We start from the raw sequence: 140,797 nt of genomic DNA on the forward strand, positions 1-140,797 counted from the left end.
CATAAAGCTAATGCAAAATTCACCACAGGCTTGGACGCATATGCGTCCTAAACTACAATACCTTACATAACCAGCAGGAAAATCACTTATGTCAAGTCTAGACTTTGCATAGAGATAAGATCATTTCCACATCAAAGTAAAGTTTTATCAATAACTACTTATACGTGTTTTTCTGCGCAAGTCATACTTAAGATCAAAATTGATCGTAAGTCCATTCTATGGACATTCTGTGAGGCCCCTGGTTTGATTTACATGGCAATTAGAGTGACCATTGACCCCATCTCTCAATAAACCCTTCACATTATCAATAAGAACCAGGATTAAAGTCATTCTGTAGGGATTTATGTGTCTGTGATAACATAAATAGCCTTTGCTTCTTTCTCCTTTCCTTCTTTTTTTCATTAAAGGCTATTGTTTCACTACATCTTCAGCCAATTAATTGATTTTATGCTTACATCCCTGACCTCAAGACAAATGTCCAGTGCAATTGGGACATAGTGGTTAGGGAACATGACTTTCTGTAACCTCAATCACAAGTGCAGTATTCCTGTCATACTCTTGTGGATGGTACTAAACTCAATTTACTTCAATGAAATATACAGTGATATATGAGTAATATGAATGTCACCATGAATAAGGCCCCCGGTGAAGTGTTAAATATTAATGTGGGTGTTTTCTACTCCAGTGTTATGCAAGACCTGTGAAATCTACACGACAGTCGGCCTGGATACATGTCACATCCTCCACTATTTAAATGCAATCCCTCATAGACATGTGAGGCAAAGCTTGGTATGTTCATGAATACTAAAAACAATGATCTCACTCCCTTGTGCCCCAATAATAATGTGATTATTCCCTCATGTGTAGGCTCTGGGTCTCTGGTGGAGTGAGCTAATTGCATCTTGCATTAGGGAATAGTTGCTATGATATTTAGGAGGGGGTAGATTCACTTAAACCAAACTGGTTTTTGGGTCACAATACTGCTAAGTGAAAGTGGTGTAGAATGGAGGTTTACAACTGTATTCCTTTTAGCCCGGGGACTTAACGCAACACCACTCTTTGATGTTTCCCTTTTCAGAGATATTAGAATCTATATTAAGGATAGTCCATACAACCATTTGCCATACTCCCAGGGGAAATTACACCTCTGGTATAGCAGCTATGAAAGGATACACCTGTGTCTGCTGCCTGGGATGTACTGCATCATTGTTGGTGATATGGATTGATCTGCACTTTGTGCACAAACAGCTTTCCTGAATCTAGGAGAAATAACGACCTCACCACCTCAACTTTGTGCAGAGGAAATCTGTCACAGGTTCTATAAGGGGATGTCTGCTCATTTGAAGCAAGGTGTGAAATGGTGAATGATTTTAGATTTTGCTGTGGCCCACCTCCACCCACCTCGCAAAATAGAGAAATCTTACAATGCAAGTCTATCAGAGAGAAGGCCGGGATACCACTGACCTGCTCTTTGGAGGGCCATCGACTCATCAGAGTGAAGATGGGTCTGGGGCAAGACCCCATCACTCTCTTAAAGACTTCTGAGACCCTTATTGATTCATGCTACTTCAAGCTGAAGTTGAAGTTCAAAGCAATCTCTCTTCTTTTCACCTTGACCCTGTACTGTCTATTAGTTTGCCTTTGCGGCTATAGAAAAATCACACGTGCGACTCACAAGCTGAGTTTTTTTTTTTGGTCATGTGTAGTGGAGAAGGACAAAGAAGTTACCTTGATAATGTTCCTTTTAACACCTTATTTATTTCAAGTACTTGGACGTCATTTCAAGGATCCCTCATGTCTTCTGTTCAAGTCTAGAGCAGCGGTCCTCTCAGCATGTTTGTCTTTTTTGTGGGCTCTCTGTCTTGTTATGAGAAGTACTCATTCCTCAAGATATCACAACAAAAATAGAACGAGAGCAACAGTAAAATGGGATCTTACAGTGGATTACAAGGCACACTGGAGGACAATACAGGTCTGTCAGTGATTATTAAAGTGATTGTAAAGGTGAATCCGCGAATAGCTTCAGTTCAGCTTAACTGTTTTTAATGTATAATTCAGTCACTGTGTTTAAGCTAAATGTTTTGCATTAATTAGACCCAACATGGAAAACATGAATGATGCCCTTAGCCTTTTTTTCTCTTGCAAATGAGTGATCATTTCACCTTCCTTGAGTCGGAATGATTGGCTATCAATCATCCAACCAACTAATGATTCTGCTGCAATGTTTATCATCACACAAACTGGTGAAAAACATGGTGTTATTGGTGTCATCATCTATATGCTGAGCAAAAACCCTTTTCCAGGGAGACAGGCTGAGCTTTCTGTTCACACATTATCTATTTATGTAACTGGACATTTACTGAATAAATTATGGCTAAGTACATTGCTCAAGAGTATAATGCCCCATCAGGGAATCAAACCATAACCTTAAAGTTAAAAGCTCAGTTCTTTAGAAATTACAGTGCAGTTACAGCTTTGATTGTTTGTTTTTTCCAGTGTACATGTCATGTTTCTGATTCTGTTATTGTATGATATATTTTATACCGTAAGCCAAAATAAATTTGAAATTATAGGTTTAATACGAAAAGGAGTTTTATTATATCCACACAGCCAGGCAATCACTGCATTCTAAATCCTAATTCCTTATAATATTCTAGTGTTGAATCTGGAACATTCCGCTGGTGTGTGCAAGGTCGGAATGTTTAACAGGGTACCATCTCTGGGCTTCATTTTGAAATGCTAACTGACTTTTCCAAGAAAATGTTGAATTGATTTCAATCTCCATTAGAAATAACAAAGAAAATAGCTTGCAAGTTCGGTTTTGCAAGAGAGTGGCAACGATAATGCTTAGAGTGGGAGAAAAATTCGCCATTTCCATTGCCCTATGACTGCTTTGCTTACTAATGCATTATAATGCTAGGTGCTTTTAATGCCATTATCAAAGATAACTGCTAATTGAGATGTGCATTTGTAATGGTCTTGTGGCGGTATTTTTGTAGGATGATGAGTAAGCCTGGCTTTAATAATGTATAAATCCCACACCACATGAAGGCTATTTCTTCAACTACAGCATGCTCAGTGCATTTGTACTGGACAAGTTCCTAATTAAGATGAGGTGTTTTTGACAGAGATATGTTTTTGAAAATGTGTTATAAAACACATTATGCTGTAAACTATAGGTTAGGGGGAGATCAAACTGGGGACAAGATTGCAATTGCTGATGCCCTGTTGAAACCCAGGGCCTAGACCATTTCGGTATGCGATGAAGGATATTTGAGATATTTATGCAAGCGCCTGAAGACCTGTTGGCTTTAAAATGACTGACATAAGGGCATCATTTGGAGGTCTGTGGTATAGTAAAGCAAGAAATTACACTTTAAGTAACTCCAAAACTCCCTGCCAATATGTACTGTTTTAATATGTGCCTTAGTCATGGAACAACTTACTATATGGATCCTATTGTTGCTTCAAACTGTTTTTATATGCCATGTAAATTGTACAGCTGGTTATCTTGCCTGGTCTGTCTTGCAAAAAAAGAAGATATTGATCCGAAATGTCCGAAATGCCCTTGCATCACATGAAGGGAGACGTGGCTCCAGGTGCTACACTTTCAGAGGAGCAGTGCTAAGCAAACCAAAAAGAAAGAAATGTTACACTGACATATCTCAGCATGAAGCTCTGTTTAGCCCTGGTGATGTCAATCATGTTTCCAACGGGGCAGTGTTAAAGAACAGGAGGGAAACATGGGATATCGGCAGAAAAGGAGTTACTGTGAGTACCAAGGCCACAAGCATCAGGTTCATGCTGTGTACTTTATTTTGCTCCAAATGCAATATATATCCAACTCAACATGTAAACCTATAAGCCTTGCACCTGATGCATAACTATCGAAATCACTTCCGTCAAATAAAGGTGCACTCTTTTACTGCCATACCAGCATCGAATTAAGTTGACTCTGCTTGTTAAAAATGAGAGCTTTACAAATCCAGGTTTTAAATGGCTGTTACAGAGACCAGGAGAATGCAACAGGAACAAGGGGATCTCTAATTCAAGCCAACCCAGTGCTTATATTTTCTTTTCAGTTCTCGACCTACACAATGTTTTACATTCATTTACATGATTGAATTGAACTCCTGGTGGTTTGTAAGTATGGTGAAAAACAATGCTTTCACATACATTTTATACCCAATGCTAAGGGCAAAGCACAATAGTTGTTAGATTAAATTGACTGTCCACTCTCAGAGTCCCTTTTCCAGCATCATACCAATTTGCTCTTGTTCTGGTGCATGACATCAAAGGCCATGGACATCAAATTGTCATAGAAGCCTTTGTAGCCACTAGCATTGCTGGAGACATGGAATAAATCAATTAAAATGCCTTCAGCACAATGATGGCGGGGGGTTTTACCCCACTCAAAAGCTTGAGAAGAAATACAGTTGCTACCTGCTGCCAGATGAGTCTCTGGGGGGCCAATTAAGTTATTGCGAGGCACTGAAGTGATGATTCACGTCAGGAAGCAGTCTTGTTCTGTGGATTGTAACCTTTTCAGAAGGTTTCAGTATATTAGCATTGAAACCTGCAGCAGCTGTTAACTCCACTCCATTCTCTATTCTGAAGAGAAGCTTACGACTGTGTCTGTTGAAATGTGGTATGAATGCAAACAGCATTCAGCAACTGATATATAAAAGGGTCCCCAACTATGTAGAAAACAGGTCCTCTACTCTCAGCACAATTGAAGTTTTAGACACATTTCACAGAAAGCCCAATATTCCAGATTCCATATTGGTTTGATGAACAGGTTTTTCTTACCATGGCTCTAAATGGTAAATGGACTGCATTTATATAGCGCTTTTATCCAAAGCGCTTTACAATGAGCTTCATTCGCCAGAGCATTAGTGTTAGGGTTAGGTGTCTTGCTCAAGGACACTTCGACACGCCCAGGGCGGGCTTTGAACCGGCAACCCTCCGACTGCCAGACAATCGGTCTTACCTCCTGACCTATGTCGCCCCTACACTGCCACTACCACTCAGTGTCTCAAGGACTTGGCTTAAATACAGAGCCCCAGATTATTTCTACTTGCTATTTCTGTGCACAGAGAACATTCCAAGTTGTACTTAAAAAACGTAATTATTTAAACAATGAAGACAAATTCAAAAATGTTAAATAAGTGCCACTAATTCTAAAGATATTTTAATTGTTTGGTTATATTTATGAATGTGTGTTCATTTCAATTTCTTTTTGAGGGTGCCTTTCTCTAAACAATCTAACGTCTGTGCATTGTGAAGTGAGTGAACAGCAGCAGAAAAGAATGAGAACATTGACAGCCAAGCACCATGGTACTGTTCATGAAGATTTATCGATCCTTCCAGCAGTAGTGAAATATTGCATCATGTTCCTATGAAATATTGTTTCCACCATTCTCTGCTTAAATGCTGAAATGAGCAGACCGTTTAATAGCTGTGGGAGAGGTGTAAGTGGATTTTATTTTTAGACAGTATACCACTTAAACATGTAGATAAAATGTCAGGTCATTAGAAGAAACACTGCATGTGTATATTGTTTATCGCGTCACAATAACCAAACCAAATAAGTGCTCCAATACATAAATACATTTATAATATATATGAGCATCACTGGACTGTTGTGATAAAGTAGGAATGTTCAACAGCTCCATGCACACTTATCTAAATATTTTGGATAGCTTTTGTTTTATCAGCCAGACCCAGGATTAACTTCCCACTCTCAAGTATTTATTGGCTAATCGTTTTTGCAGGCCTTTGAGGAGGTGCATTTAAATGCTACTCTAGTGCTCCCCCTGATGGAATCTTAACACAAGCATATTCAACTGAAAACGTTCAATGCCTTTTACTACATAGAAAATACTGTGCAATTTCTGAGCTTCAAACAAATTCACAGTCCTTATTTAAATAAATTTAAATATGCATCTCATATTTTTATTTTACCTTTATTTAACCAGTACATCCCATGAGTTGAAATCTCTTTTTGAGCGCTGCCTAGCCAAGATATTAACAACAAAATGGGACATACAAATCAACTCAAATACAGACTGAGGCTTTCCATTTACGCATAATATGTTGTGATGGTGAGGGAAGAATGTCCAGTTTTATATTTATTATTTCAAGCATGAACCGCTCACTTCAGGTTCTGCCATAGCATCTCTACCGGGTTCAAGTCAACACCTTGACTACACCACTCTAAAACTTTAATTTTGTTTGTTATCAGCCATTTACATGTGGACTTTTTCATTTTTTGGATTATTGTCTTTCTGCATAACCCTATTATGCTTCGGGTTCAGCTCATGGACGGATGACCCGACATTCTTCTTAAGAATTTTCTGGTACAGAGCAGAATTCATGGTTCCTTCAATAATGTTCACCACTGTTCCAAGATAATGACTCTCAGAGAGGTTGGTCGGGTCCCAAAGCCTTATAAATGGTTTTGTAACCCTTTCCAGACTGATATATTTCAACAACTTTTTTCTCTTTTGGAATTTCCTTTGATCTTGGCATAGTGTTTAGAACGTTTCAGGTGACTACTTTGCTCTGATGGTAAGGTTCAATATGAGTGAGGCCAGAGTGGTCAATAGTAATAATAGTGATAGAAATGATTTCTTCTTTGGAAAAATCCGTTATTCAAATTCAGCCTGCTGATCCTCCGTGTTCAGTGGCTCCTGTTGGTGTTACTATATTGTCACTTTTAGTAATGCAGGAGTTTAAATGTGCTTTCTCAGTGGCAGTGCACAGTAACAGAAATCCTCACAAGCGTGAACAATGTGCTGGTCAAAATGCAAAGCAAGACCTTGTTACTATTTTATAAGTATAAACTTCATAATGAAGCCATATGTTTGGCAAGCATGAAGGTTGTGAGTGTGTTCCTTATGTGAGCTGAGAATGAATGATTTAAAACATTGGCAAGACCCAATTATAAAATGGCAGCATGCCCAGCAAAATACCCCCCCTCCCCAACACCTTCCCACACACCTCAAAAATGGAAAGCGAAAATTATGCTGCCATTCCTGTTTATAAAATGTAATTCACAATCTTTTAATTGAGAGCATAATTACCCAATTTAAAGAGAATTACAAAGGTAATTAGCCCATCTCTGTGACATGAGATTCCCAGTTCTGGAAAATACGGTCTACAATTTATTAATTGCCCGTACAGTAGGCTTTAAGTCGCAAATCAGTAATCAGTGAATACAAGGCAGTTTCAAAAGCTTGGTTCACAACTTTTTGGGAGCTACACTCTTGGAGTACACCTGCTGCACACCCTTGCATACAATTAGACAGCAGAAAATGTCATGTCGGACGTGTGGAGCTCCAACATTGCAGTATATAAATTATTTACCTGGATGTGACTGGCAAGCAAAGAAGCCCTACCACCACTGAAAGCAGATAAAGATTTGTCTTTGGGACCACATTCTGTGCTATACTTTGGAAACAGGAGCAATGTTTTGGGGGTGGTTAAAGTGAAGGAAAATCAGTGTTTTGGCAGTACCTATGAGGAGGTATAGGCTTATATAGGCCCATTCACCTGAAACTTCTGTCAATGTGACCCATCCTAGCAGCGTCTGAAACCTGGCTCTTCGGTTCAATCTGTTCTGCTTCTTACGAGTCTCCATGGCAGAGTTTGCCATAATAACTTATGCTTTACTCAAGGCTTTCCATAGTTCTCTATTTACCAAACAGTAAAACAAAATGAGACACACAAGACATCCACATGATGTCAAACCTGACCTGATTTACAGGAAAGAATCCTCCGCACTTCCACGGGCACTAGGATCTGGATGAATTTTATTTTTTGTCATATTACGACAGGAAAGATGATTTTAAAAAATATAATTCATTTTTGAACTGAACCAGGCCATTGATACTAATTTTCATAAAACAGGACTATCACAACCCATCATTCACAAAATGACAAATGTTATAAAAAGCATAAAAACTACAGAAAATTAGTCATTTCATTTTTTAAGGTACTAAATTCACTGATAATATTGAAAAAATGGCAGAGGAGAATGTGAATGGTATGTGAGTAGGTAGATGGATAGACAGAATCAGACACAGAGAGAGAAATGGAGAGAGAGAGGCTATACAGAAATGAAAGCAGAGACCCATCTGCCATTCTGTAATGACTGTGCTATTTGGAGACAGAAAGGTTCATCTACAGCAGCTGGTAACTCTCCCAGTGACCTTTTAGTATTTCTCCTCTCACATATCTGACAGATGCGCCACCTAAATAATTTCCGAAAGGTGCGGAATAAATAACCAATCATGGACCAGAATACAAAGCCATGTCAAAATCTCTCATTCTCTTCCCTCCCCCCTCTCTCATTCTTTCTCTCCCACTCACGCACATACTTCACAAACTAAAACCTGCAGTGAAGAGGAAAAAGAGAACACAGAGGAAAGATTTAGTTTTCTTTTTGTGTCCTCCTCCTATATTTTTACTGTCTTGAATTCACGCCGCAGATGTGTTATTGCGCAGAGATGGAGTGGAGGGAATGTCATTGTGATGTGTCCGCCCCCGTGGCTCTGCTATTAGCCAGCTGGGGGTCTCAGGTGTTGTGCCATGATGCCGAATCAATTCCCTCTCACTCCCGGCACACAGGTGGGGAGGCAGGAGTCTGAGTGGGGGCTAATTGGCTCACTGAGCTACAGGGGCAGTGGGAAGGTGACTGCATTTCAGACCTGAGCTGATACAGTTTAATGCCTTTCTAAATAGTTTTCAGATAGGGAAGCAGGTGCTGCTTTCAGGGTAGTAAATCGAGGTCGCTGTGTGTGTTTCACTCTGAGACAAACGCAAGGGAAGGGGGGGTGGGGGCAGACGTACCCGTTCAGCCGGGGTGCAAGTCAAGGTTGTACTACTCTGGAGATCACTGAGAGTCTTGTGTTATAGTAATAGTGCATTTTCATTTATTTCCTACCGACCCCATAATGAAATGCTCCTGAACAGGGCCAGCTTTCAAGATAGACATGACAGTATAGTTGTTTCAGGAGACTGACCGATGTCTTTAGGAGAATCACAAGCACAACTAGAGGTAATTTCTCAGTCACAGTCTGGTTTGGCCACAGAAATGCACAATACATAGCAGACAGGCTGAGTCCCGTTCTAATTCTTTCATTTTGAGTGAGCAAAAATACAATTCTTTTTTTTCCTTCACGGGCAGATGATTTGAGTTAAAATTAAGAGGAAAAAAGTTACTAAAATGGCAATTCTCCAGTTTTCCCTTATTCAGCCTTCCTACTGAAAACTGTACTTTAAGGAAGATTCTCATGAGACCACCTAATTTGGAACAGTACAATTCAGTTTAATACTGCATGATTTAACATTCAAGCAATCATTGGCTTCTACCAATATGCTTACAGCCTGTACCTGTACATTTTCTTTATTATTTACATATCGCTTTTATATTCATTACAAAGAATTTAAGCCACTCAATCCAGCCATGAAATTGTTCGAAACAGTATTCTGTTAGAAGATGGTTAGGCAAGGTAGGGATGTAATTGTGACCTATTTGTAGGTATTTAGTCAAAGCATAATAAATGTGCAATTCACAAAATGCAGCAAAACTACATGCATATCTCAAACATGGCTTCACATGATGACGAACCTCGGAAGATGCATACAGCATTTCAGCATTCGAGCCAGTGTGACCACTATTGAAATGCAATGCAGATCACATCATTTACATCATCTACTGTAGTGCATTACTGCCTCTGCAGTTAAAACGAATTATGGACACAGAGGGTATAAGAGAGAAGCAACTGGGCAGGATTGATGGGACAGGAGAGTAAAAGACGGGCAGTCAGTCATGCTACAAATTGGTATGACCCTTAGCATTTCGAGGCCTAAAGCAATGCACACCAGATAGCCTTGTACCACTTCAGGGATTCGTGTGTCTGGGAGGCTTTTTGTCTCCTGGAAGCTCTCCCTCTGTGTCCTACAGGATTCTCTCCTCTTAGGAAGCCCTGTGTTGCCCGACCTCACTAATGCTCTTCCGGCTTAATGGAAGCAAATCTCTACAGCAATCCTCCAACATCATTTTGCTGGTTTTATAGAATGTAGCAATGAACTGTGTGGTCGTTTGGTTTGATGTTTTTGTTGTCTTTGATATTTAGTCTGATAATGCCCCATGTACCTAATGGGGTGTTTTGTGTGGACCCCAGGAACCTGCTGCTTCTGCTGGAGCTAATAGGGATCCTAATACATGAAATTAAATCTAGTATTAAGCCTTCCCAGAAAAGTGGAGGTTGTTACAGCAGTGAAGGTTGGACCAGCTCCATATTAATGCCCATAATTTTGGATGAGATATTGGATGTCAGGTGTCCAAGCCATCTAGGTTCTCAATGATTTAAGAGAACAGATTTCCTTTGTGGCAGTATTAAAACACAGATTCTCTGATTTCCTGATCAAACACACACATTACTGTTTTTAGTCAAAGTATTGTCATGCAAAGTGCTATACAGAGCATGGCTAGCACAGCAGTTCTGTGTGAGAAAACAAGGTGGATGCAGGTGAATATGTTGGTGGGCAAACAGAAGGAACTCTTACCACCGGATCAAATCAAAGGTAATCATGTACGCTGTGCTTCACCCAGGTGGGTGTTAATCACTGATGATAAATGAGACTTGGATTATGGAGAGCACATAAATTCATATCATTGCAAACCCTTCAGCCCTTGTCTTTAAAAAATGTGCCCATCAAATAATTGTAAAAGAGTTTTTTGTTCTATAAAAATATCTTTAATTTTTCAAAAATTAGGTTAATGTATAAATCAGCATTAGCAATCTCGCTGCTGTACAAACTAAAACATAATGTATGCTTAACTTTAATACTTTGGCCATGTTTTTTCTGCAGCAAACATGGCTGCAAAGATCACATTCACGTAAACATATAAAGAAAACAAAAATATCAACAAAAAAAAAATGTATTATATGCAATTTGTAAAACAAAATAAGCCCAAACACTGGCCTACTGAATGCAAAGTGTTGGTGTAAGACAAATGTGTTTCCTGCAAGACACCAAATGCTGAAATAGCTCAACGGGGTTCACTCCATAGGAAAAGGAAAGGAAAACATCTCAATGTTCATAATGTTGGCATAATGCAAGACTGACAGTTCTTCACAGCTCACAGGTCTTGAAATGGTGACCGGGTGTATGTTGCGGTTTAATTTTTTCAGTAAAAAATAGAACAGCACCACCTGCTGGTAGACCATGTAAGTTTCCAGTCCCTCTCTTAGCAAGTGTTGCCAGATTTGACAGACAGCTTACCCTTATGAGTTTGAAGAAAAAACTTAGAGCTGTAGTACAGACTTACAAAACTTTCAGTTGAACAGAACAGTGGTGTATATGAAGGAAGCATAACATACCCAGGGTTTCTTTGTTTGCTGGCTTGACAAAACCTAACAACCACAATCAGGCTTAGGCTAAACGATATCATGATGACAGTTATAAACTTGCTATGTGAACACAGGCTTTGTCACTCAAGCTCTGGGCGTGTTCTCATAAAAGGGGAGGGGTCTGCAGCAGCATAAACCATATTTAAGCAGCATATTTCTCTACTGAGGAAAGAAAAGACTGATGGTGACGGGTATAATAGACTGATACAAAGTACATAAAACAATCATAATGGGAAAAGGCAACACCATTCCAACAAAGCCCGGAAGGAACGTAGGCAAAAAATAGCTAATTCCTTATTTGTTAGTCAGTACCTTATGTCAAAACAAATAGCTTAATATACATGCTCTCAAATTGTCCTACAGTTAATGTGACAACTGCACATTATACAGCTCCTAAACTTTAAACTTAACACAAAATCTTGCCGGAAGATAAGAATAAGAATAAACTCAAGAATTATGGGACTTGGGCCTATCGCCGTCTGAGTTTGTGGGACACATGGCTATGGACTCACAAATAATATGGACGTCAGACATGACATCCTTTCCCTTACATTCAGAGATCATCTTTGGGTATTATCCAAATGCATTCAATTCAATAATATGTCTATTTCCAATAGCCAAAACATGGTAAAAATAGTTTTTTATAATGCAAGGCAGTGACACAATGGTTTCAGAAAGTCTAAATTGTTATATCACCCTTTCCAGAGAAGATGGCGGCCATGAGGCATCCTGCTCCCTCCTCCCTGCAGCAACCTGGTCATCGTGCCTCCGGGCCTCGACTCTTCTCCCTACTGGCTCCGCAATGACAGAACAACCTGCCCACCTCAATCAGGACAGCTGAGTCCCTCCCTACCTTCCAGCTTAACCTGACGACCCGTCTGTTCAGGAAATACCTGCCCAATAAAATGACACATTAACTGCATTTTACTAAATTAACATGTTCAAACATTTCTAAACACCTGATCAAAAATTAGGAAATAGCCGAAAGTACCAACACCAACCCAGTGCCGCAAGTCCAATTTTGTCAATCTTAAAGCAAATTTCCAAGGCACAAATCTACACACTAGATCACTGTCCTGCTTCAGGAAACTTTAAAAAGTAGATTTCAGAAGATTAAGCTTCTGAAATTTCTAAAAAAACCAGGTCATTTCCAAAAAGTGTAAGACCAACATTATTAAAAGCATGCCTGGACATGCCAACCCAGGGAACACTAGCACAAACACTCAAAAAACCCAGCGTGCTCTTGTCTGGGACCAAGAAAGACCATTTCAGAGTTGAGTGGGTAAGCTCATGATTTAAAGCAGTGCACAGCTTTCTTCTGCAGTCCTGAACCAGTATAGGACTTTACAGAACTTTTAAAAAGGAATTTTGTAATACAAGATGAATGGCCCTGCAGCAAAATACCTAACACATAAGTGTGTACTGACCTTCTGGTTCAAATGACAACTGTTGCCATTCTCATTATCCTATACATAGAAAGACACTGTGGTATACTGGACGCTCCATTTCTCTTCTGAAAGTATGCAGTGGAAGCTTTAGGACTGTGTTCAATTATTAGTAGGGTAATGCAGTTTAATTAGTATTGATTTGCTGGGAAGAGAACACTTATTCCTTACTCAAACATATTACCGAGCTTTGTAAGTTGTTCTTTGCAGTAGCCCTCCAAGCTCTTCAAAGCTACACATTTCAGTTAGAAAGGTCATCTTCAGACGAACCCTGGCTCTTCTAGCATCTGTAATATTCACAAAGGCTGACTGCACGTATGGGGTGTCTGAGTGATGATCTGGGGGGAAAAGGCCAAGAAGACAATATTTAAAAAAAAGAAAAAAACATACCAAATGCAAGACAGAGAAAAAAGGGCTCCAGTTTACATCATCTTTCCATAAACATGGGATCCCAGACCTTGGAAAGCTGAAGGTTGCATTCTTAGAATAATCATACTTCAAAAATACCACCAATTGCCACTGCTTGGCACTCTGTATTTAAAAGGGATGGATCACAGGTAATGGCCACAAGGACTGTCCAACCCCATGTGCTGTCCAGCAGGTGCTCTTGTACATCAGATGTCAACCAACCAAGGTGACTGCATGGCACAGTCCCTTTTGATACGTGAAGCAATCAAATACAAATATGTAAGCTTGCAAATTTAAAGAACTGCTATTAAATCCAGAGACTCTAAAGAATGCCTTTGTTTATAAAATCTGGGGAAAAAAATCAAATACTGAACGCATCAAGGTAACCCAGAGGAAGAATTTTGTTCCACAAACCATTAAATTTGTATATACAATTATATAAAATGGACACAGAAATTAAAATCAAACGAGTTAAAGGTATAAAACTTATTTTTTACTTCATATTAAATCCTCCAAAAGCTAATTACTGATGTTTAAGGCATTTTCTTACAACAAACCAATGGATTCAACAACATTATCAGGTAATGATTATATTCCTGTACATGATATAGCATGAACAAAACAGTTCTAACCATTTTTGCGTTTAGCTAATCGGTATGTGCCATAAGTTTTTATAACTTACGCACAAAATGGGTTCTGCTCCTTCCTCCTATTGGTACATATTCAGTAACACAAAAAAGGAGAAAATAAACATGTTACAAAACATTTCTCTAAAGCCTTGGTTAAGAGTAAAGAAAGTCATGAAACAACATACCAAATGAAACAGCATACCAAGCCAAATGCACTTGTATTCAAAGAAAAAGCAATTTAATTTTTTTGGTCCCAATTGGTCTTCCACTTAGCTCCTGAATAGCCGTCTGTGCTTCTTGGCGTGATTCAAAGACTACAGTTGCACATCCTTTAGGAGTCCCATTCTTGTGGTACTGCAATGAGACAGAGCCTGGAATCACTCTGTATCCATAGCAGAAGTCATAGATCTCATCAATGGTGATATTCAATGGGAGATTAATCAGCTTCAGACAAGCAGGACCGTCAAATTGGTTACCAAGCCCTCTTTGCGCAGACCCACCCTCTCGATCAACAAACGTGTCACGGCCATCCTTGCGTGAATTGAACCTACTGCTACTCCCATGAGAGCGAACAGGCAAGTTTCTTAGAGGCATGTGGACATCACTGGGGATTCCAATGTCTGGATATTCTTCACCAAGTGGAAAGTTAGACGCTTCCCTGTGTCTGGTAGAATAACCTTCTGGGCTCCTCATCCTCAGTGGATGCTCTGCACTCTTCCTTGGATGTTCTGTGACACCAAACTCCTGCATTTGCATCCTGGAGATGCATTTCAACATCACCTCAGACCCAAGGAACATCTGCCCATGCAGAGACTCAGCCCTCTGTGCCTCCTCCTCCGAATGAAATGTCACCAAAGCCTCACCAAGCCCAGCCCCCTTTTCGTCACGCAGCAGGTGAACCATGTCCTCCGATAACCGATAACCTTGGAAGAAATCCATGATCTCAACCTTGCGTACATCAAAAGGTAGGTTACGGACATAGATGCAGACCCTTTCCGATTCATACTTTGGCCTTTGTGAGCGTTGGGGCCTGTCCAGTGATGTGCTGGGCTTTTCACGAGACTTCTCCATCTTCTGTTCTGGGGAGTCCAGCATCGCCACCATTTTTTCTTTGGAAATTGGAGACACATAGATTGTTCGGGAGGCAAGGGCTTCTTTGTGGCGGGTCAAACCAACACAGTAGTCTTTCAGACTCCTGAACAGCACGAAAGCTGCCCTTGTCCTTTTCCCGTATTTGTCATGCAGATGAAGAATCTGGTCTTCCTTCAGTTCCACTGGATGGAAGAAACTTTTTATGCCTCGCTTGTCTACCGAGTACGAGAGGTTTTCCATCAGAACACAGTATTCATTTTCTGATGGAGAAGAAGACCGTGACCTGTACCTAACTGGTGAGACTGACCTTGTGCGTTGTTGAGGGTACCTCTTTTCCACATATGACGGAGGGGACTCCCTGTGAAACTCAGCAGCGTTGCCCGTGTGAGGTCCTACGCTGCCCCCAGCTTCAACCCACTGCTTCTCTGAGCAGGAGTTTATTTCTATAAACCGAGTTCCAATGTACTCGCGGTCCCGCTTCAGGCCCTCGTAAGCATCATGTAGAGTTCCAAATCTGACTATACCCATCCCGTTATTCTGGCCACGCCGATTTTTCATGAGAATGATGTCATCAACAAGCAACCCTTTGAAAAAAACTCTCACGTCTTCCCTGGATATGGAAAATGGCAAACCTTGCAAGTGCAGGTAGAAACCATCGTTTCCACTCGCCAAAGTCTTTCTTGTTTGGTGAACACGCATATCCTCTGGGCCAGTGATGCCATCCATTTCCAAGTGGTCCGTTCTTCGTACTTCAACCACCAGGTTCTCAGCAAAAATAGGTGGGCCCATGTTTGTTTCGGCCCTTCGGAACCCCTCGTTGTACACCCTATTTCTGCTCATCTCAGTTCTCTTTGCGCTTGCCTCAAGGACATGCTGCATCTCAGCTTTGCTGCTCAGCAAGAGGTGGACCGGGGAGCCTCTGATGCACCCTCCAGAGCGTGTCATCGCCCGCCTCGCATGGTCATCTGATGCGAAGATGATGAAAGCCTCCTCAAGCGGCCCACCGATAATGTGCACCCCACCATCTGGGATTTTTAGGCCAGTGAAGAAATTGCGAATGTCCTCAGAACCTGCGGTCGTTCTGAGTCCCTGTAAACGGATCACCACCGCCATGCTGATGCACAAATAACAGCACCTGCAGATGAGAGGGCACACAGAAGGGTGTTATTACAGAAGCAACCTGGGCCCATCAATCCAGATATTCTTCTCACTGACAGCTGCTGAACCAGACTATACAGCCGACTGGTAACAAAAGGGCTCAAAAGGCATCAAGCCATTGAAGTCCACTGAAGTCCACCAACAGTCCTGAGTGCACCACAGAAGGAGAGCAGAGATAAGCTCATAAGAACATGGAAGGTTTGGATGGTCAAATGAAGTCTGATGTTCAGAGCAGTGAACATTATAAAGTTCTTCAAAAATAAATTAATCGCAGCTCTCTCTCAATCAGAGCAGATTTCCAAACAGACAGGACCGCCCTGGCTTAAAGTAAACTTCCACATATGCCACCACAGTTGGAATAACAATCCAAATAATCTAAAATAAAAGGTAGTCACATGCTTCACACTCAACTTGACATACAAGCATAAATGATGCTGAGCTCACGTACATTGTCCTAACTTTTTCCTCCAAAAAATGCAGTTGGTACTGTAACTCTATGCTAGATGTTAATAATTCCACAACATGTATGCTTTTATGCTTCAATGTCCTTTCACAAGTACGCATTTTTGTCAAGGCAGTACTCTATTCACAAGGACATTGTCCAGAGACATGTGTAAAGATATACCCCAAGGTATGTCCACATACAATGCCTACTGAAAGGAGTATTGTTAAATATAAAAACACAAACAAGAAAAAGAACAGGCAAATCCACACCCAAAGTGCTTATCAAGTTCACACATTTAAAACCACAACAGAAATTCTCCATGTTCAATCCATAGAAGAGGAGAGACATTTCCAGTTTTTGCCAAATACAAGACATGACCAACCATTACCAAATAACCCGAATGACATGTAGAAACGAAGGTATATTCTTGCGTGGTCCATGACGAGTTTAAAGACCTCCGTGATTATACATTCACTGAAGCGCAGAGGGGAATATGTTAAATACATTAGTCACAAATGTCAAATTGTGAGAAAACATGCAGCTCACATAACGCGAGTCAATGCAAGTCCATTCCAGTAAGACCCAAAAAAATAAAATTAACCTACAGGGTCCAAGTTAAACTACGCGGTCGCTCCCTGCACTTGGAACTGTACTTCCCTCTAGGGTTTTCAACACGCTTGTCCCTGGTTACGGTTATGCACTTCCATGTACGTCAATCTGGATAAGAGCGTCTGCCAAATGCCTGTAATGTAATGTAATTTTTTTTTTAAAACATCAGGTCCACACTTCCAACACACAAAAAAATTAGCTGAATTAGCTGGCCGTTTAAATGATCACTTTTCAATCCGGAGTGGTTGGTTAGACTTTCAGATGATTAACGGTTTATCCAGCTCCAGTTTTACCACACTTCCAGTTTTAGATCGCACAGTGTCCTTTGACGTTAATACCGAATAACCCAGAACGAACAACATATATGATGAACCACCATAACGTTGCACAGAGAATTTCACTTTCACTTGCTGTCCATTCTGTATCGTGCAGCAACATTCTAATGAAGTACAGTCCAAAACATTTAGACTGTTTGATCCCGACTGCAGCTTGCTCTTTTCCAAGGAAGAGGTCAGAAGAAAGCCATAAGCACACATCTTCCATGCAATCCATTAAATTACACACAGCTAGCGATCCATCCTGTTAGAACAGCTGTAACATTGCGTAATTGCTACAATATTCTAATAAACGGGTCGCTACTGAACAAAGCAAACCTTTTCATCACAAACGTTGCTTAACTGCTGGTTTGTGTAATAGCCTGTTATAAGTCAGACAACTAGCAAGGTAGCGTTGGCTATTATTGCTTGTGCATATGCAGTCATAATGGCAGATCTAATGTTTACGCTAATTTACCAAGCTACCCAAAGGCTGCAGTAAATTAAGTAAAGACAGCTAGGTAGGTATGCTAGCGAACCACTGACACTTCGATGAACCGTACACGTTTGATTTATTCAGTCTTTCAAAACAGTTCTTCCACAGCCAACTAACGCCATCAAGCGAAGCTGGTTTAAATGGTCCATTCGGCATTTAAAGCGCAATGAAGAACTGCTCTGTCCAGTTTAGGCCGGCTATCTCTCCTAGTCCAGTCTATAGTTAGCCAACTTAGATAATGGCGTTTATTGCCACTTAGCTAACGTTACCATCCCGTCAGACATTCGTGATTCAGTAGCCTACCGCAGAACTTACGTAGCACGCAGCGTTCTGTGTAAATCAAACTGAACAAAAATGTGTATTTTGTCCTGAAACCTAATGAAATAGGTAAGGAGAAATCTGACGACGTTCTTTACCATGCACTTTCTACTCGACTAATTATTCGCTTCTGCGCATTACTCCATGGCGACGTTGACGCATGCGTTTTACAGTACGGAATCCGAAATGGTTATATCTATTTTTTGAAACGCAGTTTTAAAATCTGCATAGTGCGGTACGAATCGCCCACAGAATCAGGATTTAAGAACATGTGTGGGGAAAGTACATACAATTCAACCTTTACTCAGGCATGGAAACGTACACGGACAAAACATGCCCAACGGACACAATCGGCTACATTCCCAAAACTTTTCTTAAATTATTTACTTTTGTTTTTAAAAATGTTCCTATGAAAAACCAATATGGGATTAACGAGACGTACATACCTTTGTTTTGTGCATATCCCAGACCTGAGATGATGAATGCTGAATTTTATGCACAATTCGGTTAAGCATAAGGAACCAGCAACGAACAAATACAGACAACAAAAAAAGATGAATGCCAAAATGTTCTTAGAAATGTTCTTACACACGGTTGACAATCGAATAGTGATAGCACGCATGTTTCGTGAATGAGGCTCAAAATGCTAAAATGCAACGGTACTGATTCAGGCGAATCAGTGTGATCTTGTAATGGTCTAAATGTAGAGGGTGGAAATAGTTAAGCACAATGGTTTAACGGTCACCGGACCAGTTCCTGGAGATTTTTGATGGTTTAGTTTTTTTTGGACTGTTGGGGGTAGGAGCGCACAAGTCTCCCAGAATTACATTTTGCAAATTGCAATGCTGGGAATTGCAACCCTAGTGAGAGACCCTAGTGACAGACATTTTTCCTCCTGACATCTGTATTTTTTGGACTCATGCACCCATGGAAATGGTCCAATGTGCCTTGAAGGAGCAGCTGCAACAATTTGCTCCATGAAATGGTTTAGTTTCAGTTTCATATCATTGCAAGCCCTTCAGCCCTGGTCTTCAAAAAATGTGCCCATCAAATAATCGTAAGAGCATGCATACAATTTGAGAGTGCATCACATTTAACCATCTCTGTAATATCAGATTGCTATAACCTGGTACACATTTAACATATAATGTAGATTTACCAACATTTGTATGTGTTTGCAGCTACTGGCAGATATGTGGCTCAGTATATTAAGAGGAAGTCAGGGATTTAAAAAAAAGTGTTTTAAATAAATGGTTTTCAACCTTTTAGGATCCAGGCACCTCGATCCAGGCTCAAAGGCATCCGGTTGGACCCTCATCATAGGGAGAGGGGGTATGGTTCAGACTGCCATCATAAGGTGTGGGTGGGGGGAAGTCTTATTTTTCACATTTTCAGGTAGAGGGTCCCTACCAGCTGGCCAGAGACCATGTGCCTAAAAAAACCTGAAAACCTAGGTTTTACATGATTGAATGCTACAAAGCAGTAAATTTAATAACTATATGCTACTAAAGCACATGTCATCAGAGGCTTACGTTAACTGGTCCTTTTTAAAGTATAGCACATAAAAGATGCTTCTTACATTTACATTTAGCAGACACACAGCTTATGTACAATCCATTTTATACAGCTGGTTATTGACTGAAGCAAATTTTGCTCAAGGGAACAATGGCTGTGCCTAACCTGAAATTAAACTGCTAACCTCTGAGGTACAAGCCCACTTCCCAAATCAGTACATAACAATTATATTTCTACCTGTTAATATGGATCTCTTCAGGTCTTGTGAAAGCATCAGAGAAAAAAAAAAGTTATTTTATGTCACCAGTCTCTCTCACATTTCAAGCTTAATGTTGTGAACTTTCAACACCCTTCAGACCTCTTCTTTCTTAGGTTGCCAGTCAGGACAGGTAATATCCTGTAATCACAAAGCACTTTCACAATCCATTAGTCCCTCCATTTTGGACACAGTGCAATAAGAAAATTTTTGCAGTTCCAGTTTTTCGCCGTTATTTTATTTCATTTGTGATTGTATTAGGATTTTATTGTTTTTGTTGCAATTTTGACATTTTTTGGACAGTTAAAAAAAACTGTTTTATAAAAGCATCTTTAATTTTTCAAAAAATGAGGTTAATGTATAAATCAGCATAAGCAATCTCGCTACAGTACAAATTAGAACATAATGTATGCTTAACTTGAATATTTTGACCTTTCTGCAGCAAACATGGCTGCAAAGATCATATTATCATGTAAACATATAAAGCAAATACAAATATCAGAAAATGTATTATATGCAATTTGTAAAACAAAACAAGCCCAAACACTGGCCTACTGAATGCAGTGTTGGTGTAAGACAAATGTATTTCCTGCAAGAGACCAAATGCTACAATAGCTCAACGGGGTTCACTCCATAGGAAAAGGAAAAGAAAACATCTCAATGTTCATAATGTTGGCATAATGCAAGACTGACTGACAGTTCTTCATAGCTCACAGGTCTTGTAATGGTGACCGGGTGTATGTTGCTGTTGAAATTTTTCAGTAATAAATAGAACAGCACCATCTGCTGGCAGACCATGTAAGTTTCCAGTTTCTCTCTTGGCCAGCATTGCCAGCTTTGACAGACACCTTACACTATAAGAGCCAAATTTGTAGAAAGAGTTTGTAGAAAAAACTGAAACCTGAAGTAAAGACTTACAAAACATCTTTCACCTGAACAGAACAGTGCTATATATGATGAAGGAAGCATAACATACCCAGGGTTTATCCGTTTGCTGGCTTGACAAAACCCAACAACCGCAATCGGGCTTACAGTAAATGTTATTGCAATGGCGGTTATAAACTTGCTATGTGAACACAGGCTTCGTCACTCAAGCTCTGGGCGTGTTCTCATAAAAGGGGAGGGGTCTGCAGCAGCATAAACCATATTTAAGCAGCATATTTCTCTACTGAGGAAAGAAAAGACTGATGGTGACAGGTATAATGGACCGATACAAAGAACATAAAACAATCATAATGGGAAAAGGCAACACCATTCCAACAAAGCTCGGAAGGAACGTAGGCAAAAAAATTGCTAATCGCTCATATTCGTCATTTAATACCTTATTTCAAAACAAATAGCCTAATATACACTCTCATAAATTGTCCTATAGTTAATGTGACAACTGCACATTATACAGCTCCTAAACTTTAAACTTAATACAGAATCTTGCCTGAAGCAATTACACTGAAGTTTATCCATAAACTCAAGAATTATGGGACTTGGGCCCATCACTGTCCAATAATTAAGGGACACGCGGCTATGGACTCACAAACAATATCGATGACAGACATGACATCCATTATATTCTGAGATCATCTTTGGCCATCATCTAAATGTATTTCCAAAAGTAAAAACATGGTAGAATAGTTTGTTATAATGCAAAGCAGTGAAACGGTGCTTTCAAAGAAGTCCAAATTTTGCACCCAGCTCACCCCTCCCTGCAGCAACCTGGTCATCGCTCCTCCCGGCCTCAACTCTTCTCCCTACTGGCTCCGCAATGACAGAACAACCTGCCCACCTCAATCAGGACAGCTGAGTCCCTCCCTACCTTCCAGCTTAAGACCCATCTGTTCAGGAATACCTGTGCCCCCTCCCCCCTAAAGAGCAGCGTTATGTGTGGAGTCTAATTCAAATACTTGTTTCCTCACCACATTTGTTTATACTAACTGAAAGTTGATCACAAAAGGCTAATGCCCAAAAAAATGACACCACAACTGCATTTTTCTAAATTAACATGATCAAACATTTATAAACACTTGATCAAAAATCAGGAAATAGCGGAAAGTACCAATACCAACCCAGTGCCGCAAGCCCAATTTTTCCAACTTCGAGCAAATTTCTAAGGCACAAATCTACACACTATTAATGTCCTGCTTCAGAAAACTTTTTATATATATTTTAGTTTTCACAAGACGAATCTTACCTTGGGCCCAAAAAAATATATATATTAAAAAAAAACAGGCTATTTCCAAAAAGTGTAAAACCAACTTTATTAAAAGCATGCCTGGACATGCTAACCCAGGGAACACTAGCACAAACACTCAAAAAACCCAGCGTGCTCTTGTCTGGGACCAAGAAAGACCATTTCAGAGTTGAGTGGGTAAGCAGTGCACAGCTTTCTTCTGCAGTCCTGAACCAGTATAGGACTTTACAGAACTTTTAAAAAGGAATTTTGTAATACAAGATGAATGGCCCTGCAGCAAAAATTCCTACCACATAAGTGTGCATTGACCTTGTGGTTCAAATGACAACTGTTACCATTCCCATTATTCTATACATAGAAAGACACTGTGGTACACTGGACACAACATTTCTCATTTGAGAGTATGCAGTGGAAGCTCAAGGACTGCGTTCAATTATTAGTAGGGTAATGCAGTTTAATTAGTATTGATTTGCTGGGAAGAGAACACTTATTCCTTACTCAAACATATTACCGAGCTTTGTAACTTGTTCTTTGCAGTAGCCTTCCAAGCTCTTGAAAGCTACACATTTCAGTTAGAAAGGTCATCTTCAGACGAACCCTGGCACTTTTAGCATCTGTAATATTCACAAAGGCTGACTGCACGTATGGGGTGTCTGAGTGATGATCTGGGGGGAAAAGGCCAAGAAGACAATATTTAAAAAAAAAAGAAAAAAACATACCAAATGCAGGGCAGAGAAAAAAGGGCTCCTGTTTACATCATCTTTCCATAAACATGGGATCCCAGACCTTGGAAAGCTGAAGGTTGCATTCTTAGAATAATCATACTTCAAAAATACCACCAATTGCCACTGCTTGGCCCTCTGTATTTAAAAGGGATGGATCACAGGTAATGGCCACAAGGACTGTCCAACCCCATGTGCTGTCCAGCAGGTGCTCTTGTACATCAGATGTCAACCAACCAAGGTGACTGCATGGCACGGTCCCTTTTGATACGTGAAGCAATCAAATACAAATGTGTGAGCTTGCAAATTTAAAGAACTGCTATTAAATCCAGAGACTCTAAAGAATGCCTTTGTTTATAAAATCTGGGGAAAATAATCAAATACTGAACGCATCAAGGTAACCCAGAGGAAGAATTTTGTTCCACAAACCATTAAATTGGTATATACAATTATAAAAAAGGGACACAGAAATTAAAATCAAACCAGTTAAAGGTATAAAACTTATTTTATACTTCATATTAAATCCTCCAAAAGCTAATTACTGATGTTTAAGGCATTTTCTTACACCAAACCAATGGATTCAACAACATTATCAGGTAATGATTATATTCCTGTACATGATATAGCATGAACAAAACAGTTCTAACCATTTTTGTGTTTAGCTAATCGGTATGTGCCAGAAGTTTTTATAACTTACGCACAACAGGGGTTCTGCTCCTTCCTCCTACTGGTACATATTCAGTAACACAAAAAAGGAGAAAATAAACATGTTACAAAACATTTCTCTAAAGCCTTGGTAAAGAGTAAAGAAAGTCATGAAACAACATACTTAGCAAGCCAATGCATTTGTATTTAAAGAAAAACCAATTTAATTTTTTTGGTCCCAATTGGTCTTCCACTCAGCTCCTGAATAGCCGTCTGTGCTTCTTGGCGTGATTCAAAGACTACAGTTGCGCATCCTTTAGGAGTCCCATTCTTGTGGTACTGCAATGAGACAGAGCCTGGAATCACTCTGTATCCATAGCAGAAGTCATAGATCTCATCAATGGTGATATTCAATGGGAGATTAATCAGCTTCAGACAAGCAGGACCGTCAAATTGGTTACCAAGCCCTCTTTGCGCAGACCCACCCTCTCGATCAACAAACGTGTCACGGCCATCCTTGCGTGAATTGAACCTACTGCTACTCCCATGAGAGCGAACAGGCAAGTTTCTTAGAGGCATGTGGACATCACTGGGGATTCCAATGTCTGGATATTCTTCACCAAGTGGAAAGTTAGATGCTTCCCTGTGTCTGGTAGAATAACCTTCTGGGCTCCTCATCCTCAGTGGATGCTCTGCACTCTTCCTTGGATGTTCTGTGACACCAAACTCCTGCATTTGCATCCTGGAGATGCATTTCAACATCACCTCAGACCCAAGGAACATCTGCCCATGCAGAGACTCAGCCCTCTGTGCCTCCTCCTCCGAATGAAATGTCACCAAAGCCTCACCAAGCCCAGCCCCCTTTTCGTCACGCAGCAGGTGAACCATGTCCTCCGATAACCGATAACCTTGGAAGAAATCCATGATCTCAACCTTGCGTACATCAAAAGGTAGGTTACGGACATAGATGCAGACCCTTTCCGATTCATACTTTGGCCTTTGTGAGCGTTGGGGCCTGTCCAGTGATGTGCTGGGCTTTTCACGAGACTTCTCCATCTTCTGTTCTGGGGAGTCCAGCATCGCCACCATTTTTTCTTTGGAAATTGGAGACACATAGATTGTTCGGGAGGCAAGGGCTTCTTTGTGGCGGGTCAAACCAACACAGTAGTCTTTCAGACTCCTGAACAGCACGAAAGCTGCCCTTGTCCTTTTCCCGTATTTGTCATGCAGATGAAGAATCTGGTCTTCCTTCAGTTCCACTGGATGGAAGAAACTTTTTATGCCTCGCTTGTCTACCGAGTACGAGAGGTTTTCCATCAGAACACAGTATTCATTTTCTGATGGAGAAGAAGACCGTGACCTGTACCTAACTGGTGAGACTGACCTTGTGCGTTGTTGAGGGTACCTCTTTTCCACATATGACGGAGGGGACTCCCTGTGAAACTCAGCAGCGTTGCCCGTGTGAGGTCCGACGCTGCCCCCAGCTTCAACCCACTGCTTCTCTGAGCAGGAGTTTATTTCTATAAACCGAGTTCCAATGTACTCGCGGTCCCGCTTCAGGCCCTCGTAAGCATCATGTAGAGTTCCAAATCTGACTATACCCATCCCGTTATTCTGGCCACGCCGATTTTTCATGAGAATGATGTCATCAACAAGCAACCCTTTGAAAAAAACTCTCACGTCTTCCCTGGATATGGAAAATGGCAAACCTTGCAAGTGCAGGTAGAAACCATCGTTTCCACTTGCCAAAGTCTTTCTTGTTTGGTGAACACGCATATCCTCTGGGCCAGTGATGCCATCCATTTCCAAGTGGTCCGTTCTTCGTACTTCAACCACCAGGTTCTCAGCAAAAATAGGTGGGCCCATGTTTGTTTCGGCCCTTCGGAACCCCTCGTTGTACACCCTATTTCTGCTCATCTCAGTTCTCTTTGCGCTTGCCTCAAGGACATGCTGCATCTCAGCTTTGCTGCTCAGCAAGAGGTGGACCGGGGAGCCTCTGATGCACCCTCCAGAGCGTGTCATCGCCCGCCTCGCATGGTCATCTGATGCGAAGATGATGAAAGCCTCCTCAAGCGGCCCACCGATAATGTGCACCCCACCATCTGGGATTTTTAGGCCAGTGAAGAAATTGCGAATGTCCTCAGAACCTGCGGTCGTTCTGAGTCCCTGTAAACGGATCACCACCGCCATGCTGATGCACAAATAACAGCACCTGCAGATGAGAGGGCACACAGAAGGGTGTTATTACAGAAGAAACCTGGGCCCATCAATCCAGATATTCTTCTCACTGACAGCTGCTGAACCAGACTATGCAGCCGACTGGTAACAAAAGGGCTCAAAAGGCATCAAGCCATTGAAGTCCACTGAAGTCCACCAACAGTCCTGAGTGCACCACAGAAGGAGAGCAGAGATAAGCTCATAAGAACATGGAAGGTTTGGATGGTCAAATGAAGTCTGATGTTCAGAGCAGTGAACATTATAAAGTTCTTCAAAAATAAATTAATCGCAGCTCTCTCTCTCAATCAGAGCAGATTTCCAAACAGACAGGACCGCCCTGGCTTAAAGTAAACTTCCACATATGCCACCACAGTTGGAATAACAATCCAAATAATCTAAAATAAAAGGTAGTCACATGCTTCACACTCAACTTGACATACAAGCATAAATGATGCTGAGCTCACATACATTGTCCTAACTTTTTCCTCCAAAAAATGCAGTTGGTACTGTAACTCTATGCTAGATGTTAATAATTCCACAACATGTATGCTTTTATGCTTCAATGTCCTTTCACAAGTACGCATTTTTGTCAAGGCAGTACTCTATTCACAAGGACATTGTCCAGAGACATGTCTAAAGATATACCCCAAGGTATGTCCACATACAATGCCTACTGAAAGGAGTATTGTTAAATATAAAAACACAAACAAGAAAAAGAACAGGCAAATCCACACCCAAAGTGCTTATCAAGTTCACACATTTAAAACCACAACAGAACTTCTCCATGTTCAATCCATAGAAGAGGAGAGACATTTCCAGTTTTTGCCAAATACAAGACATGACCAACCATTACCAAATAACCCGAATGACATGTAGAAACGAAGGTATATTCTTGCGTGGTCCATGACGAGTTTAAAGACCTCCGTGATTATACATTCACTGAAGCGCAGAGGGGAATATGTTAAATACATTAGTCACAAATGTCAAATTGTGAGAAAACATGCACCTCACATAACGCGAGTCAATGCAAGTCCATTCCAGTAAGACCCCAAAAAATAAAATTAACCTACAGGGTCCAAGTTAAACTACGCGGTCGCTCCCTGCACTTGGAACTGTACTTCCCTCTAGGGTTTTCAACACACTTGTCCCTGGTTACGGTTATGCACTTTCATGTACGTCGCTCTGGATAAGAGCGTCTGCCAAATGCCTGTAATGTAATGTAATAAAAAAAACATCAGGTCCACACTTCCAACACAGAAAAAATAAGCTGATTTAGCTGGCCGTTTAAATGATCACTTTTCAATCCGGAGTGGTTGGTTAGACTTTCAGATGATTAACGGTTTACCCAGCTCCAGTTTTACCACACTTCCAGTTTTAGATCGCACAGTGTCCTTTGACGTTAATACCGAATAACCCAGAACGAACATATATGACGAACCACCATAACGTTACACAGAGAATTTCACTTTCGCATGCTGTCCATTCTGTATCGTGCAGCAACATTATAACGAAGTACAGTCCAAAACATTTAGACTGTTTGATCCCGACTGCAGCTTGCTCTTTTCCTAGGAAGAGGTCAGAAGAAACACGCAATTCACCACAAGCACACATCTTCCATGCAATCCATTAAATTACAAACAGCTAGCCATCCTTCCTGTTACAACAGATGTAACATTTCGTAATTGCAATATTCGAATAAACTAGTCGCTAATGAACAAAGCAAAACCAACCAAATATCAAACGTTACCGTCTAAGGTTGCTATATATCACAAACGTTGCTTAACTGTTGGTTTGTGTAATAGCCTGTTATAAGTCAGATTACTATCAAGGTAGCGGTGGCTAATTATTGCTTGTGCATATGCAACCAATGGTACATCTAACCTTTACGCTAATTTAGCAAGCTACCCAAAGGCTGCAGTAAATCAAGGTAAGATGGCTAGGTAGGTACGCTAGCGAACACTGACACGTCGATGAACCGTACACGTTTTTTATTTATTCAGTCTTTCAAAACCGTTCTTCCACAGCCAACTAACGCCATCAAGCGAAGCTGGTTAAAATGGCCCATTCGGCATTTAAAGCGCAATGAAGAACTGCTCTGTCCAGTTTAGGCCGGCTATCTCTGCTACTGCTAGTCTATAGTTAGCCAACTTAGCTAATGGCGTTTATTGCCACTTAGCTAACCTTACCATCCCGTCAGACATTCACGATTCAGTACCGCAGAACTTACGCAGGTCACGTAGTGTTCTGTGTAAATCAAACTGAACAAAATGTGTATTTTTGTCCTGAAACCTAATGAAATCGGTAAGGAGAAATCTGACGATGTTTTTTACCATGCATTTTTTACTCGACTAATTATTCGCTTCTGCGCATTACTCCATGGCGACGTTGACGCATGACGTTTTACAGTACGGAATCCGAAATGGTTACATCTATTTTTTGAAACGCAGTTTTAAAATCTGTATAGTGCGGTACGAATCGCCTACAGAATCAGGATTTAATTACGTGTGGGGAAAGTACATACAATTCAACTTTTATTCAGGCATGGAAACGTACACGGACAAAACATGCTCAACAGACACAATCGGCCTCATTCCCAAAGCTTTTATTATACTATTCTTACTTTTGTTCTTAAAAATGTTCCTATGAAAAACCAATATGGGATTAATGAGACATGTACAGACCTTTGTTTTTGGTGTATGAGATGATGAATTCTGAATTTTATGCACAATTGATAATGTGATTAGCATAAGGAAACAGCAATGAACAAATACAGATAACAAAAAAAAAATGAATGGCAAAATGTTCTTACACCGTTGACAACCGAATGTGATAGCACGCATGCTTCGTGAATGAGGCTCAAACTGCTAACATGCAACGGTACTGGTTCAGGCGAATCTGTGTGATCTTGTAATGGTCTAAATGTAGAGGATGGAAATAGTTAAGCACAATGGTTTAACACCAACTCTCAACGGACCAATTCCTGGAGATTTTGTTTTTTTTCCCCGTTTTTTTTTTTTCTGGACTATTGGGGGTAGCAGCACACAAATCTCCCAGAATTACATTTTGCAAATTGCAATGCTGGGAATTGCAACCCTAGTGAGAGACATTTTTCCTCCTGACATTGAATTCTGTATTTTTTGGACTTATGCACCCATGGAATTGGTCCAATGTGCCTTGAAGGAGCAGCTGCAACAATTTGCTCCATGAAATGGTTTAGTTTCAGTTTCAGTTGTATACCATTTTCACTATTTCAATCGGAATATTAACAGGCCGGAATATTAAACTAGAGTGTACATTACATTCTGGGATTGTTTTAAATAATTTATAAAGCCCTTATTTGTCATTTTGAAAAATGCAGTTACATTATCACAATAAACAACTGTAATATTACCTTTTTCCCCACAGGTGTAGTCACAACCACATCTCCATTGCACAGCACTGACCTGTGAGCCAGCTGGACTAGCTGATTTACACAAACCAATTCTGCCTCAGTCCATCTGCGTGTTGTACTCCTGCATGACTGTACTGAGATCATCCAGAGCATGTTGGAAGTCCTGGGTCTCCAGACCATGGCGCTGGTACCAGTGCAGATAGGCCCGGGCTTGGATCATCTCCCCTGCGCGCCTCCAGACCTGAGCCAGTAGGTCAGATGCACTGCTGTGATTGGAGCACACTGTGAGGCACTGAGAGGACGAGGAGCAGCCTAGCTGGTCACGGGGATCTGAAATGAAAAGGACACAAACGCACATTAGATCTGTGAGAACCATGCTGTGCATGAAATGTGAAAGCGGTTTTATTTTTGTTTTTAACCAAATTTTTATTTTTACATTTTCTTATTTTTCAGGATTAGACACAGATTGTGAGGCTGGTTACACTCTGAAACTCAATGTACTAGCAAGATGAGCCACAAAATAGTTTTTTGCATCTCAGGTTTATTTATCTAATCAACCTCAAACTGAAAAAAAGTGATATTTCTGTGAGCAAATATTTTTACAGCTGCTATTTCTGTGTTTTGCCAAAAGATTGATAGTCGTGGTACCAAGATTTGGTTCAAACACTGAAGGAAATATATGTGCTTGTTTTTAATATCAAAATGCCATGTTCCTCAGTATAGTTATATTCCTTAGTATTTCATCTGTCATCACGTGTGTTTGTAATTGTATTATATTTTGCTTCTTGGCCAGTCCACCTTTGCAAAAGAGATATTAACCTCGATGGCACTTTCCTCATAAAATACAGGAAAAATAAACACAAATAAAAATGTGGAGACTATGTTGACCTGTCCAGTGGTCAATGGGGAAAGGGTTCCAGGAGACACAGCGGTGGCCCCGTCTCAGCTGCTGCAGAGCAGTGGATGTGAGGAAGGAGTCCTGGTTGCCACGGGCAACTGCCAGCACTGCCCGGCTACTGTGCTGAATGAGATGAAGTCAAAGATCAAAATGCCAATGGATGTCAAAGGGGAGAGGAAGGGAGAGAGAGTGAGGGCATCAATAATGCTGATTTTAAAATTAATTAGAGAGTAAGCAGGGTGAAATTAGGAAAAACTTGCTATATCTTAAAAAAACTTCATAAGTTTTACTCGCATTTTTGTTTTGTCCAATGCAAGTGTTCTATGGCAACCCTGTTGTGAATGTTTCTGTTCACATTTTATCACTGATTGATAGTGCAGTTGATGATGCACGAAATGGAACATGGTGGTTATGTATAAAAGAACTATATTTTGTGTCGAGGACGAGTGGAAGGATACAGGTTTCCCTTCCGGAGAGAGATGAGGCAGGTTCTGGAGGCTGGAGCTGGCCAGGATCTCCCAGCGCATCCTCTCCCTAGAAAAAGGGAAGCAGTTCAGACAGGCCCATCTGGTCAGAATCAGAGATTATTTTGTATCTTTCAACATGATACGTTCCTCCATTTTACTCAAGCTGTTTAAAAGCAGCCAAATATTGTTTTATGAGATAAAATTAAAAGATTGCAAAACTGCATGAAGCTACCTGTTAGGTAATTCAGTGTCATACCTTGAACATGCCTGGGTGGTGTGCAGTAGTTTGGCTACAGGCTGGGGGCAGACAGACCTCACCAGCTCCCAAGGTTCCATTCCCAGGCTTAGACCACTGCAGTGACACATGGCATTAGTGCATTTCCACTGTTCAGCCATTCCAGGGAAATCCTAACCTCAATCATGCTAACTGCCCCATACCTAAATTTTGCCCTTGGTTTTTCCACAATTAGTACACATCATTTTTATAGCTCCCAAAGTCAAGCCCAGAGGAAGATGCATATTTAAGAGAAGGTAGCAAGCTAGTTTGAAACACAAATTTAGTATTGTACCTATATTGCTAGGTAATTATCAGAATACTTTATGTTAATGTCAGACAGCAATGCCACCTGCATGATAGTGTTATACTGTAGCTAATTTCTTATTTGCAGAAGAGTAAGAGGATATAAAGTTTTATTTCATTATTTTTTGTTCAGACATGATTTCATGATCAATTTTGTAATCTCATAAAGATCCACGCTGTTTGATTCCACTGCCACCTTAAGCATAATTCTATTTGAGAAGGTTTTATTGCTCCTATTTTCTCCTCACTCAGGAATGGAGGAAGACAATACATACATGTGCTTCAGCTTTAGCAAACAGACCACAGGCACCCAATCAATCAGCAGGGGCCGCTAGAGAGCAATGGCCCATGGATTCTGTCTGACTAATCCCTCAGTAATCCTGGGTGGCACTACCACCAATTATGTGCAACCCTGCAGTACTACTGGTCACAGTCAGCAATAGCATGGGCGCAATTCTGGGCCATGGTACCCATCCATGCACTAGGATGGTGCCTTAACAGGATAACCCACCCAGCAGACCATTGTTGTAGTACCCTTTCAGGCGCAATTAAAACAGTGGAAAAGCAAAATGCACAGTCAAGCCTTTGCAGGTCCTGAAAAACAGTACCTGAAATATAAATCACACTACTGCGGCATCTAATTAGCCACAGCAATTTTTACCAATACATGTAGTCAACAAATATAACAAATTCAAGCCATACTACATAAATGTTAATTTTAGAACAGTTCTTCACTCTGCAGCAGTACCTGGAAGTGGTGAGGCTATGGACAGGAAGCAGAAGGCCAGCAACACAGCTGGCTATGTGAGCATTTATAGCTGAGAAGGAGTTCCCAGGACCAGAGGGGCCAGATGGGCCCTTGGGTGCCCCTCGCTGGGCCTCAGCCACAGCAAGAGTTTGGTCGTTGTAAAACAGGAGCACACCATCAACAGACCTGTAGGGGTGTGCAGGGAGCAAAGAGTTGGACTTACTCATAATACTCAGTCGCATGTAGACAACTGAAGGACAAACCACATTAAAGTCCTGGATGAAAAAAGCACACAAAATCTGCCTTTTAAATATGCATGTTCAAAACTGGTACTGGCACAGTATGCATTGTGCACTGGCAAGTATGTACCACAAGTGTGGAAGGGCACAGTACAAACAAAATTGATTTGATTTGGAAGACACATTCTCCATCATTACCTTGGCATGAACCTTGACCTAGAACATGCACATTGAGCACATAAACCTTGATTCCTAAGGAATTTAAAAGGTTATCAAAATCAAGTAATATTTAATGTCAATTATGCTGATAAATCTAAATACTTGCTGACTAAAAAACAAAAATTCTTTGAATGTGGCAGTGTTCTTTGTCAAAACTTTGCACAAGTAGAATCATATAGCACAGAATTCTGGGAATGAAAAGTACAATTAAAGCATGCTTCAATTCATGCCATGATTTTCTGTCTTCCAAAGCATAAAGCCGCACTTTATGCTTGCATGATGTTTCATGCAAGAAGCTCTGTACTTAGTATGCAAGTTAGGTGGTACTATGCAAATAGAATCTTTGAATAAAGCAAATGCTTCTACTGTAAATGCCAAGTACATTCAACTTAATACTTTCCCTGAGTATTATTTCCTTATAAATCACCAGGCACCTCTTAAACAAATACATCAAGAAACATGGGCCATTATGTCTAAATGGAGAGACAAATGTGAAGAGAAAACCTTTGTAGGGAGGTCAGACTCAGTAAGGTGTTGTAGTGCTGTAGAGGACTCTCTCCACTCTGGTATGGTGCCACAGACACAGACAGGATGTGACCCGCAGGAAACTCCTCCCGGATCTCCTCACATAGCCTAGCACCCAGCCCTGCCATAATGATAAAAAATACTATCAAGACTCAGTGGCCTCCAAAATGTCGCTCATAAATCTCATGACAGCATCTCTCCTCCAACCCTAACACTACTGAATCTGGAATACATCTGCATACTATTAATAATAAAACAAGCAGTTCCACAGTTCTATTCATCCACATGACAAAGGATCGTTTGCCACTCTATGTGATCCTTCTCACCTGACCCAGTACCCCCACTCAGGCTATGGAGCATCACTGTCCCACAGTAACAGTCTCTTCTCTCAGCCTCCCTGCGCACCGCCTCCATTGACTGTTGGAGGATCCCATGCTCCGCCTCACCCTGTCGTCCATGGTACCCTGCCAGAAGGACCTTTCCAGCTCAGACATCACAGTATCCCACAGTCTTCATAAGTAGTAGTCACAATATCAGTTAGGCATGCAAGTGACATGGCTTTCAGTTTTCTAGCCACCTTACTCATAGATTAAACTGAAATGAAGGATATCAATTAACAAACAAAAAAATCAGTAGGGCAGAGAAGTAGAGCACCACCCGAGAAATGTCTTCTCAGCATCCTCAATGTCAAGGAAGGATATAGAGTATTGATTATAGGTGTGAATAAAACAATTATTGTGCACTATCAAAAATATGTCATTAGCCGTATAATAATAATAATAATAATCCCTTGCTACTGTTATATAAAAGGTAATCCCAGTTCTCACCATATGCCCAGTTGCTTCCCCTTCCTCCTTTGCCTGCAATGATATTGGACTCACGCAGTATCCTAAAATCACAGAGGAACTCTATGCAGAAGCAATAACTTTAAACGTGTTAGTTGAATTAATCATATTACAACCTTATAAACATATGAGTGTTCTCACTTGCATCTGACCAGAGACCGAGCCCCTCCCAAAACCTTAGGCTCGCTATCCACAAACACTGCTCCCAGCTTCCCGTCTCTGGCGCAGAACGGGTTCCTTGAAAACAAATTTCAAACAAAGACAATGCATGACTTAATTTAATGGTGCGTGGGTTTGTATACATGTCAAGCGCGCATACACTTCTCTCACCCATCATTTTCTCTGTCCTGGCCTGAAACATGCATAAGCAACCTCCACCACTCCAAACCCAGCTGATTCCCACACTGCCCAACCTGCAGCAACACGGTGGACATGGTGTATGGCTACAGCAACCACAAAGACCTGTTGAGCAGATGAATATAATGATCAACCGCTGAAAGGATTAAACTGAACTATGATGTCAGCAATCCTTAGTGAATCTTCAGAAAACGCAGTGCTCCCTGTAAAAAGAGTTCTGAGTATCAGGCTACATCGATCGTTAATTGACTTTTTAGAAGTATTGATGTTTTGTAGACTAACGTTAGCCAATTAGCTATATGCCGTTTCTCGTCCGTCGCTGAAATTTTGCGATTATTTTGTTCAAACTACTTTAAATATTTTGGCTAATCACCACTTCAACGAGTGATATGAAATGCACGGGGGCAACAAGTGCCCATTTGTTTTTCCTGGTAACCAACAACGCTTTGATAACAGCAGCCCCAAATGCTGGAGTTCAAGTTCCTTTTCAGTTGGAAGCCACAGCCTGTTCCTGCTCTGATAACAAATTACGAGTAGCATCAGCTCACGGAGCAGAATCGAGAAAGTTTGTAGGCTAACTAGACAGCTAGCTGTAACTGAACAAACGAACTAGAGGTAGTCAGCTTGCTCATATGTAAGTTACTGCTTGCGTTGCTAATATAGGATAATAACAAATGAATCGTCGTGTTTTTTTCGATTGTGTTTGATTTCTACTGGCAAATATAAAAATAATAATAATTGCAACAAATAATACATTAGTAAAACCACCAGTTTCTCTATACGATGAAGCCCGGTCGAATCATCATGATGATGCAATAACTCGACCAGGAAAGACTACCTGGCTGGCTAGCTAGCTAACGTTAGCTAGCTCCCGATCTCGTCATGGCATGAGGTCGAGACGAGAGGAGGAGTCGCCGCGGGTAAATTGTATTCGACTGGATCGTTTGTAGCTAACGTAGCTACCTATCTGATGTTGAAGAAAAAAAGGAGGTCAGTAAAATCACGAGTATAAATATTATATTTTTGTTTAAATTCAGTTACTTATATTTCATTTTGCATTACTGCCTATGTGCAACTGATCTACACGGCTTGTTAAAAAACCTACATGTCCGGCTAGCTAGCTAGCCGACTAGCTACATTTTCGAGAACACCCGGTTTGGATTTGGACGTCGGCATTGGCCATTGCTGGATGTTTTTGAGACAAGCGAAGGGGCTGTTTGTAGTCGGCGGAGAAGATGGGGGACTCTTATGACCCAGAACATCCGACAGAGTGAGTATTTGACCCGATATTCATTTTAAAGTATACCTACATATCAGCATAAAGTAGAACAATCGTCATCCTTAGTGTTATGATTTCTATTTCTACGCAAAATCACACACTCTTGATATCAGTGTACTGCAACTGTGCATGAGTTTACCGCATGTCTTCGTGTGATGGAACCCGTAACGTTTGTTATTTATCTGCATTCGTTGGTTAGATCATTTTGACAAAAGTGACAGTAGTACCTAGGGGTCATGGTGAGTATTTAAAGCGCTTTGAAATGTGTTCTCACAACAAGGTGTCATCACTCTTCCAAGAAGCTCGGATAGGAAACTCAAATTAAATATGGAAAACCGTAGTATTTCGCTCCACACTTTTTGTTGCCCTGCAGATGGGTTCAAAATCAAAATGAGTTGACGCAGAAGTAGTTTTGGCGGGCTGTAAGAATTAGAAAGTAGATCAGAGAAGGTAGGAGTTACGCACCAACAACAGGCCTCTTTTATAGGCCTAGGATCCACGATGTAAATTAGCTTCAATAACCCAGTACCCTCAAATGACGTGTTGTTAGGGGAGTAGAGACAAGCTCGTGTTCCAGCGAGCCGCAGCCTCTCCTTATTGCTTTTTGTAGTTAGACCGTCATCAAGTTTTTATTAGTGTAACAAGAAAAAGTATAGCACGACTTTTTGTTACATAGCTTGCTTGCTGTAATAATGAATAACGCTGTGCTGCTTAGCTCACTAGAATCAGGCAGGTAACGTTCGCTTACTGCTTACAAAATGCAATATGAACGTCCAATAAACTACAGAAATACATAGTTGGCTAACTTGTTTGTTAGTTTGTGATACTGCTGGTGTTTTTCACCACAGTAAAGTTAAGGGTTAACGCTGAAATGTGTTGATAGCTAGTAGGTACTTGGATATTGTAGCTAGCCAGGTAGCTGGCTATCTCTTGGCTAGTAGCTAGCTGGCTATGCATGTCCAGAGCAATGGCTGGCTTCTTGCAGCCACATTGAAACAATAGAGGTAACTGAAGACAAGTCATTTTTTATGTGACTGCCGTAAGATGGGGCAACCAGTTTTCATGTATGTTGTATCAGAACCTCAGTAATTGTCATGAAGTCAGATGGTCGAGTAACATCATTTTCAAAAACATGGTTTTGTTGAATATCCAGTTAGGCAGCTATGTTTTAGACATTACTGGTGTGGAACACAAACAGCCATTAAACAGCCTGTGTTGCAGCATGTCACTGCTCACCATAGCAGGAAAGAACAACACAGGACACGATATTTGCAATAGGGAGCCACGCAACTTAAACATTGTGCTTTAAAGCTCTTTAATCTTAAAGTATATTCACTTTATAACCAATTGTAAAACATTACATTCTTAAAAGTCATTTGACCTATTAAACTCCTTTGTATCCGTCATTGGGATGCCATTTAATGAAAGCAATTTAATTCATGAATAACAAAAAAGTTGTGTTAGTGGTTCCCACTTTCCGACCACATTCAAGACTTTGTCCCACTTCCCGGCACATGCAAGTTTTTTGTTTGTGTAGTCCGTGGAGCGGGGGTTTTGTTACACCTTGTTTAGTTTGTATTCGTTTTATTTTGCTATTAAGCGGCGCGGATTAAATTAAACCAAATTGTTGAATATATTTTTGGAGACTTCAAAATATTGAAATAAAAGAAACTAACACTGATAAATTGGTCTACTAGCCAAGTAGTATTATCAAGCTGTCGCTTTATATTAGCACACACCGCTCACTACTAACCACAAGTAGTTACTCGTATTGTAGTTTGTGCGGACAGAATAAACGTTTCCGTATGTTTTACCTTCTCTCGTGAACTGCATAAGATTTTGAGAAGCAATATAAATAGGTAACTTGTTGGAGTTCTTAGACGTACGTGAGCCATAACAGAAATCCTTACATTTTATCTGACATTCTACTACATTCAGCGAATGCTTTCTGCATGTACCTGTTGAAATGGCTAATTGGCTGCAGGCACTTTTCAGATCTCACTGATCAGAGTAATCATTTTCAAGTTGCATATGGTCTGTTACTGGTTAAATTATTATATTGGTAGTATGGGGCAACAGTGGGGCCTGAATGGTAAACAAGACATTTTCAGGTGTGGCTTTCTGTTACACCCTTAAGAAAGGTATTTAACCTAAATTTCTTTAAAAATCACGCAGTATTGAGTGTGGAAATGTAAGCTGTGTTGTTCCAAATGCACAAGTGTGTATGCCATGCAGCTAGGGTATGAATAATGATTTGTTTTTGTGGCCAAGCATCTGAATGACAGACATGCTCTTTAAAGTTGTTTATTAATTCCAAGCCCTTTGGAATAAATTGTTGACATAAATGCATATCTCATGCTCTGGAATTAGGTGCTTCTTAGAAAGGTTACACACTCTGTAGTGCAAATTTAGGTGGTGAACCTTCGGCAAATTGTCTTCCCCAGTGCTGTTGGAAAGGATAGATAAATTGGCTTTTTGTTTTGTGTGATTTGAGATGTATGGAGGGTGGCATATAAACTAAATAATTATTGTAGTGTTTTCATGAAAACTTTTAATACATTTTGCCTTTAACTCCAACAGAAAGAGTAGCCTAGTTTTTTGTTGAGATTAGGTATTGTTGGTAAACATCACACTTTGAGTTTGCTGTTTTGTGAGTGAGTCTTTATTAAAAGTACCAACCTATCGATCAGTTTCTTGTGTTGACAAGTAGGTTCCTACTGCTGCAGGTGCCATAGCAAACGTCACCTTAGCTCACCATTACCCTCCTTTGATCAAAGTACCAGACTGGTTGGACATATGATCTGTGCATCATGAGTTGTATTTCAGGGTAGCTGGAATAGGGTTTATTTTACCATGTTGTGTTTCTCAGTAGGTGGTAAAATGTCTGTTAGGTTTTACGCAATGCAAACACTGTCAGCTTAAGGAATTATTTAAAATAAACTGTTGTCTTGCAAAACTTCAAATGGCAGAGTGTTTTCAGTAAAGCTCCTGAGTTGCTGTATTGTTAAAATTTTGATTTCATAAAGGTCCGACATTTTTTTAGGACCATCTTTGATTTAAAAAAAATTATAGTAACCACATACAGTCTCCACATGAATTGTTGTTATTTTTTAAATTCCACTTTAAGCTTCTCCAAGCAAATTTTGTTCTGTCAGAACTGCAAGTTTCTCCGTCCCGCAAAAGCTTCAAGGGACTCTGATAAGTCACCTCAGAGGCTAAGCAGAGCTAATGACAATAAGTATCAATACCAATCGGTGCTGTAAACTTACGTTTATATCACCCAGCAGTGCGTATGGTTGCTCCCTGCCAGTGTTAAAAGCATTTCTTGTACCCCAATAAATAAAGTTGTGATTTCTGGGTGCAGGGGGAGGGGGCAGAGTGCCTTGCTGTTAACCACAGCAGTTTTTCTTTAATCCTGTCAGGTGTGTCATCACCTTGGAGAGCACACTGCTCTGAGCTGGTTTGTTCCGGGCCAGCAGCACCACCAGGCTGCACTCGACAGCCCTGCCCCTAAATGGATGCGCTTGTGGAGACAGAGATCAGGTACTATGCTTCTCACATACCCGCTTGGTCTCACGCAAGCACCCATACTCAGATTTGCTCTCCCATACACTGACAAAGAGACGTAAACACAGTGGAAAGTACAAACCTGCACACACACACATACTGTGACAATGATATCCTAGCTAACTGTTAAAGATTCTCATGGTGTGTGTGCGCATTTCCAAGCTATCTTCGGAGACTGGCTCATTGGTACATTTCAGTAAAGCCGACAAGACTGGTGGTGACAGGATGGAAGATGTCCTTCCACCCACCCAAACTGAGTGTTATACCCTGCCCAACAAACGGTGTGCCCTTGGGTTACCAGAACCCTGTGTACTGCATGCATGGCCTGCTGGAGAAAGCGAGCACAGGGTATTGTTTTCCCACTCCCAGAGGGCAATATGGAGTGTGGTGTAATGCCACTCTGTGTGGGACACTGGAATGTTGAGCCAGTCCGCAGTGGAATTCTAATCCCGGTGCTCCAGTTCCGGTACGGAAGTAGAAATGCTGCTTAGATGGGCTCCAGTTTTGCTCTATTCTCCAATGCTATCAATAGTTTAGGTCTTGCAGTTGTGCTGTTTTGCAGTGAGGGGGGCTATTCAGACCCCATTTTGTCAGTGGGTTGCAATCCATCCCAATCCTCCAACCCTCTTAACTGCGTTGGTAGTAATCGACTCAACAGAGCTGTAGCAGCAGCAAGTTAAAACAGACTGTTGAGGTTTTTAAATTTGATCTTCAAATGTATTAATACTTCATATTAATTGATTAGCAAATGCCTGTATACTAGGGATGTTAATGATTAATTGATGATTGACTATTTTTCATTACAAATGTGCATCGACAAATACACATTCACAAATAAACCAAATAGTGCTGTCCATATGCGGTTACAGAGTGGACAAATGATCCAACTTAGTGGCATGAGGTATCATTCCCTGACATGTTCTGTCTTACTGAATCCCTTGGAAGGAGCCACATCAACTACAGTGTGATCCATGACCATGAAAAGTTAACTAATGTTAGCTAGCTGACCATAATCTAGTGTTTTTACTTTTAACATTGCCGAAGCAACGTTATCATGTCATTTTGTGTGCTAGTGCTGTTAGCTGTTGCTAGCCACGGGTTTCCCGACAATAAATGAAAGTGCAAATCCGGGTTAAAACTGGTTGCGGTGCAGTAAGCCTCACAGCTGCTTTTTAACATTTTGAAATTACAATGGTTTAATATATTACTAGATTGAAAGATCTATAACTGACCGCTTCATTGATTTTTTTCCTTTGGAAACTCAGGAGTTGGATCAATTTCAAGTGCCTAAGCAAGCTGTTTAGTGCTGTTCCATTTGCCTTGCATATGCCTTGTTGCTCAGTTGAAATCATGACCTTTCAGTGGGATTGTTAAAATAAGGTTTTGTAATTGCGACAAAGCGTCTATGATTTACTATCACACACATGAAGACTGTGTCCTCAGGCTGCATTTGACTGTTTTAATAGAAAGTTTAAGTGTAGCAGGCGGAAGGAAGGGACTTCTCTGCGCCACGTTGATTACGTTGTCTTCTCGAGCAAAATTTAACAGCCATCTTAACAAGTGTTCTAATCGCTCACATTGTTGTAGATATAATGATCTAATACATTTTGAAAGTGAATGGGTTATTGTTATTAGGACTTGAGCTGGCAGATTGCTGGAGCTACCTTTCCGTCCGCCTTGCATGTTGTTAGGTGGGGAAGTTAAACAGTTCATCATATGAGCCATTAGCCAAAGTAGCAAGGCAAATATAGGCTGTTTTGTAATTGGCTACATTTGCTAAATTGTAACAGTACTGTTACCATACATTGTCCATCTTCACCCATATTTAATAATTGTCCAGTACGTACATTTGCATTGCCAAAAGAATTGGGCCTATCCTGAGGAATCTCTCAGCATAATTTGAGCTCCAGTCCATAACCTACATGTGCTCTGTTTCTGAATAATTTAAACTGAAATCTATCATGCAGAAAAATGCTTACTAGTTACCAATCATCTTTGTACCTGTGTTTAATAATATCCACACCCTGAAATAATCTATATCATAGACAGTTTTTTAAGCTTCTAAAACTATATGCTAGTAATATTAAAGTTGGTTCTTTACAAATGGTGTCTTTAAAAAAAATTTGATCTGTCTGGTGCTTATATGGCAGGATACATTTTTGTGGAGTTTGTCTGGCTGTTTTATGGTCTTAAACTTCTAACTAAACAGACATAGAAATGGAATTGTTCCTGCTAAAATGTAAGTTGCTTATAAATTAGCCACTGCTTTGAATGCTCTCTTATCTGGGCCTCTGAGATGGAAATGTACACTGGTGTAGGAACGTTCTTGAAGCAACTGCTACTCCCCTGAAACGGTCAGTGTTTTTATACATCCCGACAGCAACTGTGAGAATTTATTGCATATTTAAAGGATTTGCCCCAGAACTTTTAAACCGCAACGTGTTGGTACTTTATTTGGAGTTTCATTTTGTATTTTTGGCTGGACCGCAACAGCGGGGCCAGCCCTACAAACGTGAATGTCTGTGACTGACTGAGTGATGAAGTTACACCATTGGTCGGCCGAGTTATGAACTTACACCATTGGTGATGGGCCGCATTTTGGTTTGACTTTAGTGTTAAGATTTGAAGATGTGGCTCTGTTTATACATATACAAGAGGAGGGGGATTTGTTTCCATAAATGGAATGTTTTAAGTAGGTGGGATGTATAACACTTCACATGCTATAATATTTGTGTCTATGTGATAACAGATTCTGCACCACGGTTTTGAGACAGGTGAATTGGTGATGAAGTCCCGCAAACTCTCCTAAAATATCTGCAATCTATAGGAAAGACAACGCACTATAAGTTCCAACCTTCAGCATCCTAATTCAGTTACCACCTGTTAATTTCCACCCATTTTTTTGTGCTGTCGCTCTGTTCATGTGGGCTGTGAGGTACTCTAGAGGAGACTGCTGCTTCTGTGTTGTGTCTGCATGGGTTTCTTGGGCTTTCTTTTGAATTTCAAAGTCTGATTTTGGTGGAAGGGGATGAGAAATGCATGTTCCGACATCAACATCATTAGCAGAAATACCGTCATAAATGCGGACGACGTATGAGAAATGTTGGCCGTCGTGACTGCCTCCTGGTGAGCCCTGTGGATACTGCAGTTAAGGCTGAGGGACGGAGGCTGAGTGACTTTCATCTGAACCCTGCGAGAAGCTTGGTTTACTCTGTCTCAGTCCTTCTCCTGCATCACTGCTTTTCGCATGGAGGGAAGGAGTTTAACTCCTCCCTCTTCCCCTTTGCTGTCATTGTGGAAGAGTACAGAAATGAAGGTCATAGAAGGGAGAGAAGAAAAAAAAAAAGTCAATCCCCAGGGTGCAAGCATTGTTGCCTAGCAGCCTCACTGAGCTACCACAGCCTCAATATTGTTTCTTCTGTGAGACCAGTCACTATAAGCCAGCTGGTGCCATTAGCCATTGCCCATAAAGCTATTGGGGGAAAAAATATTCTTAACAAAACACTGGGAAAGGTGTGTATTCACTCATACTATTAAATATTTACTCGTTCACTTGAACCGTTAAATATCAAGACATCCGTAGTAAGGAATGCATGTACTGTTGGGTCAATTTGGTATTTATGGAATTAATTTGACTTCTGTGTGTCATCTTTTAAATGTGGTATGTGAGCAGTCTTTGACAGTTCGTTTGAATTACTGAAAGTAAAAGTTTTGGGGGGAAAATCATTTGCATTCTTCTCCTTTACGCAATTCATAACATCAGTTGTCCCCACATACTATACTACTGTCAATCAGTTATGGGCCTGAGTTGTGATAACTACTCATTTTGCTTCCCATCACCAGTTTGTATGATGTTTACTACTGATTTGTCTTGAAGTTTGTGCTGTCCATGTGTTGTTGTTGCTCTCTTGTCTGAACTGGTCCACACCGGTCTGTAGCAAAATGCTGTCTGTCTTTTTTTTTTTTTAAACAGTCCGCAAACACTAAGACACTAAGTCTTTTTAAAGTATGCCCTTTGGTTTATATTATAAATTTAGCATCTGGAGGCTGGATACTTAAAAGTAATCATATTGGGATATCCTTATTCTGTGATTGTTCCAAGCAGTGCTGCTTCAATAAATCACTCGGTTTTGTGGTCACTTATGCTTGCACCTTAATGCTCTGCATTTTCAGAGACATCGATTCAGGTGCAACTGGGTGCTGCACAGACCCACTAACCTTCATGGATGCATTAAAGTAATTTTCTTTGTGTAGTATGAGCTCAGGTGTTATAAAGATATAAAGCCTGCTCTAGGGTTGGGTCGGTTTCCGGTTTTGCCGGTCCAGTCTGGTGTATGAGCTTAAACCGGTTAGATTTCATGCGAACCGATTGAACTGGCATATGCCATTATGAGACATTCTGGCAAATTAAAAAGTAGCCTACATCAACAACCTGTGCCGACGGGGCTCAATCCAACTTGTATTGCATTAGTAATAAGCAATATGACAACGTGATTAACATAATATTATGTTTGTTTATAAACGGAGCCACTAGTGTCTGAGTGCAAAAAAAAAAAAAAAAAGATTGACAGGCACAATTTAGTGCCTGGTCGCGATCGCTGTCATAGACGTCAGAAGGAAATGTCACTGACCAAAATTTAAAACGTTCGCTCTCTTTGCAGTGGTTTGGGCTGGAAACGGGCTGTAAGCGCGGAATAAGCACCCGAAGTGAAGCACGACACTGCCTACTGATCGTAGATGAGATCGCTGCGAGGTTGCTTTCCGTAGAGGATTTCAGCTGCATGCTCATATTCCTGAAAAGCGGTAGCTAGCTAGCTATAAGTGCATACCGCCGTATGAGTGCTGTGTGCGACGGCGATTGCGACCATGACATTTATTTTGCCGCCTTGTATAGCCGTGGATAAAATCGCATTTATTATTATTATTATTATTATTATTTTCTGTTAAAATCTAGGGAGATAGCCAACTACTTGCAAGTTAGATGACATGTGTAGCCATTTACTAATACGATCGCATTTCAGGCTGGAAGATAACCGGTTAAACCAGAGAAATTGCTGAGTTGTCTTGTAATCTTTATGCAACAGAATGTATCAAGGCTGGCAGCGTCTGCATAGCAACAGACGCTGTAACAAAACGTTAACTACGTCACAATGGGTATAACAGCTGTTTTAGAATGTCATTGCCTCACCCAGATCATATTTTCAGCCCTGAACAAAATTGGCGTGACAGTTCCACTCGGGAGCGGCTGAGTCACGTGCGACACTTAGTGGTAAAATTGGGTATTACCGGTCAGGTTCGGTATTTGGCTTAATATCAAACCGGTTTGAAAATGTTTACATAGGCCCAACCCTAGCCTGCTCTGAATTGATACAGGAAATGTATTGTCAGTGCAGCATACTAATGGAAGTTTCATGCAGAAAATGGCTAGATGGTTTTGGATTCAAATCAATCAGTGTTAATAACAATATTATTTAATCTATTTTGGGGTTCATAAAGCTTTATGTTTCCCTTCACTAATTTGTTACTCTCCCTTGTTCTTGAAGAGTGCTTAAGAACTCATAACTATGTTACACTGTAGTTCCAGTATCTCATTTGTATGTTTCTTCTTTTTTTTTCTCCATGGATATGCTTGGGCCACCACAGAGAAGAGGGAGGTGATGCTGTGGTAAGTTGTGCTTATTCTCACTTTAGTTTCATGCAGACCTCTGAATGTAATCTCTCAGTGTGAGGCAAATGTGACTTGAATGTAGAATTACTGCATTTATGTATAGGTTAGGGGCTTTATTACATTTATTTATTTATTTTGGATCCTTCGTACTCAGCACATTTGCATAAGTTGACAAAAGATTGATTAGCAGCAGTACATTATAGTAGAACATGTGGCATATAGTTCTGAAATGCCTCAGCCTTTATTGTTGATTTTCCCTGCGTTGAACATAGTACTTGCCTAGTAAATGCTGACTAGTGTGTTGCTGTTTGGTGTGTTCAACACAGAAGATTTATTTATTTTTGTTACCCTCTGCAGGATAAGAATGAGAGCCTTTCTAAGGCCACCCTACTCAAAGGCCTCTCACCAAAAAATGTTGGGTCGAGCCGCCTCCTGCCTAAAGGCACCAAGTCAAAGGTGAATCTGGAGGAACAAGGCAGGCAGAGGGTCTCTTTCAGCTTTCAGATAAAGAAACCGTTACCATTGTTTATGGCCCCCCTCAGCCCTGAAAAATCATTCGGTGATCTGCAGCTCCCTGCCACACAGTTTGCCACCTCACCCCCCCAAGATAGAGTAGAGCTGCAAGCTATTAGTAGGAATGAACAAACTGAGTTACTGCCTCCTCCCCATGTCATAGAACCCCTGGCCCCACCACCAACAGTCCCCTCTCCCCCCAAAGCCAAGCTTGATGCTGGGAAGATGCACTTCAAGAAGCAGATCCTCAGCGTCTCTGCTAGTCTGGAGCAGATGACCGAGAAGGAGCCCCTGGCTTGCGACTTAAATAAGGAGCCTCCTTCCTCAGAGGAGGAGGCTGTGCTTAAGCCAACATACAGACCGGAAGCAGAGAGCCCACCAGCCCAGGTCCACGACAGTGTTATCATTGAACGTACCCCTGAGGAGCCATTCATGGGGGGAATGGCTGAGGAGAAACCAGACCCCTATATCAAAGGCCCTGTTGATACTTCCCATATTGGGAAAGAGGACAGGGACCGAAGTGGAGCAACAGAGTATGCAGAAAATGTAGAGCACAGGAAAAGCCTGTCCCAGTCAGACAGCACGCTTCCTGGCTCAGAGTCCGATGCTGACTCTGTGCGGACGTCTTCCAGCCAGAAGTCAGGTGACCTCAAGAGCACAGCTAAGGTGGATGGTTGGAGCAAGGATGTTCAGAGCAACTCCTCTGGTTGTAGAGTGGAGGATTTTGGAAAGTCTCATGCAAGGACAGAGAAGGACGAAAGGTTAGCTGGCCATTCAAAGTCTGAGCATGAGTCAAGACGCACATCCTCGCGGTCCTCCCGTTCAGATAAAGATAGAAGGAAAACAAAGAGCCGATCACGTTCCCGTTCTCGTTCCCGATCTAGAGGCTCTAGAACAAGTTCCTCATACTCTAGAACTGAGAGGTCCTCAAGGAGTGAGAAACTAGCAAGATCAGACAGGTCCCACTACCGTGACTCTGAGCGTAGATCACATAGGAGTTCTCCATATCACGAAACGAGATCATCTCGCTCTCGAACTGAACATAGATCTCGTGATAGCTCAGACTCTGAGGATGACCACCGTAGGACTCGTACTCACGGCAGTGACTCCAACCGTTCATCTACCCATTCTAGCTCTTACAGAGACTCTAAATCATCATCATCTTACTCAAAATCTGACAAGGACTCCAAATCAATAGAATCCTCTCGCTCTTCTGAGTCTGAGAAAAGAACACAGTCAAGGTCTGAGAGATATTCTAGGAGGACCAAGGACTCTGAGCAAATTAAAAAGAGCTCTCCAGAAGCAGAACCAGATTACAGGAAGTCCAGCACCTCGTCCAAAAATGAGAGTTGCCATAAATCTTCTCCCAAACCTAGTAGCAGTTCCCAGAATTCAGAGAAGATGGCTCTGAAAAGTACCTCCAGCTCTGACTCTGAGGAGGAATGGAAGGGGAAGTGTCACTTAAAGGTCTCATCTAAGTGTTCCCCGTCCTCTTTGTCAGAAGCGCCAGGAGCCACCACATGTGAAAAAACCGACATCTCCAGTTCACAGCAAATGTCACCTAAGCCCTTGTGTAATTTCAAAGGAGCTGACCGACAATCACAGGACATGTTCACCAGTCCAGAAAAAATACACACAAAGTCCAATTCTGACGACCATCACAAAAATAATGAGGAAAATGTGGCTTCACAGCTTGCTGATTGTTGCTCGTTTGAAGAAAGAGACAGTAAAGAAGGTGTCCAAGCTGATGCTATGTGTAGTACTCAACACCTAACTGTGCCTGAGCCTTGCTCTTCCGATGGCTTGGTGCCTCAGGACACTGAACAAACAAACTCTTATAACTCAGTTGCCTGCATAAGGGCCAAGCAGGTATCCACCTATAGTCTGCGCTCCAAGTCTAAATCTCAAAAGCTTGAGTCTTTGCCACCTCTAGAACAGACCTTGCCCGATTCAAGTCCAACACCTGTGTGCCAGCATAGTCCAAGCCAAGGTAGTAATCTCCTTGATACATGCATCAATTTTCCTGACAACTGCTCCTCCTCTGAGACATTTAGGGACCAGCAAAAGACAGGAGAGGTTTACACCTTGAACAAAACTCTCTTAGATGATGGAGGAACACATGTGCTTGTCACCCATTGTGAGCCTAATATTAGGTCAAGTTCATTAGGGCTTAACCATCAAATTTGTCCTAATGACCACAGTTTGTGTGGGACTTTGAAGGACACGGTTACATGTGTGACTACATCAGACGGATCAGATAGACCGGAACTTCAGTTAGTCCACAGTAGAGCAGAATCAAAAACAATCAGCAGTGAGCTGAGTGATGGTCTTGAAGTTGCAAATTGTTTTCCTGCAAACAAGCAGATGGTCACCAGAGTGAGCGACATCTTGAATGAAAATACCATCATGAGAAACTTTGTTCCAGAGATTACAGAAGGTCCTTATCACGCACAGCCTGAAATCAGAACAGCTAAAGACTCTGCAGAGAACAAAACAGATATAGCAAAAACCACTTCTAATTGCTCTGGTGGAGATGCTCTGTTCTGCACTGACAAAATTGTCATATTAGAACGGAATACCCCTCAAGTAGGCCAGGGTCTAAAAGAATCAAAACCAGCAGCAGTTGTTTCAGTTGAACTCCTAGGTGAAGATCACTTGCAGAAGAACACTAAAACTGTAGAGAATTTGCTTTCCAGTCAATGTGAGACTAGCCTAAAGGTCACAGAGTGTGTGATTGGAGGTCTGACAGAGCAGCTGAACAAGACTGAACAACAGAAGTCTGAGCAATTAAAAAACAAAAAAATGAATGTGAAAAAATCACGCTGGGACATTGTGGGAGAGAACACCTCTGACCATGAGAACTCTCCCAAAATTATTTGCAATGAGTCTAAGCCCTCTGTTAAAAAGATCATTTCTGTTAAGAGTATAGAGTTCTCTAAAGAATCTGGTTTGGAGGACACAAGCTTAAAGAAAGAATCTGATTTTAGTCATGAGCAGAGTCCTATGATGGCACAGCTTCATTTAAACATGGGAGCGCAGAAGTTTTCTAAAAGGCTTGTTGTCGTTGTAAAGAAGGAAGACATGGGAATTCAATTGGATGGCTCTCTAAGATTTCAGGAGAAAGTAAAACTACAAGAGCAGGTGGATCCATCAAAAACTTTACCAAATCCTCAGTTATGTGACACTAGCCTTGAGGCAGAGGATGTCAAACCCTGCATTGATCAGAACTTTAAAGGCCCTCCAAAATCTAGCCATTCATCTGTTGGAGACAATAATAAGGACCAAGAGTGGACAGGGGATGCCAGTGGTCATCAACAGCAGGGTGACCTTTTGAGGAACAAGTTTGGTAGCAGTAGCAATGTGTCCTTGGAGCGGGCTGTGGAAGGCAACAGTGAAGAGAGTGACACAGAGGACTCTGAGTCTGACTCTGATGACAGCAGCATTCCCAAGAACCGTTTGCACTCTGTGGTTGTTGTGCCAAAGAATTCCTCCCTTACTCTGGATACCAGAGCTGGGCCTACTTCATCATCTGTCCACAGTGACAGCCCTCTGCAACCACCTGTAGAGTGGCTGGAGCGCAGCTGGTTGATGCCCAGCAGCCAAGGCTCTGACCGGGGCGAAGGTGTCCGTAGAGGGGTCTCTGGTAAAGGATGTTCCACTCTGCTGTCTGAGGGCAATCAACATGGCCTTGAGCCTTGTGCGAATGTAAAACCTCCCATTGCCTCCCAAAGTATGGCTTATTTGTCCCAAAGCAATATGGTTGACAGCACCAGCCAAGTGGAGGCTGCTCGCAGTGCCCAGCAGCACATGGAACAAGTCCCCACCACTAATGTGAAACCAAAGACCCTTGGAACGATGAGCCATGCTGGTAACTTCCACCACCTTGAAGACTCGTGGAGGGAGCCTGACACAGGATACTCGCAGCACTATGATGGTCCTGACAGCTGGCATGGGCGTAAGCGAATGTACCGTTATCAACAAGCAGACTTCTCTGGCTCTGATGACTTTGACTGCAAAGATGGATATAGTCTGGGATGGGACTTCACACAACCAGAACAGCCGAGCAGCACCTACCAGCAGCCAGACAGCAGCTTTGGCATCCAGCCCCAGAAACCTTCCCAGTCTGCCAGCTCTGCCACTGGGCTGGTTTGTGGTCAGGGTAGCAGTTTTTGGAACACGCCCAGTGTGTCTGAAAGCTGCAGGCCGCTGTACCTCCCTGTGCCTTCACACTATTGTGAGCCAGTTAGCCAGGTCCAACCTGACTCTCTGACTAACGATTATGATGATGAGAGCCGGAGGAAGATGGTGCCTCACAACACATCAACCACGTTGTCCTGTGACCTTCCTCCTCCAGCTTCGTCATCTTACTCTTTTGTCCAAGCCCACGAGATCAGCAGCAATTGCAGGGGTCTTGTGAGTGCCACCCCAGAGAGCACGGCCATCCCTGACACCCCTAAACGTGAGGATGGCCAAAGACCTCACCGGGGTAGGGGCCCACCAAAAAAGAGACGACCAGAGCTGGAGTCTGACTCGGAGAATGAGGCCGAAGCAGGGCTTTCTGCCAAGAGAGAGCGCGTTTCATACGATGGTGCGGAGACCCCATCCCAAGCTGTTGTAGCTGAGCGGCCCTCGCTTAGTCTGCAGAATTTCCAGGACCCTGTTGCCTGGAAGGAGCTGGCTAGGACGAAAAAGATGCCTCCATACTTTGACCTGATAGAAGAGAACTTGTACCTGACAGAGCGGTAAGTTGAACAGGATATACATTATTAGAATATTTCCAGTATTGCCAGTTTTGACCATTTCTTTGTAACATTTGTGTTGAGAGTTCAGATAATATACAAGCTAAGCCAACTGAAATGCACTTATGAAATAGCAGAACTGGGCAAAAACTGCTATTCAGTTCATAATGTGTTCTATGAAATGACTGCAAAAAATGTATTTCCCTGGGCTGCATGATTAGGCCTAAGACTTGCAGTGAAACTCGTGCTGTAACTTTGCCAAGGGAATTGTGTGCAAATGTAAATTTTCCAGTTATTTATTTACGTTTTGTTTCCTCGTGTCCGAGCAGGAAGAAGAACAAGTCTCACCGAGACATCAAACGAATGCAGTGCGAGTGCTCAGTGTTGTCACGGGAGGAGCGGTCCCGTGGAGCCGCAGCTTGTGGGGAGGACTGCCTCAACCGTCTGCTGATGATCGAGTGGTGAGTCTCATACCTCTCAGTGCTCGCTGCTGATGATCGAGTGGTGAGTCTCATACCTCTCAGTGCTCACTGCTGATGATCGAGTGGTGAGTCTCATACCTCTCAGTGCTCGCTGCTGATGATCGAGTGGTGAGTCATACCTCTCAGTGCTCGCTGCTGATGATCGAGTGGTGAGTCTCATACCTCTCAGTGCTCGCTGCTGATGATCGAGTGGTGAGTCTCATACCTCTCAGTGCTCACTGCTGATGATCGAGTGGTGAGTCTCATACCTCTCAGTGCTCGCTGCTGATGATCGAGTGGTGAGTCTCATACCTCTCAGTGCTCGCTGCTGATGATCGAGTGGTGAGTCTCATACCTCTCAGTGCTCGCTGCTGATGATCGAGTGGTGAGTCTCATACCTCTCAGTGCTCGCTGCTGATGATCGAGTGGTGAGTCTCATACCTCTCAGTGCTCGCTGCTGATGATCGAGTGGTGAGTCTCATACCTCTCAGTGCTCACTGCTGATGATCGAGTGGTGAGTCTCATACCTCTCAGTGCTCTCTGCTGATGATCGAGTGGTGAGTCTCATACCTCTCAGTGCTCACTGCTGATGATCGAGTGGTGAGTCTCATACCTCTCAGTGCTCTCTGCTGATGATCGAGTGGTGAGTCTCATACCTCTCAGTGCTCGCTGCTGATGATCGAGTGGTGAGTCTCATACCTCTCAGTGCTCGCTGCTGATGATCGAGTGGTGAGTCTCATACCTCTCAGTGCTCGCTGCTGATGATCGAGTGGTGAGTCTCATACCTCTCAGTGCTCGCTGCTGATGATCGAGTGGTGAGTCTCATACCTCTCAGTGCTCGCTGCTGATGATCGAGTGGTGAGTCTCATACCTCTCAGTGCTCGCTGCTGATGATCGAGTGGTGAGTCTCATACCTCTCAGTGCTCGCTGCTGATGCCATTAAGAAGGAACAAATGACACAACCGGCATACTGACCTGCTCACATGAAGCAGCATGTATCTGAGGAGGTATTATTCCAGTGTAATTGAATATGAGGATTGGACATTCTGAAAAGGACATTCTAAAATGTGTTATAGAAATGTGACTGTGCTGCTGATGCTTGCAAGATATTTTCAAATATATCATGTTGTCAGTTTTGTTGGAAGAAAAAAAGCATTGGTTATAATGTGACTGTTCAATGACTTCATTTCATCCAATCCTTTTAATCTTGTTTTGTCAGACTAGCCTCTTTTCATCCATGACTTTCTGTCTGAACTGTTGTGCATGTAAATAGACTGGTTGCATGTAATTCAGCTCTCATTGTTTAGATGTGTACAGGTTGCTGAATGAAGTTAATCTTTTTTTTTTCCTCCCTCCGTCGTTCTTTGTTGGCAGCTCATCGCGATGCCTGAATGGCGTTTACTGTTCCAACCGGCGCTTTCAGATGAAGCAGCATGCGGACTTTGAGGTCATCTTGACAGAAAGCAAGGGCTGGGGCCTGAGGGCGGCTAAGGACCTGACGCCGTGAGTATCTCCTCTGATACACCGAGAGGAACATGGGGAGCGGGGTTTGGGGCTGCGTGGAACAGACACAGGGTCAGAATGGGAGTGCCATGTACTCGTGAGCATGACCACCCCGTAGCTGATCTGCATTGTTTGCAGTGTCCTTTCATGCAGCTGGATAATCAGGTGCAGCACGCTTCTCAAACAAACAAGCAGACTGATCCAGGTACAGGATTTGTGAAGCATTCAGTCAGACATTTATTTTCTGGGTGTTAACATTTGACAATTCAAATATATGAAGTCTTTTGTCAGTCTTTATCAAGGGGTCTAAATAATGTTGGAGAGCCCTGAAAATTTGAAAGCACTCGCACGTTAGCTTATGTACAATGTTCAAAAATGAGTGTGCGTGTGTTTGTGAGTGAGTGAGAGAGACGATATACTACATGAATATTATGTTCATGGTGTAATGTATAATCATCACAGAGCAATGAGACTTATTGCTCTAGTTAAGTGCTGCTCCACAGTTCAGTCTGACTAACCTTCCTGTCTTCACCTGTTCTTTAGGAACACCTTTGTGTTGGAGTATTGTGGGGAGGTTTTGGACCACAAAGAGTTCAAGGCCCGTGTCAAAGAGTATGCCCGCAACAAGAACATCCACTACTACTTCATGGCCCTAAAGAACAATGAGGTGGGCAGAGAAACGGATCTATATCATAGTTAAACCAAATGCCATCAATCAAATGTAGTAGTGGCAGGTATATAGTTATTGGTCTTTTGCTATATCCCTTGGTGGCCGGCAGCTGTTCTTAGTATAACACCTTTGACTATAAATCATCAACACCTTTATCCCTATGAAATTCTCTTGTGTGTACATATAAGGGTAATGGGGGGAAAAGCAATGCATGCCTGTTTGTGTCTCTCCTTAGATCATTGATGCCACACTGAAGGGGAACTGTTCTCGTTTCATGAACCACAGCTGTGAACCCAACTGTGAGACCCAGAAGGTGTGTATAGGGCGAGAAGCCCCCCCCCCTCATCGAACAGACACAACACAACAGAAATAATGACGAGGCATAGAAACGGAAAGATTTACATGACTAGCATAACCAATGGCAGATGTGTTGGGTTCCATTTTGCTTTATATTGAACACATGGTCTTGCTTTCCCCCTCTAGTGGACCGTAAATGGTCAGCTTCGAGTCGGTTTCTTCACCACCAAGGCTGTGACAGCTGGCACTGAACTCACATTCGACTACCAGTTCCAGAGATATGGGTAAGTTGTGCGTGTGCCCACTTCTGAGTCTGTAGCCCAAGGTTAAGTTTCATACCTGTCTTTTACATTAATTACTGTAAACTAGCCCAGTATTTTTCCAGTCATTTCTGCAGCATTTCCTCAGCTGTTTTTTTGATGGTGTCGTTGTTGTTTGAACAACACAAACATCATTATCCCAACTTCACCCCTTCAGGAAGGAGGCTCAGAAGTGCCTGTGTGGAGCTCCGAGCTGCCGGGGTTTCCTGGGTGGGGAGAACCGGGTCAGTATCCGGGCCGCAGGGGGAAAGATGAAGAAAGAACGCACGCGGAAGAAGGACACCGTGAGCGCGCTCACTACGGTGAGCATGGGCTCCTTTGAAGGGTTCTGTGCCTTTTGTGTTCTTGTGTTTCTGTTTGCATGTGGCTGTGGTTGTCTGTGTGTCTGTATGCAGACTATCAGAATCTGCTAGATATTTATTGGTATTGTTTTCCTTTGCTCAAAGCACTGACTTATCAGTTTCAGACTTGTACTTGGCATACAATGACTGGTCTCCTCCTTCTATTGAACCAAAATGGTCACCCTTCTGATGGTCTCTACCCATAGAACAGCATTAAGATGGCATTCCTCTCAAGCAGATAGTCCATGCTTTCTCTGGGCTTTGTGTGGAAAAAGAAATGCACACAAACCACATTAGTATGCTACTCACTCATCCCTTGCTGTGTTTGCCTCCACTTGCCAGTCATCTTTGCATAGGTGCTCCCACAGCCAACATCCTGTAACGTCATTGGCTGCACACCCGTATCACTTGCATATTACCTTTAGAAAATGTGTAATTGGATCATTTTTATATTCAGAATTTTAAAAAGTGTTTTCTTTTTTGTCAGTTTTGTGTGTTGCTTTGACATGTGTAGGGACCCACTAACAGGTCATGCCAAATTTAGGTAATGCGGACAGCATTATATGTCATGGTTTCTTAGTTATGCACAGCTAACAGATCTGGTGTTCTGGTGATGCTGAAGCATATGATTTGCAGGTCCATGGGAGTGATCTAATTTCTGATATATTATCTTATTTTCAGAGACATTTTCATTGTTTGTCATACTCTGCAGAATGGTCTTTCAGCTTATGCAGTCTATTGAATATACCGATTGATTGATCCATTTTACATGTGCGGAAATGTTAGGCATCTTTAATATATATGATTCACAGTGATAAGGAAGTGTCTTCTGTTTGAATTGGGTCAGCTCTTGGTAAGCTTCAGGCTAATTGCACTGAGACTTCCAGCAGCCCCAGTGTAATTCCACAAATAACACTGAAAATTCACACACAAACTGTTCTGAGAAAATGTATCCGCTTTTTTAAACAGTGTGTTGAATTACACCTCGATTAGCTGTAGAGATCCCACAGTCCCTGGTTGGTCAGTGATTCAGGGCAGTTTCTTTTGTTCAGAGGTCTCATTTTCCATTATTGTTTGTTCGATGAATGTTGAGGGGGTTAATAAAAATGAGTTGTGTCCAGTTGTGTGCACCATGCCTAGACACTTTTTGTCGCACACCAACCCAGCAGGACGACTCACTGTCTCCCCCTGTAGGTGGATGAGGAGCTGGAGGCACTGCTGGAGAATGGTGAGGGTCTGTCCGATGAGAAGCAAGTGGTCTCGCTCTGTCGGCTTATGGTTCGAGTGGAGACCATGGAGCAGAAGCTGACCTGCCTCAAACTCATCCAGGTGAGTTTCCCTGTGCTCAGGGAGAAGGCTGTGTATACGTACTAGAAAGATGTGTAATGCGTTCGAAGGGTTAAATGCCAAGTGCATGACCCCTAAATGTTCATCTTAATACTGTTTTTTTGCTTTTTAATTTGGTAACCTCAGTCGTGCCTGTCGAGTTGCTCTGTCACCTGTCCATACACTAGAGTTACAGCTACATGCAGTGTGCTGTGGGGGGTCACCTGTAACTATTTACCCTGCAGCCCAAACACTAGCAGAAAAATGGTGAGTCAGAGGAGATGCATGTCTGTCTGATATCTGATAACTTGTGGGTGCTTGGTGTGTTGTCTCACTGCAGCAGTGTTAAGTAGGAAGGGTGAGGCAGATTGTAGCAGCTTCGGCTACTTCAGACCCGCCCAATTATAAGAAACCCGTGACATGGCAGGGACCTCAATCTGGGACTATAGCACCCAGCCAGCCGCAGCTTCACCATCTGAGCCCCACATCACTGGAGTTCTTACATTTATCTCAATGTAGCACCATTTAATCATGGAAAACAACAAAACCATACACGTGTAAGAGGTGTGGAATTGTATTGAGAGACATTACTGGTGCACCTAAAATGATGAAGCTAATTAGAGCAGATCACTCATTCCTAGCAGATCATAGTAACAAAGGGATGAGATACAGCAAGATACATACTTGCCATAATTACCATAACATGAAAGACTGGACCCTTTTGTGGTAGTGCTGTGATCAGTAAACTGTGATGCAACTCGTCCTTACCCGGACATCAAACGTTAGATATTAATACTGGAAACGCACGCCTTGGAAAGCAGCTGTCTCTCGGACTGTCGTGATGGCAACAGCTGCGCCTGCAGCTGCGACTCCATTATGAGCACTACACACAGCTGACGGTAGAGGACAGGCAACTCTGTGTTAAGTTCTTTCCGGTCCTTTGACCATGAAGCGCAGCACACACATTCCTGTGTGCCTGACTTTGCGATGTCCCTGAACAGAATACCCAGAATCCCGCTTGCCTGAAGCAGTTCCTGGATCACCACGGCCTCTCGCTGCTTTGGATCTTCATGGTGGAACTCTCGGAGGCCAAAGGCAACAACATCAAGTTGCAGCTGGAGGTGAGTAGGCGGGACGAGAAAACAAGGGGGTGTATTGCACCCCCTTTCCCCTCAGTCACAAACCAGCCCTTATCATGTAGCTTACAGTGAAGCGATTATGTTCCCACACTGCCCTGCCACTAGTACAATGCGTGCTACTGTATGACCACACTGCCGTATGTATACTATAGATTGCAAGCAAATAAATGTGCTCAAAGAAGGTAACCTATTTTTCTCCAGTAGCCTTGCTATTCTGTTTTCATTTCCCCAAAGTGATCCTCAGTGCTTTTTCATTGGGGGCCGCTTTAGGGAAATGATTCGTTTCTTAAATTATTATAGCCAGTAATCGTCCTATCAATTTTTATTTTATTTATTTGTTTTTTTCTATTAAATTGGAGTTTCACCCATTTTTACTTGACACAAGCTAGTTTTCTTTACATCCATGCAAAGTGTTATTTCTGTGCAGTTTTGCCCAGTCACACGCTGGCCTGTTTGTGTGCACACAGATCATGAAGAGCCTGGCGGTTCTTCCTATCTCCACCAAGAACATGCTGGAGGAGAGCAGGGTGCTGCACTTCATCCAGCGCTGGGCCCAGAACCAGGCCCTGCCCCCGCCCGCCGAGCAGGACGGGTACTCCAGCGAGAACACGTCCCGCGCCCAGACCCCGCTCAACACCCCCGACGGGCCCCCCGTCAAGCCGGGCCAGGAGCTGGACAGCGACACGCCCAAACGCGCCGTGTACCGGCGCCTGAAGATCATCAGCGAGAACAGCCTGGACAGCGCCCTCTCGGACGCCAGCAAGGCCTCCGACGGCAAGGAGGACGAGGAGGAGGACGAGGAGGAGGAGGAAGAGGACGACTCTTCGCAGGCCGAGCCCGCGGAGAGCAGCCAGGTGGGCCAGGAGACCGTGGCGGAGGAGGCTTCCGCAGTACTGGAGGAGAAGCAGGAACCAGCAGAGCCAACAGAGGGCGCCACTGGGGCCGAGCCCAAGAGCGAGGAGCCCGGGGAGGGGGAGGGGGAGGTGGAGATGGAGGTGCAGGCGGAGCAGGAGAGGACTGAGGGCCAGGAGGTAGAGGTGGAGGTGCAGCTCAGCCAGCCAGGGAAGGAGGTGGAGCAGGAGGCCGAGACGGAGGGGGTGCAGGAGGAGAGCCAGGAGGAGAGCCAGGCGGAGGCGATGGGGCCGCTGGCTGTGACCACAGAGACGGAAGGGCATTCAGAAGAGCAGCCGTCTCAGGCAGAACAGCCGAGCCAGACCACCCCTGCTGAGGAGCTTCCCCAAGAGGAGGAGACCAAGGTGGAGGAGGTCGCCGGGGTAGAGGAGGCTGTGGAGGATCCTGCGGCCGTGAAGCAGGGCGTGGAGGAGGTAGCGGTGACAGCTGAGGAGGGCGTGGCCACAGGAGAGGCCGCGCCTGTCCAAGATCCGCCCGCTCCAGTGGAGACGGCGGTGGCGGTGTCTGAGTCCGCCGTAGAGGCCACCGATCCGGGGACTGCCCTCGCCACGGCCGATCCTGTCGCCGTGGCTGATGCCATCGCCGTGGAGACACCATCCCAGGACGAGGAGGAGGGCGTGTCGGACGTGGAGAGCGAGAGGAGCCAGGAGCCCCCGCTCAGGGTGGTGGACATCGCTGACATGGCCGCCCGACTGCTGGACACCTGGAAGGACCTGAAGGTAGGGTCAGGGTCAGGGTCAGTCATACTCACACTCACCTTCCACTGCCATACACATTCACATACACATGCTCACCAAGCTGAGAGAAACACACACGCTCATGTGCACACAGTGGCAGTGTAATGCTTGTGGGAGTATTGCGTGTGGAGATGAACACTTGTTTCACGCTTCAGGAGGTGTACAGGATCCCCAAGAAGAGCCAGGTGGAGAAGGAGCACAGCGGTAGGAGTTTGTGCTTTTCCCCGAGTCACCCCACACAGCGCACACCCCTGGACCACGTCCAGCACAGCTACTGTAATAGACGTGTGTCTGCTGAGCAGGGCTCTTCAGCCTGTGTCATTTCCCTCCGTGTTGTCTGTATGCAGTGTGAATGCAGAGGTGCTGTAGAGCACTCCTCTGAAGCCCCGTCTCTGTTCCCCCGCAGACCGCAGCCGCGACCGCGACGCGCCCTTCACCCCGCGCACGCCCTCGGGCAGCCGCGAGCGCGAGAGGGACAGGGAGCGCGACCGGGACCGGGACCGCGACCGTGACCGTGACCGCGATCGGGACCGGGACCGGGACCGCGATAAAGACCGGGACCGCGAGCGCGACAGGGACCGCGAGAGGGACAGAGACCGGGACCGCGACGGCGAGAGGACGATGCGCAGCGCGGAGCGCCGCCGCCGCCGGGCGTCCCTCTCGCCCCCGCTCTCCGCCTACGACAGGAGCAGCCGGCGCAGCGATGACCGGTGAGAGAGAGAGAGAGAGAGAGAGGCTGTGCGGCTTCACTGCTGCTCACGGCTAGAACAGGAACAAACCTGTTATTCACTTCCTTTTCTATTAGCTTCAATATATCCTCAATAAAGCGTCTGTGTATGGATTATACAGAACTAGTGAGCAGAGGTGGGAAATTCAGAAAGTAAAAGTCCTCCCCAGTATAGAGTTCCAATCAGCTGAACTGGCTGATTGGCACAGTTCTTCAGCCAGGAGGTGAAGAATCAGAGTTCATGGGGGAGGAAACACATGGCAGGACTTTTACTTTCTGACCGCTGGACTTTCCCCCTCTGCTAAGAGTGGAGAGCTGGTATGACCTCCCCAGGCTGACCCCCCCCTCCCCACAGGTACGACCACCCCAACAGCAGCAAGAAGAAGGGGCGGACGAAGGAGCGCCAGAAGCTGACGACGGAGGAGCGGAGGAAGCTGTTTGAGCAGGAGGTGGCCCAGCGCGAGGCGCAGAAGCAGCAGCAGCTGCAGACCCTGGCCTACGACAGCCTGGGCTACTCGTCCAGCCCCCACGGCTTCCTGGCCTACCCCCCGGGCTACCCCATGCAGACCTACGTGGACCCCAGCAACCCCAACGCCGGCAAGGTGCTGCTGCCCACCCCCGCGGTGGAGCCGCTGCCCCCCGCCCTGCCCTACGAGCAGACCCCGCCCCCGCAGCCGCTGCTGCCCGAGCTGGGCCTGGCCTCGCCCTCGCCCACCGCCCACCTGGCCGCCGCGCCCTTGGAGCTGGCGCAGGGCAGCGCGCCGCAGTACGCGCAGCCCGGCGTGGCGGCGCAGGACCCCTCCGTGGCCGTCCTCTCCATGCCCGCGCCGGCGGCCGGCACGCAGGTGCAGGGCCAGCAGAGCTACGCCCCCCTGTGGGACCCCGCGGTACAGCAGGCGCTCACCGTGCAGGCCACACCCGCCCAGCAGTACCCGCCCGCCGCCACCGCCCAGCCGCAGGCCGCCATCTACTACCAGAGCCAGCCGTGCCAGGCGGTGTACAGCATCCCCACCGCCGCCTACCCGCAGACCAGCGCGCCCGTCATACAGGTGAGCCCACACTGCCCTACAGGCTAATGCTCAGTCTTATCAGTGTTTTACCAGTGTTTGTGAATGTCTTCATTTGTGTCTTCTTGCGGAAGTAGTGCTGTATCTAATGCTTGAATTATTTGAAAGCTGGCTGCAATTATTTAAATATTTTATCTTGTTAGCCACATAATATTTGAATGGCAAATGACTTGAGTGGTATATTCTTAGCTGCGGGCTGTTCCTGGTGGCATCAGGGCAGTTTGGTCGACTGAAGTCGTGTGTAAATAATATTGGCAAGAATATTGTCATTCCACAATGCCAGTGCACATTAAGTGCCAGTACGCGTGTGATTTCTGTGTTGTTTATGCACAGGTACTGTGTATTGTTGTTTTTGATTGACAACATCAGTTAAAGGCCCGCCTCTCAGATCAGACCAGTAGCTGCTATTTCCAGTCAAATTTTTTTAGCTGAATGTTAATGTTAAAAATTAATTTGCATTTAAATGCACAAATTTTTTTTGTCTGTCATTATTTTACTTGCGTAGTCAGCCTTGATAATGATAATGCGTTGATGTTTGTTTTTGAATGAAGATTAGTCATCACAATGAATTGACATTACAGGGTGAAATGAAGCATGTAATCAAGGTTATGTTTAAAAGGCTGTCTCACTGGCTCCCTCTGCTGTTCCTCTGCAGACCTACACCGAGCCTGCCGCGGGCTACCTGCAGGGGCAGCAGGTGTACTCTGGCCACCAGCAGGGGGTGGTGCTGCAGCAGGCAGGCAGCGTCACCACCATCGTCGCGGCGCAGACCGTTCCGCAGGTACGGTGCTTTTACGCTCCCGCCGTCCGCCACACGGGGGCGCCAGAGCGCTCCGACCCCCTGGAGCTCGTCCCCTCTCCGGCGCTGTGGGGATTTCGGCAGCGTTGAGCTCTTCTCATCTGCGTCTGAATCAGAGCTGCTTGGCTGTGCGACGCCTCTGCTGGGTCATTGCTTTGATCAGGGCCCTTCAGTGCCTGTCCTCAGCTGCTGCAGATCCCTTCCAGGGCTTTGTTCTGGCCCACGGGTCCGTTAATCATCGCTCCGTGTTTTTATAAGGCTCGTCGTTTCTTCCTTCTCTCACTCATGGTCATTATCAGCTGGCAGGTTCTCCCTTCTCTCTCTGCGGTGTCATGTGACTGCTCCTTCCCTGAGGGTACACTGGTCTCCCAACAATGCCTCTAAGGACACTGCCCTTTAAAGCTCCGCCTTTCCCCACTTTTATTCACGGCTCAACTGAACTTTAATTGGCCGTTCGTTTCCCCTGCCGTTTACTGTCCCTCAGGTTTCCACGTCAGCCCTTTCGAATATGACTGTATTAAAATATGACTGTATTTACCAACGGACTCCTCTCTGTGTTTACCTACAGGAGATGATGGTCCCCAACAACTTAATGGACCTGCCCCCACCCTCGCCCCCCAAACCCAAATCCATCGTCCTGCCCCCCAGCTGGAAAGTAGCACGTGACCCAGAGGGCAAGATCTACTACTACCATGTGATCACCAGGTAGGCCTGGCGCCCGGTGCTCGCCGTGGGAGTGTCCTGTGTGTGGCGCCCTTCAGCTCCCTCAATGGCTGCAGAGCCGTTTAGAGCGCGGTAGTGACTGGTGCCGTTTCCTCCTCTCTCCACCCTGCCAGGCAAACGCAGTGGGACCCCCCGTGCTGGGAGGGGGGCAGCGACAATGCCAGCGTAGACCATGAGGCTGAGATGGACCTCGGGACGCCCACTTACGACGAAAACCCCTCCAAGGTAAGGGGCGACCCCGTGAGCGGCCTCTCTGGGTCTGGTCCTCGGGCTCATCCTGATCACCGTTCACAGAACACACTCTGCTTCTCCACAACATGCCTTCTCTTAACGCCTCCAAGTTTGCGTGTTGTCCCCGGGTACTCCGGTTTCCTCCCACAGTCCAAAGGCATGCAGGTGGGCTAATTGGAGTCTCTAAATTGCCCGTAGGTATGAGTGAATGGTGGGTGTACCCTGCGATAGATTGGGTGTGTGTCCAGGGTGTATTCCTGCCTCTCACCCAATCCTTGCTGGGTTAGGCTCCGGCACCCCCCGCAACCCTGCCCAGGATAAGTTGGTATAGATAATGAATGGATGAATAAAGGTTGAGACGTCTGAATATATGTAACATGGAAAGGGTTTGAATTGTCAAAATAATGGAAAAGTTGTTGAATTCAGTATCTTGTGCTTAAAGACCTATATGTTTTGGCTGAACCTCAACAGCGGGGCCAGCCCTATAAATGCGAATGTCTGACTGAGTGAGTGATGAAGTTACACCGCACATGTCTGTGACTGACTGATGAAGTTACACTATTGGTCAGCTGGTTCGGTCCAGCCATATACTAGGTTTTGACCTGGTCTTGTTTTTCCTGATATGGACAAAGTGGAGATGAACATTTCCGTCGCTACCTAATAAGGCAAGCAGTCCCTTTTACACCATCTTTGATCTGATGTGATATCTGGATGTGTTGAATGAAGACGTTAAACATTTGACGTTGGCGAATAGTTGGCCTGCTGAACTGTCAGCAGCTGTGAAATCCAACCTGCCCCGCCCTGTTGGGCTTGGCTGGGTGCTGGGGTCAGAGGTCAAAGGCTGTACATGCTCAGTGGGATACTGTGTCAGAGGTCATTCTGTCAACATGCCTGTTTATAAATGGCTCTTGTGTGACAAACACATCCAGCGAACTTAATTTTCCCTGTTTTGACAGCTTGCAGAAGTTAGCATGATAGGAAATTCATGTTAGTTAGCAGCAAAGTTTTTGTTTAAACAAATGATTTCGTATTTTGTAAAAAGATTAATTCTGTCTGGATTTCAAGAAACCGTTATCCCTGAAAACATTACCCAACCGCTCACTAGCTGAATCAGTAACTGCGTTGCATTTCCCAGCATGCTCCAGCTGTGAACGGCCTCCTACCACAGCTCTGCTGTGATGCCATGAAAGCAAAAAGAATAGTTCATTTCAGCTGTGCCAAAATCTGGAAGATTACTTGCGAAGAAACCCTCTTTGGCATTCTCTCTAGCAGCGTGCAGACTCCTCTGTGCAGTGCTGGCTGCGCACATGTCCCTTCTGGCTGCTATTCCTGCCTGTGCTGCTTTGCACATGTCCCTTTCCCTGGGCTGCATTATTACCCTGCCCTCTGTGCAGTGCTGGCTGCGCACATGTCCCTTTCCCTGGGCTGCATTATTACCCTGCCCTCTGTGCAGTGCTGGCTGCGCACATGTCCCTTCCCTGGGCTGCATTATTACCCTGCCCTCTGTGCAGTGCTGGCTGCGCACATGTCCCTTTCCCTGGGCTGCATTATTACCCTGCCCTCTGTGCAGTGCTGGCTGCGCACATGTCCCTTTCCCTGGGCTGCATTATTACCCTGCCCTCTGTGCAGTGCTGGCTGCGCACATGTCCCTTTCCCTGGGCTGCATTATTACCCTGCCCCGAGCGCATTTGTCAGCATGTAACAGGCAGGAACGAGGAACATGTGGCCGGCCCGGGATGGCTCCAGCAGCTGTGCTCCACAGCCCAGAGCTCAGGAATGGGATCCCTGGCATTTCTTCATCCAGCGCGAGCCTATTCTCAGGCCCCTTCAGCTGCAGCATGTAAAGGTTCTGCACATACTGTATATATGAGGAGTATGGGAAATCTTCCTTTGGATGCTTGGCGTCTGTGCTGCTGTTAGCCATAGTCGGTCTCTGTCATGTTTAATGGCTGATTTAGTGGCACTGTCATCTGTCACTTGTCCTGCGTTGGCTTATATTTGTCCCGTTTCTGTCGGGTGGTTTATGGTGCCGTCCTTCAGAATTACACCAGTTGCTCAAAAAGAGTGAGAAGCTTAGAGAGGAATGCAGGAAGAGGGAAAATAACAGCGTGGTCTCAGTAAAGGGCTGTCTGTGGGTCCTCGTCAGGGCTTCTGGACGCTGGTTTGGCCTCACGCTGACCAGGGGCCTCACAGATTGCGTCTGATCCAGTTGTGTTTGGCACCTCCAGTCACTGAACTTGGTGCACTCTGCGCTTTGTAATTTATTTATTTTTGTCCGAAGGCGCGCTTGCGAGACGTGAATCGCAGGAGTGTGAGCCGCGTGCGAGGCTGTCCCACTGCGGGGTCTGGCGCAGGAAACGGGCCTGTCGCCGCTCCGCTTCTGCTGGCTTTCACGCCTCTCTGTGCGGTGGAACCAGAGCCACACGCTGCTCTGCTTTAGCCCCGGTACTGTGGCAGCGCTAACGAGAACCGCCATGTGTGGAGGTGCCTACACATGTAATCATATTTTTTAAAACATCGAAGATAGCCTTCATTTAGAAGGCTCATTTGCAGCTGGTGAATCTCAGGTTAATTGAAGAATGATGTGTTTCTTTTTTTTCCCATGTATCTCATTAACTCGCTCAGGTGCAAGTTTTTAAGCTGATGAAGACTTAAAATAGCCACTGTGGAAATGTGAGTGTGACTTCCTGTAGATGCTGCAGTGTCTTTCAGTTCAGACAGAACAGCAGAATTTCTCATGCCAGGTGTGAGTCACTGCTTTGGCAAATGATTTTTAACACTGGCAGAGTCAGCTGTCTAGTAACTGGCTATTTTTGGACTCCAGCAAGCTGCGAGCGCATATTTTATCTGGATAATCTCAGTGCAGATCAAAGACGAGTTCTTAATACTGTTTGCAGCCAAAGAGTAGAGACCAGTCCAAGGACTATTTAATTTTCCGCCTTCTGTACCATGGGTGTACAGTATGCAACCATGCTAAATTTGGTGCTTCTCAGTCTGGCGTGATTGGCCGGGTCTGAATTCTGCCGTGTCCTTGGCAGCGATGGAATTGTGTCAGACTCTGCGTTCGGTCTGAAGGCCGATTGGCTCGACATGCTGCCGTATTCACTATGACAACACTGTTATCTGAGAGGGAAGGAACACATTCACCCCCCGTTTTAAGGGATGTATTTACGTTAATTTGGACTATGACTCGCTCCTTAATTTGAGATGCACTTCAGGCTGATTGCGCCTCGCTCTGATGAGTTTGGCTCATGTGCGAGCGCGTCCCCCCCCCCGGTGTGCTGATGTAGCGCCCCGCCGTTTCGGTGGAATGTTATTTGTTTCCTCACTCTGGAGCGGGGGGGGATGTCGTCTTCCAGGCGGCGTTAGCGGCCGCTGCGCCGGCGGTGCTGGCGGGCCGCTGGGACACCGCGGGAGCTCCCGCTAAGGGCTCGCCAAAGACGCATCGCTGGGGTAATTACTTTCAGCTGCGCGTTTCATCTTGAGTTTGAAAAAAAAACTGACGGTGTGAGACTCTTCAGGATTCAGCCATCAAGTGTCCCTCCCAGCACTAAATCTAAGGGCTGCAGTGTGACTAGAGCCCTGCTGTCTGTAACATGTTGGGGGGGGGGGGTTAGATTGGGAAATGGCTCAGCGTACCCGCATTCCTGTGTGGAGGCCACGCTGTGCCCATCTCTCTCTCCCCTCAGACAGCTGACAGACCCCAGGCGACCGGGGCGGGGATGGGGGGGGGCTTCTCTCTGTCCCAGTCCCAGGGTTTGTTTTCTCTTCCTGCATTTTTTTCCCTCTCTTCTTTGATGATAATGAAAGCCAGTCTTGGAAACGGCATTCATTTATTTGTGGCTTTGGTACTGGAGAATGTGTCTGGGCTGGGCCTTTGTCTCTGGGACGCATGCGCAGTGCTGGAGAAGTCGGTCGGAGGGTCGGGGCTGAGAGCAAAGGGGGGGCCTCCTGGTTTTAGGGCCGGGGTGTGGTCATGGCCTGGCCCTAGCGGTGGGCCTGGGCGGACTCCGGCTCTCCGTGGGGTCTCCCTGGTTACGCACCGCCTCCTCTGAGGCCCCACAGGCTCTTTTGGAGTCACCCTGCTGCGCTGTCCACTCTTACAGGACTCCAGTGAGCATGTGCGGAGTACGGCACTTAGCTCATCTCTCTCCAGCCGTGCGCATTTCTCCCTGCTGTGAAATGTCCAGCTATGGTTTATTTCTGTCCCAGTACTCCACAGTCTGAATGGCACAATGCAGCTCTCTGTCTGCTGGAGGGAGAGCAGCTGAACAGTGCTCTGTTTAAAAGTTCCATGTGTGGACGGAAATTCCGTCATGTTCCACGTTTTTAAGCGCATTGTTTGCAGTTCAGCTCATTAAAAGTTGTGTTTTATTTGGGTTCATGTTGAAGCGTGATCTCGTCTCTCGTGTGTGGCTTTTATCAGTGCAGATCAAGCTGTTTCAGCAACAGGTCGTTTCCTTTGCAGGAGAACGCTTGAGCCATTTATAAGAAGGGGGTTTAGATTTTCCTGTGAGTGGCTGTTTGGTTTAACCTTGCGTTTGCTCATACTGTATGTATTTGACTCATTTTGCACTGTGGGGCTTTAACCAGGCCCGAGTTCATTCTTTCCATTCTGTTTGCGATGCTGAGCTGACATATTTCACTGTTGCGTTAAAGCTGTGGACGCATCGATATGCAGCTACGCTCTTACAGAATGTGCCCTTCTTAAAAATAAATCTTTAATTAATAAATGAATATCTGCTATCTGTGAGGACATTAAACTGGAAGGGATATGACCAGCACACTGTTTTCACTAATCGGTTGAAGAGGAGAAATGTGGAACTTACTCTTTGGGAAGAATCTGCGCTTCAGTGGTGTGTTATAGGCTGCGTGGAGTCCTATGGTGAAGTGGCCCTGCTGATCTCAGCTGTGCTGGGCTGGTGTCTGCTTCACAGTGGCAGAGTGTTAAGAATGCTCCATGCCTTTGCATGTGTCTAACCTGTGACTGACTCCTCTGTTCTGTGCTCTCAGTTCTCCACTAAGACGGCAGAAGCTGACACCTCCAGCGAGCTGGCCAAGAAGAGCAAGGAGGTCTTCCGCAAGGAGGTGAGATCTTCTGCCTGTCCACCAATCCCTGCACAGAGCTTCGAGCAGAGCTGCCCACCCTATACCTGGAGATCTACCATCCTGTTTTCACTCCAACCCCAACAAAGAAGATCTAATTCAGCAGCTAGAGATCTTGTTGAGCTGCTGTTTAGTAGAATCTTGTAGAACTTTAGGGTTGGGTCAAATTAGGGTTGAAATACAAACCTATTCAGATCTTCAGATACCGGGATGGACAGCCCAAAGGTTTATAGGAAATGGCAACGTTAGTCTTGGCTCAGTTTCAATATTCTGAGGCCTCTACACCATTAATGAATATTTTTATGTCTTTACGCTTTTAATTTACCTTGCTGGATGCATGGTATTAGTCATATAGAAATATTCCTGTCCTAGAGACCATCTTGTACACTGAAGCTTTAGTCTGATTTCTGTAGACCATCAGCCCACAGCTCTCTGCAGAGTCTGCAGTCTGCCTCCATAAGTACTCGTGTGCACCGTTCCCTTATCCTGCCTGTCCCCTCTCCCCCCCCCCCAGATGTCCCAGTTCATCGTGCAGTGCCTGAACCCGTACCGGAAACCAGACTGCAAGCTGGGCCGCATTGGCAACACCGAGGACTTCAAACACCTAGCCAGAAAGGTAACGGTCTGCTGGGTGTAATGCTGCCCACTGGCCAGCAGGGGGTCAGTGGGTGTGTGGCACTGGGGTCCTCACTGCATGTTATTGGTTGACTGCTCTTCTGGTTGTTTTCAGACCTGTCTTTTTAAATATTTTTGGTCGGCAGTTATCTTTGCACATCTATGCTCTGCAGCTCCCAAAACAAACGGGATGCAGTGCATAAAACTATCCATTTGAAGCCCAGATTATCTGGGGCGGGGTGGGAGGGGGAGTGACAACGCACAAAGTTTTTACTGATAATGTGCACCCGATGCGATTAAGACAGCAAGATGGAGGTATACACACACACACACACACACACACACACACACACACTTGGTAAATGCTGTGTGAAATGAAATGACTGCTCATACAGCCGTTTGCGTGGGGCTCACCCTGGCTGTGTGCGGGCACCTGAGGTGTGGTGGGAGGGGTGGGGTTTTCGGGTACAGCCTGTCCCCTTTGTCCTCAGCCCTCTCGTCTGTGCTGCATTTATGAGCTCGCCCTATTTATTTATTTTTTTTTTTTTTTCTGTTGCAACAGACGGAACGCATTGTACTTCAAGAGAAGTCTTTAGTAGTTTCTTTTTTCTCTGTCTTTTTCTCTCTCTGTGCTGGTTTGGATTATAGTCTCGAAGCTGAACAGTCCCACCAGCATGTCTTCAAACGGCTGAGTTCTCATCTGTTTTTTTGCTCGGTGGTGAGCCTGCGAACCATCAGTCCAGTCAGAGGTGCATTAGACTTTGTCCTGTTTGGACATTCGGGAGCACAAAAAAAACCCCAGAGAGCCATTGAGCAGAAAACCTGTGTATAATGCCTGTGTGCACACGGGATTTAGACAGCCGACTTCAACATTTACCCAGCTCTGCTTTTACTGGGGTAGTTCAAGTTACAGCCCTAGCATTAGCCTACCACAATGAGGCAGCCCAGTGCTCTCTCTCTGTCTGGGGCTACACCCTGCAGTACCAGCAGCAGCCAGGTACAGGTCTGATCGACTGGCCTTTCTGTTGAGTGACTGACGTGTGATGCGTTTCCTTCCAGCTGACGCACGGCGTGATGAACAAAGAGCTCAAGTCCTGCAAGAACCCGGAGGACCTGGAGTGCAACGAGAACGTCAAGCACAAGACCAAGGAGTACATCAAGAAGTACATGCAGAAGTTCGGCCCGGTGTACAGGCCCAAGGAGGACATGGAGGTGGACTGAGCCTCCACCCGTCCGCACGGGAAGCTCGCGGGAGACGTTCACCAACACAGGCTCGGCCTTCACTCGGTCACGTGACATCAGCTCACCAGGGTCAGGCGGTTGCCGTAGCGTCGGTTGCCGTAGCGTCAGCTGTCTGGAGTGTGAGGTCTGCGGGGGTAGGGGAGGGTGCGGGGGTAGGGGAGGGTGGGGTGGGGGGGAGGAATTGATGTATACATGCTCTAATTTTGTACTTGATAATAACCATGTCCTAACTGCTGCTTTTAAAAGCTTTGTCTGTCCGCCAGTTTTATTGGGACGTTTCGCGGAGACAGGCACTGGCGGCAAACAGCTGGCCCTCGGGCCTTCTCACAGACCGAGGAAGACTTGTGATGAAGTTCTGCCCTGGGCACTGACGGGCGTCCGTTCCTCCCAAATCATGTGCCGTTCAGATATCAGTTGTCCCGAGCAACGGCCCGAAGACGTCTTGACCATGAAGACCGTTGCTGTTCCATCTCAGATGAATGAAATCCAGTACACTTGCAGCTCATCAAAGCTTTTTTTTCTTTTTTTTTTTTTTTTTTTTTTGGGAAGGGGGGGGACACAGCAGGAGTTGTTCATCAGTGCAAAGGCTGGCTGAATAAGAAAAGAAAAGACCATGGATCTACACAACTGAAAAAAGGAGCGTAAAAGTTAACGCTCCCTGACCGTTTGCTCTGTCCAGTCCTATGCGTTTCCCTGCCCCTGCCATTGACTTTGTGTTTTTGGTGCTAACCGTGAGCTAGGCAGGAGGTGGGGCCTTGCCTTCAGACCACGGAAGAGTGGGAAGTTCTGTCTCTGTGTGAAAACATGGCCGCCGGCCAAAGTGTGCAGCAGGATCTCTGTGAAATTCCCTGCCTTTTCCGGGACACCTTCCAATACCCCCCTCTCTCTCCACCCTTGAAACGGGGGAGGGGGGATTCGCACTGGATGGGGAAGTAGATGATCTTTCATCTTTGTTCATGTTTTCATCTCCATGTGTCTGCTGACAGTTTGTCGTCTTTACGCAGAATGTGGTGTTTGGGGAACATTGGAGAACATTGGGACTGTCGGCGTGTTATGAGGAGACGTCCAGTCGCTGTCATTTTTATGTCTTTTATTAAATTGAATGAAGTGAGCAAGTTAGGTAGTCAGTGGCATACTCAGATGGTTTTGTGTCACCTCTTAATTCCAAACCCCCTAAAGCCCTCACCATTTCCTAACCCCCCCCCCCCCCTCAGAGGAAGTGTATGTAGCATTGTGGTTTTAACAGTCCATAGCTTGCTCATGTTATGAGATTTTTTTGTTTTCTGTTTCATTATTTGGGCAGACGCAGCTGTGTCATCCTGTAGGCATGTCACGGCTTGCTTGTTTGTCTCCTAGGTTTTGTCATATCACCTGATTTTCAGGGTTACTGTGTGCGAGGCTTTGGCCTTTAGCATCGCCCTCTCACTTCACACCTCCCTCCTGTCGAACTGCATTAAACCACACTTTCAAGTAAACGTGTATTATATTGCTTTATATGTGAATATATTGAGAAATAGTTTTTGAGAATGTTTAAATAAGCAGACTTTGTAAATGGACTGTTGGTCCATGATTTGAAGTGTAAATACATGTAATTAAACCAAACCAAGAAAATAACTTTTGTGGAGGGGTGCAGGGTAAAGAGTTGTACTGAGCCCTTAGTCCCTGTACAGTTACACCCGTATTCCAGTACAGTATACCCCCCATCCTAGTACTGTACACCCCCTATTCCAGTACAGTACACCCTGGCCCCATACAAAACACCCCCTGTTCCAGTACAGTGAACCACCCATCCCAGTACAGTATACCCCCTATTCCAGTACTGTACACCACCCTTCCCACTACAGTACACCCCCTATTCCTGTTTTGTACACCTTCATCCCAGTACAGAACACCCCTCAGTACCGTATACGCTTGGTCCCAGTGCAGTACACCACCTCCTAGTTCCCCGTTTGTCACCTGTTCTTGGGATTCCATAATGACACTTTTTTTTCTTCGTTTGGTTTGGTTCTCATAGGGTGGGGGTTGTCTTTTTAGTTGTTTTCTTTTGGAGAAAGATTGGAGATTTTCTATGTAGAAACGGAGCCTCGCCCTGCACTTCCCTGTAAGTACTGTGCAAGCACATTGTCATACTGAGTGTAAAAACATTTTAAAAAGAAAATAAACTTTTTTGTAAAAATGAGTTCTGACCTTGATTGTCATTCTGCTAGCAAAGGGGAGGGAGGCAGGTTAGCCACTGGCATGTTCCACTGTCTGTCAGCCAAGGTTCTGCACTACGGTGCCTGATAAAATACCTTTCTGTAAATTAGCTTGGAGCCTATAAATAGGCTATATCCCGCACGGAGTAGCCTCATTACTACTTCTTAATTTGTTTTGAATAATTAGCGTGTCTAGTTCTGCCAACACTTGGCTAGTTGGTTAAATAACATGGAAATGATCAGTGATGTCCATACTGACACTAGACGTGATGTTGCCAATATTTTACGGATCTTTTCCAAGGAACACTTCATCAATTGCATATTGCCATTTAAATCAGGATTTTCTGGAAAAAGTGGTTTATATTGAAAAGGGTTTGAATAGACTTATGTGCAGATCCTTAAAATCCCAACAATCCCCCATTTTTGAGATTTTGTGTTTCTGTGTGTGTTTGTGCGCGTGCGTGCGTGTGTCTATGCGTGTGCGTGTTCAGTCCGTAAACGTGTGCATATACTTTTTTCCGCTGACTTTGTCGAGTTGATTATTCATGAGGCTCGCGTCTTGTGTTCTGTGTAAACTGAGTTGTTTTCTCTCGCTTGTCTACGATGGTTGGGGGCAGGGTGTAAACGTGTGTCATGTGACCAGCGCTCCGCACGCCTGTTTCCAGTCCAGGAGAAGCTGCTCGCGTTACCGGCGACGCATGACGAGCGGGACCCGGGCCCCGCCCACCGTCGCCTCATGCATGCGCATTCCGCAGCCCGGTCCCGGGCCGCTCCAGACCGCAGTTAAGCGGTCCCGTCTGGCGTGCGTGATGGCATGCAGCGCTGCCCCCGGCCCAGCGAGCTGCCTGCTCCCACTTAGGAGCGCAGGAACAAAAATCATTAACAACAGATTTCCACTGGGAGGGGTTGGGGGGGGTAGGGAAGGCTAAGGGAACTTCAGAACGTGTTAGAAAATGAAAACTAACCCCTCTCAAATCTGTGGCGGATCTTGGGAAGCGCTGGTGGACCCGGGGAGGAGGGCGTACATCTCATTTCTCTTTAAAACAGCTGTCCTAAAGCGATCTGGGAAGTAGTTTCCCCCTGTGCCTTAGCTGAGACACCGTTCTGGGCTGGAGAGTAAAACTTGCTCTATTTGTCAGGAGTTTAATCTGGGAAGTAGAATGTGGAAACTAATTATGATCTCAAGGGCTCAGTTGCTTAGACCAATTTAAGTATCATTACTGCTTCTGATCTAAGGTTTTCTAATGCCTCCTGCCCCCAGCCTGGAGAGGGATTCTGGGAAGTGGGTTAATTACACGCGCAGCCTAAAGGGACTGGCAGCTGTGACTGGTTATTGATAAGCTTTTTTTTGAGTTCATGCACTGTAATTTTTGTCACTTGTTGAAAGGCGGAGGAGGGGTGGGTGGAGTTGGTAAGGAAGGGGATGAGAATTTGAGCTTTCCAGATGCTGTCCACAGATGTGAGGCTTTCAGCCCCTCTGACACACTGAATGCCAGATGTCACTGTAAGCGGCCCATGGTTCATCCTTCTCTGAAATCACTCCGGTTTCCTGTGTCTGGGATCAGCACACATTACAGTGTGTTTGTGCTGCAGACTGACAGTGGCGCTTGGAACACTAAGATTTTCGGTGCAGCGACACAAGTCACCGTTCACTAGCTCACTAAGGAGTTAAGATTCCTGTATTAGTGCACTTGCATTGCATTTATTCTGTTTGCAGCTGACTATGCTTAAAACTGCATGTACCTGCTTGCTGTGAAACCCACCAAAGTCTTCAGTCACAAAAACTCCAACTTTTAGAAGAACTTTCACAGACTACAGCATAAACTTTAAACTACAGGCATCTCTCTTGAGGTTAATGTATATGGCTGCTACATAGACTGGCAGGTGCATGCCACTGTTCTGGAGCACTTCCTGAAGCAGTCCAGAGTTTAACAATTATTTCTAACTGGGTGTCCCACCAGAATAAAACAATTAAAGATGAAATCTTCAAAATTGCCTTCCCTTGAGAAATGTTTACTGTAATGCCACTTTTTCTGTCGTCCAGATACAATGAGGCCAGGACAAGCCCAGGAGAGGACAATCACAGGCTAAGGCTTTCCCAGAGAACTGCCTCCACATGGCTCACTGGCCTTTGGCTGTTTGGTGTGACTCGTGATGGCGATGGGCTCTTCCCTTACCGTATGGCTTCATTCAGACACTTTTGACCCGTATCCCTTTTCAATCACATAGTTCAGTACTTTTGGATGCTTTCACATAACCAGCCCAAAGAAGGTTTGGGTAGGATCCGATCCAGTAAACTTGTCTGAGCACGCAGCTAGCTCGGTGAGTAGCAATGATGATTTTCAACTTGTAAGCACTCACACACATTCTTCAAAATTCATTTATTACACGAAATAAAATATTTCAAAAGACCTATTAACATACAAAGACATTTAGAAACAAGGACTAAAATGATATAGTGATAGATAAGGTATCTTATAGACATGGCTGTGGACATGGGTGTTTTGAGCAACTGGATTTTAGACTAATTCTGCTGAAATCCTTTTTGTATCTCAATAGCTGCTCTATTTGACCAAATGGCTATACTCACATGACAGACTGTAATTAAGAAGTTATTAATTGCATGGGGACCAATTTTTTTTGGTGCAGTCCAATGGTTTTAAGGGAAGTGATTTTAAAGTAGAACTTTCAGCTGTTGAGCAAAAGTGCAGAAGCTGAACAAGCAGCGTGGAGCCGCTGCATGCAGTGTATATAGCTTGGTGTCAGTCCATAACAGAAAGATTAATCACATGAGGATGCTTAATGTTAGCTGCTAAACAATACACTGAACCTTGTTCTATAATGTTAGCGTACAGCCTTTTGTTGTTGAAATATTTTGAAAAATGTCAGGAAACGATTAATCTTTCAGCTGGCAACAGGACAAATTACATTTTGTGATTCTCAAGTAGCATCTCAAGTCAATCTAGAATGTTTAACATGTAATTTACAATATCTCTGGCAAATTTTACACATGAACCTTTATAATGGTGTTAACTGTAAGAAACAATTTTGTCCATTATTTGTTTTCCCATACCGAGTAAAAAGCGAGTAGCTACCAGTTGGCAAATTACTCTGTACTGGTAAACATTAAAAAAATGTTTAGCATTTTGCTGAGAACAGTATGATGAATAAATATGTCTACAGCCATGAGCACAACTCCATGAACAGACATGCAATTGCTTATAATTAGTTACCTTTAAATGAATAACTGACATGATTCAGGCACTGCAAAGCAGTGACTGTTAATGGCAGCTGAACAGGCAGCTTCATGAGGAGGGCCAAGTCTAGCGGCAGGCTACAGGCTATAAACCTGGCTGTTGGAAACAAAGGGACGTTCTTATCGACAAAAAAGGGACAAAGTGGTGTCTCTAAACCTGAGCCGTTCTGCATGAAAGAGCACCAATCAGACCATGTCTGCACTGTCAAGGACCGCAGGTAGGTAAGGGGACAAGTAAAGACAGCATTTTTAATAATCTGGCTATAATTAATGTGATTGTAAAGAGCAACATATATCAGCAGGCCAGCTCAGGAGACCGTGCGATTGAGAAAGTGGAAGCGCACAGATCAGCCTCGTGTGACTTCACCAGGAACAGGAGACGAGTCTGCACAGACCAATGCTGAAGACTTGGAATGACCATTGGATCATTATTGCTTTTGGGTCCAGGACCTGTTTGTGAAGGACGCAGGATCAATGGGCTTGACTAGATGAAGGAATAGGAGAGCTTTGAAGGAAGGATGTATTTGCTGATGTGTCTCTCAGACGAAGGGGATCCCTCCAACCAATCGGGGCCTCCGATTGAATGGAATGCCCCGAGTTCTTACATTGCCTTCTGAAGACTGGTGATGCTGGAGTGAATGGACCGATGGTCAACGGCTCCTTTTTAATAGCTGGCATAGTTCCTGCTTTCAGAAGTTCGAGTGGCGCAGTCCGGCGCCCCTCCCCCACAGCTGTGGCCAGGCTCATAGGCCCAGCCCTTAGTCTGTCAATCTGGGGGGCGGGGCAGTGGGGGGGTTTCTGGGGCTCAGACCACAGAGCTGCCCTGGGCGGGAGCCATGAGCACACTGACCACGTCCACCCGCTCGATTCTGGTCAGGGCGGAGCAGAGCACGCCCAGTGTGGACCCTTCCTGCCCCGCCCAGTGGGACAGCAGGGTGTGAACGGGGTCCTCGCCTCGCCCAAACACGTCCGCCCGCTCCTGCTCGTACCCGAGCTGGGCGGCCAGCTGCCTCCAGCCCCGCCCCTCTCCCTCCTTCAGCAGACTCTCCACCTCCTGCTGCCTGTGCGGGGGCACGTTCAGGTAGAGCCGGCCGTCCAGCTTGCTGTCCCGCTTGCTACCTGCAGGGGGAGACTGCATGGGTCAATCCTCCATGTCTGCATGATCTATACAGTAAATGGACATTCTGCCTGTGCAGTCATTCATCAGTATCCTTGATGTCACTGTTGCCATGTGCTGACGGAGCTTGCAGGCACATGCTGACGTACATTACAGGCTATGTAGGAAAAAGTGTGTCATCAGTTTAAAAGGGCTCTGGGATCTGATAGCAGACAGATGGAGCTACCTTTGCTGGGCTGGCCGTCCCCGAGGCTGTGAGAGTCCAGGAACACCCCGCTGTCGCTGTGCAGTTTCTCTCCCTCAGAGGCCACGCCCAGTTCTCCCGCCCGCGCCTTTCCCAAAGCCTGCTTCTGCTTACAGGACGTCCAGCTGGGGGGACAGAGCGCGGCAAATATTAGGGAGAGGCAGCAACTTTTCCCAGTTCGTATGTGTTTGATCCACCGCCTGAGCCACAGTGGGGAAAAAACAGTTGCACACACTCACCACTTGTAGGCGACGTAGAACAGAAGCCCCAGCACCACGGCAGCTAGCAAGGACACGTAGACCGGGATGATGCTGTTCCCTCCTTCCTCCGGGGGGGTGAATTTTGGGCCTCGGGGGGTAGGGCTAGCCTCTTCGCCGTCAGATTCAGCAGGGCGGGACAGTATGTGCAGCTTCCTCTCTGTATGGACAGGGACGGGGAGGCGGAAGGTGAGTACCCTTCATACCACAGGGATGTGTGTGTTTTAAGATACTAAAGCATCGTACTGTCTCTGCACTGTGAGTCACACTGTCTGACTGGGGGGTTTCAAATCCATATAAACCTACAGCAGGAATAATGACGTGTGGGGAGAACCTGACGTGTTTTATTTTGCACAAGAAGCCTGACTGGTGAGCCTTATGATACATCCAGTATTACAACAAGAATATTCTGGAAGGTGGGGGGGCATTTCAAACGCTTATTTTAAGCTCCTTGTTTACATACCAAAAAGACTGTAACACTAAGGAAAAACACAAAATCACGCACACACACACATAAACACATCCTTTTTTTCTGAGCATTCTAAGAAATCCTAAGAAACTTTAAGCATGAAAGAACTAGTGAATTGTGTGATTTTAATGTTTTCAATATGATGGAAGGCGTAGCTTAAAAATGCCTTTATTAAGTGTCTGAATGGGCTCTGGTTTAAAACAGAGAGACTGGGCCAAAGAAAAAAGTACAAGAAGTAACTTTATCACTTCCTATTTGACACACACCAGCAACACCACAAGATTACAGCTAGGAAACGCACACAGACTTCCAAGCCATAGAAGGAAGTCAAGCACGCTCAGCGACAGGAGCATGTGGGCCATAGCTTGGGAACGAACAGGCAAAGCCACAGACTCCCCGCGGCTCTGAAATGGATCCTGCCCCCAGCTACGCCTGCTACAGGCTGGTTATTCTGAGATCAAAAGCTTGCAGGGGCGGAGTATACCTATTTGGGGGTCAGAGGTCACAACCCCCACCCCCCCACATGTGCAGATTAACAGACTCCCCGGGAGAGAGCGCTGACCTTTGGAACACGGCTTCCCAGGCGAACCCCTCCCTTCAGACGGGCACGTGAACCCGGCTAGCCGGGAGTCCGGGTTTACATACAGAGCGGGCCGAAGTCCGGCTGAGGCTGGCGCGCGCGCCCGTGCCCTCCTGCTTACCCATGCAGAGCGTGTTGGAGTTGGGCTGGCAGGGCCGGATCTCCACCTCGTTCTCCTGGCAGGCGGAGCAGCGCTGGCAGGGCTTGGCGGAGCGCCGCTCCTCGGAGAAGGTGCCCGGGCCGCAGGGCTGGCAGGCGGTGTCGCTGTGGGGACCGCAGGCCCGCGCCACGCCCTGGCCCGGCCCGCAGAGGGAGCAGGGGGCGCAGAGCCCCGCCGTGCTGTTCTCCTCGCGCCACAGGTAGAAGCCCTCCCCGCAGTCGCACCGCGTGTCCTGGGACGCGCCGCAGGCCGCCTTTTCGGGAATGCCGAGGGGACAGCGGGCGCAGGGCCGGCACGGGGAGAGGCCTTCGGAGGCAGAAAAGGTCAGTCCTGAAACACGGAGAAACAGGGGTCAGGGGTCAGGGGTCACGGACGAGCAGCTGACTCTGCGGGGACTCTGCTCCTTGTGGGCTGCTCTGTCATACTGGGGGTGCTTTACCACCAACACACCAGAGATTTAGTCATTTCTCTCTGTATGGGCTTTGACTGCGCCCTCCTACAGCTGTAACAGGCACCCACGTACATGACAACAGCACAGAGGTGCATCTAGCATTTCCATAATACATAATGATCTTCAAATCTAACACGAAACAAATGAACAGAAATAGTTTCTAAAACATAGAAGCTGTATAATTAGGATTCATTTATATATTGTCATGTGTTTCGAGTCTAATTTATTGATCGGTAGATCACAGCCCACCACTTTTGTGCCCCCTGGGTACTCACCCTTCTGGCAAGGCTGGCACTGTGTGTTTTCATGCCCGCATCCCACTGCCACGCCATGCCCTGCTGGGCACAGCTTACAGCAATCCCCCGAATCTGTGAACCGGCCACTGGCACAGGTATCCCCCAACGTGACCTGCCAAACGCACACACACGCGCGGTCAGACATTTCCTGTCTGATACAAAGGTGAAGCTGCCAGTACATTCCAGCATGCACACCTGTGTGTGAGGTTACAGACGGAATAACATGACTCAAACAATAACAAAGTTATGTCATTATAAAGTACCTGCTTCTGAGTTTCTGCAGCTATTTTATCACCTTTCGCACTATCTCTGTTTCAGGGATGTATATCTCTGTATTAGCAATGTATCTATCTCTATCTCTATCCTATCTATCTCTCTGTGTAGCAAAAATATCTTTCACAGATTTACAACTACAACAGCACACTACAGGCCTTTTTCTAGTTTTTCTACAGTACAACCCTTTTCCACTCAGCAAATGAACTCTGGACATAGTGCATAATCTACAAAATTACAAGCTACTTCAGACAACAATGGCAAAAGCTTTTTATTCTGTTATTCACAGCCAGTGTTTATGCTTAGGCGACTGTGTTTAATTATGCTCTGCTTTGTAGGTAGTGTTGGAAATAGTTATTAGGCAAACATTTTATTCTGTATTCTGTACGACAACAGAGAAGCGAAGACAAGCTATTTTTTATTGTCCAAACATTGCATGGTGTCGGTAGTTACCTAATACTGTTTTAGCTAATACTACAGCTTCTAGAAATTGTTTTAGGCAGAGATAAACATCCTATTACACTAAAAACTAGCAGAAAAAGGAATAAAAATACCAAATACTCAACTTTACATTAAGCATATGGTTTCAATAAAATATCTGTATATTTATTTCAAATTACAACTCTAAGCCACTTCACATGGTGACTATATAGCAGAGGTAACTTAATGTTTAAGATCCTACATTTTTATCTTTTACCCGTATTATTTGTAAAATATTTTTAATACCGTATTTGTGTAATTAAATGAATCCAAGCACCAAGCATCTGATTAATTAAAATGTTATTGCTTTTTTCTGCTCGTCTATGTGTATGTGCAGGGTACATGGACAGTTCTGTGCCTGTATGGAGTCACTATGCATCAGTATTCAGAGAGAGTGTGTGTATGTCTACAGCCAAATGGCTTTTATTAGACTCCTTTGAAGACTGAAAAGAGTAAAAACGAGTCAAAATAAATAAGACGCATTTAAATAAATAAGGAATGCAGTTTTTTTCTTTTACAAAGCTTTGAAAGGACTTCCTCTCACCCTAGTAAGTCTCATCTGTGTGTGTTTGCGTGTGCATGAGTGTGTGTATATGTGCGCACACGTCTGCGTGTATGCATGTGTGCATGTGTGTATACGCGCGTGTGCGTCCGTGTGTGTGTGTGTGTGTGTGCATGTCTGTGTGCGTCTGCCTGTGTGTGTGTGTCTGCCTGTGTGTGGCTCTGTGTATGTGTGTGTGTCTGTGTGTGTGTGTGTGCGAGCGTCTGCCTGTGTGTGTGTGTGTGTGTGTGAGTCTGCGAGCGTCTGCTTGTGTGTGTGTGTGTGTGTGTGTGTGTGTGAGTCTGCGAGCGTCTGCCTGCCTGTGTGTGTGTGTCTGCCTGTGTGTGGCTCTGTGTATGTGTGTGTGTCTGTGTGTGTGTGTGTGTGTGCGAGCGTCTGCCTGTGTGTGTGTGTGTGTGTGTGTGAGTCTGCGAGCGTCTGCCTGTGTGTGTGTGTGTGTGTGTGTGTGAGTCTGCGAGCGTCTGCCTGTGTGTGTGTGTGTGTGTCTGCCTGTGTGTGGCTCTGTGTATGTGTGTGTGTGTGAGTCTGCGAGCGTCTGCCTGTGTGTGTGTGTGTGTGTGTGTGTGTGAGTCTGCGAGCGTCTGCCTGTGTGTGTGTGTGTGTGTGTGTTTGAGTGTGTGAGTCTGCGAGTGTCTGCCTGTGTGTGTAGGTCTCTGGGGCAGAGGAGGGACTGTGACTGTTCTGCCTGAGGCAGGGGTGTCAGTTAGCTGGCATGGCTCAGCATGTGAGCGTCTGTTTGGGTGAGGGGAGGCTTTGATGTGCCCTAAACCCTGCAGGTGTGTGCCTGTGGAGGTCAGCGCAGCTACACCCCCCTCCTCTCCACCACGTCCTCCCGCCTTCACAGCGGCATCTTAAACATGCACATATTTATAAAGACTTCCCCACTACCCCTGGGGCAGACCTGACAAGAGCAAACAGATGTTTAACAACAATCCCCCATAAAAGAGGAAAGTAACAGCGAGACTCTCTCTCTCCCTTTCTCTCTCCCTCCCTCTCTCTCTGTCTCTGTCTGTCTGACTCTCTCTCTATCTCTATCTCTGTCTCCTGCCAAACTTCAGGAGCAGCGTGTGTAAACCTGCAGAACAACTACTTTCATCTAACGCAGACAAACAGGCACACACAATGACTGTGTAGATACAAGCAGATACAAGTAGACTGACACACATATTTGTGTTCAGTTTTATAGGTACATTAGGCTCAGATAATCACTTTTCCTCAAATTGGAGAAGATTGGTCAAAATGGTGACAGTAAAATATGGAGGTGAAGAGTAAACCAAGACTGAAGAGTTTTAGCAGAATCCCAGCTGACCCAGTAAATGCCTCCGCTCCCCACCCCCTGTTCAATTTCACACGGTCCAGGTCGGAGCCTTTTTCCTGATAAAAGACTTAAAAGATGCTGTGATTAAATCTATAAAATCGTTCAAACTTGTAATGTGCAACCAGCTGTACAACCAACAACTATATTTAATGAAGGAATTGATCTGTGGTTTATTTGACAACACTTTATGGTTTGGGAATTATATCTGCATTCTGAGCTGTTGAATGTATTTCAAACCCACTCTCTAATGAACCAGATAAACTTAGAACTGTGAGGTTGCAGAGAGTTGTAACTAAGTACACTTGCCCTGACTCTTTTCTGGTATACGTATGCTTTTGTTTAGAGTATTAATTGGCTACATGTCTTTAGTAACACTGTATCACTGTATTCACCCCAGCAATGTTTTGTTTAAAACACTTGCATAATCTCACAGGGATCAAGAGAGGAGTATTTACTTTGATGCCACAAAGCATGATGAAAATGATTTTAGTGATGTCATGCCCTTTCACTATTCGGCACTGGGAATCCTCTTTCGTACTGGGTATGAAACCTAGTATGCAATCAATGCCTTCATTACCCAACACAGCACCCTTTCAACCTTGGTCTGAACTCTGAACCAGGCCACAGTAATTTCACCCGGATCTGATGTGGTTCTGAATGTCCACAAAACCATAATGAGAAATATAGATTCAAAAAGGTTCATTTGACCCAAAACATCCCGCTATAAAAGCAAGTCAGTCAGAGGCCTGAGTCGGCAAATCTGAAATGACAAGTGGGAGCCCACAGCCAGTCTAGTCCGGCTCTACCCGCTTTCCACCCCCTTAATATAAATATTTGGTGCTGGTGTTATTTGAAAGTCTGTCTGGTGCTTTTTCATCATGTACAAAGCAGGAGGATGGCAATGGCTGTTCTGAGCCAGGGAGGCATCACCACTGCCAACTGCACTCATCACTCTTCCCTACAGCCCTATGTGCACGTGAATGACGACAGGAATTTGCTGCAAGAACACTTCTCACACTGTGAGACTGTCTGTTTCTAGCCCTCTCATTGGTTGGGGTTATGAGCAAACCAAGCTTTTGAAATGTGTTCTACACTTCTATCATTAAGAGGTTAGAGAGGCACCAGCACCAGAACCAGTAAAGGAGCCTAGACTACTGTTAATTATGATTATAAAAGTGTACAACCCAGAACATCACAGGTTTTAAAACACAGCACTGAAATGCAATGCACACTTTGCAGAACATGTATCAGCCTGTGTAAAGGCTCTGAATGGCTCAACGGAATAATTTGCTGAATAAAAGAAAGTATTATGCATAGGCAAAGCTAGTTTCATTAATGCCTATTGTGCCTGGACCATCTCCTCCTGGTCAATCTAAGGCTCAGTTCTAACTGAAATTTCAGCTTTATACTCCACAAAACTATTATTTTGAGTCAAGGGCTCCTGGCCTCCTACTGCTATAACATAAAAGGCAGGATGTAGGGCATGCCACTGTAATTAGATTTTTTTGTCATTTTAATATGCCAGTGGAGTGACCAGACACAGCCCACATCTTTGACAGAAATATGCACAACAGATATAGGACAGCCATCCGATTTTAATTTGCCGCTTTTTTCAAATGTGGTCTATATCATGAATGTTACCGCAATGTTTGCGAACTGAGAATCTTAGTCAAATTTGAAGCTTTGAACAAAGTTCTGAATACAATAAAATTATTTTGGTGGAAATATCTTCTAATCACAACAGAAGCCTTAAATATTAATTAAACTGGAGGTTTAAATTCATTTGAATTCCTCTCCAATAGCTTCAATTAATTACATTCAAAATGCTGTCAAATAAAAACATTAAAGTTATTGCTTACATCCTGGGATAACGTTCATGCAGAAAGCTTCGTGTGAATTGCATGTACTGGCGCATAAATATCATTGCTTTGTTATTCACTGACAACCTGGCGAAAAGCACCCTTTGAAGGGCAGAGACCCTCATGGTTTTGTTATGGTATGCCTTTCGGTGATTGGTCTCTTTGGCTCTGGGGCAGTGAGCCTTGGTCTGTAAACCAGCAGCAGATGTAGGCTGATTACATGATTATAAGATCCTATAGCCAAAAATGAGTGTGAATACACACAGAGACCCACAGAGACACACACACACACACACAGCCCACGCCTCCCCCTGAACCCTGAAACACATAACAGAGATCTAATCTGTCTCTTCAAAAGACAGGAGAGGACTAGGGGGCTACAGTTGTTCTACACTTAGTTAAGGAGCTGCCAGGGAAAAGGGTTCCCCGGTGAGAGACCACCATGGAGCAGGGGGCTGAAGGGGACGCAGGAGGGCTCGGAACCCGAGGTCCGCGGCTGTCGCGGTCACTCACGGCCTCTGCTGAGCGCTCAGTTTCACAGCCCTCATTACTGGCCACAGCCGCAGAATCGCATCTGATATGATGAATCACCCTGACCAGGGCGGACAGAGGTTTGGGCTCCTCGGCGGTAAATCAGGCCTGTGTGCCGAGCACATGAAAGGGCTGAGGCCCCAGGGGCGCGAGGCCTCCCTCAGCACTGACACTGACCCCTGCACTTCACACCCAGGTGGCAGTGACACCTACATCACACTCAGGGGGCGGGGCCAGAGGTTATGAGCAGCTAGAGGGACAGCTGACCGTCTTCCATAATCACTTCAATTACCAGTAGCTATGCATAGTAAACAACAGGCCAGTCATTTGTTCTTGTTAATGGTGGGATTTATTTTTTATTTTTGTGACAATCGTCATGCAAACGAGGACAGACCAATTATTAATGACCAAATGGTGTTTGGCGATTTGTCCATCTATGACATGGCTCATTCTCAACCACAGAATATTTAGTTTTTATCTGTAACAGGCCCGCAGAGGAAGCATAAAAAAATAGATAAAAAAGACAGGAGTCTATGTTGCTTCATCAGATCTACCCCAAAGTAGGTGCTTTGCAGGTCAGAAGTTCAGGAGGAAACCAATCCCTGTAGCTCCCCTGCTGAACCAGCTCTGCAGTGACGTGGAAATTCAAATGACTCTGTTTTTAACGGCTAACCCCTCTTTCCTCCCGAGACCAAAAAGAAATTGATGATAATTGCAATGGTCTGGATACGCCGAACCCAGAATACTATAAATGCTGCCGCATTTCTACCAAGAGCTGGTTGAGGGGACAAGTAAAAACTGAGAGCAGAGATCAAGTCAAAAGGTAAAACGAGGTGAAAAAAGAAATAAACAGTGAACAGTAATAGCAAACTAATTTAAATGATTTGTTAGCTGCATAGATTGTAAAGCATATCATTCCCAGCCACAAATGAACAGCAAGTGAACCGAGATATGTGACATTGGAACATTGGTTCCACCAACCACTCTGGAATGAGAGTGTCATATATGAAAGTGTCATATAAAAGGGTAACTTTCTATTTAGATTGCATAACTGGCTTGATAATGCATACTCAAGGAACACACACCAGCTATCTCCAATATATTACAAACCTGTATGACATGGTCTTTGAATTAACATCACTATCACGTTGTGCCAATGATGCTCTTAATGGATTTCGTTTTGGAAAAAAGCCTCTGGACGGGTTTTTTCATCTTGCTTAGGTTCAGTAAATATCTTGGCTTGCTTTAGTGTAACACAATGCGCACTGCTTTTAAATAACAGAGCTGGTATAGAGGAGCGTGACAAGACAGGATTTCAGACTATCTCAAAGTCTGTCTGGGCCTGCGCCTGAATTTACTTTTATTATACTGCATGCCCATGAGTGCCCGTTTCATTGTTTCCGCCACCATACATTAATACATTTCTAAACTTTCGACAGGCGTGGTATATATTCATACTTCGACAATATTGTTCCCACTTGTCAGCTACATAATACACAAACTTTGCACAACTCCGTTGACATGACCCTATGTTCCCGTACTCTAAACTGGCAGTGTAATCCGTGGTGCTGGGAGTAAACTCATTCCAGGGTTCCGTAAACTATGGGAGAAATGTAAGGTCTATCTGCACGATATTGGCGATTTGGCGTAAAGCCGAGCACCAGTTTGCAGCTATGTTAGTTAAGAAATATAGGAGGGATAAATATCAACGAAAGCTATTTACGCACACACAACATTCTGTCTGCAAAATGTTAATAATATAACATTCATTATACAGGGCGAAAGCGTCTGTTATTAATCCCAACCCACGTACAAATACAGGAATCGATGAAACAGCCCCACATGACTGCGGTTGCTGGGCGCTTTACAAGTGCCAAGTGGGCACTTGTGTGTATCACTTCCTCGGACACGGGATGTTATGGACAACTCAAGTGAGGGCAAAATGTGCATGTATGGAGTGGCAAAATTCTTATTAGAATGATGTAGCTATACAGTTCTGACAAAAGTGTTAAAAACGTTGAATAGGCGTTAATGATAATTAAAAGAGTTAACGAACATCACTACAAAATGATCCGGTTTTATTTGTAATTGTTTCTATTATGGGACAAATAACTCAGAGTACATGCTTTATTACCAAAATAACCGCTCTTTCATAATTACATTATTATGTAATTTTAATTTAATCTCATTTTAATTATTCTTGCTTTTAAAATGTGACTTTTGTGAAATTAAACTGCAGAACAGTGAACACCACAAGGTGGTGAATATAACTTTTTTAGTTTGTGCTTGGATCTTAATTTGTTAAAAATAATAAAACTTTTAAAAAATACCAGTTGATTGGTCACAACTCGAATTTTCTGTTCTGTAAGGCCGAAAATGTGACCTTTTCAATTTTTAGAAGATGAAACTACTAATTAACGTACGAGGACATACGGCGCACAAACACACCAATCGTTGCCAGATAGTGGCTCAATATATCAGTATCACAGCGCACACGGCAGCGATAACTTACCTTTACGAGTACGATGAGAGTCCAAACTCGCAGCGCAATATTCTTCCAATGCATCTCGGACGTAAAATTTCCTGGGTACAACAGAACCCCTTTGGAGAAGAGAAGGATCAACTCGGAATCCAACCCCTCCGTTTCTATGAGTAGGCTTAAGTTTTGGCTCTGGACACCGCACAATGACGCGCCCCGCTGTTCTTTAGAGTAGTTTTCGCAGTCTGGAACAAGCGTACTAGTTAAAGCAAAAGAGTTAAACGCAATTTTAAAAATTGCGCACAAATATCCAAAGTTGTTTATGTAGCCTATTTGTCGAAATTAAAGCGAGTTCATCTCAGTGTTCCAGCGACTGGGGGTCACTTCTCAGCGACGCAGTTTATCTGGTGGTTGAGGAAAGTTATTTTTTTGTAGACAGATACAAGTTCAAGAAGAAAAATACCTTCCTTGACTTTAAATCAAAACGGTAGAGGTTGAATCTTAAACCCAAAGCATTACTGGTCCACAGTTCTGAGCAACGGTGGGCTACTCTTCAACCTATAGCTCCATTCATACAAATTCCGAGAGCGCAGCAGTGATGGTTGGGAACTAATGCATGCCTCTTCAAAGTCATCTAAGCCTCCTTCTCCCCAAATAATCAGCCCCACGTGTCTCCTTACGAGCTTTTTGATTGGCTGTGCCTTGGGGATAATAAACACATTGAAGTGATATTCCAATATAGCGGCGACAGGATACACTGCAATAAAGTAAGAATAAAGGCGCCGGAAAATGTCTCGTAGGCTTTAAGAAACTGTGCATGTGAATAAAGACTTGCGCTTTGATGCAGATTGAGCTTCCTTTCCCAACCCTTCTTTTACTGCTCAGCAGTGAAAATGCTCATTGAAATGTAACATATTGCTTGGGAAATTTTATTTAAAGACTACGGGCTTCCAGAGGCAAAACTCACTAATACTACTACTATTATTATTATTAGTAGTAGTAGTAGTAGTAGTAGTAGTAGTAGCAGTAGTGGTAACATTAATAGTCATAATAATAATATTAGTAGTAGTAGTAGAAGGAGGAGGAGTACTGCTAGTGATTGTTGTAGCATATAGATAATATAATAATAAATCAGCGATCATCCGGTGACATGCTACATAAAACATGAGAAAAGTTAATGGGTCTGTCCTTGTGCACGCAGTATTGACAGGTTTCAAAGAGACTTAGGAGAAATGAGAAGAGAAGAGGTGAGAGCCGAGAGATGGTCCTCAGCTGCCGGCCATAGAGGGAACAGGGCATAAACCATCTGGCTGAGGGGTAAACACGCCCGGTGCACAGCCCCAGTCTGGACAGACAAACAAGCAGACGGCACCGAAGGACAGACTGAGCGACACGGGGGAATGGGGGCCGAGGCTGACAGAGGACTGCACTGCACAGCCAGTATTCTGTTATAATGCCTGTGGAATAGTGCCTAATGAACAAATAAAACAAATACATAAGCTTTCAAAAGGTTCCTCTTTTTCAGAGAAATACCTTCATGCACACACATGTAAATTTGAATGTGTGCATGTGTTTATGTATGTATGCATATTTTGCACAGTATACATATAACAACAAGTGTATGTGTAAGTATCACATTTGCTTCTTTTAAATTCAGTATTAGCTGAAAATGTATCGGTGTTTTGCTGAAAATCAGGGCACAGGAAGAAATTAATATGGAGCACACTATTATACACTGCTGTCAACTTGTTACAGAGATTTTCATTTTTGTTTTAGCTGTGCAGGGGATTTTGTATGTGCACAATAATATAATTAACATAATAATTGCATTTGTATAGCTTTGCACCTTTTTGACAAATAGCTGCAAAGGTCATAGTTTATCTTGGAAACATTACATTGTCTTAGTTTCTCACAGAAACAAGCCATGCTAGAAAATGAGGTTTGGCAACTCATCAATGTCTGTTCTAAGCGTGCATACCTTCACTAGCACTTATGTGAAAACTGACCACTGGCTTGTCAGGTCAAATTACCAGCAAGCTGCATGGCATTACTAGTTCAACATTGTTTATATAATGTAATGGGTTTCTATACTGTTCCTATATGTGCATGTAGTTCAATTAGATTTAAATGTAATGCAAAGCAGGTTGTTATGTGGAGCTCTTCACAATACTTACCATTTGAAATCATACATGTCTTGCATCCCACACACAGTAAACAGATGGCAGAATTGACCTAAGCCTTGCTTATGGAAGCAACAGCTGTATCCCAGCTGGGATTCAATCCTACCACCCTCTGGTTTCAAATTGAGGACTCCAAGCACTGCACCACACGTTGCCCTCTTAACCAGCATACTGTGGCCTACACCAGCGTTTCTCAGCCTTTTTCCTTCCGCGGCACACTTTCCAAATTTACAGAATCTCATGGCACACCACGCTGACAGAAAAAAAACCACATATATATATATATATATATATATATATATATATATATCAAAAACGTAAGATATTTTTTCAGATGTTCATATGTATATATATATATATATATCTCAATTGAAGTTGGTGTGTGTGCGTGTGTGTGCATGTGTGTTTGTCAGAGAAGGAGTTGAGCATTATAAATGCTTCACAGCTCTCTGTGTGGCTTTAAGTCTATTTACCGTAACAGTTTCTGTTTGTGTAATTGTGCTAGTACTCCTGATCTGAATGTCTTTGAAATCGTTCAAGTGGCAGCTTTCTGTGTCAAGTCATTCAAATCTTCTGTTTAGATACGAGTAAATGAGAAGGGAGGCAGAATTAGAAATCAATTTCTGCAACAAACTCCTTGTATACTAGGTGATAAAACACAAGTGCTTTGATTTTTTTGATGTACCTTCACTTAAGTACAAAAGGTGTCCATTCATTTGGTGTTCATTCATACTATTTAATCCCAATTATAATAAGATCATAGCTCCTGGAATTGAAGAATCATATTATCTATATGTATCTATATCAAAATATGACTGAGGGGCTATCCTAATAAATTACATCATCAATAGAAATGAAATCTACACACAATTTCAGTTTTCAGTCAGCCTGGTGTTATCTACATTTTAAAAAATTGAACTGAGTATGTTAATAATTGAAAGGTAATATTGGAATATGTGCTTCCACTGCAGGTATCGTACTTTATTTATAGATCAGGATAATCTTTCAAAGGTAGGGAATGGTCATATTTTCGAATACAATCCACTACAGTATGGCAGTCGTGGGATAATAGTGCAGTGCAGAACAGTGGACAGGGCTTGTAATCTTAATGTGACAGATGTGATGCCAAAGTGGTGCTCTACTGTTGCATCCTTGGGCACAGTTTTTAAATGGAACTCTATTCCACTCTAACCATTTTTGTTAATGGACAATAAGTTAAGATGAAAGTTTTATAAGTCACCCTGCATAAGACGGTCTCCTAAGGCTATATATGGCAGCCATCCTACAGTGTTTTCAGCTGGCCAAATTACCATTTCAAGATAGAGCCTTTCCAGTCTGCAGACTCTATAGGTTGGGAGGGAGCTGCCGTAAACACGGTGTGTGCAGTAGCTGTGGGAGCCTGCAGGTCAGGGAAGGGGAGGAACTGCGCTTTATGGCGGTGTCTGTTGGTTGATTGTTTTACACAAGCATTGCTCCAGCAGTTCAGCTCACCATGTCATTATCGCGGCCTGGTGGCTCCACCCTCCTTCCTGCGCCTGGCTTTATTCCCTCCTCCCAGAGGAATTTAGGGGTGCTATCTACTGTTGGAGGAGGGTGGCAGGGCTATCTTACGGTCTCACCCTCCTGTAAAACCGCTGTTATCTCTCAACGTCTCCCCATTCTAAAATACTGGTGCCTCCTGGGCGCCTCCTGGGTGCTGTGTCCAGCTAAAGTAACCGTTCTTAATGCAGTGATGTACCTCGCCATCGAATCCTGACTGTGACGGTGCTAAATGTGTGATGTCACATAACTGGACAGGGAGGCTTTCCCCTGGTGAAGTATCCCTGCCTGGCTGTGCACTTACCCTGTGCACCGTGTTACCTTCTCATTCGGGTGCCTGTGTTCTGCCTGCAGATGCTGTGCTGGACAGACGATGGCCGCGCGGAGCAGCTGGCGGACTGCAAAGCGAAATGAAGTGGCATCAAGCTGCATGTGCATTGGAGGACGTCAGTGTGTTGCTTTGCAGTGGGACAGGGCCTAGAACACTTGGGCATTGTAAATGAGTTGCAATTTTTTTTTTTAAACCTGAGGAGAAAAAGTTGTTTTAAAAACTATAATCTACAGTAATAGTTCTGATCCCCATCCAAGACCTGTGCTATACAGTGCACCACCCTTCACTGAAAAACCAACAGTACCTTACAGTCCAACATTACAAGAGGCACCGTTGTGCAACAGTGACTCCATCGCTGTGAACTATGACTCCCATAATTGCTATACATTATTGCATTGAGGCATAGCAGTGCAGTGTGGCTTAGTGCATAAGAAGCTGGGCTTGTATCCTACTGGCTCATAGACCTTTGGTCTAGTGAACAACTGCCCTACATTCAGTTTACATGAATGGATATGTACAATTCTGGTTCATATTATTTAATTTAAAATTATTTTGGCTGTCTGAATTGATCAAACATTTTCCATTAATTGTTCTCACAAACCAAAACAATTAACTGGAAAACAAATAAATCTTAATGGACTTAATTTAAAAAAATTATTTCACAAATGATTTATAGCAGATAGCTGTCAAGAGATATCAAAATAACAGCTTGGCAAGACTGTATTAATTAGGATGTCAATCAGAATGAAAACCAGCAGAACAGTGGGTCCCCAAGACCAGCCCTGGGGAAAAACTGGGGTACAGGATTTCAGACAGTGAGGTCATTTAACATTTATCATATCCTTTGATTGCATTGGCATGGGGAGACTGTTACAGTGTGGTAGGCTTTGAAGTGCCCACTCTCTGATGATGACACATGGTGATGTTGAGCGGGAAGCATCCGTGAGTGTTCTCCAGGACCAGCCAAACAGCCTATGGGTATAGATTGGGGCTCTTCTAAAATGCCCGCTGCCTCTTCCCTTTACTTTTAGCTTTTTTGTTTTTTCCCTGCACATTGATAACATATGGCCCTCTCTCTCTCTTTCCACCCACCCACACCCACACACACACACACACACACAGACTGTGCAGACTCTCCATAATGCTCATCCTGTACAGCTGCAGACCAGCTGTGTATCCCTCCCCTATTCTCACCAGACTCCACCTCCTTATCTTTGCTCCACAGATTCTCTGCACTGCTGTTGGCTTGCAGCGGAGCAGGCTGCTAAGCAACAAATATGATCTTCTGGACAGAGGCACACTAAAGGGTGAAGCCCAAGGCCACTCTTCGCTTTCATTGTCACATAAATCCTCTATTGAGAACTGCAGGGGTCACTGGGAGCTGACTGGTGAATTTACCAGGGCAAAGAGAAAGAGAAAGAGAACAGGAAATTATGCAAAAAGTTTTGCCAGTCTCTGTGAATACCTGACAGACATCCCTGTGCCAGTAAGAAATATGAGGAAAACATAAGAGATGAGCGACATTTTATATATTGAGACATTAAAGTATTGGGATTAGCAGTAATGATGAAAATATGAAAAGAAGCCTCCATAAACTCATGTGCTATCTACTCTAGGGGGTTAATTCTGTTGTCATTCAGACTCAGTGAAATGACTGGAAGGTAGCATGTCTTCCCTGAATTTTACAAAACAGATCATTGCAAGAAAGTGTGGTGTTATTTAGGGAATATTTTCTGTATTTTTGAGTCCCAGAACTCCGTTCCATTTGCACCAAACAGCTCACACATGGAGTGCAGATCACAAGGATAATGGCGTGGCTTCACATCTGGAATATATTCTTATCCCTCCACATTCCATGTTTCAGTTGGAATAAACTGCTCCACATGAAAATAAATATTTAGATTTATATAATCCATTCTGAATAACAGAAAAGCTTTTGCAACAAAATACGTGCAGACAAATTATAAACACAACTGTCTTGGTGAGGATTAGATTGCTCCCAAAACTGAGGGAAAACAGTTTAAACTGGACACATTGCAGGGGCTCTGCGTGACAGCTCTATGCTATATTGCCCCTATCAGATTATCAGATTATGGTTATGGAAACTGCGTATGGAACCACTGATAGGATCGGCTAAAACGTGGAAACATGATAAATGTTGACCCGTGTGGTAATATCTTTCACATAAGAAATTATCCAATGCCACAAAACAGATAATCATAGAATCCAAACCATGATTGCTGGTTTACAGAAATGTACTGATTAAGGGTGGTGGAGCCAGGGTACAGCCTGAAGACATGAATTCATAAACCCTCCAGCCAGTCCTGACAATATATTTAGAATGTATTCCCAATATGATGGAAACCAGCATACTCCAGCATCTTTGTATAAGCCATTCAAATTTGCTTCAGTTTGTTTTTCAAATGGATGTTCACTTCATTAATGGATAATGAGTGATGCCTGCATTCTGCATGTCTTCAGCCCTCTTTGGCCTTTTGGAGCTAGTGGACCAACCTACTCATTAGTCCTGCTCCAGTCCTGCAGAATGTAATAGACTGTCTGGAATTAAAAGTATAGAAAACTCCTGAAGGGACTGGGAATCCCAGAGCAAATTAGACATGTGAAGTGCGTGTTGCTTCACAACGTACACTTCAGCTTCCACAATGTAATGTAGAATATCTTCTTGAAACAGCACATAGAATGGTGTAGTAAAAAAAGGCTTTAACTTCCTCAATAATTCTTTGACTCTGCATTAGTTTTGTGGAAAAAGACAAACTGATGATGAGGAGGTAACATTGTGAGAAAGCCTGGACTGAGGAAATTCCACATTATGGTAATTACAACTGTCTTTGCCTATTTTTTTTTTTGTTTTCAAAAAATCTATCTCTTTGTTTGGAGTGTTAATTTTGTTCTTATACAAGCTGAGTGGAAGGACCATTTGGGGCTGCGCAGGTGGAGGTTTGAAATATCTTCTAAAACTCAAGTTACTACGGTGATGTAGTGCAAGCCCCCTGAGAGGTTTCTAAAGTGTTTCAAACACTTCAGAGATCCAGTATCTGGAGTGAGTGATATTATCATATGTGGCTGTGAAATGGCAGTGCAGTAAAGCAGCCGTAAAAGGCACTGTCTGTCCTGTAGGGTGTTTGAGGTTGAGTGGGGGGTACTAAGGGGGACGGGGGTGGGCCGTTTGATGGTTGTTGTGGTTCTCAGCAGGGGACCTTCAGACAGCGCCTGATCGTGGGGACTTTACAATCACCTGGCCCCTCCCCTCCCTTTCGTCCAGCAGCACTTCAGAGGTTGGGGGAGATACCTGCCATTGTTGTGTGCGAGGTGTTGGGCCCACCCTCTCACTGTCAACTGGCCACTTCAGAGGCCAAATAGCCACCATAACCCCCCAGCCCCCTCTACACACACTGCTGTCTCCCCCCACCACTTTACTCTCTACTTGCTTCAGCTGGAGAGACACAGAGCCATTTTCCAACCGCCCCCCCCCCCCCAACAACCCCCGACGCCCCTTTCCTCTGCAGCTCAACAAAATTGTCCCCCTCAGGCATTTACGGGTTCCCTGACAGGATGTTCAGCCCACTGTGGGATCAAAGGCTCCTCTTTAAGTAAATGTGGCATTACTGTGACCTTTTAAACCTTGGTTGGGTTTAACACATGAGGGGGGGAGTAACTAAAGCCAGGGAAATTCCCCCAAAAGAAAGACCGGCCTGCTTTGGAAGAATTTTAAGGGTCAAATGACTTCAGACTTTCCCCTCTCTTCATGATGGTAAAGAGGTTTTAACTGCGGTACAAAAATATAGGTCCGCTTACTTTTCGCTTACTTTTCAAATGCTCTTTTCTAGGTAATTTATTGACCTGGTAACTTAGACCATGCAGTATTTTCTAACAGTTCATCATGTTAAATCTCTCCTGGTAATCATCCTTTGAGATCTTCTGTAAAAGCAGACTGAAGCTCCCAAAGACAAATCCTGACCTGGACATGAAGTAAACTACAATATAGTGGCACTCAGGTTCATAGCCTTAATTGAAGCAATCAAGCTAGCTAGCTAGCAACTTTGTTGATTTGTGATGCTGTGGAATGTAGTCCAAAGACTTTCATTTTTGGTCAAAAGTCACATTATGCCCAGTTGCATTATTGCACAGATCATCTCCAACTATGCCAAAAAATCTTAAATGCTAAGGGGCCCTCTTCGTGTCAAAACAGTGACATAAGACAAGTACAAACTGGTTCCATAATCTGTTGAGTATACTGCAGACTAACCAACAAAACTAGCACTGCAAGACTTGGAAAGAACTACTGTACAAATAGTTCCAGGCACCCAAGATCATTTGTAAAGTTTGGATTAGGGTAAACCAAATATTCCAGTTTTTTGAGAATGTTACAAAATATGAATATAGACAAAATATTGTGAAGATTAACAGACAATGTATAAAGATCTGTGTTAATAAAGGAAAGCTATGAAAAACCACAGACAAGCAATCTGATAGAAAAAAGTCTTTAATAGAAATATATTTTGTAATTCAGTGTCTTAAAAGAACAATAAATGTCACAAAGTTGCAGTATCTGAAGACAGTGAAATAGCCAGTGGCACGTGAGCGTAAGGCACCGGGGAAAGTGGACTGTGTTCTGTGCAAGTGCAGATGCTGCTCAGGCAGATACAGAGTACAGGACAGTGATACGGTGTGGGGAGCGGCAGTGTCCTGGGCTGAAGGGTACCACGGCTCTGAACAGTGTAGTGAGGACAGCCGGGGATGACCATTCTGAACTAACTGGGAAGCTCTCTCCAAACCCAGCCAAACCGACATTACTGCATAGGATCAGGCAAGCCCATCTAAAGGCTCTGTGCATCTCATGATAAAGTCTCCCAGCTGTAATGGGAGTAGCTCCAAAATACACACATACGCAAAAATAAACGTGATTATGCAAACCAGCCAGGCTTATCTGTTCAGTATACTGCAGACGAGCCAGCGTTACTGCAGCTCAGCCAGACCTGGAATTAAGACTGTACTGTACAAAGGGTTCCAGGCACAATAGAAGATAACCACTGTGCAACTTCCGTGAACTGTTCCAAACCAAGCCTTGCTAATCAAACACAGAGCTCCTGCTGGTTTACTGCGTGATTCAGACCACAGCAATCAAGCCAGAGAGCTTGTGCTTGGACCGCTGAGGCAATTCAGTGGGAAAGACTTTAGCTGAAGCAGTTTATTCCCATTCAGCTCTTCTCCTCTTGCAATAAGAGTATACACACTAAAGGAGGCTTACTATCACACGAGCAGTTTGGACAGGAAGTGAGCTCACCCACTTAGACTGAGCCATCTGGGTACCCTTTGTGCTTCCCAGGCACACCGTTTCAAAGAATTTCAGTGCTTAAGTACATACTTCAGGAAATCAAACAAACTCTAAAACAAAATATATAAGGTCAATAAGAAGAAGAAAAAAATCCAATATCAGTCCAAAAAATACATGAACACACACTATAATTTCACAAAAAATCTTAAGTATGAGTGAGGGCCTTTTTCCCCTAAATGATCCTCAAATTGAAAAAGAAACTGACTGATTGATTGATTGCAATGACAAACCCTCGACCCTCCATCAGGCAGCTGGTCCACAGTGATGGGGAGCACTGAGGTCAGCTGCTAAACTCCGTCAGACAGCCCTCCCTTCTGACTCCCCTGTACACCCATTTCCTATTTACATACGGTGTCTCTGCCTTTAAAAGCCCTACCACACACTCCTCATAAAAGTGTGCGCACACGTAAGTACGTGCAGTGTGCACGCACACACACACACACACACACTCGTATGTACAAACATACACATTTACATTTGACTATACAGGTCAAGGACCAAACCTCACATTTACACTGCATAACAAATATACTTGTTGGTTGATTTCTTTGTCAGTGACTCTGTAAGCGACTTGAATGAGAAAGGAAAAAAATGATGATGAAGGAGGCTATGCAAACAGAGAAACAGGAGAGAGGAAGGACAGCATGCGCACACACACACACATACGCACACACACACGCACACACACACGGACACACACAGGCTGATCCCAAAACTGTGTCTGAATGTGCTCTACATTCTACAATTCAGTGTGCTATTCAATGTAAGGTGACATTTTCCCTCAAGAACAAAAGGCACTTTTCAAGTGATATGTGCTTTTAAATTAAGCAAGGGTTGATGGAACCTGGGTCTTTGTTTACAACGGGTGTGCAGAACAGTGGTGCAGATCAGCTCATTTAAAGTGAACAGATGCATTTCTGATCACAAGGACACAAAGGAGAAATTCTGGTTCATTTAAATGCATGTGCTAAAATCAGTGGACTTCAAGCTTGAAGGAACTTCTCTGGACTAGAATCACAATTGCAAACTTCCCTTCCAAAGCTCTGATAACCACTAAATCTAGGCAGACATGTACACTTCCAAGCCTGAAAACGGGCCTTTCATAACTGACATCTCAGTCACAATCAATATTGCTTAGTGGCATTTCCCAGTATTCACACTGCACACAGGACGAAACCCCACTCATTCAGGTGTACCACGGTGCGCCTCTTCTGGAACGCACCGGTACTGCAGCACAGCAGGCTCAAAGTTTTCAAGTTTCAGCAAGAGTTCTGTTGAGGCACCAGTATGGCACTGCTAGGCAAGGATCAACAGGATGATAGTTTTTTTTTTTTTTTTTTTTTAAAAGAAGGCGCTGGTTAAAAGAACAAATCAACAGAGCAGAAAGAAAAAACCTCAATAGGCTCATCTTTATACCACGACAGGCTCATCACTATTCCCTGCAATCTGTGAGAGAAGGATGTGCCTTTAAAATCCTATGTGGATAAATATGTGGCTCACTGCATAAAAGAGAATCAAAGCCTAACACTGCCACTGCTTCAGAACCCTCATTTTAAACTGCATTGTGTTTTTGAGTGGATTAATCCACCGAGTACATTCACAAATACACGCACGTGTGTACGCAAACACACAGCATGACAGTTTTTGCGGCAGTCAAAAGTCTTTGGAATGATTTCTTTTTTATAAAAAGAACGGCAAATAAAAGCAATTTTTAAGAATACATGTAACTTTCACTTCCCTTTTCATAGAAACAAGTGCACCGTAAGAGAAATTTTCCCAATGAATGTGAATTCTCTTGTCCCCTCTGGGGGGGAAGGAGAGAATCTCGCAGACAGTCATGAGGCTGGGAGGGGCAGCCGAAGCTCTGCTTCCAGGTGTCTCCTCAGTGAGACATCTCCTTGGTTACCCCTTCAAACCCTGCCCACATCTCCCCGTCTGCGCTGGGCGTCTCGGGTCAGAGCGCAGGGGCAGACTTCACTGGCCGGAGGTCTCCGTGGGGTTGTACTCGCTCTCTGAAGACAGCTGGGAGATCCTGCTAGCGGAGCGCCACAGTCTGTGGCCAGAGCGCACCTGAGGGAGCAGAGCCATCAGTCAGCACGCGCACACAAAACCGCTAACGCTGAACCCGCTTCAGTGAGCACGCAGAGCCGCTAACGCTGAACCCGCTTCAGTGAGCACGCAGAGCCGCTAACGCTGAACCCGCTTCAGTGAGCACGCAGAGCCGCTAACGCTGAACCCGCTTCAGTGAGCACGCGCACACAAAACCGCTAACGCTAGACTTCCTTCAGTGAGCACACGCACGCAAAGCCGCTAACGCTGAACCCACTTCAGTGAGCATGCGCACGCACAGCTGCTAACGCTAAACCAAACTGAAGGAGCACATGAATATCAGCTTTGAGAATTTCAGGCCTTACTTAAGCTGTCCATCTCAAAGCACAGAAAAGTCTCCATATTATCTATTCTTTGAGCTCCTAGCCTTGCATCAGCTCCTCTAATGCAGCCCCATAGTCGGAATGTCCCACGCCTTCACCCCCTCACCTCCGCAGGCTGTCCCGCCCCCACGACGATGAGCTTCCCGTCCTCCAGGCCCACCAGGATGTGGCTGCTCATCTTGGTAACAGACACACTGCACACAGGGACCTTCAAGGCCAGCGGAGCTGCTGCAAGGCTCAAGCTGAAAAACACACACACATTCATGAGACTCCATAGAGATGGTACATCATATATACACAATACAAACTATACTCACAGTAGTCTCAACTAGAACATGAATGATTGATATGTAAGTAACAATGAAACAATACACAGTGTTGTGAAAAAGTATTTGCTCCCATCCTCATTTCCTCAATTATTGCATTTGCACAGTGCTGTGACTATATTCCTACATATACAGGGTAATGAACAGTAACTGTGACAACTTTGCCGTGCTAGAACGCAAGTTTCTTTTCAGTGCTGTAACTTGAAATCCATTACTTTTATTCAGACCATGATATTAGGTATAGCTAGCTAACAGCCAAATTAATCATCACTGTTGTTGAAATGAAACTGCAAATTATTTCACCTCACTAAGTAATAGGAACCATTTGCCTGTAACACTTTATTTAGCTTGTATTCATCAGACATAGTTTAACACAAATGATAAAAGTATGACTAATTGCATTATTTACACACATCATTGTGTATTTTCAAAATAAAGTGTACATTTTCTTCCTTGTTAATATTTGTTAAACGTTGGTCTGCTATTTAAAAAAATCAAGCGACCTGCATCTTTTACATCACTTGTTTTCTTGCAAGCTGCCATACACACCAACTGGTTTAGCTGCCATAATATCTAGCACTAAATTGTGTTTGCTAAACATTGACAGTTGTTTATTATTTTTTTGCAGTACAAGTGCTCTTCTCTTTTTTGCTTTATATCATGTTTAGGGTAAAAGGTGCAAGTTAACAAAAGCATAATGGCATAAAGAAAAATAACAGTAAACATTAACCCTAATAATTATCATTAAAATTAAAAAAAGCATAGATACAGGACTTAAGCATCAAACGCAGACGCGCACACACACGCACGCGCACACACACACGCGCACACGCGCACACGTGCACACACGCACGCACACACACGCACGCGCTCACACACAGTGGGAGAGTGTATCACTGTGTTGATCAGAGCACCCGAGCCTCTCACCTGTACAGGTCTCGAATGTGCAGGCTGCCCTTGGAGGTGCCCATGACGGCGTACTGTGGCACCATGTAGAGGGCTGTAACGTGCTCATCCAGAGGCATGGAGGCCAGCAGCCGTCCATTCACCGAATACAGGTGGAGACAGTACTTCTCCTGGAGAGTGCAGGAGGAGAGACGTTAACCATCAAAACGACAGCAGCACATGATATAGTTTTCATTCCTCTTAGAGCTGTCTTCGACTGAACAACATCTTGGTCGACTAAGTCAAAATTTTGAAACATTTTTTTTTTCTCCATATTTCAAGACATTCAATTAGAATTAATTCCACAGTATGCACTGCTCTTGTCTCTTCCTTTTGGCACCCTCAGTTTGCTGAAGTCTATGAAGGTTTACACTGGAGAGACAGCTCAGAAATGTCAAATGTACCATCACGTTTGCAGCGTTGCTGCACTTAACATAGCACCCCATGCGCCTGTGTGGAACAGAGCATGCTCCTCCTGGGTTCTGCCGGACCGTGGGCATCTACAGGAGAGCCGTGAGAGCGGACAGGCGGGCGGCGTTCCCCGTGCTCGTACCTGCCCAGGAGAGCGGCCCTCCACAGCGGTCTGGGCTATGATGTGGCCCTCCAGGCCCACCGCCAGCTCCGTCACCCTGACCGCCGCGCCCACCTCACTGACCGGCCGCAGAGTGCGCAGAAACTGGCCTCGCCGCACGCTGTGCAGAATCAGCGTCCCGTCCTGAGAGAGACACGAGAGAGAGAGAGAGAGAGCAAGACAGAGAGAGAGAGAGAGAGAGCAAGAGAGAGAGAGAGAGAGAGAGAGAGAGCAAGAGAGAGAGAGACAAAGAACGAGAGACGAGATAGAAAATGAGAGAAATAGAGAGAGTGAGAGAGAGAGAAGAGAGAATAGAGCAAGGAGAGAGAGAGAGATATGAGCAAGTGCAGAGAGAGGAATAGAGACGAGTGAGAGAGAGAGAAAGAGGAGGAGAGAGAGAGAATATGAGCAAGTGAGAGAGAGAGAATATGAGCGAGTGAGAGAGAGAGAATATGAGCGAGTGAGAGAGAGAGAATATGAGCGAGTGAGAGAGTGCGATTATAGCAGATCTAGGATATTAAAAGAATAATACTATCAAAACAGGACCCTGTCAGTACATGAAAAACAATAGAGACCACGCTCTTTTAAGAAAAGATTCTATAAAATGAATATGGGAATTTGGTCAGATTTTGGCTTTGATGGTGTCCTGAAGCTTCCTGCGCAATATGACTTATAAGAAAACTACAGTAAATTAGAACACAGAATTCTGCTGAAAGAAGCGAAGGGGGGAGCTGAGAGCAGACGCACACATTCACACATCGATTCTTCAACACTTGAGTCCTACTTATTCCCTCAGCTCTCACCTTTGACCCTGACACAGCCATGTCCAGCTCAGTGCTGATGGCCACACAGGTGACCTCCTGGTCATGTCCGCAGAGAACCTGCACTGGCCGAGGGGAGAGGCCACTGCAGAAGCCACCCTAAAAGAGAGAGAGAGCGTGTTTAACGCGTTCCAACCACTAACATCCCACCTTTCCTACTCCATGGTTGTAGATATTTAAAATGTACCACATTTCATCTATTAAAATAAAAACTCAGATAATCCCAGTTTAGAATGCTTGCGTAACGCCCAGTAGGCGAGGAGCCTACCTGCTGTAAGACCTGCCACACAATGCAGGTAGTGTCCCGGGAGCCAGAGATGAGGTAGATACCGCACAGATCCAGAGCCAGGCAGGTGACCACATCTACAGCCAGAGAGCGCAGGGCCATTACGGTCACACGGTCTCATTACGGTCACACGGTCTGCTCAGCACAGGCCCTCATAACGCTCAAACACTCATTCGACGTTATTAAGTCACAGCGCTTTACAGTAACAACGCCTCATTTCAACCCATGAGTCAAGTGATGTCACACATTCTTACCACAGTTATAAGCGCACTCGTCTCATAGCCCTCTGTATTATGCACTCACACATGCGGCATACAGAAGTCATTACTCACACAGTCATACAGCCCACACAGTCATTAACTACAAGTATATAATCACGGCATTAGCACAAGGATCATAGGCTCACCAGCTATTATCAACACATGGCTCATACTGTCGCAAGTGTATGTGTCTCGTGTGTATGCGGTCTATTACAGTATGTGTCCATTGTCACAGTCGAATGCAATCAGTTTGCCTTAGTACACAGTCTACAAATCAAGGCATTAAGTACGGTTATTGGTGTTCATTTGTCAGTGTCTTGTGCTGGTCCATTTGTCGTTCATTGCAGTACGTGTCGTATGAGCTAAGCGCCAGCTCCCGGCTCTCAGTCGGTCTCAGTTAGCTGTGTGATAGTGTGTTTAGTGTCCGTGTTCTGTGTCGGTGTATTGTCCGGTCTGCTTAGTATGTGTCTTGTGTGTGTGTCGTGTGTACGTGTTGTGTGGTTTTGAGTGGGTTGATTAGTAAGTCGTCATGTACAGTGGTTTTGTCGTGTGTTGTGTGTGTGTGTCATGTGTCGTTATTTTGTGTGTTCATGTGTCACAGGGCTAAGCTCCCAGTCTCACTAGTGCGCGGTCAGATACCTGCACACGTTGCTCCTTCCGTCACACAGTCGCAGTTCAGTCCCAGTCGCCCACTGAAGAGCACCGTCTCATTACACCACACAGTCACTCAGCCAGCCACCCCATAGTCAAGGGCTCACGCTCACCGCAACCGCGGTTCTGCGAGACGGTCTTTAAGTACACCTAAACACACCATGATCACGTCAAGTCTCATAATGCACAATTCCTCAAATTCCCACAAGAATAAGTACAAATAAGATCGAATACTCAGTAACATCATTACACCCTGGAATACAGTAATTGCTTTTAAGGTCAACGACTCGGACAAATTACATTCGCTCAAGACTAACCTCACATTATCCATTCAGCTTCATGCATTCAATGTATGCTCACACGGGAATTAGGTAACCGTCATAAGACAGTCGTCATAGGTCAATGGTACTCATTACTTAACGGTCGCTCAGCACATGGCCCTGCACACATCCTAAAGCCTCTTCAGACTGATTTATATTTGTCAAGCGCTTCACAGGAAGAGAGACGCCTGGGATTTCAACCCATGAGTCAAGTGATGTCCACATGCTACCCACATGGTAAGCGCTTCTCTGTCTGATAGCCCTTCTGTTTTATTGCCACTTAAAACTGCGGCCATAAAAGTCATTCTAAAGCAGTCAAAGAGGCCAGCGTCAAGACATTTGGAACTAGAAGTAATATAATACGGCAGAGAAAGAGATCGATGAGGCTCAGTGCCAGCAGCATGATCAACCCTGGCTCTCTGTGCACATGGTGTGTGTCTGTGTGTATGGCTGTGTGATTACATGTATGTGTCCGTGTGTCACAGTGAATGCAGATATGTTTGCCTGTGTATATGCATGTGCATGCAAGCAAAGCATGTTTATGTTTTTGGCGTTTCACTTTTGTGCGTGTGTGTGTGGCTGTGCGCATTTGTGTTTATATGCAAGTGTACGTGAGCGTATGCAGGGCTAAGCGCCAGCTCCCAGGCTCCAGGTGGGTGTGTGTGTGTGTGTGTATGTCAGTGTGTGTAGTGCTAGGCTCCCAGGCTCCAGGTGGGTGTGTGTGTGTGTGTGTGTATGTCAGTGTGTGTAGTGCTAGGCTCCCAGGCTCCAGTTGTGTGTGTGTGTGTGTGTGTGATGTGTGTGTGTGGGTGTGATGTGTGTGATGTGTGTGTGTGGGTGTGATGTGTGTGATGTGTGTGTGTGTGTGTGTGTGTGTGTGTGTGATGTGTGTGTGTGATGTGTGTGTGTGTGTGTGTGTGTGTGTGTGTGTGTGTGTGTGTGTGTATATGCAGGGCTAAGCTCCCAGGCTCACCTATGTGGCGGCAGATCCTGCCCACCAGTTTGCCCTTGCCCAGCACAGTGACCCGCAGGCTGCAGTCCCAGTGCCCCCCGCTGAAGAGCAGCCGTCCGTCATTGGACACCACCAGCACCCGCGGCCCCAGGGCCACCCCAGGGGAGAAGGGCCCGCTCACGAACCGCTGTGTTCTGGAGAGGGGGGGGGGTACTTTAATACACACTAAACACACCAAATGACACTCAAGTGCTATAATGCACAATTACACTGAATTCCACCAAATAAAAATAAGTACAAAATAAGATACGGAATTACTCAGTAACAACTCATAACCCTGAGAATACAGAATTGCTTTTATGTAGAGAATGCAGCGAACACAGGACAAGTTAAACCATTCGTTCAGAGAACTAACCCAACCATTAATCCATTCATGCATTCATGCATTAATGGATGCAATAACAAGTGGAGAATTGAGAGGAAGCGGCAGAAGACGAGTCGTGCTGGTGAATGCGACCAGCCCAGATGATGTGAGGAACGGGGCTGGAGAACAGGCCTTACTTCGGGTTGGACACGGTGGGGTCCTTGGTGAAGCTGTAGTAGTTGGCGATTTTCTTATTGTGGGGCAGCCAGCTGTGGGTTCCCAGCAGTCCTGTGGCACCTACAGTCACCTGTGAAGAGGATGAAAGTAAGCAGCCGATCCAAAAGACCCAACAGAGACTACACTAGCCCTGCCCCACCCGAGCTCCCAGACCCTGCTTGGTGCACAGGGGCTCAGTGTGTGGTGCTCTCAATGTGTCACTATGCTGGGGTAATCTGGGGGCCTCACCAGCACGTCTGAGCCCGGGATGATGAAGGAGTGGGTCTGGCTCCTGGGGACCACGGCCTGGACCAGGGGCACCCCGTCACTCACCACCTGGGAGAAGCACACAGAGGGAACGGTGCCGTTAAGTGACATTCAGTCAGGCGCAGAGTTATGGCTGTCATTAAGAAACTTCATTTGTAACCAAGTGCCAATCCTGGACCTGACAGCAGTTGTACACGTAGGACCATAAGCAGAATTGCTTTAGGTAACACTGAGCTGTACAGAGAGATGAATGATCAGGTTGGTAGCTGGAGTCCTTTGGCGGGTCCCTCACCTCCATGAAGGCCTTGAGTTTGCCGAGTTGCTCAAACAGGTTGGGCGGCAGGGTGTCCATGCGGGCCAGGCGGCGAGCAGCGCTCTCGGCCGACATGCGGGGCGGGTGTGGCTCCTGCAGGGTGCGGGGAGGGGCCGGGAGAGGGGGGCGTGGTCAGTCACGCTAACACTCAGAAGCACGCAGACAGTGACACAGTAACAGGCTGAAAACTCAAGCTGAGACTCAAACTCAAGCTGGGGGGGGGGGGAAAAACTGCATTTCCCAGGAGTCCTAAATTCAGCTCGAACCTTGAGCAGCTGGCAGGGCGTCTGGCCGAAGTTGCTGATGATGCCCTCCAGGGCTTTGCGCTCCGTCTCATTGGCGATGGCATCCAGGTCCACTGCACCTGGAGGGGGGGCAGCACTGGGAGTTACGCACTAATATAATTTGGCATTCAAAATTCATTCAATATTCATTTAGATCAATGTATTAAACATTCACCTGCATATATACTATGTAAGTGATCAAACTTAAGTAGCATTAATCTATGTCAAACTGAATAAATGCAGGGAATGGAAAGCCATAAATCTCCAAGGGACTGTGATTATGTGTTACTGAAATAGGGTTATACACATTTTAAAACAAAGCTTGCCATTTTCTTCTAAGTCGCACAAAGAGTTACCTCCAGGTTTCATTGTGAGGAGCACTTCATGAATAACAGTGAGAGTCATACAGTAGGTCTCACTTCCCACTGTGGTAAAACTGGCACATGCTAATTCTGGGTTATCTGCAGTAATCTGCCAATCTTTGTTTAGTTTCTCCGCTTCCTTTGACACCTGGAACTTCCCGGGAGAATAAAGGCTTCAGGGTCCCCAGCAAGCGTGAGTTCTGCTGCTTTACAGCCTCCCTTAAAGCCCTTCCAAGCCCCTTCTTTCCCAGGCAGACTGAGACACAGAGGGGTTCAGCAGCAGAGCTACATGGCTCAAACCTGGTACATGGCACAAGGAAGTGGAGGCATATAAATCTACTTCGGGAAGGTTTGGAAAAGTACAGTCCTGTCAAGTCAGAGTCAGTTTCGAATCAATGATTTACACCTGGAGAACCAGAAGAGGTGACTTCCTGTCTGAATAAGCAGGGGCAGAACGGGACTGTGGCTCACGCTCGGCCTGTTGTACGTCAGGGGACGGGAGGAGGGGGCCTTACCCTCATAGGTGCAGTAGTAGAACACGTTGAGCGCCTCCACAGCCTCAGGGCCTCGCTGCTTATAACCGAAAATCAGATCGATCCACTGGTGCAGGTGGGAGGAGACATGCTCACTTTCCTGCAAACCAACACAGCACACAACTCTGCATCATAAACTCATGCAATACCCACACACTCACACACACAGACACACACACAAAACATACAAAGCACCCAGATCACCAGGTCGGTCTTGATGGCACCAACTGTCCCATTATGTGTCCATTCCATAAAGGAATAGAGTCGCTCAATTAATACTTAACTGATTACCAACCCACTGATGAGAGAACAGTCATACAAAACTGGTTGATCACAAAGAGAGTACAAAATCACATCTTCTCTGCAGAGTGTAAGCACTGTGGGAACATCACTGGCCATAATGGAACGTGGTTTACACTGTGATTTAAACCAGGCAAAGATACCTACTCGGTGTTAAAAACATTGCGGTAGACACACACAGGTGAGTGTGGGTTTTAGGGCCTGCTTACCAGAGCTTTCCTGTGCTTCCTGATGAAGTCGTCACGAGACTCCGCCCACAGGGGCAACACAACATCTGTTACAGGCTCCTGGGACATCTGCAGACTTCCCAGGTCGAACCCTGGGCCGTTAAGGGAGATAATAACCAACAGCTCTTTCATCTTTCACAATGGTCACATACGTCCGCTTTTTTTTTTCGGAAGCAGTATTGTGGTTGTTCATATTTTGTATAATGGTTTGGAGTCTGTTCTTTTCTGTAGTTTAAAATTATTCTTATTGTTTATTTATTTGGCAAACATACTAGACTACCGCACAAGGCCATCACGGCAAGATGAACACTGTAGAGCAAATATAAGAAAAAAAGTTTAGAAAATAAACTTTGTCTTTTATTTCACAAATCCATACAATGCAATGAATTACTAAAACAGGGCACGAAGGTAATACCCTCCGTCTTGCCAAAAACACAAACCTTGGTGATAATCTTCCTAAGTGCTACTGCGATGTGGTCTGAGCTTCAAAGCACAGACATGCAGTGCAGTAAATGCTCATTTTGGTGAGCATTCCAGAAAGCTCACCGTTCATGTTCTCCAGGAATTCTGGGAAGTAGAAAAACTCTGGGATCAGCTCCTTCACGTCAGCCGGACTTTCCATCCGCGCCTGCCAAGCCGCGGCCACAGAGTGGAACTGCCGATCCGCGCAGTCAAACCTGGGCAGGGAGAAGCCAGGCCGTGGGTACAGACCAACAGTCAGCAACATCTCAGCATCTTGACGTCATCTGCTCTGTCACACCAGCAAACGCGGTGAAGCGGTAATGAGTGTGAACCTACAGTAAAACCTGACAGCTGGCAAGATGACCCTTGTGATGAGGCGCTCCAGCAATGTTCTGCATAATGGTCAGCTAGCGTCACATAAAGCAAACAGGGCTGGCTATGAACACCTATTAAAGCACCCCTGAGCTCCACACAGCCCAGAGCGGCGCAGAGTGAAGCCCGGAAGCTGGAGCGCATGGCTCACTGCGTGCGCAGCTGTGGGGGGTCTGCGCAGACGTCCCGTACCTGCCGCTCTGCAGCTGGATGTGCAGCGAGGTGAAGGGCTCGGAGCGGATCATGTAGTGCATGACTCCCGCGGCATTGGAGTAGTGTGTGCCGTAGTGGAACTTGTCGATGGTGCCCGTGGGATCCTCAAAGCTCTCGTACCTGCGGGGACAAGACCATTCGTGTTGCCGCCTCGCATGTTGTTTAAATCGCAGCCCTCAACAGAACTTGTGTAAATAAAACACTGTGCAGTTCTTAGTTTGCATAAATGTGTAATGCTCTTCAGTAAAATGTGTAACGTTTAATTATCTCAGTAAAATGTGCAGCATACAACATGTAATGTTTAGAAAAAAACCTGAAATGTAAAATGTGTAGTGTTTAGGTATCTCTGTAAAACTGTCCACTGCGCTCTTCCCACTCCGCCACCCTGTCCAGCGCTACGGACACGACGCAGCGGGTCCTCCACTCACTTCTCTCGGACGCTCTGGGCGAAGCGGGAGTTGACCACTCCGATGGGCTTGGACAGGTCCCTGAACACAGCAGGATCATCCAGGTCCAGAGTGGGCGAGGTGTAGTCGCACAGCACCCAGGGGAACTGAACATGAGCATCGCAATGCTTCATTAAAACTGAGCACAGACAGACAAAGCTATCCCCATGCTGTACAGCAGCTTACATTTCTCCCATTCGTTTGTACTGCTGAATTAACGGAAATGTTTCAGGAAAATGCCCTGCTAAGTGTTACACAGACCGAACCACAGTAAGAAATGGAATACGCGACCTTCTGCTGAAGCCAAGTCTCTTAATAGCTACATCATACTGCCACCCTGTGTCCACACATACCTCTATGGAGGCCTACTGGTAAATGCCTTTAGTTACGGCCACTATAGGCAGTACATACTGATTCATTGTGCATGAAAACTGGATTTACTCCACACAGATATTTGTATTCAACAATTTATCAACTTGGTTGTTTTGAGATATTTTGTATTTGCCTGAATTTTGCATTACGCTATCAGCTGCACAGAGCTCGCTTATTTACAATGACTAATGCTATGCTCCGGATACATGCTGTGCAGATTCCCACAGGGAGACAGACAGACAGACAGACAGACACGCAGACGGACGGGGAGGCACGGTCCTCACCACAGGGTACTGGGACAGGTCATTGTAGGTGCGTCCTGCAATGGTGTTGAGCTGCATCAGGTACTCAAAATTAGAGATCTCTCTGTACACCCATTTCTGAGAAGAGAAAGAAAGGATATTACACGACTGTCAATTCAGATTAAATGAATCGGAATTATGAACATTTATCATCATGACAAACAGAACTGTCTGCAATGAGTGGGACTATAATATAGACGGTATTTGCTTAGCAAGCACCCCACAAAGCAAAGCATATTTTGCACGCCCATTTGTACAGTTAGATATACAACAAAGGATTTCAAGTTCAGCACCTCAGTCAGCAGCATAGCCTAACAAACCTGTGGTCTCTGAGTCACACGCCAGGTCCTTAAGCACCAGGCCACACAGAGTAAAGAGAGTTTCAGCAGTACCTGGGTGAGGCCAGAGGCCTTCAGCAGCTCCTGGGGGGACCGGGAGCCGAAGTAGAAGAGGTTGGGGGGCCGCAGGCCCAGGATCCGCGAGTACACTTTGTTCCGGACCTGAGGGAAGGCAGGGTGGGGGGGGCGGTAGGAGAAGAGGTGCACAAAGGAGATGGCATGAGGGCAGAGACACAGGGCAGATGAGGGCAGAGACACAGGCAGGTTTCTAAAACAGAACATGTACTGGCTAGTTTAAACAAACCAAGAGTATTTAGCAGATTGGATTCAAAGGCAAAACCAAAAAAGGATGTACTTTTCAAAATATAAGCCATGACTAAGCCTGAGGGAGTGAGAGCTTAGGCTTAACTGTGTGATGTGAAAAGGACTGATTCACAAGGGCAGCCCCCGGACAGGGGGTTAGTCAGGAACACATCTTTAAAGACCCGGCTGGGAACCGAAGCCCTGACTGCATGTGGCAGAGGGAGCATGCTGCAGCTGACGGCTGTGCTGCTGGTCCAGGCTGGGCTCTGATAAAGGGCCAAAGCCGTGTCTCAGGCTCCACCCTGCCCTGCGGCTCTCTCACCTTCTTCCTGAAGTTGATGAAGTAATGGGCCTGGTCGATGAAGAACAGCTCCAGAGCTGACCTGCGCAGGTTGTAGCGTCTCAGGTGAACCTCTCTGAGCTGAGAGAGGGGTCGTTTGAAATCAAATCCAATTCCTGAGGAACAGTGAATGCGGTTCAGAATTTTCCAGGCACCGGATGGACTTGAAAGGTGATGGACAAAAACGTACAAACTACAGCAGAAACAAAGTCACTTCTCAGATAGCCTGTATATCTTGGAAGTATTCAACACAAATGTGTAAGTACGCGAGCAAAACACTTGGCCTTCTTCAAGTGAAAGGGGTTGGATGAAAGGAGGAGCAGAATGGCCTCTTCTGCCTCACCTTCCTCGGTCTCCTCTTTCTCATTGCTGCCGTCATAGAAGTAGAGGTGGTGAGTGGTGACCTCCAGACGACCCGGAACCACTGCCACGATGGTGATGAGCTCGCAGTCCTCTGACAGGACCAGCTTCTCTTTCTGACTCTCCTCCTCCCCTTCCACCCTGAGACAGAGAGAGGGCACTTCTCAAAATGGATGCATCCACCTCACATTTTAAAAAACAGTTCCACCCTTTTTCCTTTTCTCTAGAGTTTGGCATCACTAATGGTGCCCCTTGGGTCACTGCTGTGCCCCACGGACCAGCAGCAGAAGCAGCTTCACGCCTCTAGTGTACTCCCCTGTGAGCCAGTGATTATATTACACTACACAGGCCACACAGTACAAGAGAAGACCAAATACTGCAGAAAGCAGTAGTGCATATGTAGTAGCCTATAGGGTTGGGTACTGAAACCCGGTTTCCATAAAACTGGTAGCTACTGGAACAAATGGCAATGCAGATTTTAATGCCTCATTTCAGTGCCACTTTAAAACACAAGGCCTGAACTGCTGATTAAAATATCCACTGTTATACCTGCCCCACGCCTTCACAAGCTAACGTTACACTCACTCTGTGGACACAGTTACAGCAGGTACCGTTAGCAAGTTAGCTAATGTCAAACTCTGTCAAAATGCCAAAAGCAAAGTGGTCTAAATTGTTCCAATTGAGGCAACGTTTAGGCACCAGTACTGTGTTAAAAGTATTGTTTTAGCACTGGTATCGGCAAAATCTAAACGATACCCATCCCTAGTAGCCTATGAGCATCTGATGCTTTGTTGATGAGGCCACAGTGAGCTCCCGCTCGGGCAGCTACAGTAACTACAGAACTCGGCCTGCATTGTGTAGTATTCACTTTACTGAACGAGTCACTGAGGAGCTCCCGTACACCTCACACACACACACACACACACACACACACACACACTTGTGTTCTTCGGTTTCACTCACTGTTTGTCCAAGAACATGATGTCCTCATCGCCGAGCTGGTCATCCTCCATGTCGCTCACCTTGGCTTCCTTGGCGACGGCCAAGGGGAGGGCTTCAGTGGGGCTGTGGGGGCCATCGGCTCCTGTGCAGATGATAACGGTCCACATGACGCCCTTTGACCATGCTCACCATTCTCTCATACGCTCTCTTAGGCAGCCATGGTGTTCCCCTAGTTCTGTGGTTGGTCTTTGACTAATGACTGCAGAAGGACTGCATTGACTTTCAAATTCTCATTCACAGTGCAGTGGCACACACAAACACCCATACTGTAAGCACACACACACATACACACACACACACACACACACACTGCCTCCATGTGCATAAGTGTAGTGTGTTTTTGAGGAGCCATACCCATGTTGTCCCTCAGTGCGCTGGCCTCAATGTGAGGGTCGTAACTGTAATTGGGTACAAGTTTGAGCCGCATCTTGGAGTAAGTCTCTGCACTGGACAGCTTCCACTTCACTTCAGGCGGTATCCTGAGGGAACAAACAGACACAGAGGATCTAAGGTTCATAGTACCAGTGCAGTGATGCAAATGGAGAACTACACATACTCTGAAAATCACATAGTCCTAAGGATGTTCAGTAAAATATCAGATCCAAACCAACATTTTACAGGGTTCCAGAACTTTTTACAGAAAATTAAATTTAATACTCCAGTTAGACAAACATTTAAAATTAATGACTGTATAGCCAGAGAGAATGACCAAATAGGCTATTTAAAAATACAAGAAATGAAGTAAACCGACAATAAAAATGTTTTAAAGTGGAATGACTTCATCAAGTGGTCAAATAAAATAAATACAGAAGCAGAAGCAGTGAAAATGATAAGTAACTGAGCAGAAAGTCAGACAGACAGACAGACAGTTAGAACAGACAGACCTGTGTGCCCAGGCCCCTCTCTCACTGCTCAGCAGCCTGTGCAGGGACTTCCAGTGGCGCGACACCACCCCCTGCTGGCTGCTGCTCTGCTTCAGCACACTGTGGTAACGGCTGTTCTCACTGCGCACCCGCTTCAGGTAGGGATCCATTACCATCTCCTAATTACACAGAGGAAATGAGAGAAACAGCCGGCAAGTAGGGCCTTCTCAGTGATTTAGGCTTTCATACTGACCCACACAGCAGTGTCTGGTCAGCGGCCAAAATTCTAATTGCCCACAGTGTTTTTTGGCTTTGGCTCGAATGAATAGCTGACGATTGATTAATTAGGGAATTCAATTCATCTGAATGTTTATGCTTCCCTTGCACACCAGATTTAGCCCATTTGAGCATGAGAGAGAGCGAGCAGGGGCCGCACCTGGAACTTGGCCTTGCACTCGACCCGGTCTTTGTCCCGGCGCTGGGCTGTGCTCATTAGGTCATCGAAACAGGAGTTCCAGAAGTTGGACATGAGGTCATGACTCTTCCCAAACGTGTCCAGCTCAAACTGGTGCATAGTGGGCTCGACCTACAAAACATATTCAAGTGATTCCATCAGATACTGAATAGCAGTGTCGGCAGAAATATCACATAAACACACACTCACACCTCTTCTGTTCCTGAGCCAACATTAAGTACCATCCAAAACTTAATGCACTGCACTATGCATGGTGTGTTTGGTCTGTCCTGACTATCTAAGCAAAACAGATTTATGGATAGAAACTGTTAAATGCACTGACATGACAAATCGTGTCCAGACCCAGGGTACACAATCTCTGTCCAGCTCAGAGGCTGCTTTTCTGCACAGGGAGTGACTGTGGATGGATCACTTTTTCCACATGGCATTTGCAAACTCATTTGTCTTGACTGTGGGAGGCACTGAGAGCTTTTCAGCAGATGCTTGGATTGTAATAGCAAAAATAGGTTGTACCATGTACCTTCTTACAAGGCTATTTTTGCAACCTACAGCTAAGAGAAATTAATTTCTGAGGTTTCCAAGAATTATTTAATCTGTAACAGGGAAAGTGTTTGGTCGGATATACCGAGCACGTGCAGAGTTGAAGGAATTTATCATTAGGATGATTTACGCACAGGCTTGGCACTGGACATGCAACAAAATACTTTCCCTGGGTCAAGTTCTCTTACTGTATAACCCCTCAGTGTCCTTCAAGAACACCGGCATAAAACAAGCAACTGACAGTCTGAGTCCTATTTAAGAAGCATGCGTTCCACAGACTACAGCCTGACGGGCAGTCAGAGATTCTGACAATTCTGAGAATAAAAATAGTACAGATCTGACCTAGAGAGGCAGCTACTGCGTCACAGAGCACAGAGCTTCAGTAAAGGGCAGTACACTGTACGAGTGTGATTTTAACAGAAGGCACAGAATTATGGTCACGCTTGGTCCAATATGGTCCAATAAGAACTAGCAAGACAGGCGTGTGCCTGCAGAATAACTTCATTGAAAATAAGATGTAATATCACAAAGATACTGCATACTCGATGTATGTGGAAAGCATGTTGTACATTCAAAATGAGAATGTAGGGCAGGGTTACTGCTAATTGTCTGCAATTGTTTTAAAACATCAAGAAATAAAGAATAATTTACCAATAAAAGCATTGAAAGACACAATTTGATTTGAAACATGGACCTCAGAAGAAAAGAATATCTAAAATAGATATAGTCATACTAATGGGTGAAATCTCTCTCAGTCCGGCCCTGGGGGATCACTGTGCTGGTTTTTTATCTCCATCAGGGCTCAGCTCTGATTAGGCCAAGCTTTCAAATGAATGCTGGATTTGACTTCACTAGACAATTATCTGCTACAATGTCACTGAATAAAACACATTGGAGGGATGTTTGTGATAGTAATAAGATTGATGCCGAGGTACATCTTACCTTATTTGAATATCAGTTACACTAGCATTTAGGGCAAAAGTCACAGCTGATTAAACCCAATAACCGAACTGTCTGCAAATATAAATAAATGAATGAATGAATGAATGAATGAATGAATGAATGAATGAAGAATATAAGCATTTTTTTAAATCAGGTGCTTTGGATCGAATCGGCATTGATATTATAGGTAAAAATATATATGTCAAATTTTTACCAACACAAACACCCCTGGACCTGCGCAATTCTTTCATAAGACCAGGGGAATTCACATCAAATCCAGGTCAGCTGTCAATTACGTCCCAGACGGACACTGATTGGCTGAGGCCAGCTGCAAGCCCCACCCACAGAAAGCACAGCTGCGGTGCGGGCGGAGGAGACACTGACGTGCAGCCTGTAGAAGTCCTGCCACTCCTGCGTCCTGCAGTAGCCCTGCAGGTCCTGGGCGAAGGTGGCGCTGCCGTTGGTGCGGGGCAGGCTGGGCAGCAGGCTCTGCAGGGTGCCCAGGTCAGCGTGCTGGTCCAGCAGCGTGCGCACGATGGGCACCAGCTGGTAGAACACCTCCGAGTTGGCCAGCGTGACCGCGCCGTCCTTGCCCGGCCACAGGGGGGCGCCGAGCCGGCCCAGCAGGAAGCAGACCTCGTCCCAGCCCAGGCACAGGACGGTCTGCAGCAAACTGTGCAGCTTCACACAGGCCATCACACAGACCTGCACAGAGACAAGCGGCTCAGGGAGAGGGAGGAGAGGACTGCACAGCTTCACACCCACAAAGGAGAGGGGACACGTCCATACACTGAGATTCAAACACTGCAACCACCAGTCAGACAGGGAGAAACCTCATTACAGCGCACATCACTCACAATGCACATGCATTTACCGCTCTCACACAACAGCTATTGTAGCAACAGCTAATTAGAACAGCTCTAGAACCCTTAAGAGAGGAGAAAATAATTGGAGAGTCCCAGGGAAGCAGAGTCGAGCTGTGCCCTCCCTGTGCCCTCCCTGTGCTCTGTGCGGTTCAGTCAGGCACACACCTGTGAGTGCTGCTTCTGGATGTACCCGGTGATGATGCGCAGGCCCACCTGAGCCATCTCTCTCAGCTCAGGGACATTAGAGGTGCCAGGGCTGCTGTTCCATGCCTGCAGTCTGTCCAAGAGGTTTACCACCCCCTCAAAGATCTGAAACACACCAGCACATTATAGCACATTATCAGCCCCTCAAAGATCTGAAACACACCAGCACATTATAGCACATTATCAGCCCCTCAAAGATCTGAAACACACCAGCACATTATAGCACATTATCAGCCCCTCAAAGATCTGAAACACACCAGCACATTATAGCACATTATCAGCCCCTCACAGATCTGAAACACACCAGCACATTATAGCACATTATCAGCCCCTCACAGATCTGAAACACACCAGCACATTAACACACCAAAATGATCTGAAACACACCAGCACATTAACACCCTCCGAACTCCTTTATCTCTCTCCAGAAATCAAGAACAAACCAGTACATTTTATGTCCCCACAGACATGGACCAAACCGAAGTGGCCGGGACCCAGAGTAACAGGGGGCACGGCGGTGAGCGTCCCTCTCACCTTCTCGCTCCACAGGGCCTGGTTGTCCGTGCCCTCCGCAAACAGGAAGTCCTGCAGCAGGCGCAGGAGGCGCACCAGGCTGGGGCAGTGCGACTGCAAGGCCCCCTGGGAGTCCCGCAGGTCGGACAGCGAGGACTCCAGCATCATCTCCAGCAGGCTGCGCGGGGGAGACAAACGGCTTGGGCGACGTCGCTACCTCACAGAAACACATCTGCACATTGAGACTGGAGGCTCCTGCAGCGGGCTTTCGCTGGAGTGCAGAGATACGCATCATACATATTTAGCTATATTTTTGGATTTTCTTTGCGAGTCCTTTTTTCATTCAGGATTTTTATCGAACTGGTAAACAAGCAATTCAAAATACCATTTAATTGAATATTTTTTTAAAATTATTTTTATAATGAATTAATAGGAAATGTTGGGGTCATTTTCACCATAAATTTTGTATTCTTATCTTTTGGAGTAACAGGAGCAATCTGGGGACAGAGTGGTGGTTGGAGTCAAACCAACAGACCACTAATGAGTACATGTGAAATAAAACATGTATTCAGAGGGATCGTTTGCAGATGGAAACACATCTACGGTTTAGAATCTGAGCGCAGACAGGGCGGCGGCCTTCCTGACCTGCGTTTGATGTCGTCCGGCGGGCGGACCAGCTGGCAGGAGGAGCCCAGCTTGGTGAGCACAGAGAAGACCTGCCCCCGCTCCCGCCACACGGCGTCCTCGCTGCCCTCCGCGCCGCTCCACATCACCGAGAACACGATGTTGGTCAGCACGTTACACAGCTCCTCCTCCGGGGCCTGCTGGGGGCGGAGCCACAGACACATCACAACACAGACAGACAGATAAGAGCGCCAGCCCACTCACACTTCTACAGCGGAGATGCAAAGCAATGTGCACAGACTGTAAGACAAATGGAACTTAATGGGCAGGTCATGCTTATCTTGCAGTAAGTGCAAGCTACTTCCTGTTTGGGGCCATTTAATATGGCAAGTAGGCAAAGTTACCTTGGGAAACTTAAGGGCCAAAATGGACAGATTGGTTGATTCGCCTATACCTGGGGGTTGGACGTGTTGGAGATGTTGTCTCCAGGGGGCGGGTCTGTGCCGTAGCTGGTGTCACTCAGCACATTGGACAGGCTGGAGCTCTTTCTGGTGCGAATCCCAGGGAAGGGGCGCATGGAATCCAGAGGGGAGGGCGTGTCCGACTGGCTGCCAGTGTGGTTGCCGGGGGCGGACCCCGGTTGGCCCATCCCACTGACGTCCAGCTCAAAGGGGGAGAGGGGGTAGTACATTCCCTCATCCTCACGGGGGGTCATGGGGATGTCCACTGCGTTGGACAGGGATGACGAGTGGCTTCCCTGCTCTGTTGAATCAATGGACTTAAAGTCCTCCTCTTCCTCTTCCTGTGAGGAGTAGGGCTGGAAGATCTCCCTGTATCCCTCCTCCAGCAGAATGCTGTCCTGTCTCTTGAGCGGGGGCCGCGACGGAGGCAGATCCAGGGAGTTGAGAGGGCTGAATTCTGATTGGCTGTTGCCGTGGGACCTGTAGGACTCCTTCACATACAGCTTGGTCAAGATGTCCTGCCAGCCAGGCTGTCGGGCCAGCTGCTTCACATTGTCCCCTCCAAAGTGGATCAGGTGGAAGAGCTGCGCCAGAGAGAGAGAGAGAGATTGACTGAGTGAGTGAGTGAGAGACACAGAGAGAGACAGAGAGTGAGTGAGACAGAGAGAGACAGAGAGTGAGTGAGAGAGAGAGAGAGGGAGAGAGAGAGAGCGAGAGAAATACAGAGATGGAGAAAGACAGAGACAGAGAGAAAGATGGAGCGAGAGAGTGGAAGAGAGACAGACAGCAGGGGGAGGGAGAAGCAGCATGGATGGACAGTCTCTCTGAAAGGCAGGAAAAGGCAGTTTTCGTGCGACAGCGTCTGTCTTCAGTGCGAGGCAGTCTGCCTGCGCAGCGGCTCACCTTGCGGCAGATGTCCAGACGCACAGCCAGCTCTGCGCGGTGGGACAGGTACGCCACAGCCAGCAGGTCCCGCGAATTCAGGATCGGCTCTGAGAGGGGGAGAGGAGCAGGGAACGGCCCTTCAGAGACTTCAGCACAACACGCGCCGCTATGCTACACCGCCCTTTCACCTCTCACAGTCACCCCGTCTCCCGTCCTGTCCTCCTCCCCCTCCAGGATTACCTGTTGCGAGGATCTGCTCAAAGAGGCTGCGTATGGTAGTCGAGGTGGCGGGGATGTCTCCTAGGAAACACACCAGCCCCAGGTAGCCGGAGTCCCTCAGCTTGACGCGCTGCTTGCTCTTCTCCGACACCCCCTCGCTCTTCAGCACCTTGTAGAGGATCTGAGGCATGAAGGACCGGGAGAAAGTCATCATAACACGTCTTTCTCAAGTCAGGAGAAAAACTCCTGCTGGTCTCAGGAAAACGACAAGCACGCAAGACGCATTGACAAAGCCAAGACCCGCAAATGACAAACCGAAAGAGGATTAGAGTAAATAGTGAATAAAACTGGGCCAAGCAGTAAGCCCTTGAGGACAACAAACACAAAGAATAATCACTGTGAGAAGGATTATATCAGAATGTGAAGGAAGATAAAGGAGCAGTTCACCCAAAAATAAAATAAAGCTGCATTTCCACTTATCCAGGGTGCTATTTCTCCATCCAGATAGTTTTGCTAAGATTTGCTAAGACAAGTTTTCTAGATATCTTCTGCAGCTGACCCCGATACAATGGACCGCACAACGAGACAAGGTTTTTTTTCAAAGCGCCAAAAATGTACATTAAAAAAACTCAACAGCAAACATATATTCAAATATAATACCACGGTTACTCACAAACAGCTACAGACTTTATTGCGCACTGTTTAATCAAAAACTACTTTCCACCGAAATATGCCAACCGTGTATATCTGTAAATGTCAACCAATGCACGCCAGGATTCTGGAGCAGTGTCAACAACGATAAAGCGACGCAAAACAAGGTTTTGGAGCCACAAAAGCCTTGTCCCTCTGAGGTCCGCTTTATCAGGGCGAGCTGCAGCAGATACCTAGATCGACTCGTCAAATCTCCACAAAAATATCCAGAAGGAAAAACAGCACTCCAAGTTGGGTAAGTGGAAATGTAGCTTCATTTTATTTTTGGGTGAACTGCCCCTTCAACTGTAGTGGGCCATGTTGGGTAAGAGTCGAGCCAAACGGGGGCCTGGGTGTGGCCTGACCGCAGGCAGACACAGGGGAGTGCAGCGGGTGGCAGTGGAGTTCAGGTCCCCCGGGCCAGTGAGACGCAGCGGGCCTTGGGTCGGGACTCACCCGGAACACCCACTCCCGGACCTCGTCCCCGAAGCTGCTCTTGAAGAGCAGGCAGTAGAGCTGCTCCACGCCCCAGTCCAGCAGCACCGTGACCACCTGCTCCCGCGGGGGACTGCTGCGCAGGAGACTGTGCAGGATTTCCAGCGCCTTCAGCACCTGGGACGGACCACCGGGAGCCAGGGAGGGGGGGGACAGGGGGGGACAGGGCGTCTCTTTAGATTTAAATGCAGACCTGCAAACTCATCAGGGGTGAAAAAGGTGACAAAGATGCAAACCCCCTAGGGGGGTCTGGGGGCATGCCCCCCAGGAAGAAAATTTTTTATATATCAGCTTTAAAATGTGGATTTACAGTAGATTTTAGCATGAGGATATAGAGAAAAACTCTATAACTCTAGAATTTAAATGTAATCTTACTGCTAATGTCCCCCTTACATTACAAAAGTAATGTAAGGGGGACATCAGTTCAGGGCACTTAAAAAAATAACTTAAAAAAAAAGTCAAGAGAGTGCAGAGCCGGGTCTAAAATTGTATTAAAATGCATTGCATCCACTATACAATAAAGTTGATCAAACAAAACAAAAACACAATATGAACGACAGACAGAATAAATGAAACACACAGCTTATGTTATATTTTGGTAGAGAGAGAGAGAAAGAGAGTTTTTATAGTGGCAATATGGTGTGGCAAGGTGTTCTATTACACACATTATTTAACTGACTAGTACTGACAGTTTAACTTAAGGCACAGTGGTGGCTGCTGAGCTGAAAATCGAGGAGGCAGAAAACTTCCCCTGATTATTAGTCTTGACTTTCAATCATTTTCCTTGATTAACAAGTCTGCCCACGATCTGAATAATTAAATTGTAGATACACACGGTTTCCTTCGTCACGCCATGCTATGAAGATCAAATAAATTCAAAATAAATTATAAACTCAAAAATGCCATCTAACCTGTGCTCGTTCGAATGACAAAATCTGCGTATTTCAGATCTTTGCCATGAACATTTTCGGCAGTGTGTACGTTTATCCAGTTTTTAATATGCTAATGTCGATTGAAATGTGCACAATTTTGCGACACAAATATAATATTTTTCTCGTCTAAACTAATTGAGGAGAACTGTCTCTATCATATTTAGTAATATGTCATTCCTAATCAAGCACAATAATTAACAACAAGTTGACACCAATAATAACGTTAATCAGTTTAAGAGATTTTCTGTCTGCTCATTTTTCAGATCTAGCAGGTTTTGAGGACTGCCCCGCTATTGCGGTCCAGCCAAAAATAGCACTTTGCTGTAAGCGGTGGGTACAGGCAATTTGACAATTATGATGTTGGCTCTTCTCCATTGCTTTTAATGGTCTACAAGAATACAAATAATTCGAAATCCGCGCCTGCAAATCCATTATTAAAATACTTGGTCACCGCTGATGGCGTTAATTTCTACTTGTTTAACGTGACTTTCGAAAGGTTAGCTAGTGTTGTCGTAAAATTTAGTGTTAACACAGTAGGCTACTACGGTTGCGGATCAGGCACTCTTCACGGTAAGAAGAAATTTTAGGACAGCGCTTCCAATATTGCTTGTGTCGCAAGTGCTGCAACGGAAACAGCGATAGATTTAGCCACGAGCCACATCTGTCCAAAATGTAAACAAGTTAGGCAGTCTTCACGGCCGGGGAATGACAGCATCACCCAGCGAGTGAACACCAAAAACGGCGGTGGTGCAACAGTTATTGGCTCATTACTAGCTCATTACTCATTACTCATTGTGGCGAAAACCTTTTGTGGCGAACCCCCCCCCATTTCAAAAACTACACGAATCACACAAATGACCTATTTTGAATTCAAAACGGCTAATTTCGCCGAAAAGCGACTAGTTTGCAGGTATGTAAATGGCTTTTAGTGCACCAACAAATATCTGCTGAAAGGTTTTGACATCTGTATGTAATTGTCCCTTCAAACCTGGCAATGGAAGTTGGAAATGGGCTGTCCCGAGTTGCAGTAAGAGCTAATAGGAAGTACGGTAAGGCACCTGTCGCTCTTCCCCCACAGTGATGGTGTAGGCCAGTAAACTCTGCAGCTCCTCAGGCGACAGGGGCTTCAGCAGGAAGTCCTTGAGCAGCAAGAAGAGAGAGGTCTGCACTGTCTGCAGTTCTTCTGAGAGAGGACTGCCGTCTTTCTCCACACTGAAACACACGCAATCCGGCATGCACGCACACACGTACACATGCACACACACGCATGCACACCCACACGCATGCACACAGTCACACGTGCACGCACGCACACACACACACACACAAATATGCATGACTGATTATTTAATATATCAAAAAAGAAAAAAGAATCTGGAAGTGTTAGATCCACCCAACAAGCAAAAACTATTTTAGCACCAATCAGAACCATACTGACTGAAAAGTTTTGAACCATTCTATGGGAGCCCACATTCCATCATATCAACTTCTGAATACTCTACAACTCTGTCACTTTGCCAGCATCCATCTCTCTGCATCTCACTCTCTCCTGCTTTCCTCTCCTGCATACTCACTCTTCCTGTCTCTCTCCTGCATACTCACTCTTCCTCGCTCTCTCCTCCTGCATACTCACTCTCTCCTGCGCTCTCTCTCCTGCATACTCACTCTGTCCTGCGCTCTCTCTCCTGCATACTCACTCTGTCCTGCGCTCTCTCTCCTGCATACTCACTCTGTCCTGCGCTCTCTCTCCTGCATACTCACTCTGTCCTGCGCTCTCTCTCCTGCATACTCACTCTCTCCTGTGCTCTCTCCTGCATACTCACTCTCTCCTGCGCTCTCTCTCCTGCATACTCACTCTCTCCTGTGCTCCCTCTCCTGCATATTCACTCTCTCTCCTGCGCTCTCTCTCCTGCATACTCAGTCTGTCCTGCGCTCTCTCTCCTGCATACCCACTCTCTCGGTGGTCCCCAGTCTCTGCTCACCTGTAATGCGTGCGGATGGAGTCCAGGATGTACTGCACTCCGTACTTCCTGCGGCTGCGCTGCTTCTCCTTGATGGCAGCAGTCAGGTTCTGCACATGGCCTGCAGGCACAGAGTCAGGAAAACAGGTGGAGGACTTCAGCTGAATCAATGGACAGGTGTGTCACATGAAAGAATGTCCTCCGGTGAAACCGGTATGCAACAATGGGTCATTACTCTAATGGTTCCCAGCTGTCATTATCGTCAATTATACCGTACAAATGATTATCATTCTCAGCGTAACTGCGTCTCATCAACATTCATCAGAAGCACCATTTCTCAGAATATGCTCATTTTAATGTTACACAAGGACACAATGTAAAATGGTTCAGGCTTTCCAGTCAAATCAGATTTCCATTTTCCATGGTTTCCAATGGCATTGTAAGGCTATATGCATAATTTCATAGGTCGTCAGGGCTATATTTGAGCTGTATTTGGTTACTATTTTTGATGGACAGACATTTTGAGTGATAATACTACATCCACATAAAAAGGGATAGTTTACTTTCTGGGATTTTTTTGATATTGCAGTTTTCATGTAGGTTGTAAATGTGCCCAGATGGTATGTGATGAGAGAAACAGAAGTTTCTGCCACCTGCCATCTTTACTGTGAGCGCTATGGAGCCTCCGGGGGGTTTACGGTCTAAAGAAAGATAATCCACTCAAAGTAAAAGCAGTCTGAACTGTGACATTGTGCCAGAGCTTGTATGCGTGCGTATCATGCATTTTACCTGACCTCAGAAAAATGATAATCTTATTTTTGGGTGGAACTATGCGCGACGGTGCATGCAACCAGAGACGTGGAAAGCTCAAGGCAAGAAGCACTTGCACAATATGAAAACTGATATTTATGTTCACGTAAGTGTGAATCCATGTTATAAAATTAATCTATTCTTATAGCACCTGGACATATTACTGCACAAGCTGCTTTGGAGTTACTTGAAGTATAGTTTCTTGCTTTTACCAAGAACCCCAAAGCCCCTGTACTAACCAAGGTGAAGCAGGGTGATAGTCACAAACTTCTATATCCAAAATATCCTTCACAGCACATACAAACTGTCTGAGAAAATTGAAAACATACACTAAACCTGAAATAATATCAAAACATCTCAGAAATAAACTAACTTTATCGAATCAGAGGTATTAAGGAACAAAGTGGTGAGTGGTCCAATGTCTATGCAATATGAGCTCGACCAATATTGCAAGACTTGATAGTAAGAGGCAATAAGATGGGGGCATTTTTCTTGTCTTTTGCATTTTTCCTTGAATGTTTAAGCACAGTGGGACGTGTGACTACTGTTCCTTCACTCGCCGGGATGCACTTTCAAATATTTTCAAGGACCACTGAAATCCTGACAACACAATTCCAGCATTCAAAGCATAACTGATGCAGAAAAATGAAGTACAAAGACAGCAATGTTTACAGAGGGCTGGAGCAAAGGGCTCATGAAAAGGGTGTTTTAGCCATTGTGTTAAAAAAAAAAAGCTCTAAAAGCAGGCTCGGGGATAACCTTGGCTGACACAATGACAAACAATCCGGAAGATTGCCACTGAACACAGATTCATATTTGCTTTCAAAAGTTCTTTAAAACGCACAATAGCGCAGACATTTAAGCTTCTATGCCTGCGGGGACAGAGTGCATTCCATGCTGCTGAAGCATTGTCCATATCCTTTTTTTTTTTTTTGGAGTACATAAACACTTTGCCCTGCACAGTAAAACTGATGCAGCCGTGTTCATAACATACTTTAAGCCCTTATTCAAATGTGATCCCAACACTGATAAGAAGTACAATGTGAGTGCATAAATTGCGGAGGTGTAATTGGAAGAAGAGAGAATGGCGTCTCTTACTGAGGCACACGGCGAAGTGGCAGCTGCTCCAGATGCGGAAGTCAAAGAGCAGGTGCTGGTGCAGCTGGGAGAGCAGCGAGCTGTTCCCCTCACTGGACACCTGCTCCAGCAGGCACTGACACGCCATCAGCACACTCATGTCCATCATGGAGCTGGGCACCTGGCACAGAGAAACACAGTCACTCAGAACACAGGGCACCTGCCACAGAGAAACACAGTCACTCAGACCGCATGGCACCTGCCACAGAGAAACACAGTCACTCAGAACGCAGGGCACCTGCCACAGAGAAACACAGTCACTCAGAACACAGGGCACCTGGCACAGAGAAACACAGTCACTCAGAACACAGGGCACCTGGCAGAGAAACACAGTCACTCAGAACACAGGGCACCTGCCACAGAGAAACACAGTCACTCAGAACACAGGGCACCTGGCACAGAGAAACACATTAACTCAGAACACATGGCACCTGCCACAGAGAAACACAGTCACTCAGAACACAGAACACCAGACAGAGAAACACAGTCACTCAGAACACAGGGCACCTGGCACAGAGAAACACAGTCACTCAGAACACAGAACACCAGACAGAGAAACACAGTCACTCAGAACATAGGGCACCTGGCACAGAGAAACACAGTCACTCAAAACACATGGCACCTGGCACAGAGAAACACAGTAACTCAGAACACAGGACACCTGGCACAGAGAAACACAGTCACTCAGAACACAGAACACCAGACAGAGAATCACAGTCACTCAGACCACAGGGCACCTGCCACAGAGAATCACAGAGCAAAGGGAGAATTAAGTAAGTGTCTATGAAGGCGTGTGTGAGTATTCTGAGAGTGTGAGACTGTTGCATGTGCATCCATGAGTAAGGCCGTGGACTCTATGCACAGGTACGTGCAAGTGTGTGTATGCGTGACAGAGATTTTGAGATTGTCGTTGATTTGTGTGAAACTGTTGACTTTTAGCATCTCGCATGTACGTGTTTTCACAAGAAGATTGTGAATCTGTCTGTGTGCACGAGTGTGTGCGTACACGTGTGCACACATGCTCGCCTGTGTGTGTATGCATGTGTGTGTGTGTGTGTGTGTGTGTGTGTGAAAGATACAGAGAGAGTGGTGGGAGACTCTTGATTGTGTGAGATTGTAAGCACAGGCCTTCCTCACAGGATGCCCCACCTTATGCTCACAAACACAACCATGTCCTGCTGGCCTCCCGTCCACCCTTCCGTTCTCTACAAATGCGTGTAGTCGCATGTTTATGTATGTGTGTCTGTCAGTATGTGAGAGTAATGGCCAGTGCTCAGTTCTGGGCTGGGCTCTAGGCATTCTTATGTAAATCAGATCTGTATGATACAGCAATGTAACAGTAATACAGCACTAGTAATGCAAAAACATGTACATGCCTGAAATTAAAAAGGTAGGTAAGAATGGTGTCCGTTTTTGTACAGTTATAGGTGGCTTGACTCAGCATTGTCTTGGATAATATCTGTGCCCGTCACGCTCTTTATCTTGTGCACTTCCTGTTGGAGTGCTGTGATCGGAGGCTGAATCTGCTGAGTCGTGCTCGAGCTGAGTGCACGCTCGCTGCGGAAAGAAACTGATGGAAAATGACGCGTTTTTGGAGAAGAAACTGCACTGATTTTGCCCCCCGGACATCCCTACTGGCCGAACTAGCGGAGAAGCTTCCACACCGCCTGCAATTAGTCCAAAATATCACATGGGTGGCCGCACTGCTCTGTGGGAAAACTTCACCGTCGTACTATCCGTCCCGCCTCCTCTTCCGACTGAGCGAACAAACGTACCTTCTTCTCATATTTTTGCAGCACTAAAAGCAACTTCAAAATCATCTCTCATCTGCTGAAGCTTTGATGTGTAAAATGCCTTCACTTTCATGTTTCCCGTGGTTATTAGAACCACAGAATCTTAATCGGCGCCCCCCAATGGCGTGGAGGGTCACTAAATGAACAGTCTGAAGCCACAATGTGTATACATACAGCACAAACGTTTTGTATGTGGCGCCGTGTTCGACTGCGTTTCGATCTTGGCTGAGGTCACCTTTGCATCCAGCTTCAGATTCCCCCTCTCCACAGACAAACTATGCAGCAATCTTCACTGAGAAGACTCTGGTTTTCCACTGTCATACCCAACCAGTGATAATGGGCTACACAAATGTATATGAGGGAGAAATTTATGCATACCTTCCCAGATTTCACTGGTGACTTAAGTGAAGAAATCTGATTGGTGTGTACTGTATGTGTGTGCGTGCGTGTGCGCATGCGTGTGTGTGTGTGTGTGTGTGCGTATGCGTGCGTCTGCGCATGGGTGTGTGTGTGTGTGTGTGCGTGTGTGTGTTCTACCTTGCTGAGCATGTGTCCGATAATGGTGGGCCCGTGGCAGTGCAGCAGGCTCTCCTGGTTGACGGGATGATGCCTCAGCAGGTTCTTCACCATCAGCAGGAAGGCTGCCACACTGTTCTTCTCCAGACGTCCCTCTGAGAGACAGGGCATCCGTCAGTCCTCTGAGCCAATGGCCACTCACTCACCTCTGTGAGTATGAGCATACTCACACACTGCCCCTCTCTGTAGCCCCACCCCCACACTGCCCCTCTCTGTAGCCCCACCCCCACACTGCCCCTCTCTGTAGCCCCACCCCCACCCTGCTCCTCTCTGTAGCCCCACCCCCACACTGCCCTCTCTGTAGCCCCACCCCCACACTGCCCCTCTCTGTAGCCCCACCCCCACACTGCCCCTCTCTGTAGCCCCACCCCCACACTGCCCCTCTCTGTAGCCCCATCCCCACACTGCCCCTCTCTGTAGCCCCATCCCCACACTGCCCTCTCTGTAGCCCCACCCCCACCCCCACACTGCCCCTCTCTGTAGCCCCACCCCACACTGCCCCTCTCTGTAGCCCCACCCCCACCCCCACACTGCCCCTCTCTGTAGCCCCACCCCCACACTGCCCCTCCTGTAGCCCCAGCCCCACACTGCCCCTCTCTGTAGCCCCATCCCACACTGCCCCTCTCTGTAGCCCCATCCCCACCCCCACACTGCCCCTCTCTGTAGCCCCATCCCACACTGCCCCTCTCTGTAGTCCCACCCCACCCCCACACTGCCCTCTCTGTAGCCCCACCCCCACACTGCCCCTCTCTGTAGCCCCACCCCCACACTGCCCCTCTCTGTAGCCCCATCCCCACACTGCCCCTCTCTGTAGCCCCACCCCCACCCCACACTGCCCCTCTCTGTAGCCCCACCCCACACTGCCCTCTCTTAGCCCCATCCCCACACTGCCCCTCTCTGTAGCCCCACCCCCACACTGCCCTCTCTGTAGCCCCACCCCCACTGCCCCTCTCTGTAGCCCCACCCCACACTGCCCCTCTCTGTAGCCCCACCCCACACTGCCCCTCTCTGTAGCCCCACCCCCACACTGCCCTCTCTGTAGCCCCACCCCCACACTGCCCCTCTCTGTAGCCCCACCCCCACACTGCCCCTCTCTGTAGCCCCATCCCCACACTGCCCCTCTCTGTAGCTCCACCCCCACACTGCCCCTCTCTGTGGCCTCACCCTCACACTGCCCGTCTGTAGCCCCACCCCCACACTGCCCCTCTCTATAACCCCACCCTCACACCACATTCTGCTGCGGCTCCACTCACCGGAGGACCTTCCCAGGGGCAGCAGCATGCCCGCGGGGCCCCTGGATGAGGTGAGCTCTGGCCCCAACAGGTCGGCCGTCTCCTGGCTCCGGGGCTCCACCTGCTCCGCTGCACACAGCTGCTCCAGCAGGGGCAGCAGCACCCCCATCCCGCCCACGGAGTTCAGGACGTCCTAGCAGAACCAATCACAACAGGGTGGGGTGAGAAGTGACACAGACAGAGAGAGAGGCACAGACACTAGCAGAGTGAACAGCAGTAGAGTGAAAGAGAGCGATAGGTGAGAGAGACACAGAGCCGAGTAGACAGACAATAGCTGTAGTGTGAAAGACAGAGACAGCTGAGAGAGACACACAGAGGCTAACAGAGAGAACACAGGGAGGGAGCTGACTTTGATGTCCCAGTTGACCACTCTGTGTCCAGTGAGTCTCCCATCATACAGGTGGTTAGGAGCCAGGTCCAGGCAGATCTGATTCTTAAAGGCCTAAAGAGGAAATATCAAAAGCAAGTGTGGGAATTGTATTTCATATGTTAGATTAAACATGGCCAATGGCCAATGGCAACTGAAAATTTCCACATGGTTCTTTATGCCAGTGATTTACAATAAACAAAAGACATTAACCTAAACAAGAAGAGCTCTCCGGTTAGGTCTGTGTATTGAGATTTGTTATGTGTGGAGATTAGAATTTAGTTAATGAAATGGGTTCGATCTCCGCACTAGAGGGCGAGTGCTGTTTTTTCCTGTTTTCAATTATCACCCAATTTACACCTCGTGCGTCAGCCGATACGACTTCCAGGGCAAATAATAACGGCAATTGTACACAATTAGCAATGGGAAAGGGCAAATTATAGCCTGGAGCTTTCAAGAACTGAAATGACCCATCCTCTCCATAAAATGGCCTACCCAGCTAAGACCAATGCAGGAAGCTGACCATATGCACAAGTAGCCCCCTACCTGAGGAGTGTAGTACAACAGCAGCCTGCTGTTGAGGTCGGACGGCTCTCCGTCTGGTTTGAAGAGGGGCACGTGGTTGGGGCCTGTAGGAGAGAAAGCAAAGCTAAGGATCTGATCTGACCTGGGCCTGGTATTGCCTTATCTGCTCTGCGGTCCAGAACAGAGTGTCCCTATCAGGAGAGAGGGATTGAAGACGCATTGGGCCAGCCCTGATGCACATGGGGAGCCGGGCCGTACCTGCGCCGTACAGGGTCCGGGTCTGAGCCGGCTGCAGGGCCTCGTGGCAGATGAAGGTGGTCCCCAGCAGCCCCTCCAGCGAGGTGGGGGTGCCCCACTTGGTGTCCTGCAGCCCGGCGGGGATGGTCTGCACGGGGGCATCGCGGGAGGAGGGGAGGGTGGGGCCGCCCCAGCGGCCGGCAGCGAAGGAGGCGGGGAAAGACTGCGAGCGGGTGAGGGGGGCGGCGTGGGCGGGGAAGTCCTGCTCCGTGGGACTCTGGGGGGGGAGCAGCAGGGTGGGGGTGGTGGTGGTGGTGGTGGTGGTGCGCTGGCCTGCCAGCCCGATGCAGCAGGAAGTGAAAGGCTGGGGGAGAGGAAGAGGCGGGACAGAAACATGGCAGAGTTTTATCACACTGCTATAGAAGCTAAGATTTATCATTCTGCTATAGAAGCTAAGATTTATCACACTGCTACAGAAGCTAAGATTTATCATTCTGCTAAAGAAGCTAAGATTTATCGTACTGCTATAGAAGCTAATCGCCCTGTGCTACAGAAACTCAACATCAAGAAGAGCAGTTCCCAGGCCATATGTACAAATACACACAAATACTTGGAGCGGCAGCCCATGAAAACCCTTCATTTCAGCTGTTTTGTCCACTTAACACATTCAGTCAAATTCATTCAATCATTACTTTTCTCTTTACCCCACTCCCTCCTGCAAAACCCACTCCAACACTTCACTCCATCCCCGGATTTCCCCACCGCTCCTCTCCCTTCCGTCCCCTTTCTCTCGCCCCCCCTGCCTCTCTCACCTCGTTGAAGGAGGGGAAGCGCAGCTGGGCCGTCACGCGCTGCTCTCCGTCCACGTATATAGTGACCAGGTTCTGGCCGAAAGGGCGGCGCCCGGGAATGTGGACGACGCCCACCGAGTGCTGGAGACGACAAACCATCACATCATTACTCTGCATTATTACTGCTCACGTGTGCAAAATGAGCTGTGCAGACACCGGCCCATTACCAAGGCCATACATGACTGGCTGACCGACTGACTGACTGGCTGACTGGCTGACTGACTGACTGACTGACACCCATAGTGAACCAGTCAGACACCACTGTTCCTTGGCCTAGCCGAAAAGGAAGGTCTCAACAGGCCGATGCTTCATGGCCTATGCTGTACCTTACTGTGCTGTTAAATAAGGAGACACTCTTACTTACTGTGACGTATGGCGTTTGCATTGTATTCACTTATGCAGAGGAATAAATACCACAAAACGTAGACAATGCCTCTTGTGTTCAGCAGCTTAAACCCAAGATGTCTACCTCTAACACAACAATTTTTCTCCAGCAGTGCGTAAATGGAGCAAACAGCTTTGGCCCATTCAGAGGGAGAACATGCGCTTTCTCTGCAGCTCACCCAGGCACAGTCTGTCAAAGGATGTTCCGCAAGGCTGACTGCCATGTATTCCTTCCTAGTGCACACGGCCACCACCAGCACCCCCTCCGCGGTGAAGAACGCCTCGAACCCGGTGCCGCTGTCCGTGAAGAAGCTGCCGGGGAGATACACAACTCTGATCAGGGCTGACCCTTCACAACATACCCACGAACAAGAATCCCCCATCTCCCCTGTTCTACACCCACTGGCACCACCACCATGTTCTTCAGTATCATCACCATCAGTCAGACATTCTCACATTGCTCTTTCTCTGTGACTCTCCGCATCCTATTGTTGATGCATACCAGGAAGTGTAAGTGCCGACTAAAGACTAAACCCACTCAACCCCTCCCTTCATTCTCAGGTATTCCTCACGCTCGTTCCCCTCACCCCCCCACTCTTCCTGGTACCTGTACAGCTGTCTCCTGCGCAGGCCTTTGGGCAGACAGGGGCTGGAGGGGGGCGTGGGGGTGCTGGGTGTGGTGGGTGTGGTGGGGAGGGCCAGCTCGCTGGGCAGGAAGTCGGCGTTGAGGCAGAGCCAGGCGTGGAAGGCGAAGCCGCTGCCGGGCCAGCGCTGGACGGTGGGCACCATGATGCCGGCCATGGGGGGCGTGAGGTCGAAGTACTGCAGGGCGCTGCTGCGGCCCTCGCGGGCGGCCATGGCGGACAGCACGCGCACCATGCGGGCGCAGTAGGGGTGCGCGCCCTGCTCGGCCCGCAGCAGCCGCAGCAGGCCCTTCAGCTCCTCGGGCCGCAGGGACAGCGAGCCCAGGTCCTGCAGGAGCCCCAGCAGGGCGTCGGCGCTCTGCCGGTCCAGCGCCGCCGGGTCCGCCAGCACCTTCAGCAGCGCGCCCACCAGCCCCGCCTCCACGGCCACCGTCCGGCAGGCCAGCGAGCCGCCGCACACGCCCGCCAGCCACTGCGACACCAGCAGCTGCAGCTCCCTGGAGGCCAGCTCCGGGAGCCACTGCAGCAGCAGGAGCAGCGGCTGGTCGTTACCGATCCCCAGGGCCCCGCCGTGAGAGTGAGGCCCCTCCACTGCCTGAGAGAGAGAGAGAGAGGGAGAGAGGGGGAGAGAGAGGGGAGAGAGAGGGAGAGAGAGGGAGAGAGAGAGGGGAGAGAGGGAGGGAGGGAGAGGGAAGGGAGAGAGAGGGAGGGAGAGAGAGGGAGGAGAGAGAGAGAGAGAGAGAGAGAGAGAGAGAGAGAGAGGGGAGAGAGGAGAGGGAGGAGGGAGAATGGGAGGAGAGAGGAGAGAGAGGCGAAGAGAGAGGGAGAGAGGAGAGAGAGAGGGAGGGGAGAGAGAGATAGAAAGAGAGGGAGAGAGGGAGAGAGAAAGAGAGATAGAAGGAGGGAGAGGGGGAAAGAGAAAGAGAGAGAGAAGGAGGGAGATGGAGAGGAGAGAGAGAGAAAGAGAGGGAGAGAGAACGAGAGAGAGAGAGAGATAATAGGAGGGAGAGGGGGAAAGAGAAAGAGAGAGAGAAGGAGGGAGAGGGAGAGAGTGAGAGCAAGAGAGAAGGAGGGAAAGAGGGAGGAGTTGAGTGAAAGAGACAGAGAGAGAGAGGGAAGGAAGGAGAGTGAAGGAGAGCAAAAGAGACAGGGAGAGAGAGCGTGAGTGAGACAGTTTCTGGGTTCTGTCTGGCCACTCCCCTTTATAAATATTCAAAAATGATTTATGATGAGCCCATAAGAACACTGAGCGTCAACAGCTTTCAACTTGTAACACAAAGTGGATTATCTGGTCTGTATACTGAATGCCTGTTATAAATAAGTAATGCAAGGGCATTTAATTAGTGTGTACATAATAAATCACACGGAGTACATTCATGGGAGGTTCAACTTTGAGGAACGCTTACTGACATCTTGAAAACAAATTATTTTAGACTCAAATTAAGGCATCACATGAAATGACAACATGGCAACCACTTTTGATTTCTGAAGATGGTGGCCCTATGTGCATTTAAAGGGGCAGCCAGCCTGACAGCCATCTTCTGCTCACCATGTTCATCAGCTCCTGCAGAAGCCGTTTGGTTGGCTGACCCTGGCTTTTCAGCACGTCAAACAGGTGGGAATAACCAATCCTCTCCTTGAAAACCTCCTAGTGTGGAAGAGCAAAAAGAGATGAAATCCACTCCAACACAATTAATCAGGTAAGAGTTACTGAGACAGAGCCAGCAATAATGTGCCAACTGTAAACTACTACAATAAAAGAAAAAAATTTAAATGGTTTTTAATTTCATTCTGAACAGCGGTTTCTTTTCATCTTAATAGAAAATCTGTGGTTATATTTATACTTCCAAAATTCAAATCCAGATCTTGTGTCAGCCTCTAAGCATTCTAGGTCTAGCAGATAAAATTCCCTGTTGCTTAAGATCCAAAACAAATGCAAATGCAAACATGTTTGGACAAAATTTTGGATTGCACAGATACAGACTAAACCTGTTTTAATACGTGGAGTTACCCCAACAAAACGAAGAAAAGTGCATACAGTGAAATACAAAGAGCCAAGCCTTGACCCATCACTCAAAATGAAACCTCTACTCCCTTTAAACCATTAAATCAGTCAAGGCTTAAGCCACAGATTAACTGCGTAAAAGCACAGTGCTGCAGGAGAGCAGACCCAGATCTCTGCAGCTCGGGTGTGGGCCAACTCCGCACAGTTTTCAGGAATGTGTGTGCGTGTGTGTGTGCGCGCACGCGAGTGTGTGCACGTGTGTGTCTGTATGTGTGTGTGTGTCAGTGTGTGCGTGTGTATGTATGAGTGTGTGTGTGTGTGTGTGTGTGTATATGAGTGTGTGTGTGTATGTATGAGTGTGTGTGTGTGTGTGTGTGTGTGTGTGTGTGTGTGTGTGTGTGCGTGTGTATGTATGAGTGTGTGTGTGTGTATGTATGAGTGTGGGTGTGTGTGTGCGTGTGTCTGTGTGAGTGTGTGTGTGTATGTTTGAGGGTGTGTGTGTGTGTGTGCGTGTATATGTATGAGTGTGTGCGTGTGTATGTATGAGTGCGTGTGTGTGTGTGTATGAGTGTGTGCGTGTGTATGTATGAGTGTGGGTGTGTGTGCGCGTGTCTGTGTGAGTGTGTGTGTGTATGTATGAGTGTGTGTGTGTGTGTGTGTATGTATGAGTGTGTGTGAGTGTGTGTGTGTATGTATGAGTGTGTGTGTGTGTGTGTGTGCATGTATATGTATGAGTGTGTATGTATGTGTGTGTGTGTGTGTGTGTATAGCTGGCTCAGTGCTTGAGTGCTGAAGGGAGGGATAAACCCAGATGAAGGGAGGAGCGGGAGAAAGGGAGGATGTGAGCTCATACCTTGGCGGAGGGGGAGTTGCTCATGATAGCCGTGAGGACGCTGAGGGCGTGGACTGTAATGGAGTCTGACCCTCGTTCCCACACCTGCATGGAGGGACACGGCAACAGGACGCATCACTGACTGGGAGAGGCCCGCTCCACACGAGCAGGAGGGGGAGGAGCCCGTGGTGAAGAGAGACAGAAAGCCGTGTACTCCGCAAACTTTGACCCACAAACTACCCGCACGGGGTTGCAGATTCGCATCTTTAATAACGGGTGGGTCAAAGTATGACTACAACAGGCCCCGGATTAGAAAAAATCACATTTGACTGTGGGATCACAGCCCAGAGTCCATCAACCACCCAAGGACCACGTACCTTAGTTCCCGCACACACACGTTTACAAAGTAAACGTCACTTGGAATGGCACTACACGCCACGCGCATGCGACATTCATGCAGACAGGACAGATGATTTTGCAGCCAGAAGGGCTTACTACAGCAACATTCCACACAGCACATCACATGGTATAGCAACCCGCAGACATCACATTGATCATAGCACAGCACAGCACACACCAGAAGAGTAACAGCACCCACAAAATCACAAAGGCTCAAAAAGCTTCGACCTAACATTTATTGGAATGGTACCCAGGATGCACTGTGGCCTTCCCCACGCTGGAAGAGTGCAAGTTGTACAAGCATGGATGGATTACCAAGCATGCACATGCACCATCGCACACCCACAGTGGTAACACTTTATATCAGGGTCTAAACGCAGTAACCATTGGACAATATGATATTCAAATATGAATAAATGTTTTGGCAAATTAATTTATTTAATGCTCAATTGAATACATGCTTTTTAACATTTTACGAGTGTTAATAATTTACAGTACAAAGCCTGTACCATGTCTACTTTAGAACAGGCTCTGTAAAAAAAATGGAACGTTAATAACATCAATAAATACAAATCGGGTTTTGTTCATTGTTAATGAATGAGGCCTTAATATAAAGTGTCAGCCACAAGTCAATCACACCAGTTGCTCTCTGCAGGAAATTCAGTTTCCCTCATGTGGCTACGTGCTTTTTCTGATGTCCCAGAAATGAAATTCATGTTTTCAAATAGCTTTCTATCAATCACTTTAAAACTTCAATGAAATCCTGACCTTAACCCACAGTAGTTAAGCAGAAAGGAAGTCTTGACAAGGGAAAAGTTTTGTTCTATTCTTCATCAGATAAGCAGTCAGGCTGTGGTGTAATTTTTTATTTTTTATTTTTTTAGACATGCTCTACTGGAGTGAATCTTCACTGTAATATTTGTACCTCTGAACTGATTAATGATCCATGTGAGTCTATTTCCCTCTGGAAAATAGGAGAATTATTAACCGCTCTCCCATTACAGTTTTGGTTTGTAGCCAAACTCATTAAATCCTCAAAAGGCCCGTTAAGTCCAGATCCAAAACAAATATAAAACACTGCATTAGGCCAGTGTTATTTTAAGTTATGTCCACCTCTGCAATTGTGTGTTCCTATATTACTGTGGACAATTAGTTATCTGAAATGGGTGTGTCTGAGCATGAACAAACTATTCTTATGTGTGTGTTTGAGAGAGAGAGAGAGAGAGAGATTTATTCGGTTTATTGTAGTTAAATTGTTATTGCCTGTCTGTTATGTTTGTCACGTGAGTGTATGCTTTGGCAATGTAAGTGTACCCTTACCATGCCAATAAAGCTTACTGAATTGAAAAAAAATTGAGAGAGAGAGTGTATGTGTGAATGTGTGTGTGTGTTTGTGTGTAGTGGGTGGAAGTGAGGCATGGCTGAACACTTATGACTCTTCATTCATTTCATACTGGGTGTCAACAGTCAGAACTTCCTGTTTAAAGCTTCCTGTTTAAAGAACATGGAGAAGTGCCCTGGTTGTTTTTGAGGGTGCTACACTGACAGGAGGTGGTGAATTTCCTGCAGACAGACATGCGGCTTTGGGGGTCTGACATCTAAGGGCTGGGGAAAGTACCTGGTCCACTTCGATCTCAGTGAGTAAGCATGTGGTGAGGTCACACGCACCCTCACGCTCCGGCCTACTCCTGCCACTCTGATAGAGCTGCCAGACACACAGACACAGACAGACAGGGCAACATCAGCACAGACACAGAGAGGGAGGCAGGGAGAGAGACAGAGAGAAGAGAGAGAGAGAGACAGACGACAGACAGACAGACAGAGCAACGTAGCAAGACACAGAAAGGGAGGAGGGGGAGAGAGAGAGGAGAGAGAAGAGACAGGAGAAAGACAGGGAACGTAGCACAGACACAGAAGGGAACGTCAAGACAGACGACAGAGAGGTGAGGTAGGGGGAGAGAAGACAGAGGGGAGTAGGGAGAGAGAGAAAAGGAGAGACAGACAGACAGGGCAACATCAGCACAGACACAGAGAGGGAGGCACGGAGAGAGACAGAGAGAGAGAGAGAGAGAGAGACAGACAGACAGACAGACAGGGCAACGTCAGCACAGACACAGAAAGGGAGGTAGGGGGAGAGAGAGAGAGCGAGAGAGAGAGTGAGAAAGAGAGAGAGACAGACAGACAGGGCAACGTCAGCACAGACACAGAGAGGGAGGTAGGGGGAGAGAGAGAGAGAGAGAGAGAGAGACAGGGCAACGTCAGCACAGACACAGAGAGGGAGGTAGGGGGAGAGAGAGAGAGCGAGAGAGAGAGAGAGAGAGACAGACAGACAGAGACAGCCCCAACTCTGCAGTGTTGTTAAAAAGGGTCAGGGGTCAAACACAGGCACCAGCTTGTCACTGCAGACATCACCTGTACAGCACTGCCCGTGCACCAGCACCACTCAGACTGAGACAGATATGACCATCAGACAGACAGAGAGAAGGAAAACAGGTGGACAGTAATACAATTCTGCGCATTCGGGTAAGCCGGTGTAGCATCTTCTCCCACTTTTGGAAACCTGGAGGCATGTGCAAAGAAAGACATGGGCAGACAGACATGGTCATGGGCATGAAGAACAGGCAGACGGCAGCCGGACAGACAGCCGCCTCACACACACGGCCAGACAGACGTGCGCTGGACGCGAGCGCGGCTGCGGCGGACGGACAGACAGACAGACAGACAGACAGACAGACAGACAGACAGACACACAGACAGACACACAGACAGACACACAGACACACAGACAGACAGACAGACAGGCCCACCTTGCTGTTCTGGATCAGCCGCAGGATGTGCTCGTAGCAGTTGTTGTTGAGGAAGATGGCCTGCAGGGCGGGGCGGTCCGAGCACTGGAGAATCTCCGGCACGGCGTCTGAGAGGAGAGGAGGAGCGCAGCGATCACACACTCCCCCGCTCCTTTACGACACTACACACACGCTCAGGCCTTCAGCGCTTTCCTGTCCCACTCAGTGCTTCCCTTTATCTGTCAGTTCTACCAGCGGCACAAAAGAAAACGACACAGACACGTGCGCATCTGCCGGGGAACACCTGTGATCAGCAGAACTGGCAGCAGCCGTGGTTTAACGGAGAGAAGCAATGCTGGAAATGGTGGGACAGAGAAGAAAAAAGACTGAGCTGAAGAGTGGGACCATAGAAAGAGGAGAGGAAGTAGAAGAGAGAAGTCAGGGCTAAGCCACCATGTTGTGAAAAGGCACACTTACCCAGTGTGTGTGAAATCAACTGGATATGGTGGAAAAATAGACAGGCTTTTCAAAGTAAGTTTACCTCATCTAGTATCTTTCATTTCCTTTTCTAAGGATTGGTTTAGTAGAGTGAAAATCTATTCTTACTCTTCTTACAGGCAGGCAGAGATATGGAATGTGAAGGGAGGAAAAGAGGGATGAAGAGAGGGGAGAAAGAAAGAAAGAAAGAAGGGAGGCAAGTCAAAGCCTAAAGGAGACTTCCTTACTCAACATGTGGGCCTGCAGGGTGACCAGACTGTCCTCCCATCCCTGCCCGTCTCCCTCGCCCTCCCCTGGGAGCCGGTTCCAGTTCAGGACCCGGAAGTAGCCTTCCAGCACATTCCTGATGTCCACCTGCCGCTGGGAGGGGCTGCTGGAGTGCAGCAGGTGCACCATTGCAGTCAGGCACTGAAGGGTCAGCCGCAGCACCTGGGGGTCCTTGGGTTGGGAGGAGTCCCGGCAGCACCAGGCCTGCATCACGGCCATGAGGTCCCTTACAGCCAGCGACGTGATGCAGGACAGACCGTTCTTCTGCAACAGACACATACGCAGAGCGCGCTGACTGAATCCACACAAACCCTGTACACACACCAACGAGCCAAGCACACGCCGCACTGCAGGTTCAAACGTTTACCATGCACGGCGAACGGAAAGCTAGAAGGTGTTCCGACTGAGCCGAAACACGAACAATCCCACAATACTGGACTGAAAGAAGGCATGCGCATGCGTGCAACCCCTGACACATGTATGCGTGTGTGCATACGCACTCAGACACGTGCACTCACGCATACACACACACACACGCACCTGCACGCACACCCCGCACACACACACCTGCACACAAACCCACACACACACACAGAGGGTTGAAAGGTTAATTTTCCAAACAAAGCTCATGTAAATGTGTAAATCCTGCTCAGGAACAGAGCAGAGATGAGAGAGAATGGCAGTTTAGCATCGACACCAGGCTGGCCAGTGGTGGACAGGCTCCTCCCTGTAGCCAGGTTCCTCAGAAGATTTCTTCCCACCAGGGAGTTTCTTTTATTCATAGTGTTTTTATCCCAACCTCACTCGTTGTTTCTTTGGGGGTTCATGCTCAGTCCAATTCCCCCATTTGCTGTTTTTCTATAAATCATCTTTGTGTCCCTGTAGAAGCACTGTACAAATAAAATTGAATTGAAATTCAAATTTCACATTTGAATCGGCTGCATTGTGCCTGCTGACGTACCTAGTTGTGAAACAGCGTACAGTATGAGGAAATGGCTGCTTTCAGATTTATTTCTGCATGCCTTTTTCCCCTATTCTCTCCAAATTTGGCATGCCCAGTCTTATACATCAGCGGGCGTTGCTGCAATCTCCCCTATCCAATCGTGAGAGCACAGACATCTGAAGTACGTGATGTCCGCTGCCACTTTCTATTACACCACTATTTACAAGCCAGGCATATACAGACTAGAGTCAGAGGAAGAAGCTTCGTGCTTCCCAACAGGTAGACTGCGGGGGCCCGACCAACCAGCAGGGGTCACTGGAGAGTGACAACATTCTCTCATCCCTCCAGCTGAAGCCTTCTCTTCCCTGTACAAGGCTAGCACCAGTGGAGCTAGCGTCAACCAGTGGAGCTCCTGGCCAGTTGGCGCTATGGTGCGGATCTGATACCAGACCGTGAGGCCCGTCATTGCACCAGAGCAATGCCATAATGGGAAGAGCCATCTCCCAGGACACAGCAGCACAGGAACACGCAGGGAAAAGAATAAGGCAATGAACCCGCAGGGACATTTTAAATCTAATGAAAGGCATGCAACCTTGCATGAGACTGAAAATATCGAGACTAGCAAAGAATGCTGCCGCGAACAAAGCAGGCCGATGGATTCATTGAATAATGAGGAGGGGGCGGGGCTTACCTGGCTGCCGCTGATGATGGCCCCCTGCAGATGCACCAGGCGCATGATGAGCACTTCAGGGAGCCGCGTGCTGTCATGCAAGCTCTCTGCACACACAGCGGGGACAATGTCAGCACCGACAGGAAACAATGGCCTAGCAGCAAAGGGTTTCAGCGTATCATGTGCTCAGATGAAGCGCTTTCTAAAAAGAATCAGTAGCCGATACATGAGAGAAACTGGCCTTAAATCATGATGATATTTGCAGCGCTTCTGTGTAGATACTATAGTCTGCTTATAAACCCTCTCCCTACTCACTTTTCTGTATGTCAACAGCAGAAAGAAAAAACACAGGTACAGTCAAAGCAAAGGAAAAGCCACAGACGGTCCAACCTACAGGCAGGCAATTCATCGAGCACAGAAGTAATGGAGACCGACACCATGCCTGCCAATGCTGAATGACAGATGGACACCTCCCCAGGCTCTACTGACTCAGTGAGAGACAGACTTAAATAACAGCGCAAATCAACTCTTACAACACTGCACTTTCACCATTTCCTCGAACACAGCCACGGGCTAGAACCAATCAAAACACACAATGTTTAAGTGACTTCTACTGTATTAGTAAGTATTACTTTTCATTGGTATTTGCAGCATTGATGCCAGACCAAAGTATCACAGGCTGAGTATTTTAACACCATTCAGTACAAAGAGGAGTGTGATGCCCTGGAGGCTTAGAGGTTAGACAATTCACCAACATTACGACAAAGCTTTCTGTCTCGGGCTGTTTCAGGACAAAATATTTAAATACGCACAAGGAGAACAGGCACACACGGCACACAGGTCTGAACTTGTCGCTAAAAGCACAGCTGGTGTATCTCCTATTCTCAGACAAAACTTTGTTCACATTTTTCCAGTCTCATAGAAAGCGCAGCATGTTTTGCAAAATACTCACAACCACTTGTAACTCAGAATCAGGGTTTAAACAATAAATCAATTAAGCTCCGCTTCATAATGGACGTAGCATATTAGCACAGACACTCAACAGAGATACACCCCTCAAAGGTCACTGGACAGTGTGGTGATGGGGGTGGAATTTCAGCAGCAGGGGAACCGGGCGCTGAAGAAGCCGTGAGCTGCGGTGAACAGGAGTCTGCTGCTAACCTGAGAGATGACTTCTGCGTAAACAAAGTCTACTAAGGGCAGACCACTCCTCTGACACGATGTTAGTGCCGCACACCACAAAGAAAAGCCAGCATCAGCCAGCGGCACTGGTAATGGCCAGCAGTGATGTCATAATTAGAGTTCATTTAAAAATAACCATGCAACACTGAGTGAACGAGGCTGAATGTGAGCGACCCTGGGAGCAGTACACACCTGGGAGCGTACAAGACCTTTACAACAAATACACAGGAGCACAAAGTTTTAAGATAAATGTGGCATAAATGCTTTCTTCAAAGGCTCAGGCAGAGCGAGAAACTCCAAATGGCGGTACTCTGAAAACATGCGCCACCATGTCCTGTCTGAGAGCAGTTTCATCACTTCAGTGACAACTGTGTGACTCCCCTGCAGCACTTGGCAGGGGAAAGGATTTCTCAGGAGGAGACCTGTGGAGGCTTGATGGGCCTGCTTAAGACTGAAAGAGGGAAGAGAAATGGATGCTGTCCAAAACCCAAAGGGCCGCAGTATCATCGCCACCCCCTTACCTCTCTATTTCTGTCTCTGCATCACTGCCATGATCCAGTCACCCCTTTCCAATTAACACTGAAGCATAACAGCTGAGTAATCATGTGGAGACATGATTATTGCAGTCCTCACAGAATGGCTGCTTTTAGCCAAGTTGCCCACTGTCATTTTGTTGTGTGACAGGATCAATTCGTTTTGAACATGGCTGCAGGTCCAGAATGCCTGAAGCACTCCATTCACATGAGAAACACTCTTGGTTTTCAGTTAGTGTACTGGACAATAACATACTTTCAACCTTTTTTGTTGGAACATTCACAACTTCCTGTTGTATTTTTAGGCCTGTCCGAGCACTGAATTATCCTTTGTAAATTCAGGAAGGGTAGCCCTACAAAATATGTGTATTCTACCAACTGAGCTATGCAGTCATGTCACATTCATCTGAAGTGCATGACCTCAGCAGCAGGCAGACTGCATGTGCAGAGACACTCCTGAATGATTATTTGGGGAGTGGTTGAAATCCTCCCTCCAAGGTCATACTATGGTCTATTACAACACACCAGCCCCAGTCAGCACTGGCACAGTCATTATTCAACTCCAGTCTGGGGGGCAAGCTAATGGTCGCCTAAGGATGACTTATTTAGTTGGATGCACAACCCAGCCACCTCCAACTTCTCCACACTAACGGGACCCAACTGTTCTTCTCTTCTTCCCCCCCCCCCACCTTCACACAGGTTGAAGAACGTATCTCAGACTGCCTGACTGACACCGCCCATTGGATGTCCTCCCATAACCTCAAACTCAACCTAGACAAGACTGAGCTGCTCTTCCGTTCAGGAAAACAATACCTACTGCAAGATCTGTTCTGCTAACCTAACTCCTGTTAAGACGGAGTGTAGCACAGTGGGTAAGGAACTGGGCTTGTAACCGAAAGGTCGCAGGTTCGATTCCCAGGTAAGGACACTGCCGTTGTACCCTTGAGCAAGGTACTTAACCTGCATTGCTTCAGTATATATCCAGCTGTATAAATGGATACAATGTAAAATGCTATGTAAAAAAGTTGTGTAAGTCGCTCTGGATAAGAGCGTCTGCTAAATGCCTGTAATGTAAAATGTAATGTAATGTTCATCATCATCGACAACAACCAGTCGACTTTTGCTAAGAGCGCAAAGAACCTTGTGTGACTCTAGACAACAAGCCATCCTACAAGGCCCTCAAAGGCACAGCTCCTGCCTACCGCGACGCCATGGTTCAGCCATTCGATCTGCTACATCGGGTGAGCTGGCCGGCCCTTCCCTGTAACAGGCTGGCTGACCCCTCTCTGTGATAGGCTGGCCAGCACTGGGCCAAGTCCAGACTCTTCTCCTGCCTGGCTCCCAGGTGGTCGAACGACCTCCCCCCTTCAGTCAGGACCGCAGAGACACTCTACAGTTTCCATCACAAACTGAATACTCATCTCTTCAAGCAACACTTCACTCTCAGCTCAAGCGACAGCACCTGGCACGGGTCATTTTAACCTATACACCAGACTTATTGCTTGCTCATAATGCACTTGTGATTGAACCCTAGTGTGATGATACTACGAGGCATTGCTATTGCTTGCTTTGTTGGATGTATACTTGCCTTTTGCTTTGCAATTAGCATATATGTATGTTCTGTAGTCAACTCCATATTGTCAATGCAATGCAATTTTGACATTGCTTTTTTGGCACATAGTTAATCACTGACCCTGCCAGAGTTGAGTGTTAACTCCTGATGCTGTACTACTTTGTGAGTCACTCTGGATATGAGCGTCTGCTAAATACCAAACTGTCCATTGTGATGAAACAGCATCTGCAGAAAGCCCTACAAGATCTAGTGGATCATGAATTCAGAAATGGGAGAGGAGGAGTGTGTGAAAGGAGAGATAGGAGAGAAGGAATGTGTGAAATGAGAGATAGGAAAGGAGGAGTGTGTAAAGACGGAGGCTCCTCTCACCGTGGAGGAGTGCAGGGAGCTCCTCGGGCAGGGGCAGAGGGGAGAACTTATACTTGCTCCTCTCCAGTGGGGTGACCTCCTCCCTACATACACAAACACACACGCAAAATCAACAGCAGCACTCACACTGGCCATCTTACACCATGAGCCAAACCTCCTCTATAAACTGCACGCTCTTGTTCATAATCCTAAACAACTTAACCTGTGCCATTCTGATTCCTGAAGTGACAGTTCTCTGCCCATCTTCATAAGCAGCAGAAATAATGCAGGCAGCAGCTAAAACTTGCGTGTGCTTTTGGGGCATCTCCCACTTACAAACAGTCAGGGTTGATACAAAAGGTACAGCTCATTCACCCATGAATATGAAATCTGCACAACTCCAAAAGCAGATATTCAAATACAGGTCTGATAGAAATTCCTCATTCAAACAGCCTGGGCTTGCAGTAGCCTGAA

General features: G+C 45.7%; 6 protein-coding genes across 26 annotated transcripts in view; 1 reads left to right on the top strand and 5 right to left on the bottom strand.

The window, feature by feature from the left end:
• Window positions 1–10,836: 10,836 nt before the first annotated feature.
• LOC135261112 (RNA-binding protein 12B-like) lies at window positions 10,837–18,487 on the bottom strand. Of its 6 annotated transcripts, none has more exons than XM_064347056.1 (3): window positions 14,108–16,132; window positions 13,959–13,985; window positions 10,837–13,206 (listed from the first exon to the last, which is right to left on the bottom strand). In XM_064347056.1, the coding sequence occupies exon 1, from the start codon at window positions 16,108–16,110 to the stop codon at window positions 14,128–14,130; it is 1,983 nt and encodes a 660-aa protein (XP_064203126.1). In that variant the 5' UTR covers window positions 16,111–16,132; the 3' UTR covers window positions 10,837–13,206; window positions 13,959–13,985; window positions 14,108–14,127. The 6 variants fall into 6 exon arrangements, with proteins under 6 accessions (XP_064203126.1, XP_064203116.1, XP_064203152.1 ...); XM_064347082.1 differs by adding exons at window positions 17,206–17,342; window positions 18,335–18,468 and having other exon boundaries at window positions 12,571–16,132; XM_064347046.1 differs by lacking the exon at window positions 13,959–13,985 and having other exon boundaries at window positions 14,091–16,132.
• A 3,834-nt stretch (window positions 18,488–22,321) lies between these two features.
• On the bottom strand, window positions 22,322–28,315 carry LOC135261136 (RNA-binding protein 12B-like). Of its 6 annotated transcripts, none has more exons than XM_064347139.1 (3): window positions 28,105–28,315; window positions 26,948–27,084; window positions 22,322–25,872 (listed from the first exon to the last, which is right to left on the bottom strand). In XM_064347139.1, the coding sequence occupies exon 3, from the start codon at window positions 25,848–25,850 to the stop codon at window positions 23,868–23,870; it is 1,983 nt and encodes a 660-aa protein (XP_064203209.1). In that variant the 5' UTR covers window positions 25,851–25,872; window positions 26,948–27,084; window positions 28,105–28,315; the 3' UTR covers window positions 22,322–23,867. The 6 variants fall into 6 exon arrangements, with proteins under 6 accessions (XP_064203209.1, XP_064203191.1, XP_064203216.1 ...); XM_064347121.1 differs by having other exon boundaries at window positions 26,948–27,442; XM_064347146.1 differs by lacking the exon at window positions 26,948–27,084 and having other exon boundaries at window positions 28,208–28,315.
• A 148-nt stretch (window positions 28,316–28,463) lies between these two features.
• On the bottom strand, window positions 28,464–35,909 carry LOC135261154 (uncharacterized). 7 transcript variants are annotated; one of them, XM_064347214.1, is made up of 11 exons: window positions 35,891–35,909; window positions 34,120–34,251; window positions 33,931–34,026; window positions 33,772–33,833; window positions 33,271–33,408; window positions 32,924–33,065; window positions 31,962–32,147; window positions 30,890–30,985; window positions 30,625–30,700; window positions 30,157–30,289; window positions 28,464–29,598 (listed from the first exon to the last, which is right to left on the bottom strand). In XM_064347214.1, exons 2-11 carry the CDS (start codon window positions 34,221–34,223, stop codon window positions 29,366–29,368), a joined length of 1,266 nt encoding a protein of 421 aa, XP_064203284.1. In that variant the 5' UTR covers window positions 34,224–34,251; window positions 35,891–35,909; the 3' UTR covers window positions 28,464–29,365. The 7 variants fall into 7 exon arrangements, with proteins under 7 accessions (XP_064203284.1, XP_064203248.1, XP_064203265.1 ...); XM_064347178.1 differs by lacking the exon at window positions 35,891–35,909 and adding an exon at window positions 35,653–35,815; XM_064347195.1 differs by lacking the exon at window positions 35,891–35,909 and adding an exon at window positions 35,565–35,583.
• Window positions 35,277–70,307, top strand: setd2 (SET domain containing 2, histone lysine methyltransferase). 2 transcript variants are annotated; one of them, XM_064347034.1, is made up of 22 exons: window positions 35,279–35,416; window positions 38,848–38,968; window positions 44,636–44,657; window positions 45,018–49,915; window positions 50,242–50,373; window positions 51,748–51,876; window positions 52,420–52,543; window positions 52,782–52,859; window positions 53,030–53,127; window positions 53,321–53,465; window positions 54,699–54,833; window positions 55,832–55,951; window positions 56,437–57,600; window positions 57,774–57,822; window positions 58,025–58,328; window positions 58,701–59,394; window positions 60,068–60,193; window positions 60,780–60,916; window positions 61,048–61,159; window positions 66,179–66,253; window positions 66,786–66,887; window positions 67,946–70,307. In XM_064347034.1, exons 2-22 carry the CDS (start codon window positions 38,940–38,942, stop codon window positions 68,105–68,107), a joined length of 8,835 nt encoding a protein of 2,944 aa, XP_064203104.1. In that variant the 5' UTR covers window positions 35,279–35,416; window positions 38,848–38,939; the 3' UTR covers window positions 68,108–70,307. The 2 variants fall into 2 exon arrangements, with proteins under 2 accessions (XP_064203096.1, XP_064203104.1); XM_064347026.1 differs by lacking the exon at window positions 38,848–38,968 and having other exon boundaries at window positions 35,277–35,416.
• Window positions 70,308–72,689: 2,382 nt separating this feature from the next.
• On the bottom strand, window positions 72,690–85,268 carry nradd (neurotrophin receptor associated death domain). The gene is made up of 6 exons (XM_064347225.1): window positions 84,689–85,268; window positions 77,133–77,265; window positions 76,368–76,736; window positions 75,180–75,357; window positions 74,923–75,065; window positions 72,690–74,698 (listed from the first exon to the last, which is right to left on the bottom strand). Exons 1-6 carry the CDS (start codon window positions 84,740–84,742, stop codon window positions 74,385–74,387), a joined length of 1,191 nt encoding a protein of 396 aa, XP_064203295.1. The 5' UTR covers window positions 84,743–85,268; the 3' UTR covers window positions 72,690–74,384.
• Window positions 85,269–93,193: 7,925 nt separating this feature from the next.
• Window positions 93,194–140,797, bottom strand: part of nbeal2 (neurobeachin-like 2) — a 75,557-nt gene continuing 27,953 nt past the window's right edge. For 2 of the 4 annotated variants that reach the window (XM_064347237.1, XM_064347254.1), the window contains exons 6-55: window positions 140,345–140,427; window positions 136,709–136,794; window positions 135,035–135,338; window positions 134,331–134,437; window positions 133,142–133,228; window positions 131,146–131,229; window positions 129,837–129,935; window positions 128,251–128,882; window positions 127,823–127,955; window positions 127,221–127,340; window positions 126,430–126,772; window positions 126,193–126,275; window positions 125,629–125,721; window positions 125,241–125,412; window positions 123,949–124,082; window positions 121,580–121,739; window positions 119,693–119,792; window positions 118,769–118,922; window positions 116,740–116,895; window positions 115,615–115,774; window positions 115,393–115,481; window positions 114,483–115,073; window positions 114,050–114,228; window positions 113,426–113,582; window positions 112,853–112,996; window positions 112,206–112,526; window positions 110,301–110,450; window positions 109,886–110,043; window positions 109,356–109,480; window positions 108,963–109,083; window positions 107,983–108,140; window positions 107,622–107,755; window positions 107,051–107,158; window positions 106,641–106,736; window positions 105,967–106,091; window positions 105,518–105,658; window positions 105,038–105,168; window positions 104,474–104,583; window positions 103,947–104,064; window positions 103,052–103,149; window positions 102,765–102,878; window positions 102,455–102,541; window positions 102,187–102,296; window positions 101,647–101,819; window positions 99,425–99,519; window positions 99,139–99,255; window positions 98,318–98,479; window positions 97,747–97,895; window positions 96,600–96,735; window positions 93,194–96,131 (exon numbers count right to left, since the gene is read on the bottom strand). In XM_064347237.1, the coding sequence (XP_064203307.1) occupies window positions 96,036–96,131; window positions 96,600–96,735; window positions 97,747–97,895; window positions 98,318–98,479; window positions 99,139–99,255; window positions 99,425–99,519; window positions 101,647–101,819; window positions 102,187–102,296; window positions 102,455–102,541; window positions 102,765–102,878; window positions 103,052–103,149; window positions 103,947–104,064; window positions 104,474–104,583; window positions 105,038–105,168; window positions 105,518–105,658; window positions 105,967–106,091; window positions 106,641–106,736; window positions 107,051–107,158; window positions 107,622–107,755; window positions 107,983–108,140; window positions 108,963–109,083; window positions 109,356–109,480; window positions 109,886–110,043; window positions 110,301–110,450; window positions 112,206–112,526; window positions 112,853–112,996; window positions 113,426–113,582; window positions 114,050–114,228; window positions 114,483–115,073; window positions 115,393–115,481; window positions 115,615–115,774; window positions 116,740–116,895; window positions 118,769–118,922; window positions 119,693–119,792; window positions 121,580–121,739; window positions 123,949–124,082; window positions 125,241–125,412; window positions 125,629–125,721; window positions 126,193–126,275; window positions 126,430–126,772; window positions 127,221–127,340; window positions 127,823–127,955; window positions 128,251–128,882; window positions 129,837–129,935; window positions 131,146–131,229; window positions 133,142–133,228; window positions 134,331–134,437; window positions 135,035–135,338; window positions 136,709–136,794; window positions 140,345–140,427 (7,783 nt within the window). In that variant the 3' untranslated portion in view covers window positions 93,194–96,035. The remainder of the gene's footprint in view (window positions 96,132–96,599; window positions 96,736–97,746; window positions 97,896–98,317; window positions 98,480–99,138; window positions 99,256–99,424; window positions 99,520–101,646; window positions 101,820–102,186; window positions 102,297–102,454; window positions 102,542–102,764; window positions 102,879–103,051; window positions 103,150–103,946; window positions 104,065–104,473; window positions 104,584–105,037; window positions 105,169–105,517; window positions 105,659–105,966; window positions 106,092–106,640; window positions 106,737–107,050; window positions 107,159–107,621; window positions 107,756–107,982; window positions 108,141–108,962; window positions 109,084–109,355; window positions 109,481–109,885; window positions 110,044–110,300; window positions 110,451–112,205; window positions 112,527–112,852; window positions 112,997–113,425; window positions 113,583–114,049; window positions 114,229–114,482; window positions 115,074–115,392; window positions 115,482–115,614; window positions 115,775–116,739; window positions 116,896–118,768; window positions 118,923–119,692; window positions 119,793–121,579; window positions 121,740–123,948; window positions 124,083–125,240; window positions 125,413–125,628; window positions 125,722–126,192; window positions 126,276–126,429; window positions 126,773–127,220; window positions 127,341–127,822; window positions 127,956–128,250; window positions 128,883–129,836; window positions 129,936–131,145; window positions 131,230–133,141; window positions 133,229–134,330; window positions 134,438–135,034; window positions 135,339–136,708; window positions 136,795–140,344; window positions 140,428–140,797) is intronic. The other 2 variants (XM_064347246.1, XM_064347264.1) reach the window with 2 other exon arrangements.

Source organism: Anguilla rostrata, chromosome 1 (genome assembly GCF_018555375.3).
Source record: "Anguilla rostrata isolate EN2019 chromosome 1, ASM1855537v3, whole genome shotgun sequence".
Lineage (NCBI taxonomy): Eukaryota > Metazoa > Chordata > Actinopteri > Anguilliformes > Anguillidae > Anguilla > Anguilla rostrata.

What these genes read in the sequence shown, in the direction of transcription:
- LOC135261112 (XM_064347064.1), bottom strand. Translation starts at nt 18,438, where the DNA reads ATGGTAAAGAACGTCGTCAGATTTCTCCTTACCTATTTCATTAGGTTT. An exon ending in CACAGAACGCTGCGTGCTAC is followed by an intron (nt 16,133 to 18,334) that starts GTAAGTTCTGCG and finishes TCTCATCTGCAG; the next exon opens with GTGCTGTTATTTGTGCATCA.
- LOC135261136 (XM_064347146.1), bottom strand. Translation starts at nt 25,850, where the DNA reads ATGGCGGTGGTGATCCGTTTACAGGGACTCAGAACGACCGCAGGTTCT.
- LOC135261154 (XM_064347214.1), bottom strand. Translation starts at nt 34,223, where the DNA reads ATGTCCACCGTGTTGCTGCAGGTTGGGCAGTGTGGGAATCAGCTGGGT. An exon ending in GGGAAGCAACTGGGCATATG is followed by an intron (nt 33,409 to 33,771) that starts GTGAGAACTGGG and finishes TCCTTCTGGCAG; the next exon opens with GGTACCATGGACGACAGGGT. An exon ending in GAGTGGGGGTACTGGGTCAG is followed by an intron (nt 33,066 to 33,270) that starts GTGAGAAGGATC and finishes TCATTATGGCAG; the next exon opens with GGCTGGGTGCTAGGCTATGT.
- setd2 (XM_064347026.1), top strand. Translation starts at nt 35,382, where the DNA reads ATGGGGGACTCTTATGACCCAGAACATCCGACAGA. An exon ending in AGCCGGCGCAGCGATGACCG is followed by an intron (nt 58,329 to 58,700) that starts GTGAGAGAGAGA and finishes CCCTCCCCACAG; the next exon opens with GTACGACCACCCCAACAGCA. An exon ending in TCAAACACCTAGCCAGAAAG is followed by an intron (nt 66,888 to 67,945) that starts GTAACGGTCTGC and finishes GTTTCCTTCCAG; the next exon opens with CTGACGCACGGCGTGATGAA.
- nradd (XM_064347225.1), bottom strand. Translation starts at nt 84,742, where the DNA reads ATGCATTGGAAGAATATTGCGCTGCGAGTTTGGACTCTCATCGTACTC. An exon ending in CTCTCATCGTACTCGTAAAG is followed by an intron (nt 77,266 to 84,688) that starts GTAAGTTATCGC and finishes TGCGTTTGGCAG; the next exon opens with GTCACGTTGGGGGATACCTG. An exon ending in TTCTACGTCGCCTACAAGTG is followed by an intron (nt 75,066 to 75,179) that starts GTGAGTGTGTGC and finishes CTGTCCCCCCAG; the next exon opens with CTGGACGTCCTGTAAGCAGA.